This window comes from Thalia democratica, chromosome 9 (genome assembly GCF_965202585.1).
Source record: "Thalia democratica chromosome 9, ktThaDemo2.hap1.1, whole genome shotgun sequence".
NCBI classification, from domain to species: domain Eukaryota; kingdom Metazoa; phylum Chordata; class Thaliacea; order Salpida; family Salpidae; genus Thalia; species Thalia democratica.
In genome coordinates this window covers 27,556,878-27,679,755 of record NC_139173.1, presented here as the reverse complement: position 1 = coordinate 27,679,755, position 122,878 = coordinate 27,556,878, and the positions used below count along the sequence as shown (strand labels likewise).

Genomic DNA, 122,878 nt, shown 5'->3' with positions numbered 1-122,878 from the left:
TAGAATTAGTTAAATTTAGTGTCTATACTTTAGAGCCAATTTCAAAAGTATTTTATTTAATGTTTTTTTACTATTTAAGAAAAAATAAACTCTGTTCTGTTAACATTTTCTTAGTAATTACCTTAATTTGATGGTTATAATTTAATTTTGTTTAAATCTTGAAAAGTACATTAGACCGTAACATTTACTGCAGTTTTGTTTAACTCATTTTTTAGAAATTAATAAAAAGTTTCAACTAGGTATTAGGTAAACTAGGTATCCGTGGTATATATTGCGATATCTTCTTATAAATAGTAAAACACTCAGTTTTTTTCTAAATAAATAAATACACAAATTGATAATTTTAATCTAGTACTACTATTTACATACTTTTATTACTAATTTCAAAGATTAGTTAGCATCTATTTTTAAATTAATGTAGTGATTCTTACTTATGAAATTCGAGTTTAATCACTCAAACTTTTTTTTTAAAGTAAACTTAATGGTTTTTTGTATTGAAAACGTAGAGGTCCTTAATGTTAATGGGAAGTAGATTTGTTAATATACTTATCTTCTTTATACCAAGGATTTAATTATTAGTCCCGATATAAAACCTTGAGTTCTAGGACTTAAACCTATTTTATCAAAGTTATTATTAAACAGAATTTACTACTTAAAAAATTTTAAATGTTGCAAATCAACACTAACATGCTCACTTGTTTTAAAGAATAACTAACTCCCAAATAAAAGAAATTAAATTTATTGATTTGTGAATAAGATTTTTCAATAATAATATTGTACTTGAATAAAGCTTTCATTATAACTAAAAAAATCATTATTAATTGATGAGTAAAACATTTTTTTTATGAATATATTCACTAATCAATAAACTTGTGTCGCCATGATTTTATTAAACTTACAAAATATTTTAAAAACGTGAAACTAAAATCTATATTTGGTAATGCAGTACGGTTTGTAGAGTTCTATTTTCCAAAAATAGGGAATCAAATTAGTGATAAAAACATATTATGCCTTTTTAACTTGAAATTATAAATAAAATAGAAACATTTTAGCTCATATCTTTTAGTTCATTTTATAAGTTAATAAAAGTTGCGAAAGAATAATAAAAAAAATTATAAATATATTTTACTTTGTATCAAGTTTTGTTAAAATACTGGTTAAAAAATAATATTTTTACTAAGTAACTTTATTCTAAACTTTCTTTTTTACCATAATAACTACTTTTTAAGAACAATTTTTTAGTTTTTTGGAGTTTTACATAAAATTTATAAACTTTTTCGTTTAAGTTTAGCAAAAGTTGACAGCGTATAGCAATAAAAATTAATAAACTATTAATAGTTTAGCTATCCATTTTAAGCTTGAAAATGATTCTGTTTAATTTTGCATAATGCTACTTTTTTTCTATTATGTTATAAATAAAATATTATCCTACAAAACATAATAATAATAACATGTACATACTATGTAAAAATTATATTCATTATGCTTCGAACATAAAAAACAAAAGACTTAAATTTAATTTATTAGCTGTGCTTACTTATTTTTACTATTTTTATTTTTGTTTTATTATAAAAACCAAAAGTTTTGATGCATTAGGTAACTTAAACGGTAATTTTAGTCCGCAGTAGATAAATTTTCATTAATTTACAAATTATTTACATTTTAGAAACTTATGAATATACTTTTATGTGTTATTAGGCCCGTTTCCTGTTGAAATCGACTTGAGTTGATCTTCTTATAAGACTGATCATTTACAAATTACACAACACTAAAACAAAGACTAATACAGTGATTCAACAAATGAATAAAATAACAAATAAAAGAATTAGATATCAAAAAAAATTAAAATTCAAAAAGTATATTAAAGGGAAACAGTATTATTGTTGTATCTCATTTATTTGTCTGCTTCGGGTTCTTAAACTGTCGGTTTTATATCATTTTCAGTCTTTTATGGATAGAATGTTGCCTATTGTCGCGGAAAATAAAAATCTTTAAGCTCCTTAGCTCACACATGCTGATGTCCTTTAAGAGAACTGGATGAGTTTTGGATGAACGCAGTTACGTTTGCCAAGGACCAACTCACTTTAAACTCGCTCATTTCATGTCCTCGGAATACGGTAAAGTTAGAGAAGCGCTCGCTGGCTGAGGGATGTTTGCTTAGTGTTACCAACTCAGAACTTTCTCGCCAGTGATCCATTGTCGCCAGCTACCTCTAAGTACGACGGAGGCATTGTAGGTTGAAGGTGTAGCAGCGTACACTGTATACACAGACACTAAGCTTAAGAATGTACTTTTTTCTATCAAAACTCTCACAGCCAGAGGAGCGAGTGGAAAACTGTTTACATTGTCCAATAATGAGTGTAAGCCAAAGTATACAAATATTTTCATGTTTTAAATGTCCTTTCCTTTCATTTAATAGGTAGTAGAACTTCTTGATATCTGTTTTTTGCCTAGGGATTAGTTTTTAAGGTCAATGTTAAGGCCGAAATCTGAGCATGCTAACAAAAACTGAAAAAAATAGTGTCTAAAGACTTTTGGCATAGCAAACTACGAGTGTAGCATTATTTAAAAATACATATTGTGATTTTTTTATATTTTTTCTTTGCTCTCTTAACTAAAATAGTTAATTTTAGTATTAGTTAATCAGAAGAATTTCTTTTATTTTTCGTCCTTTAATCTAAAACCGAAATAAATTTAATATACAAACAAAATTGTACAAAAACTATATTTTATCAAAGTTTTGATTTAATAGTAAATTTCATTCTTTCCGACGGACAAAGCTAACAAAGGGACCATAGTTTTTGATATAAAGCTAAACTTGAGTTGAGTTGTTTATAAAAAAATTAAAAATAGGCACTTTTATTTTTAGTCCAAGGACCTGGTGTACAAAAAACCTTCCAGTTATCAAGTCATATACCATGGCAGAGTTGGTAGATTACTAAAAGTTGTCATGCCAATTGAAAACTGAAGTGTATAAACTGTTGTTTCATATTAACAATTTCTCGCTTGACTAAATTTAAAACTGCTTTTTTACCAAGCCTGCACCATGTATACAGTTTAATGTCTTGTCTAGGACTTTTCTAGTTGGTGATCCGAAAGAGCGGTTTAAAAGCATAAAAAAGAAACTTCTAAAATACTTTAACTTTTTATTAATGAATTAGAACCACCATCATTATATAGAATATATATCTTTGTGTTTATGTAAAAATATTTCATAATGAACTGGAAGTCACCCAATCTTTTATAATTGAACGAAAACGAGAAAAAAAACGTTAAATATTTGGTCCTAGGACTTGGTGTACGAAAAAAAACCTTTTGGTTATCGAGTCATACACCAGGATACAGTTTAAAGTCATGTCCAGGACAAGGCTTTTAAGACTTTTATAAGGTTAATAATATTTATATATAAAGGCAAAACTTTAATGTCTTGTCCGGGACATTGAAGGTATTTAAAGTTGCGCGATTCAAGAGCCAACAGGTTCTTCGTGTACAAAGTCCTAGGAAGTCCTAGGACCAAACAATTGGAGTTTTTTTTTATCGTTCAATAAACTAAAAAAAAACACTGTCCATTTACGATTACAACTAAATTCATTTTCTGTCTATTTATAGTAAAATAAATTTTGTAAAAAAAATCTTTCTTTAAGAATTCTTTTTAAACAACTAGACTTTAAATATTTTGTTAATTTTAGACGTATAAAAACAAGTAAAGTAAGTTTTGCTTTGACTAAAATCCATTTTAGTACTAAATTCCGGATGGTTACACAACAAACCAAAAATGTTTGAATGATTTAGTGAGCAAATAAAAATAAACCTCAATATTTAATGAATGGCCATCAATATATGAAAAGTAAATACGTTGCTTGTTGTTATTACTAGTATTATTTTTGTTAGTAAGGAGAAAGATAAAACTTAGTTTTAAATTAAAAAATCTTAATATTTAAAATTTTTGATTTGAAAAGTTTGTATTTCTTATACTTACTACTTTATATTGAACAAAAACAAACAAGTTCTACTTAACTACTTAGTTTTATTCACTATGTTTTATTGAAAAATAAATGAAAAAAAAATTATAGTAGACTACTTTTAGGTAGTGTACTCAAAGTAATTTTTTAATGTTTCTAACTAAAAATATTTGGAATATTAGAAAACGTTTATTGTTGCAAGGGGTAGAGTTTGAGACTGATGTTTTTTTACCATAAAAAAAGAATATATTTCATTATAAATAGTGAAAATTTCCTTGTATAAATTGTTAATTAAAGTTTCATTAAATTTTATTTATTATATCATATAATATAGTAATTAGAACTCTTTGTAATTCTCAAGGTTGATTGATTTTTTTGGAAAACTCAAGCTAGTTTTGGTATTTGTTAATTCTCAGGCTAGTTTAATTTGACTTTTGAATTTTTTTATTAAAAAATGTTTTTAATAAAGTCAAATTGTTACCATTTAGGTATTTAAGTTCGATTAAAATATTATTTATCGGTTGGTTATTTTTAAAAACTGTCTCAAATTTTGAATAAACTCAAGCTAGTTAGTTAGGTAAATCAGATTTTGTTTGCCTTAAACAGTAGTAATGCTGACATCACTAGTTTATACTTTTTCATTTTATTGTTATTGCTTCTAAAAAGTATCCAAGTCTTAAAACTTTTTATGTTTACAAATACCATTAGTTACATTTACTACACTATAAGCCTAGATATTATATATTTAGTATAAAAAATTTGTGAATCCTCAAGTAAAGTCTATGAAATAATTTAACTTAACATTTTTTATTAGTCTGTTTTAAATTTGCATAATGCTGAAGCTAGGAGTATATATATTTTTTTAATATGAAAATAAGTTAACAATATACTTCATTAAAAGTTTTAAAAGTATGTTTTTAATCATTATTTTAATTTTACTTATAGACTAAACACCAAGCAACAAAATGGAAGATTTTGAAAAAATAATATCAAACTGGAACTTGCTGCTGAAAAAATCAACAGATTTTGATTCATGGGGCCAACTGGTTGAAGCTGAGATGGAATATAAAATGTCAGTTTATCAACAATTTTAATATTTTTTAAAGTAAAAGTATGTACATAACTATTTGTAAAGTTTTATATTACGTTATTCATATTTAAATTTTTCATTTCATTTGTAATTTAGAAGTAAAATATGTTTTCACTGTTTATTAGTTTTGAATTAGCTGTAAATTAAAAGGTTATTAAAGTTAAACAAAAGTATTGAGATAGCAAGTTATATATAATTTCAAGGATTGTGGAAAAATAGAACATGTTAATAATAGGAATGTATGTATAGGCACACAGTTGTTTTTACTAGTGTATAAGCTCATTTATTTTCAAATAAAGTAATTATCAAAATTACTCTATGTAAGTTTAATTTTATAATTTGGATTAATAAGTAGAACATGTTATTTTTAAACGCTTTATATTTAATATCTGCAAGTTGTTTTTAAAAAAAATATCTTAAAAATATGAGTGTTACTTGCCTCTTTCTTAAGTTTAAAATAAATATTTTTTTGATCCAAATAAATTTTTGAATTCTTTACTGTGAGCCTAATAACTTTTGTTCTAATTGGAACTGTTTATTTAGTTTAAAAGGTTGTTGGTTTACATTGCAGTTTTTTTTTATAAGTAATAGTTTTATACAAAACTTTATTCTTCACCTCTAGATTAGTCCAATTCGGTCTCACAGGCCCCTGTAGCTTTAATAAAGGCTGGTCAGTGTTTCCAATTTGTATACTTTTGCACCTTTTATTTTAAAAAACAATTAAAGTATGCTTGTATTGGTCTTTTTTGTTGTGACACATGCAGTTTATATTTCATTGTATTTTTATTTTAATTATTTTAGTTTTCAAAAATACTCTTTATAACTAACTATAATGGTGGCCATTTGACCTAGAGACCATAAAAATACTGAAATTTCAAAAAAAAAACAACAGAAAAACAGGAAAAACGAACAATTTCAATATCTAAAGTTATGAAATTAGATTAGATAAGAAAAAAATGTATATAGAATTTGAAAAAATATACTATTCAGACTTTTATGTACTACAAAACACATTAAATATCATTATTAAGAACGTAATATTGATTATTACTAATTTATGTAATATCAGTATCTTATTACTAAATTTATACTATAAAAAATATTTTTTTACCATGAATTTAATACTCTACTAATATGGGACCTTGTACTTTTAAAATTCTGGAAGAAAATTAGGAGTCTGGAAAAAGTTTCTAGAACATAAGTAGCCACCCTGAACTTTATAACTACAAGAAATATTTTAACATACAATAAAAGTGTAATTTTAATTTGTTTGTTTGTACTTTATAGTAATTAGGTCAAGTAATTTTATCAATTATAATTTAAAAAATAAATAAGCAGTTTGTTGTTCTAAATCAGGGGTCGGCAGGTCAAAAAGGAACGTTTTTTTATGTGCTTTAAAAAACATATTTAAATACAATTTTTTTGAACAAAAAAAAAAATTAGGCGATAGAATATCCTTTAAATATAGCACTAAAATTTTATTTTTGTGTTTTCGAAAGTATTAGTATATTATACTAGTTGAATAAAAATTTCAATGTGGCCCGCGGGCTGCAGTTTGCCGACCCCTGTTCTAAATAGTAAACTAATAAGATATATAGTTAGTTTGTTTTAATTTTTTGAAAGGTATGTTAGTATGTATATTTTGAGAATAAAGAATTTCAAGCAAACCAATAAGAAAAAACTTTTAAGTTAAGTACAAGTAATACTTTTTGTTTCTTTGCGAAACTATTTGGATACTTTTCTGCAAAAAACATAACTTAGTTGTAACAAAATGTAACTTTGTTTCAGATTTTAAAAGTATAAAATGCTCGAGTAATTTCACAAAATTTTTTTAAATATAAAAACAACTAAATAGATAGTATACTATAAAAACAAATTTTAAGATATTACCAGGTTTTCTATTAAATGCAAAACTATAGTAGACTATTTTTTATTTCAGGCTCATCAAGAATATTAGAAACAACATCGATAAAGTGGATAAAAAGTTTCAAATTGTTAGTAAACATAAACAAACTTAAATTTAAATAAAAAATTAAGTTTATCATAGCAAAAAATATATTCACATTATTTTCATTTAATATCACTTGATAATGTTACAAAAAATAAATTGATTAGTTTAAAATAGTTAGAAGCCTAATTCCTGTGTTCAGTTGTTTTCTTCTTCAAAAAGTACAAACAAAATTATAATTTATTAAGAAACAAAGTATATACATAGACAAGTAAGTTTGTTCAACCAATTTAAACTCCACTTGAAAATTTTTAGACTGAATATAGTATATTTTTTATAAAAAGAAGTTTAAAATGTGAGTTTTGATACAATAAAGATACAATTAAGTTTGTGCTTAACAATGCTTTAAAAATATAGAATTCTATAAAAAATATTTTATTTCTATACCTAATTGAAAATATATAAAAGCATCATTTAAATACTTACTGTTTTGAATTAATTTTTTTATCAACAAGTTTGTCTAATGTCTTCAGTTTGTTAGTTAAAATCTGTTATCAAAATGGTTTATAATTTAAAAACTTAAAAACAATTTTTAGACATTTCATCAATTCAAAACTTTTCCATGAACTTACTTGAATGTAGTTATACATATCTAAAAGTAATAGTGATAAAAAAAAAATAGAAAAATTAGTTAACATGCTTTAAAGTCGTTGACTTTTACTTTTTAAAAATGTTATGTACAGTTGACTATCAACGTTTTAAACAATCAAACAGAAAATTCTTCAAAAGTCTGTGTTAATTTTGCAATACAGAATAAGTGTTTTGAAAGACGAAGATGACAGTATTGACCTGCCTTTGCAAGATGTTAAATTGCTTAAACCAGGTAAATTATTAAGTTGACTTTGTTATTTGAAACTTGTAAAACATTTAACTATATAAATGATACCACGCCTAACATTTATTTTAAAAGTTGTTTATTTAAAGTGTTTAATTAAGCTACTGTCACAAATATACTAGTTAAACAAATATAATTTACAAAATACATTTTGGAGTTTAATGTGTTAGTTACAATTGATAATTTTTTTTTGTTATATAGTTGAAATATTAAATAAATTTATATTATCTAGCTAGAGTATTAATTTTTTATTATCTTTTAAGTATTTTTACAACATAATAGCTTTGTAAAAATACTTAAAGATATTGAATATAGTTGACAGTTGTTAAGCCAGTGATTTTTGTTGTTCTTTTTCTTTTAACTAATTTACATACAGTAAACTGGTTCATGTAAGTTTTCCTGATAATCAATTATGTATAACTTTCAAAACACAAAAATCTTTTTACTTAAATAATTAATTTTTTCCTACCTTTAATTTTCGTAGTTCTGTTTTATTTTGTTTCGGTTTGCATGAATAAGTTAAAAAAAAAGTTTTTAACATTAAATTTTTAAAAGCATGCAATATTAAAAAGCATTTTTAGCAGCAAAGAATATTGCATTTAAAATAAAATCAGTACTAGTTACTTTAATAGTGTTTTTTAAATGTTTGCAATGAGCGCTTTTCAAAATTGGAGAAAAACTCCTTGTGTTTAAATACTTTATTAACAATAAAAAATTTGAAACAATAATAAGTATAAATATTTAGACACATATATAATATAAACGCTGATACATTGATATATAGTAAAATGAGCTATAGTTCAATTATGCTACAAAGATTTAGTTATTTAGTCTTCAAGGAATGTTGTATTAAACAACAAAAGTACATAATTTGTGAGTTTGTTCTCATGGCTATATCATGACATGCTTTGATCTTTAAATATCAAATTAAATGTTTGTTAAATAGCTTAATAAGGTGTACTAAAGTTAGCTTTGTAAATAGCTTTAAATAAACAAATAAATAATGTTTTTATAAGTTTTCAAAATAAAAACCAACTGTTAAAATACTAACTGAAATAAAGAAATTCTATTCACATCTAAAAACAAAAGCCAAGTTTTATCATTCAAGGCTTGTTCAAGCTTGTTTAAAATTTCTTTATAATTTTCTTTAAATTCTCATTAATCTTCGAATACACCCTAGAGCCGGTGTTGTTTGTTGGTTAAACATTTTGTTTATTACAAATTCATAAAAAGTTATAAACTATTTTCGTTCCCATTGTTTAAATGTTTGCTTTTAAAGTTTTCAAAATGACCTTTTCAAAGTTAAATTTTAAGAAATAAAATTGACTGTATTGACTTATTTATGCGCCTGTTTTACAAACATTTTTTGTTTAAGGTTTTTTTTAAACTTATCTAAGTAAGTTTTACTGATTTCAAAAATATTAGTAAACTGTTTAAACAATCATGCATAAAACGAGAAAGTTAATATGAGAAATATTTATTGTTATCAGATATATTTATTAAAAAAGTTTTGGGTGCACAATTTTAGTTTTTGAAATGCTTAATATGAAATTTTTTATTTTCAGTTTTAAAGAACTTCATCAAAATTCAACCTCACGATTTTCCTGCAAATTTAGAAAAAATTATAAATAGCTATGGAGATGAGTTAGTTAATAAATACTGTCTTTATTTTACTAGTAAATTATTTGCTGTTTTCAAAAAGACTTAGTATTCATTATTTTGATATTATATTTTGTTAAAAAAAATAAACAAAATGAAAGTTTTTTTTTATAAAACTATTTGATGTTAATTTTTATTTATATTTAATTAAACATCTAATTTCCAAAATATGATTTAAAATTAAATTTATACTTTAGAAGATTTTTTATTTTGGTATAGTTTTAATAAATTAAAAAAAAATTAAAATAAACTACTTGTATAAATTAGAAACAGCTCTGATTGCTTTTTTCTTAACTAACTTAACAACTTTTATTGTAAGTTCTTTACTACCTTATGAAAAGGTGTTCTTATCTAACTTTTTATGTAAGAAAATTTTGTGCAGTAATAATAATATGATAGTATTATAAAAATACCACTTTCCTTGAACAAATGAACAAAAATTGTTATCATATCAACTTATGTAACTTATAAAAAACGTTACGTAATATTTATTTTTATATGTTAAGCATTTACATAAAAACTACTGTGTTAACTATTTTTTAAACTAAAAGTATTTGTTAATAACTATCATGTCCTTTTTAGCTTAATGCTACTGTAGGAAAATATTCAAACTACATACTTTTATACTAAAACTTAATTATTTACAAGTTTTGTTATTACTCCAACAAATATTATTCAAGATTACAATTACTTGGTATATTTTATACTTTTTTTCTATTAATTTTATAGGTTTAAAGTGATTTTGTTTATATATTAACTTAAAGTATAAGTGTTTTTAGTTTAGGTACAATTAATAGTAATAGTTGCTTTTTTTTGCTTCACGTGATAAAACTCAGTAAAAAAAACTATAAGATGTTAAATATTAACATTGTTTTTTTTTGTCATTGTATAACCGTTTAGTTTATTAATTAAAAACTGGTTGTCTTCTAATATTTACAGGTTGTCAAAACACAAACAAATTTGTCACGGTAAATTTTATATATTGTTCACAGAAATATATTTACACACAAACAAATTTGTCATGGTAAATTGTAAATATTGTTCACAGGCTGCCTACCTTACTAGGTAATGTTGACAATGCTCTTCGGGAAAGAGATAATAATTTCAAAAAATCCTCTCAAAAATGTTTGTTTTTTTTTATTTAATTACAATAAATACAGATAAAGTTATCAAAATTTTTGTTTTTTTGAATTGTATAGTTTCAAAAAATCTTCTCAGAAATGTTAGTTTAAAATTTATGTTGTGATAGTTTCAGAAAATATTCTCAAAAATATTTGTTTAAGTTTTACATTTTAGAATTGAAAATAAATTCTTAAAAATATTTGTTTAGATTTTGATATTATGATAAACACAGGAAATGTTCTCTTAAATGTTAGTTTTTTAATACTGTGAATTTACAAAAATTATCCTATTTACTTTGTTCTGAATAAACTGTTTACTTTTTTCTTTGTTTTTTTAATAAACTTGAATTATTTCATATTATTTATCCTTTTTTAATTTTTCATAACAGATTCAACATTACTTCCAAAACTGACACCGGAGGCAGGCAAGAGGTACGTTTCAATGAAAATAATAAAAATTGGTTTGAAAGATGCCAGACAAATGATAGACCCTTTCATACAAGTCACTTGTAAAGGTTTGGAAGTTTAGTGTTAAATTAACTAAAACCATATAAACAGATATTTGGAAATTTTATAAATTTCATACAAGTGACTTGTAAAGGTTTGGAAACTTGCTATTATATTTTTGTATTTAATTTGATAGTTTACATTTTATGAATATTTATATAAACTTGACCGGTATACTATCAAAATCCACCCGATTTTTTTTTACATTTTCTATATTTAATAATTTATTTTATATACTTTTTGATTCTTTTTTTAAATATTTTTTTTTACTATCACTGTTACCCCTAACACTTAACCTCGATCGGTAAGCGGTTCTCGAATTTGACTGGGTGGATTTTGATTGGTGTATATTGAACGCGGGTGGATTTTGAACGTGTCCCACTTGACCAAATCAAGTCCTTAAAATATATATTTCTACTCGAAAAAGTCTTAGTATTATTGAGGTTTTCTTCTTTTAAGTAAAACATGTTAAACTTTTAAATTTAAAATTGTTCATATTTTTTATAAAAAATAGCACATTTTTGATATTTTTGTTTTGTAAATACTCAATTATTGTTATCAACAAAAGTATTTGTAAGTTCTAAACTTTTTTTAATATAAAGGTCCACTTGATTTTTATAAGAATTTAAGTTTACTTTTGAAACTGCTTTTTTGTAAAACTTGGTAATAAAAATCTGCAAAAGCATAACTTTATTAAAAAGTAGTAAGTGAAATGAAGATTAATTTTAGTTTTGTTACAAAAACTTTAAAAAGTATAAGCTAGTATACGCGTTGGCTGTATTTAGGCTTCAATATTTTTGTTAGAAGTTTACAAGCTGGTTATATTTATACTACTAGCTTGTCGTAGTTTAATTACAAACTTGTTAAAACTTTGAGTTTTAAATGGTTAGTAACATTTTTGTTTAATCAATTAAATAATAGTTCTTTACTTTCAATCTTTAAAAAATTTATTACTTAGTTTATAAGAAATATTTACTGTATAACTATTTATTACTTACTTTATGAACTAAATTTAATTTTTAAAGTTTTTAAACATTAAAACTACTGTATTTTTATTTATTTTCTTAAAGTTTTTAATACAAAATATTTTTTTATAGAAGTTTAATAAAAAAAGGATTAAATTTAATCATACTTAAGTGTTTATACTGAATAAAGTATTTACGTCATTTATTTTTAAATTTAACAAGTTTTTAAGGCACTTATGTGTTATGTACTTGTACTTTATATTTGTTTTTATACTTTATTGAATTTTTTGTTTAAATTACTTTTTTAGTTAAACTAAAACGTGTTTATTTAGTAATTTCCATAAGGAAAATACAAAACTCTGAGTTTTAAATATAAATTTAAAACATCTTTTGTTTTTATTTCTAATTTATAGTAATTAAAATAAAAAACATTATTTATATACTCTACAGACTTTTTCTTATCGAAAATTTTCACATAGTTAATTTCACTACATAAGTTAAATAAAATAAAAGCTATATATCATAAACTGTTTATACTGGATTCTAATTACGGTAACTACTAAACAGTTGCTTGTGGATGTGAAAGTTTATAGTTTTTTTAAACTTTAAAGAAGTATTATAACTGATCAACATTTTTAGACAAACTTAAAGTTTGAATTGTTAGAATAAACTTTTTGGAACAAAAATAATTTGCTAACGCTGCTTTGACAATATTTAAAAAAATAAAGTTAAAGTTATGTAATTTTTATCTTACCGAAGAATTCAAAACATCTGTAATGTTGTTTATCTTACCACACGTAGACGGTCAAATATTTTTAAATTATCAATTCACAAACGTTATCGGAATTCACATTTCACATTTAAAGCTGAGTTTAACAGATGCTTTTGATTTTGTAAGTTGCAAATTAATCGACATTATGACGTCACAGACGATCTCGGAGTGGACATCTGCACGTCGCAATCGACACCGACACCTAGTGTCAAGAACGACAACTATTTGGTCTTCAACGTGAACGTCGAACTTCAAGTGCCGGTTGAGCACATGCCTGAAGGTTTAATGTTTTTTATTTAATTATTTAGTTTATTAAGATTTATTATTTTATTTTCCAACTGAAAGTTTTTACTTGTGCTATTAAATTAACATAAATTATATTTGTTTTAAACTTGATCTTCGTTGTTAGGGTGACCGTTGAACATACGCCTTAAAGTTTTTCATAATAATATTTAGTTAAACTTTAAAACGTTTTGAGATCCATAACACTTACTTGAAGTTCTTTTAATTTAGTTGAATTTCAAACATTCATTTTTATTTTGTATTATTAAAATAATCTTATTACTTTATATTAAAGATCAGAAGTTTTTCATATCATTTGCCCATGTCAACTAAATTTGCAGCGTATATATTGTAATAATTTCAATATATTTTGGAGTGTTGTATTTGTTTTCATAGTTTCTCATTTTTATTCATTATTTTCACAGGATCTTCAGTATTTTTAGTTAAATAATTTTTATTAATATATTTTATCATCATAGGATAAACGTTATATTTTAAGCTTTTCAATGATTTCACATTTTTTTTTAACATATGTAATTTTTATGCTCTACACTTTTTATACTCTAAAATCTTTTTTGTGTTATTCTCACAGGATCAGCAGTGTTTTCTGATATTTTTTCTCACAATATTATTCAACAGTATTTTATTCTAAAAGGATCTTCAGTTTTTTGAATTTGTTTCTCTTCACATATTATTTTTATTTATTATTTTATTCCAACAGGATCTGCGGTATTTTTCCAGTTGTTCCACTACAAGGCGAAAAGAAGAGCGACCAAAGTTAAATGTTTCGCTTTCATGGAAGTCGACGAGCTAAAAAGCGGACAATGCGTTATTGAAATGTTCGTTTTTTTTTGATGAAAGTTATATTTCTTATTTTTTTAGTTGCTAAATTTAGCTTTTTTCTGTATGTTTTTTCAATGTGCAATGCGTTATCGAGGTGTTAGATTATTTCCTGTAGGAATCTTTAAAATCAAGGTTTGTTTAATGAACCTCGAGGTCATTATGAAGCATTTGAAATTTTAAAAAGTTACAATTAAACAACTCAAACGTACGACTAAAACTCAACACATGCTTTTAAAATGTGTAAGTAGAAAAACTTTATATTAAAAAAACAATATTTTATTCAGCTACAAGAAAAATAGCAGCAGCCTGAAAAGAAAAAAGTTGGAGCTTTTGACAACCCGTCCTCTTTACCTCCACCTTGACTTGAATGTGACGCAAGTTTCTTGAAAAGCCATATTAGTTACCTATTAATAGTTACCATAGCAACATGTTGTATCTACCAGACAGAAAAACTTATTTTTGATTTTATGCCTTTGGTTTTTATAATATATGCGATTTCTTCCGTTTATTGTTTAAATATTTTTATAAGTTAAATAAAAATTTTCAAATTTTTATCCACACGAGTAACTGTTTAAACATTTTTTTGTCATATTAACAACATATTTATAATTTTATACAATGTATCTAAAATCAATCTAGTTTTCATAAAAAATTAGTAAATATTACAAATTAATAAAAACTGTGTTGAAATCACTACAAACTTAATCTTAAATTTTTTTACCCAAGTATTCCATCCCTATTATTAATAAACATTTTGAAAGTCATACGTTTTAAATATTTCACTGCTTTTTTTAAGTATAGCACATATATCACATTGCCTTTTTATCTGTTCTTCATATATTTCTGAATGATCCATTGAGTTATAAAAAATGCAATATTTAAAAGTTTCTCTTTTTATTAAGTTTCAATTTTTTTATTTAGAGGACTTTTTATATTCTCTGTAACTAGTAATTAAATTTTATTTAAACATTTATTTGAACAATTTTTTAATTATTTTGTCCAATTGGTGTACCGCAGTATTGAATTCTTATTATTGAAGCTTTAGTTTTATTTTTGCTTGAACATTATACTTGAAAATACACATTATGATTAATTTAGTCATGATATACCTATATTTTCTTTATGAGATAAAATTTATTTAAACTATTTTATTTATCTTGAGTGTTCTTGACCTTCTTAGTTAAAAAAAAAAGTTAGTGTTTAGATCAGTGTTTGTAAAAAATTGCTTCAACGAAAAAATCTGAATTTATACAAAATTTAAGCCAACCTTTTAAAAATATTGTGCTTAAATAAAATAATTTTACTGCAGTAGTTCAAAAACAATCTGAAACTATTAGAGTTTGTAGGTTATTACAAAATAATTCTATTCTAATACAGATAAGTTAATTTTATTTAAACAACATATGCTTTCATAAGTTATTGTATTTACAAAATGTTGTCTTTTTCCAGTAAAGTTTTTCGAAAAATTCGATATTTTAATTTAGTACAGGGGTCCGCAGTCTTTTGTTACTAGTAGACAAGATTCACTATAAAAATTTCTTTGCAGGTTTTATTTAAAATAAGTCATTGACTAGCGCCAAACTTGAAAAATCTTTAAATAAACATTACTCTTGGTCAACACACTAAATAAAATTATACTTTTTACACGGAGATAAACTTTTGTTGCTTTGTACAAGCTTTTATACTGAAATATATTTGAAATATAAGAAGTTTTTTTTATGTTCACTTGCTGTAACAAAGGTTTGTATTTAATTAAAACATAAAAATTTAAACTAATTGCGAAAGTTAAATATTAAATGATTTTTTTTAAATCCAACCTAAAACGATTGTTTAACAAAATAATTTTCACAAAAACTGTATGAAGTTGTGAAATATAGATTTTGTACAAACAGAAAAATTAAAGTATAGAAACTAATAAAAATTTCGATTGTTATAAAACCTACTTCATACGTAAAACAAAAGTTAATTTTCTTTTTTTTCAACATTAAAGTAACTGTAAAACGAAACATTGAAACTAATAAAAAACTTTGTAAGTAGAAAAAAATTAATTTAAAATATTTAAATAAAATACTTATATTTTACAACTGATATATAATTCAATATTACTGTTTTAGACTTAAACTAATAAAATAATGTGTAATATTTAAAAGTTTATTTTAAAACTTTGATTAAGTCAAATGGAGCATCAGTACAAAATTAAATTATGTTATTTATATAAGAATTATTTTTAACGTAAACCTTGTTTTCTAATAAATGAAATAAAAAATTCCTTTCAAGTGTTTATATAAGTTACAAGCATAAAACCAGCTGAACAGTTATTCAAGTGACTTTTGTGAATTAAAATGGATATTTTGAGTTTATGGGTATTCAAAATATGAGTTTAAGCGTTTGCTAGCAGAGATCTTGTTAAAACAAGTTCACTGGAATATATAATAAAAACAAATTTAAACAGTACTTTTTCTTTATTACACTAAGAAAAGTTTCTGTGTCTCGACAATTTAAAACACTTTAATGAAGCTATGAAAGTTCAAGAAATACTATTAATACTAATAAATTGTTATTAAAATACCAATAAGTATTTTCATTTAATTTTGTTTTTAAATTATTAATAAGTTAGCTTGTAACTATATTTCGGCTACTGAGTGGTTATTAATAGTTTCCAATATACTGCTTAAACGATCATAAACATTAGCTCTACGATGTTCTTATTTTAATTCATCATATACACGTCTTCACAAAATAACTTCTGTACTATTAAGCTAATTGATGTTTGATATTTTAGCACTGAATGCAAGCAAAAATGATGCTTTAAGATTTAAATTGTTTGTTTATACTTTTATTAAATATTAATTTCTGTAACATTTTTAAATAGTGTATTTAGACGCAAATGTCTCAGTACTTTTTTAAAAGTATTAAATAGCATAGTTTGGTATATTTCAATTTGACAGTTTATTCTAAAGCTGCAGATCGTTTTTAAATGTTACAGACAGACTATACATTAGCTAGCATATATAAAATATTCAAAACTATTTTGTTATAATAATATAGGAATTCCGGTTGTTTATATTTACTTATTGATTCCAAAGTGATGCGACTTAAAATATAAACAAAATCTGAGTGTGTTAATTAATTTCCACATTTTGAAGAGACAATCGCTACACAACTACTCAAGCATGAAATTTTATTGATTTTTTAATAAACAAACAAACGTTTAGTCAGTAAACAGAAATACTTGTCTGAAACTTTAGTTGGTACTTGGTAGTTGTGCAGTCTAGTGATACTTAAAAAAAAAGGAAACTGTATTTTTATTTATTAGAAGACTATTAGAATAGTTTTGCTTATTTTATTTTTGTTATTTAAATAATTGTCACAACATAAAGTAAGAGGTTAGTAAGAGCAAATAAACAAATACTAGTTTTTACTAAAAGCTACTTAACCTTGTATACTTTAAATAAAGCTTTAACTTATACTACTTGTTTTAACATGTAGTTTAGTGCTTTGTTAAAAGTTCCTTTTTTTACACTAAACGTATTTGTTTACTGTAGTAATTTCCATTTTGTTTAAATTTTGTGCATGTTAGATTAAATAAAATTTTTATTTAGAAATTGCTATATTTTAATCTTCTTTTTAGGCAATTAACTTTTTAATTGTAGAAACAATTGTATAAAGTTTAAAAGTTTGTAAAATCAACTACATATTAGTTATAAAATTAGTTTCATACGTTGTATAAATTTTCGCTATGTAAAATACTTGGTTACATGACAATTCAAATTCGGACAACTTAAATTCCGACAATTCAAATTCTTAAAAAAATTTAAATAACCATTTAAAAATTAATATAAATTAAAAAAAAAACACATATGTAGATCTTATTAGTATCTACAAGCCACTTTTTATTTTTTGCAAGATTTTAAAATACTTAAAAATTAATAAAAATAAGTATGTTTTTTACTTTTTTAAAGCCATATTAATGTTCTGCTAAAAGAAAAAATCGCTTGTAGATATTATTAGGACCAACATAAAAATATTTTTTATATTTGACAAGTATACATTACTTTTATAGTTGTGGCCCTTTTATTTTTTTTTAAGAATTTGAATTGTCCGAATTTGAATAATCGTGCACCCAAAATATTGTATAATGAATGGGTGTACACACACTTCAAAAAAATAATTTACAATGAAGCAAAACTAATTGCAATCGGATGCGAAAATTCATTAAAAATCTTGAAAAGCTGTACGTGTCCTAGACAAGACGTTAAAATGTATCCGTGGTGTGCGACTCAATAACTGAAAGGTTCTTCGTACATCAGGTCTTTAAGGCAAGTATTTGAGCTTTTTTTTTTGTCGTTAAATAAACTTCGAAAACTTTATAAACATTGAATGTTTTTGTCGGACAGGTTCTTTTGAAAAAAGTAAGAACATTACGAACACTGAATATGTTTCAAACTTGAATTTCATAAGTATGCAAATTGACAAGCTATGTCTTCAATTCAGATCAGTTTTGTCAACAATTAAAACTATTATAAAATGAAATGTAAATTTTCTTCACAGAATTAAACAATAGTAAATTGAATTTTAACAATGTATAATGTCAATAGAGGTAAAAGAAATTTTATGTTTGATATTAAAATAAACAACCACACTTGAACAAAATGTATATTAAGTGTTGATTTAATATAAAATAAACCATTAATCAAATGAAAAATTAACTTGATAAGTTTTTGCTGAGTTTTTGTAAAGTAAGCTATTTAACTTTAAATTTGAAAACAGTTAACAATTAATATAAGGCAATTAAGTTGGACTTTTGTGTTAATTTACCACGAGGCTGAAGTTTGATAGAAATTCATATTTACTAAATTCATACACTTTCTAATTTTTTTAAATTATAGACATCCTTTGTTGTATACGCTATTGAAGTCGCCCTAATTATTATAAACCAATGAAACCTTGAAAAATTTGTCTATTATGCGTAGAACTACAGATCCTGAAAGTCTCAACGATTAACTTTGAAAACTAAAGTAGTTACAGCGTATCGAAATTATGTATTAAAAAAATCAAAAAAAATAACCAAGTTTTCGAAAAGTTCAACTACACCGATTATTGTAGACGCTATTGAAGTCGCCCTAATTATTATAAACCAATGAAACCTTGAAAAATTTGTCTATTATGCGTAGAACTACAGATCCTGAAAGTCTCAACGATTAACTTTGAAAACTAAAGTAGTTATAGCGTATCGAAATTATGTATTAAAAAAATCAAAAAAATAACCAAGTTTTCGAAAAGTTCAACTACACCGATTGTTGTAGACGCTATTGAAGTCGCCCTAATTATTATAAACCAATGAAACCTTGAAAAATTTGTCTATTATGCGTAGAACTACAGATCCTGAAAGTCTCAACGATTAACTTTGAAAACTAAAGTAGTTATAGCGTATCGAAATTATGTATTAAAAAAATCAAAAAAATAACCAAGTTTTCGAAAAGTTCAACTACACCGATTATTGTAGACGCTATTGAAGTCGCCCTAATTATTATAAACCAATGAAACCTTGAAAAATTTGTCTATTATGCGTAGAACTACAGATCCTGAAAGTCTCAACGATTAACTTTGAAAACTAAAGTAGTTATAGCGTATCGAAATTATGTATTAAAAAAATCAAAAAAAATAACCAAGTTTTCGAAAAGTTCAACTACACCGATTGTTGTAGACGCTATTGAAGTCGCCCTAATTATTATAAACCAATGAAACCTTGAAAAATTTGTCTATTATGCGTAGAACTACAGATCCTGAAAGTCTCAACGATTAACTTTGAAAACTAAAGTAGTTATAGCGTATCGAAATTATGTATTAAAAAAATCAAAAAAATTAACCAAGTTTTCGAAAAGTTCAACTACACCGATTGTTGTAGACGCTATTGAAGTCGCCCTAATTATCATAAACCAATGAAACCTTGAAAAATTTGTCTATTATGCGTAGAACTACAGATCCTGAAAGTCTCAACGATTAACTTTGAAAACTAAAGTAGTTATAGCGTATCGAAATTATGTATTAAAAAAATCAAAAAAATAACCAATTTTTCGAAAAGTTCAACTACACCGATTATTGTAGACGCTATTGAAGTCGCCCTAATTATTATAAACCAATGAAACCTTAAAAAATTTGTCTATTATGAGTAGAACTACAGATCCTGAAAGTCTCAACGATTAACTTTGAAAACTAAAGTAGTTATAGCGTATCGAAATTATGTATTAAAAAAATCAAAAAAAATAACCAAGTTTTCGAAAAGTTCAACTACACCGATTATTGTAGACGCTATTGAAGTCGCCCTAATTATTATAAACCAATGAAACCTTGAAAAATTTGTCTATTATGCGTAGAACTACAGATCCTGAAAGTCTCAACGATTAACTTTGAAAACTAAAGTAGTTACAGCGTATCGAAATTATGTATTAAAAAAATCAAAAAAAATAACCAAGTTTTCGAAAAGTTCAACTACACCGATTATTGTAGACGCTATTGAAGTCGCCCTAATTATTATAAACCAATGAAACCTTGAAAAATTTGTCTATTATGCGTAGAACTACAGATCCTGAAAGTCTCAACGATTAACTTTGAAAACTAAAGTAGTTATAGCGTATCGAAATTATGTATTAAAAAAATCAAAAAAATAACCAAGTTTTCGAAAAGTTCAACTACACCGATTGTTGTAGACGCTATTGAAGTCGCCCTAATTATTATAAACCAATGAAACCTTGAAAAATTTGTCTATTATGCGTAGAACTACAGATCCTGAAAGTCTCAACGATTAACTTTGAAAACTAAAGTAGTTATAGCGTATCGAAATTATGTATTAAAAAAATCAAAAAAATAACCAAGTTTTCGAAAAGTTCAACTACACCGATTATTGTAGACGCTATTGAAGTCGCCCTAATTATTATAAACCAATGAAACCTTGAAAAATTTGTCTATTATGCGTAGAACTACAGATCCTGAAAGTCTCAACGATTAACTTTGAAAACTAAAGTAGTTATAGCGTATCGAAATTATGTATTAAAAAAATCAAAAAAAATAACCAAGTTTTCGAAAAGTTCAACTACACCGATTGTTGTAGACGCTATTGAAGTCGCCCTAATTATTATAAACCAATGAAACCTTGAAAAATTTGTCTATTATGCGTAGAACTACAGATCCTGAAAGTCTCAACGATTAACTTTGAAAACTAAAGTAGTTATAGCGTATCGAAATTATGTATTAAAAAAATCAAAAAAATTAACCAAGTTTTCGAAAAGTTCAACTACACCGATTGTTGTAGACGCTATTGAAGTCGCCCTAATTATCATAAACCAATGAAACCTTGAAAAATTTGTCTATTATGCGTAGAACTACAGATCCTGAAAGTCTCAACGATTAACTTTGAAAACTAAAGTAGTTATAGCGTATCGAAATTATGTATTAAAAAAATCAAAAAAATAACCAATTTTTCGAAAAGTTCAACTACACCGATTATTGTAGACGCTATTGAAGTCGCCCTAATTATTATAAACCAATGAAACCTTAAAAAATTTGTCTATTATGAGTAGAACTACAGATCCTGAAAGTCTCAACGATTAACTTTGAAAACTAAAGTAGTTATAGCGTATCGAAATTATGTATTAAAAAAATCAAAAAAAATAACCAAGTTTTCGAAAAGTTCAACTACACCGATTATTGTAGACGCTATTGAAGTCGCCCTAATTATTATAAACCAATGAAACCTTGAAAAATTTGTCTATTATGCGTAGAACTACAGATCCTAAAAGTCTCAACGATTAACTTTGAAAACTAAAGTAGTTATAGCGTATCGAAATTATGTATTAAAAAAATCAAAAAAATAACCAAGTTTTCGAAAAGTTCAACTACACCGATTATTGTAGACGCTATTGAAGTCGCCCTAATTATTATAAACCAATGAAACCTTGAAAAATTTGTCTATTATGCGTAGAACTACAGATCCTGAAAGTCTCAACGATTAACTTTGAAAACTAAAGTAGTTATAGCGTATCGAAATTATGTATTAAAAAAATCAAAAAAATAACCAAGTTTTCGAAAAGTTCAACTACACCGATTATTGTAGACGCTATTGAAGTCGCCCTAATTATTATAAACCAATGAAACCTTGAAAAAATTGTCTATTATGCGTAGAACTACAGATTCTGAAAGATTCAATTTAAACAGTTTTTAAAACTACTTAGTTCAAAATAAAATCATAAATTATTTATATCATTAAACATATAGCTTTGCAACTAAAGATTAGTTTACTAATTGGGTTCAATTAATAACTAACAATAATTTTCGAAATATGTTACTAAAAAACATTTATATAAATATAATTTTGAAAATAAATAGCTTATGTTTGTAAAAGTTTTCAAAGATATTTTTTAAATTTTAGTCAATACCATTGGACACAAGTAGCATAAAACTGTACAAGTTTCGTACTCATGTTGTCAAGTATACAGTCTAGTTTAAATAACATTTTTTTGTTCTAACTACTGTTTTATAATTTAATCACCAGTTGACCTTTACTTTAAAAACCAAACTTTTTTTGTTCAGTTTTATTTTTTCCAGTTGAGAACGACTATAACAGGGGTCGGCAAACGGCGGCCAGCGAGCTTTATTGTTTTCTGAATGGTATATGACCCACGAAAGAAAAACCTGCGGCCCGCAATCATGTAAATGTGGCTCGCCCATCAAATCAATTAAAGTTTTTTTTTTTTTCGACAAAAATGCTTTAATTTGATTAATTTATTTTTATGTCCCTGGGTATGTTTCAAAAAAAAAATTTACTAGACTTAAAACTGTAAAAGACGTTTTGACTTTCTCGCAGTTTTTTTCCTCTTTTTGTAAATAACTTCTTTTTTACAATAGCAACAGCTGAACCAAAACAAGAACTTACAGTAGTACTTGAGCTCTATAAACTAATTTTCTAATACTAAAAATCTAACTAAATATAAATGTTTTGCAATATAACTAAAAGAAATGCATAGTAATTAACTAAAATATCATGTCTTTAAAATTTAGATATCTTTTAAATGTGTAGTTTATAACTAAGTATTATTACAGATGCTTATCACAATCACAATACATTAAATTTTAGTGTGCACAGAAACATTTGAAACATCATATCAACAACAATAAGGTAAAATTTTTTGTTTATTTTCAAATTCTTGATCTAAAAATTTGGCTATTTAATCTAAATATACTTTCTGTGCACATTGAATTTATTCCTATGCATACAAATGTGAACAAATGAACATTGTCAGATTGGTTTTAGATTTGTATTAATTAAGACAGTTTTTTACCTAAATCTTAATATTATACTGAAATTAAACCCAAAAAGTTCTACTTTTGAAAACCTAGAAAAATTTATCCAAAACCTTTGGCAACCTGTGTTTATTTTGTAGATTTTTATTTTCAAACGCAAAAAGCATGGTCTATATAGGACTATTATTATTTCCACATATGTAAGTAGTTACTTTACAAAGACCAAAATTAATTCTTTGTTTATAATTTCTTTTGAAAACAAAACTATATGTATTTGATATTTCAGTCAGTGTTAAATCTTAGGCTATAAAAGTGATGAAAATCTAAATAGGCCTTATATGTGTTAAATTTGATCAAATGTGTTAAGTTTTAGCTTTTGGAGTTTGCTTTAATATATTTAGATTAAAACACATTTATAATGATAATTATAATTGTATAATTATAATTAATTTAATAATTTCAGTGTGTTTATTAACAGTTTATAATACAAAAGAACATTTATATCTTCGACTCCTATAAAAGCGCAGCTGCAGAGAAGCTTGAAGGAGAAACTTTTTTAAAAAACATTATGTAAGTATATCTTTGAAGCATTTAATTTTGATTTTAACTTATGAGCAATTATTCAATTTCAATAAACAGACTACAGAGTTCTAGATTAAGAATGTCAACCAAAAAATTTAAGAAGTTTAACGTAATAGGCGTTAATCATAATCCACAACTTGACGGTGTAAACTGTGGGGTACATGTTATTGAGGTTAAAATAAATATTTTAATTGAGTTTTTAATTTGCTTAGCCGAAGTTATGCATACTTAAAAATAAAAACATTTTTGTAAATAAGAGTTTAAACATGTAGGCTGGAGAACAAATCATTCACAGTTACCCGACTTTACCAGATGAAATTAAATTAACAACAGAAAGTGATAGTATTGTTCAAAAGCGTACAAACATAGGTGTGCGACTTCTCCGTGAAGGATGTAAGTTATAAAATTGAATACACACATCATATTGATTTAAGATAAGCTAAGTTGCTAAAAATTTATTTAATTTCAGTTATTGACGTCAATTCCTGTAATATTTGTAAACGCCGTTATGCCAGTTTACGTCAACTTAGTAATTATCCTGGCCGAGTGCAATGGGTAAGTAAAGATATCTTTGTTTAAAACAAACAATAAAATTTTCTACATCTGTATGAATCTAAATTACAAAATAACAATTTGTTAATTATTTAAAGATTCAATGTGACAATTGCAGCCGTTGGTTCCACGAATGTTGCCTACAACGTTCAAGAAAAGATTTTATTACTTTAAAAAACAATAATTTTTATTGTGATTTATGCAATTACTCCGTTCCAAGCAATTCTCTAAGCTTTTAACAGTTGAAGAAACTTAAATTTATATAAACTTAAGAATTCTTTTCTTTATATTCGTTTAATATGTATGTTTCTTTGTAAATTGTAGCAAACTTACATGTTTTTAAAAAATTAATTTAACAAAAAATGTTCTTAAGTAACTTATTTTTCAAAATTATTGTTGACTATTTATTGTATGTAACTAATAAACTAATATTTAGTTGCAAAGTTATTTATATAACATTATAAGTATTTTATGGTTTTATTGGTTTAATATAATTAGGGCGACTTCAATAGCGTCTACAATAATCGGTGTAGTTGAACTTTTCGAAAACTTGGTTATTTTTTTGATTTTTTTAATACATAATTTCGATACGCTATAACTACTTTAGTTTTCAAAGTTAATCGTTGAGACTTTCAGGATCTGTAGTTCTACGCATAATAGACAAATTTTTTAAGGTTTCATTGGTTTATGATAATTAGGGCGACTTCAATAGCGTCTACAATAATCGACGTAGTTGAACTTTTCGAAAAATTGGTTATTTTTTTGATTTTTTTAGTACATAATTTCGATACGCTATAACTACTTTAGTTTTCAAAGTTAATCGTTGAGACTTTCAGGATCTGTAGTTCTACGCATAATAGACAAATTTTTCAAGGTTTCATTGGTTTATAATAATTAGGGCGACTTCAATAGCGTCTACAACAATCGGTGTAGTTGAACTTTTTGAAAACTTGGTTATTTTTTTGATTTTTTTAGTACATAATTTCGATACGCTATAACTACTTTAGTTTTCAAAGTTAATCGTTGAGACTTTCAGGATCTGTAGTTCTACGCATAATAGACAAATTTTTCAAGGTTTCATTGGTTTATAATAATTAGGGCGACTTCAATAGCGTCTACAATAATCGGTGTAGTTGAACTTTTCGAAAAATTGGTTATTTTTTTGATTTTTTTAATACATAATTTCGATACGCTATAATATACTTTAGTTTTCAAAGTTAATCGTTGAGACTTTCAGGATCAGTAGTTCTACGCATAATAAACAAACTTTTCATGGTTTCATTGGTTTATAATAATTAGGGCGACTTCAATAGCGTCTACAATAATCGGTGTAGTTGAACTTTTCGAAAACTTGGTTATTTTTTTTGATTTTTTTAATACATAATTTCGATACGCTATAACTACTTTAGTTTTCAAAGTTAATCGTTGAGACTTTCAGGATCTGTAGTTCTACGCATAATAGACAAATTTTTCAAGGTTTCATTGGTTTATAATAATTAGGGCGACTTCAATAGCGTCTACAATAATCGGTGTAGTTGAACTTTTCGAAAAATTGGTTATTTTTTTGATTTTTTTAGTACATAATTTCGATACGCTATAACTACTTTAGTTTTCAAAGTTAATCGTTGAGACTTTCAGGATCTGTAGTTCTACGCATAATAGACAAATTTTTTAAGGTTTCATTGGTTTATAATAATTAGGGCGACTTCAATAGCGTCTACAACAATCGGTGTAGTTAAACTTTTCGAAAACTTGGTTATTTTTTTTGATTTTTTTAATACATAATTTCGATACGCTATAACTACTTTAGTTTTCAAAGTTAATAGTTGAGACTTTCAGGATCTGTAGTTCTACGCATAATAGACAAATTTTTCAAGGTTTCATTGGTTTATAATAATTAGGGCGACTTCAATAGCGTCTACAATAATCGGTGTAGTTGAACTTTTCGAAAACTTGGTTAATTTTTTTGATTTTTTTAATACATAATTTCGATACGCTATAACTACTTTAGTTTTCAAAGTTAATCGTTGAGACTTTCAGGATCTGTAGTTCTACGCATAATAGACAAATTTTTCAAGGTTTCATTGGTTTATAATAATTAGGGCGACTTCAATAGCGTCTACAATAATCGGTGTAGTTGAACTTTTCAAAAACTTGGTTATTTTTTTGATTTTTTTAATACATAATTTCGATACGCTATAACTACTTTAGTTTTCAAGGTTAATCGTTGAGACTTTCAGGATCTGTAGTTCTACGCATAATAGACAAATTTTTCAAGGTTTCATTGGTTTATAATAATTAGGGCGACTTCAATAGCGTCTACAATAATCGGTGTAGTTGAACTTTTCGAAAACTTGGTTATTTTTTTGATTTTTTTAATACATAATTTCGATACGCTATAACTACTTTAGTTTTCAAAGTTAATCGTTGAGACTTTCAGGATCTGTAGTTCTACGCATAATAGACAAATTTTTCAAGGTTTCATTGGTTTATAATAATTAGGGCGACTTCAATAGCGTCTACAATAATCGGTGTAGTTGAACTTTTCGAAAACTTGGTTATTTTTTTTGATTTTTTTAATACATAATTTCGATACGCTGTAACTACTTTAGTTTTCAAAGTTAATCGTTGAGACTTTCAGGATCTGTAGTTCTACGCATAATAGACAAATTTTTCAAGGTTTCATTGGTTTATAATAATTAGGGCGACTTCAATAGCGTCTACAACAATCGGTGTAGTTGAACTTTTCAAAAACTTGGTTATTTTTTTTGATTTTTTTAATACATAATTTCGATACGCTATAACTACTTTAGTTTTCAAGGTTAATCGTTGAGACTTTCAGGATCTGTAGTTCTACGCATAATAGACAAATTTTTCAAGGTTTCATTGGTTTATAATAATTAGGGCGACTTCAATAGCGTCTACAACAATCGGTGTAGTTGAACTTTTTGAAAACTTGGTTATTTTTTTGATTTTTTTAGTACATAATTTCGATACGCTATAACTACTTTAGTTTTCAAAGTTAATCGTTGAGACTTTCAGGATCTGTAGTTCTACGCATAATAGACAAATTTTTCAAGGTTTCATTGGTTTATAATAATTAGGGCGACTTCAATAGCGTCTACAATAATCGGTGTAGTTGAACTTTTCGAAAAATTGGTTATTTTTTTGATTTTTTTAATACATAATTTCGATACGCTATAATATACTTTAGTTTTCAAAGTTAATCGTTGAGACTTTCAGGATCAGTAGTTCTACGCATAATAAACAAACTTTTCATGGTTTCATTGGTTTATAATAATTAGGGCGACTTCAATAGCGTCTACAATAATCGGTGTAGTTGAACTTTTCGAAAACTTGGTTATTTTTTTTGATTTTTTTAATACATAATTTCGATACGCTATAACTACTTTAGTTTTCAAAGTTAATCGTTGAGACTTTCAGGATCTGTAGTTCTACGCATAATAGACAAATTTTTCAAGGTTTCATTGGTTTATAATAATTAGGGCGACTTCAATAGCGTCTACAATAATCGGTGTAGTTGAACTTTTCGAAAAATTGGTTATTTTTTTGATTTTTTTAGTACATAATTTCGATACGCTATAACTACTTTAGTTTTCAAAGTTAATCGTTGAGACTTTCAGGATCTGTAGTTCTACGCATAATAGACAAATTTTTTAAGGTTTCATTGGTTTATAATAATTAGGGCGACTTCAATAGCGTCTACAACAATCGGTGTAGTTGAACTTTTCGAAAACTTGGTTATTTTTTTTGATTTTTTTAATACATAATTTCGATACGCTATAACTACTTTAGTTTTCAAAGTTAATAGTTGAGACTTTCAGGATCTGTAGTTCTACGCATAATAGACAAATTTTTCAAGGTTTCATTGGTTTATAATAATTAGGGCGACTTCAATAGCGTCTACAATAATCGGTGTAGTTGAACTTTTCGAAAACTTGGTTAATTTTTTTGATTTTTTTAATACATAATTTCGATACGCTATAACTACTTTAGTTTTCAAAGTTAATCGTTGAGACTTTCAGGATCTGTAGTTCTACGCATAATAGACAAATTTTTCAAGGTTTCATTGGTTTATAATAATTAGGGCGACTTCAATAGCGTCTACAATAATCGGTGTAGTTGAACTTTTCAAAAACTTGGTTATTTTTTTGATTTTTTTAATACATAATTTCGATACGCTATAACTACTTTAGTTTTCAAGGTTAATCGTTGAGACTTTCAGGATCTGTAGTTCTACGCATAATAGACAAATTTTTCAAGGTTTCATTGGTTTATAATAATTAGGGCGACTTCAATAGCGTCTACAATAATCGGTGTAGTTGAACTTTTCGAAAACTTGGTTATTTTTTTGATTTTTTTAATACATAATTTCGATACGCTATAACTACTTTAGTTTTCAAAGTTAATCGTTGAGACTTTCAGGATCTGTAGTTCTACGCATAATAGACAAATTTTTCAAGGTTTCATTGGTTTATAATAATTAGGGCGACTTCAATAGCGTCTACAATAATCGGTGTAGTTGAACTTTTCGAAAACTTGGTTATTTTTTTTGATTTTTTTAATACATAATTTCGATACGCTGTAACTACTTTAGTTTTCAAAGTTAATCGTTGAGACTTTCAGGATCTGTAGTTCTACGCATAATAGACAAATTTTTCAAGGTTTCATTGGTTTATAATAATTAGGGCGACTTCAATAGCGTCTACAACAATCGGTGTAGTTGAACTTTTCAAAAACTTGGTTATTTTTTTTGATTTTTTTAATACATAATTTCGATACGCTATAACTACTTTAGTTTTCAAGGTTAATCGTTGAGACTTTCAGGATCTGTAGTTCTACGCATAATAGACAAATTTTTCAAGGTTTCATTGGTTTATAATAATTAGGGCGACTTCAATAGCGTCTACAATAATCGGTGTAGTTGAACTTTTCGAAAACTTGGTTATTTTTTTGATTTTTTTAATACATAATTTCGATACGCTATAACTACTTTAGTTTTCAAAGTTAATCGTTGAGACTTTCAGGATCTGTAGTTCTACGCATAATAGACAAATTTTTCAAGGTTTCATTGGTTTATAATAATTAGGGAGACTTCAATAGCGTATACAACAAAGGATGTCTATAATTTAAAAAAATTAGAAAGTGTATGAATTTAGTAAATATGAATTTCTATCAAACTTCAGCCTCGTTAATTTACCTGCCTAAATATAAATTTTATCATTTAAATTGTTTAAAAAAGAAGTAAAGTTAAGATTAGTATAGTTGTACTAATCAATTAATGAAATTTTTAACATTGGTTTAAAAATTTTTTAACTCAATGAGTTGAACTTCTTTTTTTTATTATTATAACAACTTTTTCAACTTGTATTTTTTTAGTTTTTGGCTCATACATCTTTTTTGAACTTTATCATAAACTTAGGCTAAATTTTGCTTACTCATGTTTGTTTTTTTTAACCTTAAGAATGGCAAACCTGTGGTTGCTTACGTTTTTTAAGCTTTAATATTTTATAAATATTTACAAAGTAAAAAAAAACATTTTTTAAGGGCATAGAGGGAAGGGGAAACACCTTTTTTTTTTGAAATTTGATCTTATTTAATATAGTTTTTTACTAAGCTACAAAATGCTTTTTATAAATTAAAAAATACTAAAATAATGTTTGAGATATAGCTGGTCAAAGTCGAAGGCAACAATAGGTTCCTTATGGGAGGCGCAAACTAAAACGGCTAAAATAGACTATTTCACTAAAAATCTATCTCCTCCTACGTTTTTTGAGATATCTACCTCAAACTTTCAGGAAGTATTCCTTGATTTATAAGAAAATTCTGTCAAAAAAAATTTATATAAAAAATAAACAAAATAAATTTTTTTTTGTTTTTTTGTTAAATTTTTTTAATTTTCTTAATTTTTCAAATTTTGTTCAGACAGAATTTTCTAAATATTGCAAGGAACATTTCCTGAAAATTTGAGATAGTTATCTCAAAAAACGTAGGAGGAGATAGATTTTTAGTGATTTTTAGTTATTTGCTGTTTTAGTTTGCGCCTCCCATAAGGAACCTATTATTGCCTCCGACTTTGACCGGCTATATCTTAAAAATTGTTTTGAATTTTCAAAATCTGTAAAAAGCATCTTGTAGCTTTGTAAAAACTATATAAAATAAGATCAAATTTCAAAAAAAGGTGTTTCCCCTCCCCCCTATGCCCTTAAATTATATACTTTTTTATTTCTTCATTTTCTTTATTATTTCTTTATTTTCTTTGTTATTTCAAAATTGTTTAGTGAGATTTTTTGTCCTTTTCAAAATTATCCAGTTTAATTTGTTTGAATTCACTGTGTTCTTAGCCAAATATCAAGGTGAAAATTTTGTTCAGTCTGATTTTGTCCAGCAAAAAAACGATGTTTAACACACAAGAACATATGTTAGTGCAGTAAAGAAAGAATACTGTTAAATTTGTTGTTTTTTTATAGAAAAATTTTATTTTTGAAAAAAAAAAATCTGCATTAATTAGTTTAGATATTACTAATGGACTTTCTATGAAAGTATGAAGTAGATTCTTTAAAAATGAAGGAGAAGATAGATTTTTAGTTAGATAGTCTTGGCCAAAAAATTGGATACATTGTGTTTGTTACTTGATGGCCAAAAATCCTGGAGTTTTAGAAAATCAGAAAAAACCATAGAAATTTGAAGAAACTCAATAAAAAACCTCGAATTTTAAACAATTTTTTCAAGTTAGGCAGAAAAATTTGACTTGACATGAAAAATATATAATAATGACAAACATTTTTGTCATCATCAACATTTTTTTATTAAAAAACATATTTAAAGTAGCTTTACACTATATTTTCAATCTTTTTATACTATTTAACATAATTTTTTCTACCTTAGCTTCATTTGAAATTAAAAAATAGAAGTTTTGAGATTTTTTTAAATTTCAGGGAAAATATTTCTAGATCTAGAATGAAGTTTAGTTGGTCCAGTTTCAATATTTTGTTCAAAAAATAATAATTTGATTTATTTTTAAGTGCTTGTTTAGAAATATTTTAGCCTTGTGGCTTATTCTTCAATACTGTTAGAATTGATTAGTAATTTGCGCAAGAAGCAAAATAATTTAATCAATGATTAGAAAAAAAACTCAGGGGAGTTAAAAGTTACTCAGGGAAGTTTCTGGTCACTCAGGGAATTTTTTTTAACTCAAAGAATGGCAACCTAGTGTACTTCAAAAACCTTGAAGAAATTTCTTAAAAAGTTCATGTGCCACCCTGTTAATAGCTCAAATAAAACTCTACAAAATAAGATCAACTTTAGAAAACAAGGTAGGCCTCCCTATGCCCATATAACTTCTATAAGGGATATGGAAGTGAATTAAATAACTTATAACTGATTTTTTTACAGATATGAAGTGTATGTAATTTTCTGAATTGATACATCGTTTAATAAAAAAAAAACTTCTTGTTATTTTTATGTAATAAGTAAGATATTGTATTTATGCAAATATAGTAGTTTATATTTGTAACATCTATAACTGTTTACAATATAACTGATGTACTATTTTATATTATAGAGTTTTTTAAATTGATAAAATGAAGTTTGAAGTTGTAACTGAAGAAATGTGTAAATCCTGGCTCAAGTCAGGAAAGAAAGAGATGTAAGTGTTTTAATTTTGTATTTGTTTTTACTATGAATGGTAAATTTGTGTAAATGATAATTATATTTTGAAAAAAAAAATGTTTAAGAAAATTATATACCTTTCCATTATTATTTATTATCACTGTAGTTTTACTTATTAAATTTTAGTGCAAATAACAAAATGCAGTTTTATATAATGAAAAAGTTTTAAACCTTTTTTAGTAAAAATTTATGTAGATTAAAAATGCAAAGTTTTTCCAGTATTGACACTAAAAACTCTCTAGTAGTTTAATTTTACAATTTGTTTATTGCAGGGAATTGATATTGGAAGACTTGGCTAAAAAAGATTCACAACAATGCTATGAGCTTACCCATCAAGGTACTATCAATATTTTTACTAAAAATTATATACTTTGTTTCCTGCTTAAAATAAATTAAGATGATTGCTTATATACTAGTGTTTTTTTAAATTTAAGATCTATACATAAGATTAGAGCTGATCAAACTGTGGTTTAAACACAGACTTCAATCTAACTATGTATAAGCTCATAATTAATTACTTTTAGGTCTTGCAAAATTTTAGCTTATGATTATCTATCAAAAATATATTTTAAACTTTTTTGTCTATTTATAATAATAAAACACAGGTTTAAACGTTTAAACTAGTAATACTATGTATAAAAATCAAATAATTTTTTAACACAGATTTCAATCTAACTATGTATGAGCTCACTTATCAAGTTCTACATGACAATTGCAAAATTGATGATTTTGTTTCACTTATCAGAGACTACAAGGTATGTTGAATTAGAAGTATACTTTCAACTTGAGTCATTTATTATCTTCTGTTTCCTTATAAAGTCTAAAAAATATAGCTGTTTGGTTGTATTTTTAGAAATATTTAAACTTCTTTAATTTAGTGAACAAGTTATTTAGTTCTATTTAGGACACATAAATCCAGTTGTTGATTAAAACAGCTTTTGTTCTTAAAAATATGTATAACAAAAAAGACAAAGCTTTAAGCTTTTATAAGCAAGCTCATAAAATTAAATTAAGTTATCATACATGATAGTATCATTTAGGATTTTTAAGACTCATTGTTGTATCTGGTCACTTAAGCAGTTACATTTGTGGATAATTATTTCATTTAAAATGATTTAAAAAACAAATGCAATTTATTGTGCAGTGTCTTTGTAGAGTTACCTCATGACCTTAAAAATAGTAATAGATTAAATACTAATGTTAAGGAATACTAACAGGACAAATGCACTTCACTGTGCAGCGACCTCATTGACATCTGGTCCCTGGTGGATTGTGAAACCCACCAAAGCAATGGGATGGATGACCGAAAATCACTGAGAAACAATTTCCTCAAGCTTGTGTCCGCTGCAATGGTTACTTATATTTTTGTTTTTTACAAGTAGAATATGATTAGTTAAACATAATGCTTTAATAACTGTTTGTGTTAGTTAAAAAAATGTATTTTCATAAAGCAATATTGAATTTATTTTTTTTTGCTTTTCTAAGCCATTTATAACATAAATTATTTGGTTATAAAGTTTGATACCCTATATTACGAGTAAATTTTGTACGCTTTATGATGTGCTTACTGTTTATGTAGGAAATAAGTTGTTTTATTGTTAAATGCAACATTCTCTACTTTTAAAAACTTGACTAATTAATTGAAGTTTTAACTTATTTTTGATATAAACAAGAAAAAACCCTGTTTAAAATTTCTTAATTTTTTTTCTCAACTTTTAAACAGTTGTCTAAAGTAGCTTTCACAGTATCAACTTTATTGTGATCACTAAAAGTTTCTATTAAAAAAAATTAAACATACTTTTTTTTTAGATTTAGATATTTAACTTTTCTAAACATTTTATTCTTAAACAAGTGTTTATAATAACCTTCCCAGTATCAACTTAATTGTAATCACTAATAGTTGTTAGTAATAATATTTTACTAAATATAATACTTTTTTACAGGAAAACTTAGACCAAGTTATGCTGAAAGCCCGGTTCGATTTGGACACTCTCGCGCAACTGAAAGTAATTGCAGATGCCAAAGCCTTCCAGCAGCGTTACATCAAAACTAAAACCAGGCTCTTGTAAGTCTTCTGTCAATTTTTAAGTTAAAAATACACTATCATGTAACAAAAAATCTTGTAAAAAAAGTGGATTACTATTTTGATTTTTTTTTAGTTTTAATTTTTTAAGTATTTCCTGCAATCAGTAACTACCATAGCTGCAAAAAATATTGTGAATGGCCAACTTGCCTTAAATATTATAAAAACAAATATGAAATTTCTTAATAATACTTCAATTAATTTTTAGTTACTTAACTAAAGTTAAACTATGCTTACTGCTTTAATGAGTAATTACGATATAAAACAAAAGCGTTTGTCTTAAGTGTTTTAAACCTTTCCTTACTCAAGTTTTACTTGCATTTGAAGTAAATTGAAGCTACAAGCTGTTATATTCAACTGTTCATGTATACTTCTCTTTTAAATAAGAGTTTAAATTTTTTTAATACATTTAATAACTACTAGCTTTTAATGAATTTTTTATCTATTTTTAGCTACAAGCAACTGAAGTTCAACTTGCTTCGCGAAGAGATGGAAGGCTACAGCAAATTGTTGGTAGAACTTGGAGACGTTAACAACAAGTATAAACTTGACAGCGAAAACACATTGGAAATAGTCAAGAGTCTCATAGGTAAGTTAACTGAATTGTTGTTATTTTTTTTAACACAAAGTATAAACTGGACAGCGTAAAGACATTAGAAATTGTCAAGAGTCTCATCGGTAATTAAATCTTCTGTAAACTTGCGAAAAAAAAACTCTAACTATCAAGTTTGTTTAACGTCTGACAGTATATCCATATTTCAAATTATCCACTGTGGTTTAGTTTTTACAAATGTTTTAGACTGTAGTATTTTTTAATACTATATCTCAGAATTAGTTGCACTCACTTAAGGTCGTTGATCAAAGTTTTGTAATTTTTTTACCTTTAAAACTTAAAAGTTAAATTTAAAACTGGTTAATTCTAACAATAATTAAAATAACGTTGGCGTTTTACAATTGATTGATTACGATTTCAGCTAATATTATTATATTAGATAGTATTATTTAACAAAGTTAATTATAATATTTTTCTATCCAGGCTGCTTCAACATAGATCCGAACAGGGCGCTGGACATCTTGCTCGAAGCCATGGAGTGCCACCCCGACAAGAGCGAGCAGATATTCGTGCCCGTCATACGGGAGTACCTCAAACTGGCCGAAAAAACAACGCTTTGCAACCTGCTCGGCTTCAAGTTCACTCACTACCAGGTTTGTTGTTTGCTATTTTATGGCTTTTAATGTTTAAAGTTATGTTTAATAGATATTTAAACACTAAGATCTTGCAATAGATGTTTAATATATATTTTAATTGATTTTTTATTATAAAAATGTTGAGTATAATTTTTTTTCTACTTACTTATAACTCTGAATTCATTATGATCAGCCTGTTTCATAAATTAAAAGTTCACCCAACATTATTCTATAACGTCCTTCATACCAAAATTTTTCCAGCAAAAAGAAAACTCAACGCCGTCTTCGTTGTACACGCTGGCAGCCCTGCTCGTACATTATAAACTTGTGTCTGTGGATGACTTATTTGTTCATGTAAGTTTAAAATAAATTGATAAACTTTTGTTTGTAGATAATTCATTTGTTTATGCTAGTTAAAAAATTAAATTAAGAAATGATAACAAACACTTTTTTGTCTATAAGTATTTTGTTTTGGCAAAATTACGCTAAATTCACAAATTAATTTTTGAAATATGTACAATACAGTGCACTACCGCTTAAGTACGCAAATTGAACCTGACAAAAAAGTGCGTACTTAGCACGGGTAGTGCGTACTTTTTGGCGACATAGTATAATTCGAAATTTAGTTGTTTGTTTTCTTTCTTACAACTAGCCACCAAATAATTAAGCCAAACAAACAAGTCTTTTTATTTTAAATAACATTTAATACATAATTCTACTTTGTAAAATTTTTTAATAAACTTTAAAATGATATATATTTTTCTATAAAAAGTTTCTACATAATTAATACATATATTTAATATAGAAAGTCAATGTCAGTCAATGATTTAAAAAGAAATATTAAGCTACATTTTGTTTTGTTAGAGGAAAAGTACCAAACTACATTGTGTTTACCAAACATTTTGAAAACATCAATGTATGTACATTTAAATTAATTTATGACTTAACTATTTTGTATTTGTAGGTTTTTTTAACTTTGTCATCTATGTTTATTCATTTTATAGCATTACAGCTCAAATATCATTATTCTTTTTACTTTTCTGCAACCACTACATAAGTATTTAGTTTATTAACATTTAATAACAGGACTGTCCCAATCTCAGGTTACTTTAGACTACTCAGGATTACTCACCCTAGTTTAAAAGTTGTGAAAGTCTCAGGCTAACTCAGCAGGTTGGCCATTCTACCTGGAAACATTAAACAATCTGGAAAAACTTGATGATTGAAAATTTAGGCAAGAAAACTGGAACTTCTTATAAGTTCTAGTATAACATCCTTTACTTTGTCTTTCTGGATAAGTGCGTACTTTAGGCGTGATGCGTACCAAAAATAGTGCGTACTTAAGCGGTAGTATACTGTACATTCATAAAATAAAAAACGTTTTTTCTCTAGTTGAAAAATTTTATTGTTTTGTTTGTTTCTTAATTTAAACAAGATAAATCAACACAAAATTAAAAATAATGAATGATTGTGTAATATATTTTTAGCTGACACCAGAGGACAAACAGCTGAAGGACAAATGGAACAATTTCGTCAAACAAGTTGATCTTGAAGCCGTAAGAACGACTGTGATGGTGCTGAATAAGGACGATAAGAAAGATGACAAGCCAGCTAAGCTTGACGTCATGGTTAGTTTATATTTTATTTAAATTAATTATTTAAATACCCGTTACGGTTCTCAATAAAGACAATAAAAAACACGACAAGCCCGCGAAATTGTATGTTATGGTAAATTTGTATTTAGAACAATTGTATCTAATAACCTCGTTAATATTTCTTTAAAAACTTTCTATATTTTTTAATTACTGTGGCGAAGTAACTTTTACCGGACTTTTTTTTTGTTTGTTTATTAGCTTTTGGAATTATTACAGGACGGCGTCAACCAAAAGTTCCTTTTGTGCGAGGCCTCGCTGAAAATAGGAGACTGGAAGACGGCGTGTGACGTCATAAACAAGTACGAAAGCAACCACGTGATGTCCCATCGACCAATCACGAAGGCCGCTTGCGATCTGGTGGACTACTACGTCGGAAAGCTGTACAAAAAGTTTGTTTTCGATTTTCGTTTCACAAAGTTTTCAAGGCTGTAGTTTATGTACTGTAGTTTATGTACTTGTGTAAAAGTTTGTTTTATGAATTTTGATTTGGCATCTTGAAGTTTTAAAAAGTTGTTAATGTCATAAAAGAGCTTAAATAATTTCATAGAATTAGTTTGACAAGGTTAGTGTATTTTGACACTTATCTGTTGATTGCTATTAGTTTTACATATTGATTTTTTTTTGTTTGTTACATATATGTACTGATAACTATATTTTAACCTTGTAATTATAAAAGTCACACAATACAATAAACAGGAAAGTCAGTTTTGTTGTGGTTTCAACAATTTAAGAAAAAATATTTTCCTTAACATGTTTATACAAGTTTAAGTGTTAATACATATACTTGAGAAAATACCCAAACAACTAACAGGAAAGTCAACATGAAGCACATGAAAAATTCTGCAAACACAGCAAGTGATTGCAGCAGCATGGTTGCGGCATTGCAGCAGCCCGTAACTTTCAGGGGACTAATGAAAGACACCCCAACTTTCGAGGTGCTTTCCCACCTTGGACCCAGGTTGTCGTGCCAACCGGCGCTGTTGGTGAAAATTATCAGGCTCGCCAAAGTTTTTGTTTCACAGGTAGAATAAAAATAATTTTTGTTTTTATATTTGTTAAACCTAAGTAACAATTTTATTTATTTTTATACCTGTTGGGTTTTAATAAATTACAGTCACTTAAAACTAGGCCTTAAAAAATTTTATTAAATAAAATTATAACTTTTTTTTCAAGTAATATATTTTTGTTTTTCAGTTTGATGAAAAATTAAAACATCTTTAATAAAGTTTTATATTTGTTAAATTAAAAAAAAAGAATCACTGACAACTGTTTTTAAATACTTTTTTTTCAGTATTACTCGCCTAAAAAGGATCATCACCAAGACAAAGTAAGTATCTCCTGTAGTTATTTACATAATATTCTTAGAACTCTATGTACTTGATATTTGTAGATAATATTGAATAAATTTTTGTCAACTTTGAAAAATTTTTAGTCATGAATACTGATATAATAATAAAGCTATAAATAGTTTGCAACAAAAAAGGTGACTAAACCTTTTTAAATTTTTCACATCAACCAGTTTCAAAAGTAAAATGTTATAATTAGTATATATATTTTTAAATTATAATTTATTTACATTAAGCAAAATTATACATAACAAACTTTATAAAAGGTTTCACGCATATTTACAACTGTATTTTATGTTTCGTAACTACGTATATTTATATTAAAACTACTTAGTAGGTACAAAAATTAAAACGATGGTTTAAAAAATCTACGAGTTTATTGCATACTTTAGCTCAAATCAATTTCGGACAACAGTCCTTCTTCAGTAAACTTTCAACTGTTTAAAGTTTGGAGTTTAAAGTCCACTGAAGAAGGACTGTTGTCCGAAATCGATTTGAGCTAAAGTGGGCAATAAACTAGTATATTTTTTAAACTATCGTTTTATTTTTTGTAACTATCGATGCAGGAAAAAAAAATCACAAGTAAAAACAATTGGCCTGGACCGATTTGAGAATTATATATAAATTTTGTCTACTTTGTAGGTAGTCATGGGCAAATGGATCCAATGCATCATCGAAGCAATATTGCCGTCAATGAGCCTGTTGCATTGCAACGCGAATGTTTCGTTTGAACTGTGGGGTTTACTGAAACACATGCCTTATCAGATCAGGTTCGAATAATGTAGTTTATTTTGTTGATAACATTTTAGTACGGTTTTGTGATATTCGTTAATTTATATATTTTTAAACTAAATTTTAGCTTTTTTTATACATATTTTATAGTTATAAGTCATACAAGTTCTATTGTAATACTTACAACCTATCAGAGTACAAAAAAGTTATTTAAATTTTAAATAACTACCATTCTTATGGTTAATTTAACAAATTAAACTAAAAACTAAATACTTTAATTATCCAAACAGATACCGATTATACGGCGAATGGAAAAACGAATCATACGAAAGACATCCGGAATTACAGGTGGCCAGGGCTAAAATTATCGACAAAACCAAGTACATTATGAGGTTAATTTTTGTTTGTATTCATCTTTTTCTAATCTATAAAAGTGTAAGTATAAATTATATTTATTGTCTGTTTTAATCTTTGTTTATTTACACATGTGTGTTATTTAACAAATTTTATGTTATTGTAGTACAATTTTACGATTATTTAAATAATTAAAGAAAAAATTGTAATAAAAACTAGCATATTTGTAGTAATAACAAATAGTGTTTAAGCTTGCAGATAATCTGAACAACTATACCAACCAACCACAAAAACATTAAAAAAACAATGTTTTTCAAATATCAACACCGGTTATATAACATTTAAACGACTATCGGGAAACTCACAAAGTAGAATGAAAAGCTCAACCACTTTTCGTCAAATACTGGTGTTTTTATGAAAAATATATAAAACGCAAATATATTTTATACACATTTAATTGACAGGAGACTGACAAAAGAAAACGTGAAGCAAACCGGTCGGCAGATGGGAAAGTTGAGTCACAGCAGCCCATGCGTTCTATTTGACAGTGTTTGTTTATTGTTTTAATATTTAAAATAGTCTTAATAAATTGTAATAAATTTATACAATTATATAAAATAATAGCATGCGTTCTGTTTGACGGTTATATTAATATAATAAGTAGCATTTTTTGGTTTGAATTGTAGTTACTAAAATGTATTGCAACAACCTATACTTTTTGATGATTAAAAACTAAACTTTTATTTTTTGATAAAAACACAGCTTTTTTGCTAAAATTATAGTAATAAATTTATATCTATAAAGAAAAATTTGAATTTTTTTTCCATACAAGTTCAGCTTAAATTTTCGATTTTAAAACTAGTTTTGTTAGAAAGAAAGGTTTTATCAGCTATTAAGTTTCGTGATCTTTTCAATACAAAAGCATTTGAAATTTTAACAGATATTGTCACAAATCCAGCGATACGACAATTTAATCGGACCAGTTGTGGACTCGCTGAGATATGTCACCGACCTTTCTTACGATTGTCTCGCATGTAAGTATATTTGTCACCAAATTATTTTAACCTTGTAAAACTGTACGATAAATTAAGATTGTAATAAAACTTTTTGTATAATATATATTAAATCAATTATCAACAAATTTTTTGATCTTAATTAATTATTTGTGTTTAAAACTTTTAAAATTATTATTATATTGTTGACTTGGTTAAAATTTTTCTATATGAAGTTTACTTTATAGATGCCAAAATTTAAACTTTCTTCTAAAACTTATAAAAAGCTGTTGAAAATATATGATTAAATTATTAGTTTTTTTATTGAAAATTGTTTTGACAGACTGCATAATAGAAGCTTTGGCGAATCCTGACAAAGAAAGAATGAAATGCGATGATACCAACATTTCCAACTGGTTACAAAGTAAGTTTAATTTTAAGCTCTAAAACTCTAAGTTTCTTAAAGTAAATTAACTTGTCAACTGAAAATAACAAAAAAAGCATTTGAAATTAATTAACTTATAAAATGGCTTTTAGACTACACGATTTGTTGTTATTTACCTCGATCGTAAGAATAGTTTTGTTTAAATTACTATTTTACTACTAATTAACAGGTTTAGCTAATTTTTGCGGAAATATATTGAAGAAATACAGCATCGAATTGTCCGGTTTGCTGCAATACGTGGCCAACCAATTGAAAGCTGGGAAAAGGTGAGATATTAATTGGTTTGGTAGTTTTAGAAAGGAATATAGTAAGTTTTAAAGTTTGGTTTTTAATAATAAATAAAATAGTTTGGTTTAAGTTTTTATAATAATAAATTGAGTTTTATACTCGAAAATAGGAGTATCATAAAAAATAAATTTAGCAATCACCAGATATATAACTAACATAATTTATTTTGATAGTTATAAGTAGGATTATAGTAAAAAGTAAAGTTTGGTTTTTCAATAGAAGTTAAATTGTATAGTAAAAGTTATTTAACATATCTCAACAGTTTGATCTTACTAATTTTTTTTCTTAAATACAAATAAAAATTTTCTCAACTTACTATTTCTAACGTTTTTGGACCAATATAAGTTTTTTAAAGAAAAACCAGAGAGCAATAATTCATAACTGTTAATATAATTTGAGCATAAGTCATTTAATTTTATTTTTAAAAATCTAACAAAACGCGTTTACCAATTTAAATTTGCTACATTATTTGAACCATTAAAGTTAAGCGCCATCATAAGTTTTTTGTTCAATCAAGAGAGCAATAGTTCGTAGCTGATGGTTTAATTTTTATGGTATATCTTGTTATTTAGTTTCTTTCTCTCAACAGTTTGGACTTGCTGAAACTCTGTTAAACTCAATATATAATGACTAACGTTTTTAGAGCATATAAAGATTTTATGCCAGGTTTACTCATATATTCGCTACTATATACTACATACTATTCTCTTTACTCATATATATATTCTCTCAACAGTTTGGACTTGCTGATACTGAAGGAGGTTGTGCAGAAGATGTCGGGAATCGAAATTTCAGACGAAGTCACAAACGATCAGCTGGAAGCTTTGCAGGGTGGCGAATTACTGAAAGCTGAGGTTATTATTTTATGTAGATACGTTACATGTATACTTCAAATAAGCTTTTTATTTTAATATCGATAAAGTAGTGAATTACTGAAGGCTGAGTTTATAAGTTCACATAGAAATACTATAATTGAACTCTACCAAAAAAAGTTCTCTTTAATTTATATTTGCTTTTGAATTATGGTTTTTATTTTTATCTTGTAGCTAAGGATTTTGATTTTTATCAAAGTTACAAAAGCTTGAAGCTGATGTTTTTATTAATATTTTACCATTCAGCTATCTGAGCAGTAGTTTAAAATAAGTTACTTGTACAATTTCTAACTGTATTTAATGCACCAGAAAATTTCTTGAAACGAATTTTAAGTATTTATTTTCGCTATAAAACTTCAAGAAAATCAGCAAAAAATACGCAGATCTCTGTAAATATTCGTAGTTTTGTTTTTCAAAAACTTTTATTTATTATCAAGTTTTACCAAATACAAATAAACAGGCCGCCTACTTCGGTCAAGTAAGAAACACAAAGAAGTCGGCATCTATATTGAAAGAAAGTTTAATCAACGAAGGGTTAGCATGATGTTTATTTTTTTATAAAATAGTTGTTATGTGATATTTTTAAATCGTCATTTGCTTGAAATGTCAATTGAATTTGAGCACATATATAGAACTTTAAATTAGGAGCTAATTACATTTTACACGTTTGCAGAGTTTAGTAGTTCAACTTTATTTTTTAACTTTCGTCTTATTAATAGTTACTAAGTGTGATGATTTTTAGGTTTTAGTCATTATCTCTATAGAATTAGAGCTTTAAATAATATGACAAAATTGAAAATAGATAAAGCAATGACATTTCAACTTTCAGGTTAGCATACCCTATACGTTTTTTGTAATGACACTTCAATTTTCAGGGTAGCATACCCTTTATATTATTACTAATGACGTTTCAACTTTCAGGTTAGCATACCCTATACGTTTTTGTAATGACACTTTAATTTTCAGGGTAGCATACCCTTTATATTATTACTAATGACGTTTCAACTTTCAGGTTAGCATACCCTATACGTTTTTTGTAATGACACTTCAATTTTCAGGGTAGCATACCCTTTATATTATTACTAATGACGTTTCAACTTTCAGGTTAGCAGTGCCGTTATGTTATTACTAATGACATTTCAACTTTCAGGTTGGCAGTGCCGTTATGCGTGCTGATGGCGCAGCAGAGGAGCGGAGTGGTTTTCATGAAGAGCAGCGAAAATATGCATTTGAAGCTGGTGGGAAAACTGACCGATCAGGTAAATACATTAAATAAAATATTAAAACTAAAAAGAAATGTTTTTTTTTTGTTTTTTAGGTTAGATTATTAATAAAAAAAATGTTTACTCGCACTAAAACAATCGTTTGTTTTATGTAAGTAAAAATTTTCAATATGAAACATGTTATGCAAATTTCAAATTAGTAAAAACATCTTTGTTAATAACTAAACAGATAATTGATATCAAAATAAACAGTCAAGGTAGAAAGATAAATTATTTAAATAAAATATAAAGCATAAAATGTTTTTACAGTAATAGAACTTGTCCAAAAAAACACTTTAAAGCAAATTAAAATTTTTAAATATCCAAATTTTATTCTGACGTCACGAAGCACTATTGGTTTTAACCTCATGTTATGACGTCACACGCAGTGCCACGACACGATGATGCAGTTCGGCAACTTCCTGTCCAATCAGCTGCCGGGAGAGGAGTACGTGAAGAGGTTTCCGCCAATCAACAGCCTCCACCAGGAGTACCACACCCCGCCGGATGCCGCCTTCTTCCTTAGCAGGACCATGTTCCAGCACCAGATACAAGTGAGATGTTTTATTTGATTTATATTAAAATTTTGATTAATATATTAGATTTACTCATCTTAAGTAGGACTATGTTCCAGCACAAGTGAGATAACTTGTTTAGTTGGAATATAATGATTTATCAATTATTTCAAACTGTTTTTGTTAATTATTTCTGTTTAGTATGTTTTATATTTTTGTATTTTAAAGGACTATGTTCCAGCACCAGATACAAGTGAAATATTTTCTTAAATTGTTAGGCAGTTAATATGTTTCGAATTATCTAAGATAAAACTTTTAATTAATTAAGGGCATAGGGGGGGGGGTAAACACCCTTTTTTGGTTTTTGATCTTATTTTATATAGTTGTTACTAAGCTACAAGATGCTTTTTACAGATTTAAAAAATTCAAAATAATTTTTGAGATATAGCCGGTCAAAGTCGGAGTCAACAATAGGTTCCTTATGGGAGGCGCAAACTAAAACGGCAAAAATAGACTATTTTACTAAAAATCTATCTTCTCCTACGTTTTTTGAGATAACTCCTCAAACTTTCAGGAAATGTTCCTTGATATATTTAGAAAATTCTGTCGGAAGGGATTTTGAAAAAAATAAAAAATAAAAATTAAATAAAAACAGTTTTTTTTTTCTTTTTTTGTTATAAAATTTTTATTTTTAAATTTTTTTAAATCCTGTTCCGACAGAATTTTCTAAATACTGCAAGGAACATTTTCTGAAAATTTGAGGTAGTTATCTCAAAAAACGTAGGAGGAGATAGATTTTTAGTGATTTCTAGTTATTTGCCATTTTAGTTTGCGCCTCCCATAAGGATCCTATTGTTGCCTCCGACTTTGACCGGCTATATCTCAAAAATTATTTTGAATTTTTTAAATCTGTAAAAAGCATCTTGTAGCTTAGTAAAAACTATATAAAATAAGATCAAAAACCAAAAAAGGGTGTTTACCCCCCCCCTATGCCCTTAAGTCATGTTCCAGCATCAGATCATTGTGGGTGATTTATGAAAAAAAAAATAATATTGTTTGTGTTTGTCAATGTTTCAATCAGTGTGAAATTAAAACTTTGTTAATAGTTTTATTGTTTTTATTTTTCTTAGTACGACCATGTTTTAACGCTAAACCAGTATTAGTGATTGGTGTTTAATTTTATTAGTTTTATAACCAAATATATTGTCATAATCATTTACAAGTATGGTCACTCTTGAACCTAAAATTAGTGTGAGTTGAGATGTTCTGAAGTAAACTATAAATTGTTTAAACATTTCAATCCTTAATGAATGGCGCTTTAACGATTAACTTATTATTTGATAAAAATTTTTTATAAGATATTATTAAAAACAGCAAAAATACGACGAACTGAGAAAGCAAGACAGGAGCAGCAAAAACAAACAATCCGACAAAACCAGCAGGTAATATTATTTATCAATTTATTTTTAAATACCATTGATGTTAAACTTTTGTTATATAAGTAATTTTTGTTGTTGTAAAGTTAACAGAAAATAATAATAATATGTTAAAAAAAATGTTTATGGTTTTTTGTAATAAAGTTTTTTGAGGATCTATTGTTTACAATCTTTTTTAGTAGAAACATCAATCTAAGTTGAATTTTAAAAAAAGTTCATACAAAACTATCAAAAACTCACTCCTCCCAATCGCAGTTGTTTTCTCCCAAACAGATACATTCGGGCGTGTGATCTCGTGATGAAACCGGTCAACGAAGCCGTGCTGTCAATGCACAGCGCCAACGTGTGGAAGGACCTTTCCCCCTCATTCTACACGACTTTTTGGTGCCTTTCGAGTTACGATCTGCAGACTCCCAAGCAGGCGTACCAGAAGCAGGTGAAGAAGTTGGAAGAAAACATAAAAAATCTGGATAACGAGGGGGTGAGTTAATAGTTTTTGTTTAAAAAGGATTAATTCGTTTTTAAAAATATGTTAGATGAAACTTGTAGTAAACTTGATTATTAAAAAAACATTAAAGCGCCAATTATTAGTTTACCCTGAGCAAAAAAAGCATTTATTGAGTTTTAAAGCTTAAATTTTTAAACAGTTATAGATATTCGTAATGTATTCATAAAATCATAATTGTTTAAGCAGACGTCAGTATTTGTTACGCCATCACAATATGTTTATAGTGTATGCCAATTTAAATTATATCATTTTTTTTACACAGCACTCGGAAAGCAGGAAGCGCAGGGAGCGAGAGAAGATCGAATCGCTGATTTCGAAATTGAAGGAAGAACAGAAGAAGCAGGACGAGCACTGCGGCAAGGTGAAGAGCAGAATGAAGGCTGATAAGGACAACTACTTCCTCGCAAGTTAGTTTTTGTAACCGTTTGGTGGCGCTATCAAGTTGTAAACACTTTAAATAAGGTTGAGAGTAGGATGAAGGCTGATAAGGACAATTAGTTCCTCGCTAGTTAGTTTTTATAACCGTTTGGTGGCGCTATTAAGTTGTAAGTTCTTTAAATAAGGTTAAGAGCAGGAATAAGGTGATAAGGACAGCTACTTCCTTGCTAGTTAGTTTTTGTAACCGTTTGGTGGCGCTATCAAGTTGTAAACACTTTAAATAAAGTTGAGAGCAGAATGAAGGCTGCTAAGGACAATTAGTTCCTCGCTAGTTAGTTTTTATAACCGTTTGGTGGCGCTATTAAGTTGTAAACACTTTAAATAATGTTGAGAGCAGAATGAAGGCTTCTAAGGACAATTAGTTCCTCGCTAGTTAGTTTTTATAACCACTAGGTGGATATATTAAGTTGTAAACATTAAAACAAATCACAGTAGAATGAAGGCTGATAAGGATAACTATTTCGTTTCTAGTAAGAATTTTTGAAAATGTTATATAGTTAATATCAATAATAAAAGTGGTATCAAGTTTAAATAATGACAACTTGTTTTTCGTTAATCAATTTAACCGCATGTTGGCGCTAATTAGTTGTAAGTATTCTGTTCTAGCTATTATTATGTTACTAAAAAATGTAGTCAATGTTTATTCTAAAAGAAAGTAATTCTACACAAATTTTGTATAATACAAAATTATCACAAAGTTAATGATGTGCACCTTTTTTTCATGAAAATAAACGTACAGAGAACGAAACCACCATCAAGCTGCTTTATTTGTGCGTAAAACACATATTATATGTAAATAGTATAACCGTATGGTGGCAGTATTAAGTTGTAAGTGTCAATACAGTATTGTTTTGTATCTAAGAGAGTAAAAATGCAGAAACGACAAAGAACATACAATCACCAAGCTGTTGCAACTCTGCATATACATATAATGATAAATATGATGTAACATAATACATTTTATATATAAAAGATACAACTCCACGGTAGCAGTAGCAATTTGCAAATAAAATTAATAAACTTTGTTGTACCTAAGTGAGTAAAAATGCAGAAACGACGAAGAACGACACAATCGCCAAACTCTTGCAATTGTGCATGATAAATATGGTATATAAATAATAGTTTGTAAACAAAGTTAATTTATTTTTGTTGTACCTAAGTGAGTAATAACGCAGAAACGACGAAGAACGACACCATCACTAAACTCTTGCAATTGTGCATGATAAATATGGTATATAAATAATAGTTTGTAAACAAAGTTAATTTATTTTTGTTGTACCTAAGTGAGTAATAACGCAGAAACGACGAAGAACGACACCATCACCAAACTCTTGCAACTCTGCATATTCCCCAGGTGCGTGTTTAGCGCGCAGGATGCCGTCTACTGCGCCAACATGATTCAGCAGCTCCATCTGATGAAAACGAACAACTTCTCAACACTGCTGTGCTTCGACAGGGTTCGTTTTGTACGACTTATAAAATTTCTTGTTCTTTTTTGCAGTTATAACCCAATTGATATTTGGAATTTTAGACAACCGAGTGCGAATTGGAAACCAACAAAATAATGTAGCCGACTTTAAAACGACCTAAATCAAAGTATTGACTGGACCATTTAAATAAACGACAAAAAAAATAAAAACTCGATTTTACTAACAAATAAATTCACTGACATTTCGACCATATGGTGACCAGTCTTACTTAAAACAAGGCTTAATATAATAACATTATTAATATGTTTATTAGTTATACTGGTTTATTATTACAGCTGTTCACTGACATATCGACAATGGTGACCAGTTTGACTGAAAACGAGGCGTCCAGATACGGAAGGTTCCTCAATCAGATGCTGACCATGGTCAAGAACTGGCATGGCAGCAAGTCGTGCTACGAAAAGGTTGATTTTTATTTCAATATTACTTAAAATTGTTTACTTTGACTTTAAGTGCTACCTTGGTTAAAAATTGGTAGCAAGTCGTGTTACGAAAAAGTTGATTTGTTGTTTTGATATTATTTAAAGTTGTTTTCTTTTAGTTTGCTTTCAAAAGCTGACCGTAGCACGGAAGAAATTCGTGCTATGAGAAGGTTGGTATAATTGTTTTTTTTTTAATATTAGTTTTAATAAGAACTATGGTTCTACTGAATTTACTTAAATTTTCACTGAACTTAACTGAAGAATATATTATGTCCACACTAGATTATTTGAATTTTTTTTCTTGCATAAACTATCACTGTTTTGTTAATATTATCTAGCTAGTTTCTGCGCCTTTTAGTTACCATATATAGTTTGATAGTTCAGTGCTATGTCTTTTTTATTTAATGTTAAAACTTGCCTTATGATTCCTCTATCTTCTTTTGACTGTTTTACTAGTTGAACCCACGTAAACTTTTGTTTAGCTATGGGTTTTAATTGTGGCAAGGTAAAATAGCTTGCTCGCGAAGCAGTTATTATCTAATATGAGTTGCAGGTTTTGGGTATATGATGTTGTTTATGTGAGAAAACCGCCTTTTAAAACGGTAATTGTGATCTTTGTTGTGAGGCTACTGCAACCTCATCTTTGCTGTAAACTTACAATTATTTACATTGTGTTGATATTAAAATGGTTACAATTCGATATCACAACTTTTTTCACGCTTTTGTTTCATTTCAATTAATTTTTCACCAGTTTTACCTTGCTACACAAAAACACATCTTGCGCTCATGGAAATTGTATGGCATTTTAGACATATAAGTTTGTGTACAAGATTTTAGTATTGTGTTTGTTATAAATGTCGAAAGCTAGTATTGACTCCATTCCATTTGGGTGTGTTTTAGTTCTTTGTATTTAATTAAATTCGTTAAAATTTCTTCTGTTTTTTCCTCACATAAAATAGGGTCAAATCGACGAAATTTCTTGTCAAAGTTTTCTTCTGGTGTTTTTTGACCGGGATCTCTTTCAAGTTAACAGTAAAAATATTGTGTTAATTAAAATTCTCAAAATCGTCCCTGGGTATGTCAATTATCTTCTGTGATTTTTGTCTTTATCTTGATGCTATACTTAAAAACGATTATACTTCAAAAAAATCAACAAGTTTTGTTTTATACTCATTATATTGTTTGAAATACTTTCAAATTCTTCTTCAGCGAACAAGTCGAATCTGAAACTTTTATTGTAATTGTTGTTTGAAACTTTCATATATGCTTTTAAGTCAAAACGTACTCTGTAGATTTGTCACTAGTAGAAACCTTGCATTCAGCTCTCTCACTTTCAGTTTTGATATAAATTTTGTCACGGGTCAGCAGAGAACTTTTTCTACCTTTGGCATGCGGCAAATAGTTGGTGTTTCATTGAAGTTTTAACCTTCGTTGTACGAGTCAAAGACCTGAACACTGGAGGATTTTTTTTCGATTATGTCTATATATGATGTTGGGTGTCTAGTTAGTTTTTCCCGCGGACTTTGCAGGATATTCAAAACTTTCAGACGAGCAGAAAACAATAGAGTCAAGAGAACTTTTGTTAAAATACTTTAATGTTGTTTAGTTGAATGTTTACTTTTTCATTTAACTGAGACACTGTAATGCGTTTTTTGTTTTACAAGCCTATAAATTCAAAAAATCTATGTTTTCAAACGACTCACACACTAAATTGTAGAGCTTAGTATCTACAATCACTTTTTGTATATCATACAAGTTAGATTTTATTTTTCCATTATTTTATGACTGACATAATTTTTTTTAATCATATATGATTTATACATATATTTCCATTCTTTCACAATTTCGTAGCACTGTTTGAATCTTAATTTCACTTTTTAATTTCTGCTAGATAAGCTGGCTTTACCAATTCTTTATGAACTAGGTTTTTTTTTTGCTATGAGCTTTATTAAATGTGCCTTACATTAACTCATTGTTGACTCTGTCAATTTTGGAAAGGTAAGCTTTCATCAATTTCTACGGTGAATATTTTCAACGCAGGCGCTTTAGATTTCAACCAGAGTCGTACAAAACTGATGCTTGAACGTTTATTTATGAAACTTCTGTTTCACAGCTTCGTCTTGATTGACTTGCTGAAAATAGTTGGTTTGTTTAACAAGTGGATGATCTTACATTTGCAGACAAAGAATTCTAAGCTGTTTGTTTTGTGGAAAACATAAATTTTTCATTTGTGTAAAGTGGTTTACACAAAGAACTAATCACTTTAAGTAAAAACTTTCTTTTGAAAAGGTATTAAACATTGTATTTTTTAACACAATATTAAAGATTATGGTTTTTTTCATATATCATCTCTAGTCACAATTAGCAGTTTAAAAAAACATAAAAACACTTTTAACTTAAACTATTTTCTAACAACAAGATTTAATAGTTATCCCTACAAGTCCGACACATCTTTTTAGGAAGTTTCTTATAAGTATTTTAAATAAAGATGTGCAAATTGAATTTTTTACTTTCAACCAGATTTCGGTGACAAAAAAATTGCGACCTTTTCTAGTAGAATTAATTAAAGAAGTTAATTAATAGTATTTTAAAGATAATACATTCAACAGAACTTTTTTAGTAGAACTATTCCTAGCACTCTTTGTAGGGATACTTTTGTAAGTAATAAATTTATTAAAGTTTGACTCAGTTAGTAGAACTATTCTTAGGACTCATTTTAGTAAGATTTCTCTTAGGACACTTTTTAGGAGTTTTTTTTTTAAGAATTGAAACTTTTTATGTGCGTTAGTTGATTTTTGCAACATTCTGCACAACGATTTTTATAATACACTCTCACAATACTTTTTTCAATTTGAATTTCGTCAAGGCCATAGTTTTTTTTACCTTTTTGTTTTAGAGTATGGCCTACCTTGAACAGGGTTACCACTAACCGGATAGTGGTACTTGTCGTTTGGATCGACACGAACAGTTTATCCGATTTTCTGAAAGTAGAAGGTCGGTCACTGGGAAACTGTCTGCCTGCAGAAAGTTCGCCAAAAGGAAACTGTTCTATTTTTCTATGAGTAATACTTTCAAAAAAGTTCTTTTTAGTAGAGCTATTATTAGGACTCTTTTTAGGAGTACTTTTTTTTAAAGAGTTTACTCTTTTTAGTTGCGCTAGTTGTTTTTGCTTCACTCTGTGCTACAATTTTTTAAATATACTCACATAGTACATACTTTTTTCAACTTGAATTTTTGTCAAGACCACAGTTTTTCCAGTCTTGGCTAATATCTAATGGCTTTTTCTTTCACATGTACAACATAGTCAAGTACTTTTTTAAAAACTGAAACTTATTACTTTTGTTTAAGTGTTAATTTTACACTGTAAAGCAATCAGATGAAATTTTAACCATTTCCATGTTTGATAAGTTTAAACGTCAAAACTTACATCTAAATTTTTACTAAACTTTATATTTCAACAACAGTTTGATCTCATGAAGCCGCTTCAACAGCAAAACATGTTCGTAAAAACCAGCTGTTTCTACACGGCTTGTATCGTTTTGTAGATCTGAAGTTACATCTGGGAAGTCTGTTACAAACAAATTAGCTTCAATGGTAACATTAAACTCAATGTTTTAAAATACTTTCTTAGTTGTTGGACTCTCCATACTTGGTCCCAATAGAGTGTCTACCACTGCCAGACCATCGTCACGGTATATGCCAAAGTTACCATCACTAAAGGTCTTTTCCTTCTTCAATATATCTGAGATGTATAGGCCAACCAGTTCGCAAATTACTGCGCCATGGAAGCTTCCCATCGGTACATCGAAGCTATTCTTGTTATGTTTTGTATGTAGATGTTATGTTTTCTAAAATTAATTTTTTGTGTTTATCCGGACTGACTTTGTATAAGCTGTGAGATTTATCTGCAAAAACAAAAAAAAAATGGTGGACCTTATTTCCTTTAAGTCTTTGTTAAGTTTTTGGGTAAAAGAGTTTTGATATTTGCGGAGTTATTAATTATTTATTTATTAAACTCGTAAAGGTCATTTTCAAATTTATTTAAGAGTTTATCCTCCGGAGCTCGTTTTTTTGTTGGAAATAAACCGTCATAATCTGAAACATTAGCTTCTGTGTTTAAATATTTTAAATGGAATGCTTTCCATCTCATTTTTGTTATTAGTTTTTCTACTCTTTCGTACATTTCAATTTCAAACTCTTTATCACTGCTATTTATTGGTATACTCTTTAATAAATAATTGAAGTCTAAGTCGTTTTTAACTTTAGAGACTCAGCTTAATTTAAAATGCGAAAAGAAAAATATATACATATACTAATAGTTTTAAAAAAAGGTTCTGGTCGACAGTGCTCGACAAATTGAATTGGAGATAAATATTTATTTGATTATATAAAAAACAGCAGGTTTATACGTTCGTGCATGTGATATATAACCTCATGTACTCATCTGTAAAGCTAAAGTTAGTTAACAATGTTCAACAGAAATCTACAATTTGAAAGTTTTATAATTTTTATGACGTAGTAATAATGAAGGTTTTTGTCTATATATATATTATTATATAAAAACAATGGTTTAGACAGCTGTTTTGTTCATAAAATAAAAAACTTCATGTGCTCCTCAGTAAGCTAAAGTTTAATACTGCATAGCCCGCACAATTTTTAACAGTTCCGTCTGGAATTGGCTTCTTCTTCTTCTGAATTCCACGTTTTACACCATTCTGATCAGATCTTCTTCAAAAGCCTGCAGATGTTCTATCGGCTTTGGTGTACGTGTGGTTTTGAATCCGTGGTCGTCACGTTCTTCTGCTGGCACATCTTCTTCGAAAAACTTCGCCTTACTAGATGTTGCGTTTTTTGTATGAGGGCTTCCTTGTGTTCTGCTTCACTTGCATTCGTATTGTTTTTCGTCGAACGCTTGATTTCAAACTCCTTAAAGTTTGACATCTTGTTTGATCAAATGAAAATTTATTTAAGTTTACTGTTTAACTTAAAGTTTCAAGTTTTCCTACGAACAGTCTTGGGTATTTAATGTTTTTTGCACATGACCTTTGCTTTCATTCTATTTTTCTACTATTCCGATTGTTCAACCAAGCATTGCATTTTTCACTACATAATTGTTCTCGTTTGCATTTTAACTTGTCTTTTTCTGCGGCTTGATGTTTGCATGTGAGCGTTGCTGTCTTCTATTTATTTTTTCATTAAAAGCTTTTGTTTTGTAGAAGAAAAAGATAAATTCTTGATTAATAAAAGCAAAAGTTTTACTGTCAATCCTGGAAAGAAAACATAATATTATAATGCTTAGAGTATGGCGTTCCAAGTCTTTTAACTCCAAATATAGTTCGATAATTCGGTATTGTGCCTTTTTAATTTGTTAGTAAAGCTTGCTTTATGGTTGCTATATCTGTTTTTAAATGTTGTACTAGTGGAACCCACGTAAAATTTGGTTATATCTTTTGTGTTTATATTTGCTCGGTAGATTAATTTTTTGATAGGCAATTATTGTTTAACGGGCATTTTTCTTTCCTGCAGTTGCAGGTTTTTTCTTGTTGTTTGAAGTTTAGGTTGTTTAATATTTTGTTATTGTGTTTAAGAATTTTTGTTTTAAAATTTTCCATACAGCTATAAGAAATAATGAGTGTATTCCTGTTAGAAATTTTGTGATATGGGTCATCATATATATACATAAATTGATAAAAAAAAATTTTACTGATATGTATGTTAATAAATGTTTCACTGTTCTATTTGACAGAACAGCTCTATAATAATCTAATAAAATAACGACTTGAAACGTTCAAGTCAAACGAAGGATTTTTACCATGTGTACAAGAAGCTATTTCATTCTTAACTTGTTCCGTTTGTTCGACCAAATGTTACATTTTTCGTTAAACGATGGTTCTTGACTTTATTTCTTGGCGTTCCAAGTTTTCTTTCTCCGAACATTTGATATATTTTGCATATGATCTTTGCTTTCTTCTACTAATGTGTTATTCCGATTGTTCAACCGAGCATTGCATTTTTTATTACAGAACGGTTCTCGACTCGTTTGCATTTCAATTTGTCTTTTTCTGCGGCTTGATGTTTGCATACGAGCGTTGCTGTCTTCTATTTATTTTTTCAGAAAAAACTTTTGTTTTGTAGAATCAGAGATACATCCGTGATTAACAAAAAATGATTTTATAGTCAAATCTAAAAAGAAAACATAAAATTATAACGACTTTTTTTTCACCAACACTGGTACCTACATCAGTTTACGGTGCGTTTTTACATTTTTATTTCCTGCGACGTCAGTTGCTGGATTTTTATTTGATTTCTCTTTCACTTTTACAATTTTCATCAGCTGCTATAAATATATTTTTTCCAATATCGTCGAGAGCTCACTTTTAAAAAGTTGTTTTTTGATGACTTTCGAATGCCGCATAGTCAATCCGTGTAGCTCTGTCGCACGTATAAATTCAACTTTGTCTACTATGTTGGGGTGCAGCGAATAGTTGGTATTTCGTTGATGTTTCAATCATCGTTGTAGGAGTCATAACTTTGGAAGATTTTTTTTGATGCGGTCATCTATATTGTTTGGTTTTTCCTGCGGACTTTTCGTTTTAAAATATTGCGCACAGTGCGTGGCTTGAAAAACGTTTGGATCTCAATTTCTCTTTTCGAATTTCAACTAGATAAAACGGCACTGCGAATTCTTCATGAGCTGGGAAAATTTTGTTTTGCAGCTTTATTGAATGTGCCTTCCATAAACTTTTTGTTGGCTCCGTCAGTTTTGAAAGGTAAGCTTTCATCAATTTTTACTGCTTTACGTATTTGTTCAGTAGATACTTTTAACCCAGGCGTTTTAGATTTTTCATCTTTGTCAATAAATAGGTAACTCTCTTTTTAATATTCTTATTCATTTCAAGAATTGATAATATTCTGAAACTTCTGATGACCAGAAAGCAAGCGAAGCAAGTCAACTTTAACCTGTGCCTTTCATCAAAAAATTTACACAGCTGGTTATTCCAACAACTCCACATTTAACTTACATCTTTATTTTACAATAAAACCTTTTAATACTCTCTTGTTTATTTGATTGGTTCTCCAAAAGCATTTACATATAGAGAGATGGTCGAACTTTAGACACGATGCACATCCATACACCTATTTTAGTTATTTCATTTAATTTTTAATTATTTAGTTTCCGAATTTAACCACATTTTAAAACTTTTATTCAGTTTGAAAAATGTACCTTTTTTGCAGCGTTTCAACGCTTCAAAAAATACATTTTCAACTTGTTACAATTTATTTTTGTACAATGTGTGTTTGTAGTAGTATTTTTTTCATTATTGGAAAATATAGTTTAAACGCAGATGGTTTCTGCAAGTCTCGATGAATTCAGTTAATTTTTTTCATGCTCCTAAGCCTTTAGAGAGCAGCTGCTCACGAAATTACTTTTTCACATTTTACACTCTTTCGTTCCTGTTCAAATTTTAAGATTATTTGTTTCATACCATCTTGATTTTTTTGTAGAGAACGTTTTGGGTGCGGAGAACCTTAACTCTTTTGCTTTTAAGAAAAGAGGTAAATTTTTTAACACAGCAAAAGTTGAAACACACTTCTTGTTTGTAGAAAATGAATCAGATAGTAAATCGCCAGCTGTTAGTTGAAATGTTTCACAATTTGTGAAGCGACTATTTCAATAGTTCTTGACCAAATGGTAGCATATCACTAGCTTTATCTTAAACAAAACATTTACTTTTCAGGTGAAAACTTTTTAAATAAATATTTTTGTATTTATGCTATTTAAAATATTCAACTTCCTTTTTGGCCTCTCAAGAAGCCTGTTTTTTCTGCTGCAAAAAGTGACTCCTCTTAACATTTCTTTTTTTATTACAACCCTTTTTAAGTGCTATGCAAAGCACTAGCTGTTTATTTGAAACAGGTCAATTGATATTTTAAGCTTACGATCCATTCAGTGAAGTGAAAAATATCTAAAGTCATGTCTCAGTTATTAACATATTATTGTCATCCGTTTGTTTCTGTTGATTTTAATCGGTTTTAAAATCACTGTTGCCATGATTGATTTTGTTTCCAACAGTTTTGCGGGTATTTCCCTGTTTTAAAGAGCGCTGTTGTAATTAAATCAATTTACAACAGAACTGCGGGGACTCCCCGGGCTTCATCACGCTGCTCAGGGCTTCTTCCAACGAGCAGAACCGGCAGCAGGCGAACAACCTGGACTTCGAAAACTTCAGGCACGTGTGCCACAAGTGGCAGTACAAAATCACCAAGGCTTTAGTTGTTAGTTTTTTTTTTAAACAACGTAAAATCAAATAAAATGAAAATTGTTGTCAATTTTGAATAATATTAGTATATTTTAAAAGTAGCACAGTTAAAAATTAGTTTGATGTAAATAAATCAGAGGTCGTTAAAACAGCTTTAGTCTTCATTATTAATTGTAAAATGAAGAAGATATTAATTCTAACTAATTGTTTGAATACTAAATTTAACTCTTAAGTGTTATATGAAAATAATAAACTAACAATATAAAACAGTGCTTGCTGGAGTCTGGTGAATTCGTTCAAATCAGGAACGCCCTGGTCGTTCTCACAAAGGTAAAATTGTTGTTGGATAAAGATTTTTAATTATATGAAGCAACTAAATATTTACTGTTTATTTGATATTGTACGTTTTGTTGTTTCAAAAAAATAATAATCAAAGTTATCTATCAACTTTTACGAGGAGAACAAGTATGCTTTTTTTTTCTAAATTTGCACAATTTTATGTTTTTAACTTTTTTAATTTTAGCTGCACCTAATCCGTATAGCTTCATAATGTTTACTACTTTTTCTAAAATACTCAGCAAGTATTATAAATTTTGTTAAATTTTTTTACTTGGTGTAAATTTTTTTTTTTTTTGTTAGTACCAAAATGGCAATCTCCTTCATTATATCTACAGTTCAATAAACAATTAGACTTTAAAGCTAACACCTTGTTTTTTCGCACAATCCAACTGAGATTTTTTACAATAACATTTCCCCAAACAGATACTGCCGTGCTTTCCCGCGGTAACGGGTCTCGGACAGGCGTTGGAGAAAAGAGTTGAAAAGATTGGTCAGGAGGAAAAAGACAAAAGGCCCGACATATTCGCGCTTGCAATGGGGTATGAGTTGAAATATTCAACTTTTTTTGTTATATTTTGATCATAACAGCTTGTTTAAATAATCAGACATCTGTAGTTTCGATTTTTTATTAAAAATACTGATATTTTATAACAATAGTTCTTACTAATAAAGCAGTTAAAAGAGTTTGAAATAGATAAAACTTAACTGTTAGGTCTAAATCTTCTAGCTTATGCAATCAAAAAAATTTTAATAATTTATTGAAAATACTTCAATCGTTTTATATTTTTACAAACTGCTTTTACATATTCTTAACCTTTTTTTATTATTTCGCCCAGCTACTTGGGTCAATTGAGATCAAAGAAATCTCAGATGATTCCCGAGACTCAGTACCACAACAAAAACAAAAAGAACCCTCTCACCACCTCGAAGCAACAAGAAGTTTCAAAGAAGGACAAAGACGACAAGAAGACCTCTTCAAAGAGCGGTTTGTTTAGAAATGCTTATTCACTTTTTGCAGATTTGATGTTTTTTATGTGACTTTTGTTTTTTTTTCCTTGGGTTTTTGTAAATTGTAAAAAGTATACAATTTAAAAATTTAAGTAAAGTCAGTATTATTGTACTTTAAATTTACTTAGTGGACGTATCTAAAATCTGTGATATAAAACAAAAATAAATAAAATCATACATCAAAAGGTAAAGGTTTTTATTCTGTTTCCATAATAGTAGGTTGATATAACTAACTATGACGTAACACAGAGAACAAGAGAAGCTACTCGAAGACCAAAGACGAGAAAGCTAGCAACAAGAGAAAATCCGAACCAGATTCAAAGTTTATGAGATTTTATTTTTAATATTTTATTTCAATTTATTACAAATTGAAACTAACAAGTTTTTGAAATTGTTTGTATTTGAAACCACATTTGTTTTTCGATCCCTTCATAGGCTAGGCATAATTTATTTTATTTTTTTACACAGTCAGTTTTTATTTGAATTTTAAAATAAGTAAGAATTTTTTCAGGTCTGACAAAAAGAAGGATCGTTCGGAATCCAAGGACAGAAACTCATCAAAAACCAAAGACTCAGTCTCGAAAAGTAATTAATTTTAATTTTGTATATATGTTAAACTTGGATCGTTGAATAATATTTATTAAAATTTGATTCGTTAACTTATGATTAATAATTTAAATTAAGTTACTTTTTCCAGCAATATTAATGATATAACAGTTGCAAAACTGGAGTTAAAAGTAAAAAATAGTACTTAAACCAATGAATAGTAAATAGAAACTAATTGAAAATAAAAAAGAAGCACACTCATTGTCACACATCTCTGTTGATGAGAATTAGAATATTTAAAAAAACTAAACAATGTTTATAAAGATTAGCTCATGCAGTAAAACAGTTTCTGTTATCTTTTTTTTGAACCAGTAAAAATTTCCATTATCAAACACTCATTTTTGTCCCATTGTTGACTTTAAAATAATGAACTTTGCGTATAATTTTACTTGTAAGACGTTTATTGATTTATTTACAAAATATTGTATTAGTTATTAAAATAGTTTTTGTCAAAAGTCTCTGAAATAATCACTGTTTAAAAACATTTACTTATTGAAATCCCATTTTGTATTAAATAAATTATGAATCTAAACAAGCATTGGTTTATTATATTCAATTAATGTTTCACAGATCGCAGCAGCAACGGAGGAGATTCGAAGAAGAGCAAAATGCCACCTCCGAATGGAAGCGGAGAGCCTAGTTAGTTATTGCTAATTAATAGTGGACAAAATAAAAATAGTGTACTTGAAACAATAAAATGCCACCTCCAAATATGATAATTAATGATTTTTTAATACTTATATGAATAGTTAATGTATGAATAATGAAATGCCACCTCCAAATGGAAGTGGAGAAACTAGTTAGTTATTAGTATTAGTAATTAATATATATATATAATTATTACCTTGAGGAAGTTAAAATTCGTAATTTATTTGTTTATAAAATATAACTGGCATTTTTTTAAATTTTTACAATTTTAGTTTTATAATTTTTTTATATTTAAAATTAGCAATCAATCTTATTTAGACTGTATGGAGAAAAAAAAGATTTATGTTAAGAATTTTAAACAAAATCATTTAGTCTCAACAAATTTGATAGCAGATAATATATTTTTTTAATTTAATATATTATTTCTATTTAATGTAAGTAGTTTGTTTTTATAATTAACGTAAATACTTTATTTAAAAGAATAATGAAACAAAAGGTTATTAATGAATTTACTTTTTTAAATTGATATATAAAACATATGAAAAGTAGAATTAGCCTAAGAATCTAACTTTATTGTAGCTTACATTATGCAGTTATAGTTTAGTTACTTTAATTTGATTTATTACAAAGTTTTTAATTCTAGAATCAAGAACTATTTTTAGTAAAATGCATTTAAAAAACAGCTAGCATTAAATGTTACTTCAAGTTTAGTGCATAAAGTTTATCATAATACCACAGTTGAATTCGATCAGCCTACTTACCAAAATTGTTTTAGCCCTCTAATGTAGTAAGAAAAAAATATACAGAATGATTTTCAATCCGAGCTTTCTTCTAAGCAGAGTACAATTTGATCCAACGCTGATTATTTCCATAACCACAATCTTTCTTGCTATTGTAGATAACTAAATCATAACTGAAAATTATTAATCACTTCTTTTTATACTTAACTCTTAAATTTCAGTGGTTTAGCTTGTTTTTCTAAGTAGTGACGTAAGAAGAAAAAAAAAACATAAATTTTCTTGCAATAACTCTTTTATATTAAGAGAAACACATGACATATCATCATTCTTACTTCGCAACTTTTCAAAACTCGTAGCTGATGCAAACTCAGCTCATAATGAATTTATTCTTTGAAAGCTTTTTGTTAATACTTTAAATGCAATCAATTTTAACAAGCTTGACCAGCAGTGTGCGCTTTAACTCTTTCAGTGACGTAAGAAGAAAAGAAAAACTTTTTTATTTTAACAAGTTTGTAAATAAAGCGAGACTAAATTACAAAATATCCTATCAAGTCTCTAAAGCAAATAGTTTGTGATCGTTAATACAGCTAATGTTCAATGATTACCAAATAACTTTAGAGATGCATAAGAAACGTTGGATTAAAGTCTATAAGAGTGTTAATGTTATAAACATGATTTATTTTAATAAATTTGCTTAAAATACGTCTAAAAATTAAAAAAAGGTAATCTAGTTTTTACAGTTGTGTTTTAAACTGTTTGCTTTTACAATAAATTTTAAAAATTAGCATATTAAAAAACTTTATTTCGGTCAATTTAATACAATGATAATAGTAGTGCAAATTAATTATTTTATTCACTACCTGGATTCGGTGGCAAAAAAAAACGATCTTGTCAAGTATGGTAAAATAGTAAACTGTAACATATAATAAAATAGTGATAAATATAATAAACTGCAGTTAACTATTTCATTATACTTGAGAAGAAAGTTTTTTTTAGCCACTGAAACCAGGTAGTGAATAAAATACTTAATTTGCAGTAGTGTTATTATTTAAGAAAGCTCTTTACATTCCAGTATATTAAGCAACATTTTCTAGTGATAATAAATAATTATATAACAATTCAGTACCAAACACAAGTCACAATTTAGTTTAAACAAATAAAATTTGTTTAAAATTACATGCTTTTTGAAAATACATACATATTATAGTAGTATTAATTGATTAAGAAGGGATGAAAAAAATAGTTGTAGGCGTTAGCTGCATTATTTCTAAAAGTTTTAATATATGAGTACACTCGTATGAACAAAAGACATTTGATAGATAACTCGATTTTAAAATGAAAAAAAAAACCTAGTAAATTTCGTTAAGAGTATTAAGGTTGTTGAAACATGTAGATATTTAAAGGATGTAAATAAAAGTTAGGGAACTATTTTTATTTATCTAATAACAATAAAAAATACTGTGAATTAAAGTAACTTGGCTTTGTAGGAGTTTTATAAAGTTCCTATTAGTCATCAAAAACCTATTAAACCAGTTTTTATAAATACTTAATTATTAGCAGAGACGCAAGCAGGAATATTTAATCTTTACTTTAATGCTACTACTTCTTTAAAAGTTCAACTGCTAGAATTTTTTTATGCATTTTAATGAATAACAAAATAATTTTTACAAATACTATTTCTCAACAGCCGACATCAAGAGACGCAAGGTGGAGTCAAACGGCGCCAGAGAGTCTTCAAAGTCCAAGGTAAGCAACGGGACTGTGACGTCATAAAAGTATGACAGCGTCACACTCACAGCTCGAACCTGTTTTCCGCCACACAAGTTTTTCACAATTTTGTACAAATTTCAAAAAGTATATCATCGAGCAAATTTATTCAATCATTCGCAACATTTTATCTCGTTAAACCACTTCACGATGATGCTACTGAGGATTTTTTTCGTCATAGAAGATTTCAGAAGACGTCATTCAATTTTCAACAAGGAGAAAATTTTAACTTTGTTAGACGATGCCACACAACTAGAATATTAAATTTAGATGATTTCATTCAGTTTTCCTCAAAGAATTTTCATGAGATTATCAAAATTAGTCCATCCTATTAATATTAAGAGTGCTTCCGAAATTTTTACCGCTCGTTTTTCTACTGTTTTTTTTATAGATAATTCCTGTAAATAGTAAATTTCGCGTTAGTTTTTTACTCAAGCTGTTTAAGCCCAAGTTTGTTTCGCTTATTATGACGTCATAAGAGCGGGGGTATGGAGAAATATTTTGTCGGAAGTAACTGAAATTTGTTCTCAGGAGTCGAAAGAGCATCGGTCCAAGTCGCAAGGAGGAGAAAGAAAGGTTAATTATTTTTAATATTAATTAGAAAGCTATTGTCAATTAAAAATACCCGCTATATTAGTTGTAGGCAAATTTACACTTTCCATATCAATCTTTGTTTGGAGCTTTTTCTACATATGATTAAGAATACTAGATTAAAATCACATCAAAATATTGAATTTGAAAAATATGTTTAAAAAACTGTATATGTTGAATTTAATTATAATTTAAATAACAGAGAACGTCGGACGGGAGAAAGGCGCCATCTAGGGAGAAATCGGAAGACAAATTGAAGAAGGAGTCGAAAAAGAGGCAACATTCGTTGGGTGAGAATAAATTATTTTGTTTAAAAAACACTTAAAAGTTCACAGGATTGCTACAAACTCAGGATTACTCAGCTAGTTTGAGATTGTTGAAAAATACAGGCTAATTTGGATTTTTTTTTCTAGATATAAGGGTATTTTTTAAGATAAAACCTTTTTTCTTTGATATAGTGAACTTTTTTGTTTCTTTTGTTTATACTTGAGTATTTTTTGGTATAAAAACTTGATTAACGGTATTTTTTACTTTTCTATTTAAATATATTGTATCTTTTAATCTTATTCCGAACCACGTCAAAGTCAGGCTAGCTTAATTTATCTCAAGCCAGTTTTTAATCACTCAGGCTGACTTTTTTACTTAAAAGAGTGGCAACCCTGTTTATATAAGTTTTTCTTTTTCGTTTTTAAATAAATTTAAATAAATCATAAAATTCTTCGTTTACATCAAAACTATTGAATTAAGTCCACGGTAAACATCATAGGGTTTCGCTTTTTGTAAGCAGAGAAATATTTTAAGTACAATGCTAAGTTAATTTTTAATAAAAAGATAATATATTTAAAATAACTAAAACAATAGTTTTCAGGAGTTAAAATAACATTATGCTTCATATTTGCTGTAGTTCGGTTTTACAATTGTTTCATTACTTTTATTCATAAATTTTGCAACTTATATTACTATGATAAACTGTTGATGTTTTTACTTGGTAAATTTAAAAATATGATACTTAAATTTGATTGGTGTACGTAAGAAAAAGTTGGTACCATAAGTTAAAACCGGTTTTTGTATTTTTTGTCATTCAGTATCATACGAACGCAGTCCAAAGGATAAAGACTACAGAAGACCCAACGAACAAGATGATAGATATTCGCATGGTTAATATTTTAAATGGATGATTTTTAAGAACCAGTAGAAACTTGTAAGGATTTTTATCAATTACCAAAATGAAGTTCCTATATGAATTACTTATTGAAATAAAACGCTGCTAAAGTGCTGTTTGTTTTTTGTGAGTGAGAGCATTACAGCTAAATTTAAATCTTATGTTTTCATACATGACTGGTTTTTCAATAATAAATTTTTATGTTAAATTTTGGAATTTGTACTATGTGTTCAGCTTCAAATGATTGGCGGCCATCTGAGGATTTCGAAAGAAGACCGAGGCGAGATGAAAGACATTCATACGGTGAAATTTTCTGAATGAACTAATCATTAATAAGACCTTTACTGCTGATTAGTTTGTGACAACCGTAGAATTGTACTCTGTATTCGAATGGTGAAAGCTTTCGAATAAATTCGAACTTAAAAACACGATTGGCTTTTGACAACTAGGAACAAACACACTTGACTAAATTTGTTTAAAAAAAATTGTACCCTTGAATAATATTTATTTTTGAACAGTGTTTAGTTTTCACACCAGTAGTACTGTATAAATAAAATGTGCAAATTAAATACTTTATTTACTACCAGGTTTCGGTGGCAAAAAGATACGATTTTTTCAAGTATAATAAAATGCTAGTTTAATACCAGTAGCATTAAACAGGGTTGCCACTCGGTCAGGAAATCAGGAAAAGTTAAAAAAATTAACAAAAGTCAGGAAAAATTGGGGGATTTTGAAAAAAAGTCAGGAAATTTGATAAAATTAAAAAAAAAATCAGTTTAAATTTACAAAACTCCTTGTTTTCCAAAGCCTTCAAATGGTAAAAATTAATAAAAAGTCCTTCAAAGTCAGAAAAAAATTCTAAAATTTTCCTAGAAATTTAAAAAAATATTTAATTTTATTTACAATGCCTTCATCTGGTATAAATTAGTAAAATATCCTTTATAAAACTGCAAAAATTTTCTAACAACATATTGAACAGCTTTATATAGTTTCAAGTGTTATATTATGTATTTTAGAATAAGTTTAATTTAAGTTAATTTAAGAGTTTGATTTAGAAAAGTCAGGAAAATTTTGGTAAAAAGTCAGGAAAAAGTCAGAAAATTTTTCTCAGCTTGATCAGTGGCAACCATGATTAAATATCTCTGCTGTTTATTTGTACAAGTGTTGTGACTAATTTCAGATCTTAGCTATCATATCTATGTTTTTACTAATAAAGAAATTATAGTTTACTTTTACAAATTTAAAAAAAAATTCAGACCGTCACCAGCAGCATAGCAAGTCGAGATCTGGGAGCAACAGTAGAAAGGTAAAAATTATTTAAATAAATTATAGTTTAAAAAAATAAAGTAAATATCAGGTTTGCAACTTACTCAGGCTTATTCGTCAGAAAATGACAACCGTGTGTAATTTATATATTTTTGAAATGTCATAAGTAATTCTCAACTGTGTTTCATTGTCTTTGAAAGTTTAATTTGTCAACTACATTCTCATAACTTTTAGATGTGTGTTTTGTTACTATAGTTGAATAAGTTTTAAAATTTTAGAACATATTGAATTTTGTAAACTTAGTCGTTTTACTGAGCTTACTTAATAACACAGTTTTACTGATTTAACATTATGACCAAAATAAGAATATGTTATCAACCTTGTTTTAATGAGAAAAATAACTTTAAAAAATGCGCACTAAAACACATTGTATTAAAAATATTTTTCTAGCCTGTGTTAAGTATATCAGTAATTAAAAATAAACTTTTGATTGTTGATAAAAATTTTATTCAAAGTCTGAATTATGCAAAACAACTTTAAAAGTAATGCTATTTATTTAATTTTGCTCATTTCAGAGTAGTTCAGAAATATAAGCATCTATAACTAGTTTTTTTTTTTAATTGGCTTCAATAATTTTTTCACCATGCTTTAAGAAAACATATTTTAAATGGATGGGTGTTGTTTGTTTTTTATAAAACAATCGCAAAATATTGTTACGCTTTTTATATATTTTGTGATTAAAACAATTTTTTTATAACTAAAATATATTTTTACTAATTTACTTTTTATTTGAATCATTTAGGGTGAATACCACTCCAGAGATAAATCGTCGAAGTCCTCTGTTAACCACCACCGTTACTAAGCAACATTAACATCGTTGCTAAGCAATTGTTGCTGCGGGTTAACGACTTACTAAGCAACCATCGACAAGTTGCTATGGTGACGTTTTCTCAGGTACAGATGACCTACAGATGAAAATGAGACATTTTGCGTTTCAACCTTCAATTATTTCCTCATTTTATGATAAGTTAAAATAGAAAATTTAATTCAAAATAGTATATTTAGAGTATATACATATGTATTTTTAATATTTATATAATAACGTTCTTTGTCGCACTATACTTGTTTTAAATAAAAATGTAATATATATCTTCAAACAAATAAATAATATATAGTTTTTCAACTAGACATAATGCCTGAAAAATAGTTCAAACACACTAACCATGATTATTTATTTCTATTATAATGATTTATAAATATTTATGAATGGTAATTAAAGTCTACAATACAAACGTTATTTATAGTAAAAACTTGTTAAACAACTAATTTTAATTATCATTTTGACAACAAGTCTTAGATCACTTCATCTATTTCCTAAGATTTCGAAACCGCTTCACATAACAAGAAGTTTAAAGATTTATTCCAAGCTGAACTACTGAAGTATATTACAATTAGAGTAACTTCTTAACAGGCCCAACTTATAACAAATAGCTTGTACTGAATAAAACAGCGTGCTTTAACTTTTTGTTGTTAAAAAATTAAGCAGCATTTCTACTTACAATCATATTTCGAGTTCTATTGATCGAGTATTAGTCCAACACAAATTTCAAAAGTAATAGAAATTAATATTCAGTTACAAAAATACTAACAGGGTAGTGTTAATCTTAAGTAGTTATCATAATTTCTTCGAGCTTATTTTAATTAAAATAGTTAAAAAAATGGTTAGTTCAGGACTTTGTAATGCCACAGTTTAGGTATCTTACAGCTTATGATGGTTTCAGTTCAAGTGTAGTATCTTTCATAACCCTTGAAATGGTAGTTTTGTAATTGTTCATTAAAGACCTTAATTCTTGATCAATTTTGTACTAAATTTGTTTTAATTTATTATTCTAAGAGAGTTTTGTCAGAGATTTTCGTACAAGAATTTATAAACTTAACAAAAAAATAAAGATTGTAGCAAGATTTCTGTCTGAAAAATTTTAGTTAATAATTACTCGATATATTTTTTTGGGTAGCTGTCTAAATTGCGCGAGCGTACAAAATTGTACGAAAACACCAAATTGCACGAAGACTAATTTGCACGAGAGCGCAAAATTGCTCGAAGGTTCACTTTTGCACAAGGGTATATTTTTGCACGAGCATACACTTTTGCATAAAGGGTCATTTTTGCACGAGTGACAATTTAGCACGGAGGGTCAGTTTTGCACGGATTTTGTTTCCTTCCCAGGGACGGGTCAAAATTGCGCGTAGACATTTTTGCACAAAAAATTTATATATTATTTGAAAATAAATATTAAGTAAAAATAACTAAATAAAAAAATAGTATATATAATATTTTTAAGTAGGAAAAACAATTTCAAGTCAGAAATATAAAACAACTAATAATAAATTTTAGAAAAATTAAAAAATAAATAAGATTTTTCAAATTAAATAATAAATACATTAAATAAATCTCCAAAACAAAAGTTAGTAAAATTAGTAAAAAAAGTCAATTTAAAATAAATAATAATAAATTGAAAAATCAAAATGAACAAATTAAATAATAAACAAAAATCAATAAAAAAAAAGTTGTATAAATAAAAGCTATATTATAAAATTAGATTCTAACGGTTAATAAAATACAATTGCCAAAAAGAGTTTTATTTATATTAATAACTTATTTTTAAATAAAAATAGAAGTTAACTAATTGTAGCTGTTGTATTATTTTGTTTGTTTCATTTTAGTCAAAAGCTTGTATCTCCTTTTTCTTATAAAAACGTAAGAAAAAAATTTCTTCTGACAGTGCTTTTTCGCAAGTCTTGGTTAGATAAAGAAAAACAGAACAGGAGAAACTTAAGAGCTAATTAGAGTAAAACGCGTGCAAATAGTAATGCAACTAAATAAAGTTTAGACAAATAGAAAATAATGATATATAAATTATGTTTAAAACTTTTATATAAAACGCAAAATACAATTTTAAACATAATTTATGGAAGTACAGTACACAGCCGTAACAGAACTTTCTGTACAATAAAAATTTCATCAGACGGATTTTCTCCTTTCTAAAGTTATTTTATTGTCTCACTATTTCGCATGCTCGTTTTTTTCTGTGCAAAAGTATCTTCGTGCAATTTTGTCCCCTCATGCAATTTTGTAAGCTCGTGCAATTTTAACACCTACCCATGTAAACATTATTTTTAATCTTGTTTTATTTCATATTGAAGTTTAGTATAGTTTTAATTTAAATATACATCAATACATATTTATTCTTTAATAAGGGATATTTTTATTAAATTAAGATTCTAGTTTTATTTTTATTAAAAACTTTTCAAATTTATATTAGTTTTTAAACACAATAATTTAGTTTCAATTAAAAAATTTTAAATAAATAAAATTAATATAAACCTAACTAAATTAAAATTAATTACACTAATATATGCTTATTATTTTTTTATAAAATAAAAAGGTTTTAATATATTTTTTATTTAGTTATTTTAAGTTAGTATTCTTTTGTGCAAAATTGACTCTCCGTGCAAAACTGTCTGTCTTGCAAAATTGTAACTCGTGCAAAATAGTCTTCGTGCAATTTTGTGCCCGCGTGCAATCTAGTCTTCGTGCAAAAGTATTTTCGTGCATTTTTGTACACTCGTGCAATTTTGTACTCGTGCAATTTAGTAGCCTCGTGCAATTTTGTCTTTGCGCAATTTTCCCATTTTTTTAAGTTAGAATTCAAGTTAGCTTAGTGTTAATTAATAACTGTGTTTTTAAATAATTGCAAATGCTGGCCAAGTTATTTGTGGAACATACGGATAAAAAAATGTGAAGAGTTGCTTAAAACTTTACTTGGTAATCAACAGGCCTGTTTGAATCGCTTTTATATTTAGTAGTTTTAAAAAAAGAATTATAACCAAAATATTTACTTCTAATATTAAAACCAAAGAAAACATCGGCGCAAGTCTAATAATCCTGGAGTAACGTGTGCCGTGAGACAGGCTTAAGTTAAAATAATCCATAGACTGAGATCCGAGATTCGCTTTTGTTGAAACTCGTCAGTCAGCCGCAACTAAAAAACTGGCAGTCACCAATCTACAAACGGTTTATGATGTTTTACCATGAAGTAATAGTTTGCTGGTATGATCAGACAGACTGGAAATTGACATGACATTTTTTAAATAACACCTTACACAATGAAATTGTAAAACAAACAATTGCATAATTTAAATACCAAAACGTAAAAATTATTTTTTGAATCAATACGAAGACTATTGATCTACCAAAACTTTGAAAAAAAGTTCTAAAGACCGCATAAATCGTTGTGTAATTTTTCTGTAATACTTAGTGTAGATTTTAAAACTCTTAAATACGCCTAAGACCTTTTTTTTCAGGAAACGAGTCTAAATTGCATAAAGCTAAATTTGCACCAGGGAACAAAATTCCACGAAGAAAATTTTGCACAAGAGTAAAATTAAACAGAAAAAAAAAAACTAAAAGATAATTTGATAAAAAAAATAAGTAATTGACCAAGGGTTAGGAGTAACAGTGATAGTAAAAATAAAATAGCTAAATGTAAAAAATTATATTAACAAAAAGATTTTTTTTAATAATAAGAATAATCCGTGCAAAAGTGTCTTCGCGCAAAAAAGACCCTTCGGGAAAAAGTTTCTTCGTGCAATTTTGTGCACTCGTGCAACTTTGTCCCTTCGTGAAATTTAGCATGCTCGTGCAAATTTGACGGCTACCCTTTTTTTCAAGCACCCAGTGAAGACCACTGCTCTAGAATATTACAAGTAATATAATCGGAAGGAGTTGACACTAGTAAATTCAGTGATCTACCGGATCCATAACATCTAGAAATTATTTTTAAATTAGCATCCTCGATCTGATAGATCACTAGCAAAAACTTTTTTACTAAGTTAATCTGCCACATGACAAAAAACTAACACTTTAAAAAATGTTGAGTGTAGTTTTTTTTCATGAAAAGTGCGAAAGATTACTGAAGTTATTAGTAATTGGTTAGTTTTACTTGAATGAGACTTTAATTATATTGTCTCTATAGCTTATTCCAAGTATAAAAAGATTTATTAATATTTTAAACAGAACAGTTAATTTTCAATAATTACAAGTATATCAAATAAACTACTTTTGGATACTCTTAAATTTAAATTATCAAATTTATTTGGCCTAGTTTATATACTTTATCTTGACTTTTACTTTATTGAAAGTAAAATGCTTCTTTTTAAGAAGAAGTAAGCAAATAGTAAAAATTAAGAATTTTTAATAAACCTTAAAATATTTCGCTTTATTTCCTAATAAACTTTAGTATACCTTTGCAAAATAGTTAAGTAATAAAAACTTTTCAAGTTAAAATAAACTTTATTTTGCAAGTAAATAAAACAAACAAAAATAATAAATGCTGTTTGTTTCTTTCTTCTACTGAAACACATTTTTAAATAAAAACTGCTTGAACGAATAAATAAAAATGTTACCAACACAATGCTAAAAAGGCACAACAATTTTTTTTCTACTTTTTGCAAAACCCGATGTCACAAAAATATCCGCTAGGGCAGCAATTGACTCCGTTGGAGCAGCAAACAGCGTCCGGTAGGGGGCAGCACCCGTATCCGCCTGTGCTAAGTTTGCAGCAAGTGTTGAGACTGGGACATTCAGAGACCCCATCCGGGCACACAACTGCAGTTGAAGAAGCAATAAACGTTATCGAAACAAAAACTGCTAATAAATATTTCATAGTGTTTGTCTGTAAAAAGTTTCGAGTTATGAATGCGTAAAAAAATATATGTTAATGTCTAAACTGCTCCTAAATTTGAGTTACATATTTACTTGGTGAATATCAAAACAAAAAATTTTAAGTAACAGAACGATATTTTTTTTATAGCAACTGCTTAAATATCTGTAAACTATAGTTATAATTGTATAAAAATGTTTTTAGTTTATAGTTTTTGTATGGATTAAGTAGTTTTAAAATTCGATACAGGCCAAACTTTTGGGTTTAATAGCAGCAACTAGAGTTTTCAACCTAGGTTTAAGTATTCTTTTTGAATAAGAAATTAGTTATAACTTTCGATCTCTAGAACATTGTTTTGTAACGGAGTTCTTTGAAAAACAAAATATTTGTTTTTATATATCCAAGCTACAACAAAGCTTTAAACTAAACTTCTTTCTAAAACACTAAGCAGCAAAAGTTGTTTTCTAATAAAACTAATCTTGTTTTACTAGATATTATATAGAAAAAAAATTAAACGTGTAACGTGTAGATTTTTTCGAATTGAAGAAAAAATAAGATACTTGCGTGGGATTTAGCATGTAGGAAACAATGAAATGAATTTAGCGTGTAGCCTTACAATGTGCCTTGGTTGCCTTCTAAAAAGTATACATTAATATGCGTTTGAAATTTTTACTTGTTTAAATTTTGAGTATATTTTTGAATTGAAAACTGGATACAAGTTATTTTTAATATGATTTTTAAGTTACTAAAATACTATTAAGTAACAAAAGAATGATATACTTTATTTAAATATTTTTAAGCACATAGTTTCATTTTGCCTTGATATGTATGCACAACATAATATTTTTTTAAACTTTTAAGAACTAAATTTGTGACATAAACTTACTCAAGAAAAAAGAACAAAAAACCCAAAAAATATAAACATTGAAAACATCAAGACTTTAAAAGCTAAAAACTTTAGAAATAAGTATTAGTTAGCTTTACAAAGTCTTCATACTTTTGACACAACCTTTTATAATTTAAAGCTTGCAACATAAATTTTTGCTTTAAATGAAAAATAATTTAAAATTAAACAAAGAATTAGTCCGAGTGTAGCTCTTTATAAATTATTTAGTTAAAACCAAAACAAATTTCCATAAAATGTTATCCCATCTTAGGCCTTTTGCTAACTTTAAATTTTTAATCACAATTGATAACTCTTTTATACATTAATATAAAGGATAAGTTAATCCTATGCGTTAGTTTGTATTGAAGAAGAAGTTTAGCAATTTTGCTTAAAATTGTTAGCAAAGAAACTTAAATAAAAGTCAAAACCATATGTGACAAATAACCATTTTTTCTAGCTTAAAACTACAATTTAACAAACTTAAGCTAGCCAAGCAATTATTTCTAAAGCAAAACAATTTTCTAAGTTTTCAGAAATTAAACCAAAAAGTACAACTATGAAACCCTAAAATAGTTTTTACTAAATATGTGAAAAACCAAGTCTATCAAGTAAACTTTTTCTTTTTTTTTTTTGCTTTTTCTGACTTGTTTTAAACTTTGTAAGAAAGATTTACATTTACTATTGTTTATATATTGTTTATTGAACGATAAAAAAAGCGCTCAAAAAGTTTGGTTTAAGGACATTTGTGTATAAACACGGAAAATTAATAAACAGTTTGTCAGTTTTAAAAGCTTCGTCAAATCATCTTGCTAATCTTTTTTTTTTTTTGTGAAACTTAGTTATTATCATAACTGAAAAAAACTTTTTGAGTAAAAAAATACAAAAGTACGGCGGCTATCAAAAAATTTATGCTTCGAAACAGCTACAGACCCATGACGAAAGATTTTACACTTTTGTACGAATTTCAAACATCAACAGTACTACCTAATGGGAAAGTTCAAATTATTGAAAAGTATACTAAAAGAACTGAAATAGATTGTGACCTCTGGATAAAGATTTAATCCAAGTTTGTCCTGGACAAGACGTTAAAAGGTATCCGCGTACGTTTTGTTCATAATTATACGCTTAGATCATGATAATAAAAGATAAAATTAAAAACCTTTAAAGTTTATTTGGTTTTAAGACTTATTCGGTTGCTTGTTAGGAACTCTAAATTTGACGCAACATCACGTCATAACTAGTAAGTTAACGAGAAGTAAGTTTTAACTGATAAAGTATGAATATTTATTTTTCATTTGATGAACATTATAATTTATAATTTTACACCGAAAATATTAAATTTTTAGTTTATAATGTTTCAATGTGTATAAACTGCTAACATCCTGGTAGACTCTTGATATCTAACCTTACACTTTGTAAAATATAGTGTCTTTAATTCCTTATCTTTTGTTTTATAATATTTTGTTCTATGCGATTTTAGCAAGTAGGGGGCAATAACTAGTAAAGGGAGGGGGCAACTTTAAAATTTTGGGCAGTCATAAATTTTTTCTTTTTAGTTTGCTATTTTACTAATTGTAGCTTGCTATTGAATATTTGACCCTGAGGTAAAACTTAAACAAAAAAAGTCCATTTTGTTTCATGAATACATTATTTCTTTTTATTCTTAGGACTTCTATTTTCAAGTAAATTACATGTTTTTATTCATATCTTTTCTCAATTAACAACTACATAGATCATATATGAATTAAATCGCTCTCACCATTTCATAGCATGACATATATGCTATTTGAGATAATAAATTATTTGTAAATGTCTATGTTATTTGTTATAAACTATTACTCATAATATTTCTAATTATTTTTTCAAAGTCACTTAGTTAGCCTAAATGAAACTATATTAAGGTCAATTTTTTAAGAGAATAAAAAAGTTGTAGTAATTAATTATGATAAATTTTGTAAGTTATGTTTTGAAACGAATGTTTTGTTTTTGAGCTTGCATTACTAAATTAAAAAAAGTAACTTTTGATTATCTTGTACTCACATGGTAATCAAATATTTTAAGTATAGAAAGTGTGGGTAGCTGTCAAATTTTATTTTATTTTACTTCGTTAATAATATACTCGTTTTAACTTTTCAAAAACTTATTTTTAAGTAAATTTTAAACTATGAAAGTTCAAAATTAAGTAAGAAAAAAACTATAAATTAAACCTAACTAAAAAAAAAGTTATCAGATTAAAACTAAGCAAGTGAATCAGATAATTGAATGCAAATCTTGTTTTATTGAAGTTTTATACTTATTGTGCAAAACTGTCTATTTTGCACAACTTAGGAAACAAAACTTTAGTGTATTTATAATATATAATACTAAATACAACAAGGTTCCTTCAAAAAAACTTTAATAAAAAAAAATAACTTTTGATGCAACTTTAAATTTATCTCATTTGTTTCAAAACTAAATTGTATGCAAAAACTTTGTTGTTTTAAATTGTCACGTATAAAAATTTTAAACTTAAACGTTTTGTGTACATAACGTCAAAGCATAGCCACTGTGTGTCAGCTTACTACTTTACTACCAAATTTTCTAACTTAGTGAACAAAATAATGTTTTTTATTAATTTGAAAACCTTTACAAATACTATTTACTATTGTATAAAAGTTAATATACTTTATAAATACTTTTTTGTACATTATGTTAACAGCATGATGGTGCATAAAAAGCAAATTGATTGAAGGATTCGTAAAAAGCTACAACAACAATTTCAATTTCCCTTTTTCAATTATATTTTTTTAAAACTGTAACATTTGTTACTACACAGCTTACGATCGATTGACAGTATTAATAAAATAGCTTAATTTATATTTATGTGTGTTTTAACAGTATGACAAGGCAGTTAACTTGTGTAACTTTTACCTTTATTTTAAATGTTGCGTAAATTTTTGTATTTTGGTTTTTGAAAAATGTTTTCAGATTGTCCAATTTTTCATTGGCGTGGAAAACTTAGTAACAAAGTGTATTATTTAAGAGGTTCTTGCTTGAACGTCAAAATGTTTATAATTGAAGTGAGCACAGTTTATAAAAATTTCAAAAACTGCTGAAAAAAATAATAAACTTATTATTATAAATTATCTAAACGAACTTAATAGTAAGCAAAAAAGCATAAGTTTTGTCAAATCTTTTATGTTAAGAATGCTAAACAGATAAAACATTAAACCCATTATAAGATTTTTCCAAATAAATTATTTTAAACACAGCCCAAAAGTGCGTGCCTAATAAGTACCAGTCTAAATTATATTTCAAACACAACATGTTTAGCTCAAAAAAGCGTACTCAAGAGGAAAATTACTGTTTAAAATTATGGGGGGCAATTTTTTTCAAATTTCCAAAAAGGGAGTGATTAAGTAAATTAGTTTGGGAAACCCTGGTTTAGATCAACTATAAGGATCGGCTGCAGTTGTAAGGTTTGGAATTTTTTTCTTTTGTGTAAATAAGGTAAAGTTATAATGCAGCAGTCTGTTAATATCATATGAACTGTGTAAATACTGAACAAATATTCAAAAGTTTAATTTATTTTTTATGTGAAATGTAGTTAGTAGACCACAAACAAAATCCAATATTCTTTGTAATTAGCCAAGTTAAGCATGTTAAGTATACTTTATGGAATTGATATTGTTTCAAGGGTTTGATAGACTTTTGAACTGATAAAATATTTTATGTTATCAAACAGCGCTACATGACAAAAAAAAATTAGATTGGCTTTACACAAATTCATATGCAAAACCATCTACTAATACAATGTTTATACAGATAGAAAGTGTAATAAGTTTTGTAGGAATAAATAAACTACAAACATAAAATACAAATTAAAAACGTAAGTACAACTTTAAATTAACGAATCGTTTTAAACACTCTTTTTAACAGTAACGGTTACTTTAATTAAAATGTAAATTTTTTTTATTTAAGAAAGATAGAGACACTTTGAAATATGCTTAAAATATATGCAAGCATTTAAATACTTATACAATTTTTGTTTTAATTTTTATAAACACTAAACTTTATGCCTCTACGGAAATTCTTTAAATAAATTGAAATAATAAATATTTGCTAAAAATGTCAACAATACACTAAAACACAACATATAATAAATGCTATATATAAGTTGTTTAAAAACTATTTACTACATTTTTAAGTAGTTTAATTACAAAAAAAAAATTATTTGAAACAAGTTACTTTATTCATAGTTCTTAACTTATTTTACTTAGTACATCAGTATATCACTTTACGAAATTAAACTTTTTTTTTGTAATAATTTTAATAGATTAAAATCTAAAACAAAACGTGTGCATAGTGAGAGTCAAGTATTGCAGATAAAAATCTAAAACGTCGAAAACAAATTTTTACCAAAAACAAAAACTTTTGTACATCCTTTAGTATTTGGTGGTTGTTTAAACTTTACACTAACCACAAAATCGTCTACAAGTGAAAGTCCCGTATTCGCATTTTATAGAAAATATATTTAAGCTGTAAATACAACTTAATACTTAAAGTATGATAAATCGTTTTATTTTATTTTTTATTTAATCGCGGCTGCATCAACGGTAATTCCAACCACAGAAACATTTTATTGGCGAAACTGAAGCATTTAATTGCACAAATGACTTGACAAGTTTTTATAAATGTAATATTTCGTAAAATAGCTTCTTTTCGTTGTAATGATGAGGTTTTTTTATAACCTCCAGGCAAGTTTTACACTGCAACAAATGTTAAAGGCAGTTTTTTGAACAATTCTTTTCATTTGCTTTTATATTTCAAAGAGTCATGAAGCTAGTTTTTGTACTTGTGGTAGCTATAACAGCTCTAAGCGAAGGTTTGTTGTTTTAGTAAACATTAAGTTAAAAATTCTTTAATTGGTAGATAATATACTTTGAAATCATTTCTTTGAAATAACGATGAAAACTTATCGACAAGGCATTATACTAACAATTTTTATTTTTTTATTTCTAGGATGTCACAATTCTCACAGACCCGGACAACACGGTCAAAGACCAGGACCAGTTAATGGAGCATTCGTTCAAAAACCAAAGCCAGGCAATGAACTAGAAAGTCAAAGACCAGGACCAGAAAACGAAGGGCCTCATTCAATCGAGATTATCAAACAGACTCTCATATCTCACGGAATTCGGGAGCACATCATCATCTGTTTGGTCGAGAAGGCGAGTTTAATAAATTACTTTTAATTTGTTCAACTAATTGTTAAACTTACATATTGAGTTAAAATATGAAACGTTATAAAAAAAAACAGTTTGTTTTGAAAAAGACTTCTTTTGTAGAGAACTAATGTCCTTTCTAGAGGAAAAAAACATATTTGTGCGACAATCAATAAACTTAAACAGTAAAAGCCGTTAGTGATGACGTAACGATTAATTCTAGATTGTTAAACAAATCATTACGTCATTAATATACCCTTTAAGGCAGGACATTTAGTTTTAAGATATTTAAACCTAAAAATTTTTTAAAGATAAAAAATCAATAATTAACAGCTCGGAAGGCAAAAATCTAACATAGACTTACATAAATACTTGATGAGGCGTAAGAGATTCTTGTTTAGAGAATCAAGTGAACAAAGTCATTGTCAAGGAGAGTGGTTGAACGTGTGTAATTATGTGGAGGTATGTTTATAAAATAGTAATATTTTTTATCAATGTTATGTTTATGGTAAAAATATTTTTTTTGCAAGTTATCAATTTTAGTGCGCATAAAACATTGTTTCATGATTTTGAAACGACTTGTTTTAAACTAATTGTTTGAGCTTTTTAGATAAGTAGCTAAAAAATAGTTTTAGGCATACGGGAAAAAGTAGTGAACTTGTTTATTTTTAGACTAACTCAATAAAATAGTTTAAAAAATTTAAGTATCACATTCATTTAGTCAGTTTTTTAATTAAAGTTTTCCAAAAGAACATAAAAAATGTACAATTATAAATTGTTAATATTTATTATAAACTACTTTGATGTAAAACACTGACAATAATTACACTAAAATCTGTAAATTTTAACTAAAGCCTTAATATATTTTTATAACAAAATAATAAAAAACCGTTTCTTGGTTTCGTAGATATAACTTCTGCTTTTTACAATAAAGAAAACTAAAAATACTTATAATCATCATTAAAATTAAATTTGATTTGTTAAGGTAAATAATTTAGCTTAAAATTTTAACTTGTTACATAAAATAATTAAATTTTTTCTTTTATGCAGATTTGTCGATCGGAATTTGATCGGAACCAAGAACATGCAGAATTGAAAAATGCAGAATTGAAACATCAAGAATTGAAACATCGAGAATTAAAACATCAAGAATTAAAAGATGCAGAATTAAAACATGCAGAATTGAAAAATGCAGAATTGAAACATCAAGAATTGAAAATGCAGAATTGAAACATCAAGAATTAAAAGATGCAAAATTGAAACATCAAGAATTGAAGCATGTAGAATTGAAACATATAGAATTGAAAAATGCAGAGTTGAAACATCAAGAATTGAAATATGCTGATCACGGAGCGATTATTGAGAAATTTCGGAACAAATATCTAGATTTAACTAGATCTGAAAATATGTTGGAACCATACTAAACAGTATTCAAAATTTAGTTTTGAAATGTTTGCTGTTGTTAAAAGCAATTAACTATATCTAGTTGTATTTGATTATTTTACGCAGTCAAACGGGTTGACTTAGATATGAAAAATAAATGTTTTACTGATTATATACTCATTATTTATTGTCCTGGACATGACGTTAAAGTGTTTTGGTGTACAACAGGGGCGTGTCTAGACTTTTTTCAAAGGGGGTTCACAATTTTTTTTAATTCTTAATTTGCCACTTAAGTACGCATTTCTTAGGAATGCACTGCCATTTAAGTACGCAATATTTAGCCGAAAAACTCTGTGTTTAAAATGTTTAAATTAAATAAATATTAAATAAATTAAATAAAAACGTTTTTAGTGATATTCTAAGAATTTTTTTTCAGGAGGTTCACAGGAAACCAATCAAAACACGCCCCTGGTGTACGACTTGATAACCGAAAGGTTTTTTCGTACACCAGGTCCTTGAACAAAACTTTTTGAGCGTTCAATTTTGTCGTTCAATAAACAACAATAATAATAAATTAACTTGTAATTAAAAAAGTATCTTTATGAGTTTTTTTTCTGTTTTGCTATAAAGGCTAGCAATTATAATATACTGGTTTTAACTTTTCAACTTATTTTTAAGTAAATTTTAAACTATGAAAGTTTAAAATTAAGTAAGAAAAAACTATAAATTAAACCAAACTAAAAAAAAGTTATCAGATTAAAACTAAGCGAGTGAATCAGATAATTGAATGCAAATCTTGTTTTATTGAAGTGTTATACTTATTGTACAAAACTGTCTATTTTGCACAACTTAGGAAACAAAACTTTAGTGTATTTATAATATATAATACTAAATATAACAAGGTTCCTTCAAAAAAACTTTAATAACAAAAAATAACTTTTGATGCAACTTTAAATTTATCTGATTTGTTTCAAAACAAAATTGTATGCAAAAACTTTGTTGTTTTAAATTGTTATAAAAAACGTTTAAAATTTAAACGTTTTGTATACATAGCGTCAAAGCATAGCCACTGTGTGTCATTTACTCCTTTACTACCAAGCTTTCTAATGTAGTGAACAAAATAGTGTTTTTTATTGATTTGAAAAACTTTACAAATACTATTTACTATTGTATAAAAGTTAATATACTTTACAAATACTTTTTTGTACATTATATTGACAGCATGATGGTGCATAAAAAGCAAATTGATAGAAGGATTCGAAAAAAGCTACAACAACAATTTCAATTTCCCTTTTTCAATTATATTTTTTTAACACTGTAACATTTGTTACTACACAGCTTACGATCGATTGACAGTATTAATAAAATAGCTTAATTTATATTTATGTGTGTTTTAACAGTATGACAAGGCAGTTAACGTGTGTAACTTTTACCTTTATTTTAAATGTTGCGTAAATTTTTGTATTTTGGTTTTTGAAAAATGTTTTCAGATTGTCCAATTTTTCATTGGCGTGGAAAACTTAGTAACAAAGTGTATTATCTAAGAGGTTCTTGCTTGAACGTCAAAATGTTTATAAATGAAGTGAGCACAGTTTATAAAAATTTCAAAAACTGCTGAAAAAAATAATAAACTTATTATTATAAATTATCTAAACGAACTTAATAGTAAGCAAAAGAGCATAAGATTTGTCAAATTTTTTATGTGAAACATGCTTAACAGATAAAACATAAAACCCATTATAAAATTTTTACAAATAAACAACTAAGTTTGAAAATAAGTATGTTAAGTTTACTTTACGGAGTTGTTATTGTTTCAATGATCTAATACTTTATTTTATTATTGGATTGATAAAGGATTTTTTAGTAAATATGACCTGGTGACAAAAAAAATTGTCCGCAACTAACCTTAAGGGATCGTTAGTTTCAAAACAATTCATATTTGGACAGAATTGGTTACAGAATACATAAGACTTTTTATTAATTGAGTATTTTAAAACACTTTACCAGGCTTATAATAAAATAACTGCAAATTATTTTCTCAAGTCCTGTAAATTATTTTAAACACAGCCCAAAAGTGCGTACCTAATAAGTACCAGTCTAAATTATATTTCAAACACAACATGTTTAGCTCAAAAAAGCGTACTCAAGAGGAAAATTACTGTGTAAAATTATGGGGGGCAATTTTTTTCAAATTTCCAAAAAGGGAGTGATTAAGTAAATTTGTTTGGGAAACCCTGGTTTAGATTAACTATAAGGATCGGCTGCAGTTGTAAGGTTTGGAAATTTTTTCTTTTGTGTAAATAAGGTAAAGTTATAATGCAGCAGTCTGTTAATATCATATGAACTGTGTAAATACTAAACAAATATTCAAAAGTTTAATTTATTTTTTATGTGAAATGTAGTTAGTAGACCACAAACAAAATCAAATATAAACTCTTTGTAATTAGCCAAGTTAAGCATGTTTAGTATACTTTATGGAATTGATATTGTTTCAAGGGTTTGATAGACTTTTGAACTGATAAAATATTTTATGTTATCAAACAGCGCTACTAGTAAAGTTGAAACTAGTAAAGTAAATTCAGTGATCTACCGGATCTATAACATCTAGAAATTATTTTTAAATTAGCATCCTCGATCTGATAGATCACTAGCGAAAACTTTTTATTAAGTTAATCTGCCACATGACAAAATACTAACACTTTAAAAAATGTTGAGTGTAGTTTTTTTCATGTAAAGGGCGAAAGATTACTGCTTTTATTAGTAATTGGTTCTTTTTACTTGAATGAGACTTTAATTATATTGTCTCTATAGTTTATTCGTAGATTAAAAAGATTTATTTTTTTAACAGAATAATTAATTTTAAATAGATACAATTATATCAAATAAACTAATTTTAGATACTTTTAAATTATCAAACTTATTTGGCCCAGTTTATATACTTTATCTTAACTTTTTTGTCTTTTTTGAAAGTAAAATGCTTCTTTTTAAGAAGAAGTAAGTAAATATTAAAAGTTAAAAACTTTTAATCAACTTAAAAATATTTCGTCTTTATTTCCTAGAAAGCTTTAGTATACCTTTACAAAATAATTAAATAATAAAAAACTTTTCAAGTTGAAATAAACTTTATTTTGCAAGTAAATAAAACAAACGGAAATAATAAATGCTGTTTGTTTCTTTCGTCTACTAAAATACCTTTTTAAATAAAAACTGCTTGAATGAATAAATAAAATGTTATCAACACAATGCTAAAGAGGCACAACAATTTTTTTTTCTACTTTTTGCAAAACCCGATGTCACAAAAATATCCGCTAGGGCAGCAATTGACTCCGTTGGAGCAGCAAACAGCGTCCGGTAGGGGGCAGCACCCGTATCCGCCTGTGCTAAGCTTGCAGCAAGTATTGAGACTGGGACATTCAGAGACCCCATCCGGGCACACTGCTGCAGTTGAAGAGGCAATAAACGTCATCGAATGAAAAACTGCTAATAAAAATTTCATAGTGTTTGTCTGTAAAAGTTTCGAGTTATGAATGCGTATAAAATGTATCTGTTAATGTTTTAAACTGCTCCTAAACTTGAGTTATATATTTACTTAGTGGTTATCAAAACAAAAAATTAAAGTAATAGAACGATATTTTTTGATAGAAACTGCTTCAAATATCTATGAACTATAGCTATAGTTGTAAAAAATGTTTTTAATTTATAGTTTTTATATGGATTAAGTAGTTTTAAATATCGATACAGGTTAAACTTTTGGGTTTAAGTGCAGCAACTAGTGTTTTCAACCTAGGTTTAAGTATTCTATTTGAATAAGAAATTAGTTATAACTTTAGATCTCTAGAAAAATTTTTTGTAACGGACTTCATTGAAAAACAAAATATTTGTTTTTATAGATCCAAGCTACAACAAAGCTTTAAACTAAACTTCTTTCTAAAACACTAAGCAGCAAAAGTTGTTCTCTAATAAAACTAATCTTGTTTGACTAGATATTATATAGAAAAAAATTTAAACGTGTAACGTGTAGTTTTTTTCGATTTGAAGAAAAAATAAGATACTTGCGTGGGATTTAGCGTTTTTGAAACAGTGGATTGAATTTAGCTTGTAGGCTTACAATGTGCATTGGTTGCCTTCTAAAAAGTATATATTAATATGCGTTTGAAATTTTTACTTGTTTTAATTTTAAGTAAGTTTTTGAATTAAAAACTGGATACAAGTTAATTTTAATATAATTTTTATGTTACTAAAATATTATTAAGTAACAAAAGAATGATATACTTCATTTAAATATTTTTAAGCACATAGTTTCATTTTGCCTCGATATGTATGCACAACATATTATTTTTTTAAACTTTTAAGAACTAAATTTGTGACATAAACTTACTCAAGAAAAAAGAACACTAAACCGAAAAAATATAAACATTGAAAACATCAACACTTTAAAACCTAAAAACTTTAGAAATAAGTATAAATTAGCTTTACAAAGTCTTCATACTTTTGACACAACCTTTTATAATTTAAAGCTTGCAACATAAATTTTTGCTTTAGATGAAAACTAATTTAAAATTAAACATAGAGGTAGTCCGAGTGTAGCTCTTTATAAATTATTTAGTTAAAACCAAAACAAATTTTTATAAAACTTTACCCCATCTTAGGCCTTTTGCTAACTTTAAACTTTTAATCACAATTGTTAACTCTTTTAAACATTAATATAAAGGATAAGTTAATCCTATGCGTTAGTTTGTATTGAAGAAGAAGTTTATCAATTTTGCTTAAAATTGTTAGCAAAGAAACTTAAATAAAAGTCAAAACCACATGTGACAAATAACCATTTTTTCTAGCTTAAAACTACAATTTAACAAATTTAAGCTAGCCAAACAATTATTTCTTAAGCATAACTATTTTCTAAGGTTTCAAAAATCAAACCAAAAAGTACAACTATGAAACCCTAAAATAGTTTTTAGTAAATATGTGAAAAACCAAGTGCACCAAGTAAACTTTTTCTTTTTTTTGCTTTTTCTGACTTGTTGCAAAATTTTGTTAGAAATATTTAGATTTACTATTGTTTATATATTGTTAAAAATTTAAAATTACTGTATAAAATTACGAGGAGCAAATTTTTTCAAATTTACAAAAAGGGGGCGATTAAGTAAATTAGTTTGGGAAACCCTGGTTTAGATTAACTATAAGGATCGGCTGCAGTTGTAAGGTTTGGAAATTTTTTCTTTTGTGTAAATGAGGTAAAGTTATAATGCAGCAGTCTGTTAATAGCATATGAACTGTGTAAATACTGAACAAATATTCAAAAGTTTAATTTATTTTTTATTTGAAATATAGTCAGTAGACCACAAACAAAATCCAATATAAACTCTTTGTAATTGGCCAAATTAAGCATGTTAAGTATACTTTATGGAATTGATATTGTTTCAAGGGTTTTTTATGTTATCAAACAGCGCTACATGACAAAAAAAATTAGATTGGCTTTACACAAATTCATATGCAAAACCATATACATACTAATACAATGTTTATACAGATAGAAAGTGTAATAAGTTTTGTAGGAATAAATAAACTATAAACATAAGATACAAATTAAAAACGTAAGTACAACTTTAAATTAACGAATCGTTTTAAACACTCTTTTTAACAGTAACAGTTACTTTAATTAAAATGTAAATTATTTTTATTTGGGAAAGATAGAGACACTTTGAAATATGCTTAAAGTTTATGTTAGCATTTAAATATTTAAACAACTTTTGTTTTAATGTTTATAAACACTAAACTTTATGCCTCTACGGAAATTCTATAAATAAATTGAAATAATAAATACTTGCTAAAAATGTCAACAATACACTAAAACACAACATATAATAAATGCTATATATAAGTTGTTTAAAAACTATTTACTACTTTTTTAAGTAGTTTAATTACAAAAAAAAAATTTATTTGAAACAAGTTACTTTATTCATAATTCTTAACTTATTTTACTTAGTACATCAGTATATCACTTTACAAAAAAAAACTTTTTTTTTGTAATTATTTTAATAGATTAAAATCTAAAACAAAACGTGTGCATAGTGAAAGTCAAGTATTGCAGATAAAAATCTAAAACGTCGAAAACAAATTTTTACCAAAATCAAAAACTTTTCTACATCCTTCTTTAAAGTACTTGGTGGTTGTTTAAACTTTACACTAACCACAAAATCGTCTACAAGTGAAAGTCCCGTATTCGCATTTTTTAGAAAATATATTTAAGCTGTAAATACAACTTAATACTTGAAGTATGATAAATCGTTTTATTTTATTTTTTATTTAATCGCGGCTGCATCAACCACGGAAGCATTTTATTGGCGAAACTGAAGCATTTAATTGTGCACATGACTTGACAAGTTTTTATAAATGTAATATTTCGTAAAATAGCTTCTTTCTGTTGTAATTTTTTTTATAACCTCCAGGCAAGTTACATATTGAGTTAAAATATGAAACGTTATATAAAAAAAAAACAGTTTGTTTTAAAAAAGACTTCTTTTGTAGAGAACTAATGTCCTTTCTAGAAGAAAAAAACATATTTGTGCGACAATCAATAGACTTAAACAACAAAAGCCGTTAGTGATGACGTAACGATTAATTCTACATTGTTAAACAAATCATTACGTCTTTAATATACCCTTTAAGGCAGGACATTTAGTTTTAAGATATTTAAACCTAAACATTTTTTAAAGATAAAAAATCAATAATTAACAGCTCGGAAGGCAAAAATCTAACATAGACTTACAAAAATACTTGATGAGGCGTAAGAGATTCTTGTTCAGAGAATCAAGTGAACAAAGTGATTGTCAAGGAGAGTGGTTGAACGTGTGCAACTATGTTGAGGTATGTTTGTAAAATATTGATATTTTTTATCAATGTTATGTTTATGGTAAAAATATTTTTTTCGCAAGTTATCAATTTTAGTGCGCATAAAACATTGTTTCATGATTTTGAAACGACTTGTTTTAAGCTAATTGTTGGAGCTTTTTAGATAAGTAGCTAAAAAATAGTATTAGGCATACGGGAATAAGTAGTGAACTTGTTTATTTTTAGACTAACTCAATAAAATAATTAAAAAAATAGGTATCACATTCATTAAGTCAGTTTTTTTATTAAAGTTTTCCAAAAAAACATAAAAAATGTACAATAATTAATTGTTAATATTTATTATAAACTACTTTGATGTAAAACACTGACAATAATTACACTAAAATCTGTAAATTTTAACTAAAGCCTTAATATATTTTTATAACAAAATAATAAAAAACCGTTTCTTGGTTTCGTAGATATAACTTCTGCTTTTTACAATAAAGAAAACTAAAAATACTTATAATCATCATTAAAATTAAATTTGATTTGTTAAGGTAAATAATTTAGCTTAAAATTTTAACTTGTTACATAAAATAATTGAATTTTTTTTATTATGCAGATTTGTCGATCGGAATTTGATCGGAACCAAGAACATGCAGAATTGAAAAATGCAGAATTGAAACATCAAGAATTGAAACATTATATAGAATTGACAAATGCAGAGTTGAAACATCAAGTATTAAATAATGCTGATCACGGAGAGATTTTTGAGAGAATTCGGAACAAATATCTAGATTTAACTAGATCTGAATATATGTTGGAATCATACTAAACAGTATTCAAAATTTAGTTTTGAAATGTTTGCTGTTGTTAAAAGCAATAAACTATATCTAGTTGTATTTGATTATTTTACGCAGTCAAACGGGTTGACTTAGATATGAAAAATAAATGTTTTACTGTTTATATACTCATTATTTATTATCATGGACATGACGTTAAAGTGTTTTGGTGTACAACAGGGGCGTGTCTAGACTTTTTTCAAAATGGGTTCACAATTTTTTTTAATTCTTAATTTTCCACTTAAGTACGCATTTCTTAGGTATGCACTGCCAGTTAAGTACGCAATATTTAGCCAAAAAACTCTGTGTTTAAAATGTTTTTTTTTCTGCTAAGAAAAAAAACATATAAGTAATAATAGAAAAATATTATTTTTTTCATTTTTTATACAGTATTAAATTTAGATAAATTAAAAAAAAAACAGAAAAAAGTTGTGAACTTACAAGTTGTATATCAAAATTCAAATCTGTTACTTACAACAAAATTAACTTTAAAAAAATTTAATTACAAATATAACTAACTTATTCTATAAAAAATTAACTTTTTTATCAGGAAACAATATTATTAAATAGTTAAAACTAGAATAAACTTTCATATAGAGAATTTCCAATTTGAATTAAATGTTACTATAGATGAGTTCTTACAAATATTCTAAACTCTGTACATTTATATATTTATTTTTAATAAAAATATTTTTTTCAAGTAGTTAAGCTATAAAAAATTAAATTTCACTAAAAAAGTGTTTAGATTCATACAATTAAAGTAAAATATCTTTATAAAAATCTATTCTAGTTTTAATTGTTTTATAATATTGTTTCCTGATTAAATAGTTAATTTTTAATTTATCGAAAGTAAAATGCTTCTTTTTAAGAAGAAGTAAGCAAATAGTAAAAGTTAAAAATTCTTAATCAACTTAATTTCCTAGAAAGCTTTAGTAATAATTTCCTTTACAAAATAATTAATTAATAAAAACTTCAAGTTAAAATAAATTTTATTTTGGAAGTAAATAAAACAAACTAAAATAATAAATGCTGTTTGTTTCTATCGTTTACTTAAATACCTTTTTAAATAAAAACTGCTTGAACGAATAAATAAAAATGTTATCAACACAATGCTAAAAAGGCACAACAATTTTTTTCTACTTATTGCAAAACCCGATGTCACAAAAATATCCGCTAGGGCAGCAATTGACTCCGTTGGAGCAGCAAACAGCGTCCGGTAGGGGGCAGCACCCGTATCCGCCTGTGCTAAGCTTGCAGCAAGTATTGAGACTGGGACATTCAGAGACCCCATCCGGGCACAGAGCTGCAGTTGAAGAAGCAATATACGTCATCGAATGAAAAACTGCTAATAAAAATTTCATAGTGTTTGTCTGTAAAAAGTTTCGAGTTATGAATGCGTAAAAAAATTATCTGTTGATGTTAAAAACTGCTCCTAAAATCGAGTTATATATTTACTTAGTGAATATCAAAACAAAATAATATTCACTATTAAAATGAATATCAAAACTTTTTAAGCGTTCAATATTGTCGTTCAATAAACAATAATAATAATGAATTAACTTGTAATTAAAAAGGTATCTTTTATGTATATTATTAATATATTATTATATAAAATATTAACTAAAGTCTACTATACAAACGTTATTTATGTTATTTATAGTAAAAACTTGTTAAACAACTAAGTTTAATTATCATTTTGACAACAAGTCTTAGATCGCTTGATCTATTTCGTAAGATTTCGAAACAGCTTCACATAACAAGAAGTTTAAAGATTTAATCCAAATTGAAGTATATTACAGTTAGAGTAACTTCTTAACAGCCCCAACTTATAACAAAAAAGCTTGTACGGAATAAAACAGTCTGCTTTAATTGTTTGTTGTTTAATAATTAAGCAGCATTTCTACTTACAATCATATTTCGAGTTCTATTGATCGAGTATTAGTCCAACACAAATTTCAAAAGCAATAGAAATTAATATTCAGTTACAAAAAATACTAATAGGGTAGTGTTAATCTTAAGTAGTTATCATAATTTCTTCTAGCTTATTTTAATTAAAATAGTTGGAAAAAATGGTAAGTTCAGGACTTTGTTTCAGTTCAAGTGTAATATCTTTAATAACCCTTGAAATGGCAGTTTTGTAATTGTTCATTAAAGACCTTAATTCTTGATCAATTTTGTACTGAATTTGTTTTAATTTATTTTTTTAAAAGAGTTTTGTCAGAGATTTTCGTACAAGCATTTATAAACTTAACAAAAAGATAAAAATTGAAGATTGTAGCAAGATTTCTGTCTGAAAAATTAATATTTAGTTTCTTAATTACTCGATATGTTATTTAGTTAGAATTCAAGTTAGCTTAGTGTTAATTAGACCTTTAAAATAACTGTGTTTTTGAATAATTGCAAATGCTTGCCAAGTTATTTGTGGACCATACGGACAAAAAAATGTGAAGAGTTGCTTAAAACTTTACTTGGTAATCAACAGGTCTGTTTGAATCGCTTTTATATTTAGTATTAACACAAATTATATTAACAAAAAGATTTTTTTTTGATAATAAAAAAAATCCGTGCAAAAGTGTTTTCGCGCAAAAAAGACCCTTCGGGAAAAAGTATCTTCGTGCAATTTTGTGCACTCGTGCAACTTTGTCCCTTCGTGAAATTTAGCATGCTCGTGCAAATTTGACGGCTACCCTTTTTTTTAAGCACCCAGTGAAGACCACTGCTCTAGAATATTACAAGTAATATAACTTGAAAATAACTATTTTGAAAATATCACTTGTTTAAATTAAAAATATTTTTTTGAGTTAAAAACTGGATAAAGTATATTAATTTTCATTTTCAAGTTACTTGCTAATATACCGTTAAGTAAAACAAAAAATGTTATACTAGAAACTAGATGATATTTTTAAGCACATATTTTGACTTTGCCCTCATATATATGTACAACACTATTTTAGAAACTGTGGCACAAAAACTTACATAAGAAAAAATGATACTAAACACACGAAAAAATAGAAAATATATCGAGTTACCATGAAAACATTAAGATTTTAAGAGCTAAAAACTTTAGAGATATGTACTAGTCAGCTTTACAGAGTTTTCATACTTATGACACAACCACCTTTTATAAATTTTAACTTTCAATATAAAATTTTGCTATAAATGAAAAGTAAAACAACTTTAATTTTAATTTAAAATGGAATAAAGAACTAATCTGAAAGTAGAAATTTATAAATTATTTAGTTAAGAACAAAACAATTTTTTATAAAACTTCACCTTTGTTAACTTTTACTTTTTAATCAGAACTGTTAACTTTTTAAGATTTTAATACAAAGGACAAGTTAATCACATGTCCCAGTTTAAATTGAAAATACTAAAAAAAAAAAAAGAATATTTGCTCAAAACTGTTAACAAAGAAACTTGGTTAAAACTGAAAACCATATGATACAAATAAGCATTTTTTCTAGTTTCAAACTAAAACTTGGCAAACTTTAGCTGGCCAAACAATTATTTCTAAACTTAATTCTTTGGTTTCAATAATCAAACTAAAAAGTACATATATGAAACCTAAAATAATTGTCAGAGAGTATGTGCTTTAATTTTTTAGATAATCTGAATGGTCAATACAAATATAAACTTTTATACCAAGTGAATTCTTAACTTTTTTTGCACCTTTTGGCTTTTTTCAAATTTTTTTTAAAAAGGCTTAGAAGTTAAAAAAACTAATCAGTAAGTAAAAAATAAAAGTAATAGATATTTTTTCAGTTTCAAAGTTTCGTTAAGCCATGTTGCTAGTTTAATATTTTTTTGTGAAACTTAATTATTAGAACAAACTAAAATAAAATTTTTGTAAAAAACTACAAAATAACGACATGGGAAAAATTTTAGTTTTGAAACAGCTACAGACCCATGAATAAAGTTTTTTTACTTTTGAACATACTTCAACATCTACAGTACTACTTAATAGGAAAGTTCAAACGATAGAAAGAAATACTTTAACACTGACTCAGTTGCCGATCTCTGAATAAAGATTTTTGATAAAGTGTGTACGCTTAATTCATAATAATAAAAGCACAAATAAAAAAAAACTGTAAAGTTGTTTCGGTTTTAAGACGGGTGTCGCTTGCTTGAAACTCTAAATTTGACGCAATATGACGACATAATAGTAAGTTAATAACAACTTTTAACTGATATAGTAGAAACGGTTATATTTGAATTGATGAAATTTATGATCTAATACTTTACACTAAATTATTGAAGTTCTAATTTAAAATGTTTTAATTTACATAATATACTTACAAACTGATAGACTATCGATCTCTAAACTTATACATTGTAAAGTATAGTATCTTTAACTTCTTACCTTTAGTTTTGATTCTATTTTATAACGTTTAATATCTAGTTAAATTTTTGGTTGACGTCAATTTAAATCTTTTATAAATTAGAAGAAAAATTATTTATCAGCTATGGTTTAATGCTAAGAAAAAAGTGTTGAAGTGAATTATTTTAAAGTTAATTTTCTCACACAGCACTTTAATCAACTTTATTTCCTGAACAGTTTCAAAATAACTTGCTAAAATTTTAAAGGAGCTTTATAAAAAATGATAACTAATGCTAAGCGTTGTTTTACCTTTATAATTTAAGCATTCAAAAATTAACATAAAATAATTAACAAACTACAAGTGGAGAACAGGGTTGCCAAAACTCATTTTCATAATCGCCCCTTTGGCAAATAAAAACAAGTTGTAAAAGAAACAATTGTAAAACTTAAATACCATGAAAACATAAAAATTATTTTTTTAAATCAATACGAAGACTATTGATCTACCAAAACTTATTTAAAATTAGCATCCAGATGCTATATAAAATAATTAATTTTTCGGTACTTTCTAGATTCAATTTTTTGGTATTTATTTAAAATTCCGTTCAAAGACTACTTTTGATTTCCATCATACACTTCGTAATATCAAATGTAAGTTTTAAACTTTCGCATAAATCTTTGAGTAATTTTCCCGTTATACTTAGTGTAGATTTTAAAACTCTCAAATACGCCCAACACCTTTTTTCAGGAAACGAGTCTAAATTGCACGAGGGCACAAAATTACACGAAGACAATTTTGCACGAGAGTAAAATTAAACAAGAAAAATACAAAGATAATTTAATAAAAAAAAAGTTACTGACCGAGGGTTAGGGGTAACAGTGATGAATAAAAAGATTTTTTTTTATTAATAAAAAAATCCGTGCAAAAGTATCTTTGTGCAACTTTGTCCCCTCGTGAAATTTTGCATGCTCGTACAAATTTGACGGCTACCCTTTTTTTCAAGCACCCAGTGAAGACCACTGCTCTAAAATATTACAAGTAATATAATCGGAAGGAGTTGACACTAGTGAATTCAGTGATCTACCGGATCCATAACGTGTAGAAATTATTTTAAATTAGCATCCTCGATCTGATAGATCACTAGCAAAAACTTTTTTACTAAGTTAATCTGCCACATGACAAAAAACTAACACTTTAAAAAATGTTGAGTGTAGTTTTTTTTCATGAAAAGTGCGAAAGATTACTGCAGTTATTAGTAATTGGTTAGTTTTACTTGAATGAGACTTTAATTATATTGTCTCTATAGCTTATTCCAAGTATAAAAAGATTTATTAATTTTTTAAGCAGAACAGTTAGTTTTCAATAATTACAAGTATATCAAATAAACTAATTTTGGATACTCTAAAATTTAAACTATCAAATTTATTTGGCCCAGTTATATACTTTATCTTAACTTTTACTTTATTAAAAGTAAAATGCTTCTTTTTAAGAAGAAGTAAGCAAATAGTAAAAGTTAAAAGTTCTTAATCAACTTAAAAATATTTCGTCTTTATTTCCTAGAAAGCTTTAGTAATAATTTCCCTTACTAAATAATTAGTTAATAAAAACTTTTCAAGTTAAAATAAATTTTATTTTGCAAGTAAATAAAACAAACGAAAATAATAATTGCTGTTTGTTTCTTTCGTTTACTTAAATACCTTTTTAAATAAAAACTGCTTGAATGAATAAATAAAAATATTATCAACACAATGCTAAAAAGGCACAACAATTTTTTTTCTACTTATTGCAAAACCCGATGTCACAAAAATATCCACTAGGGCAGCAATTGACTCCGTTAGAGCAGCAAACAGCGTCCGGTAGGGGGCAGCACCCGTATTCGCCTGTGCTAAGCTTGCAGCAAGTATTGAGACTGGGGCATTCAGAGACCCCATTCGGGCACAGAGCTGCAGTTGAAGAGGCAATAAACGTCATCGAAAGAAAAACTGCTAATAAAAATTTCATAGTGTTTGTCTGTAAAAAGTTTGCGTAATGAATGCGTAAAAAAAACTATTTGTTAATGTTTAAAACAGCTCCTAAATTCGAGTTATATATTTACTTAGTGAATATTAAAACAAAAAAGTTAAAGTAATAGAACGATATTTTTTTTATTAGAAACTGCTTCAAACATCTGTAAACTATAGCTATAATTGTATAAAAATGCTTTTAATTTACAGTTTTTATATGGATTAAGTAGTTTTAAAATTCGATACAGGCCAAACTTTTGGGTTTAAGTGCAGCAACTAGAGTTTTCAACCGAGGTTTAAGTATTCTATTTGAATAAAAAAATTAATTATAACTTTAGATCTCTAGAAAAATTTTTTGTAACGGAGTTCATTGAAAAACAAAATATTTGTTTTTATATATCCAAGCTACAACAAAGCTTTAAACTAAACTTCTTTCTAAAACACTAAGCAGCAAAAGTTGTTTTATAATAAAACTAATCTTGCTTTCTTGTTTTGTTATATAGAAAAAGTTTAAACGTGTAACGTGTAAGTTTTTTCGAATTGAAGAAAAAATAAGATACTTGCGTGGGATTTTAAACAATGAAATGAATTTAGCGTGTAGGCTTACATTGTGCATTAGTTGCCTTCTAAAAAGTTTACAATGATATGTGTTTGAAAATATCACTTGTTTAAATTTAAAATATTTTTTGAGTTAGAAACTGGATAAAGTATATTTAAATTTCATTTTCAACTTGCTAATATACCGTTAAGTAATACAAAAAATGTTATACTAGAAACTAGATTATATTATTAAGCACATATTTTTACTTTGCCCCCATATATATGTACAACACTATTTTAGAAACTGTGGCACAAAAACTTACATAAGAAAAAATATTACTAAACCCAAGAAAAAATAGAAGATATATCGAGTTACAATGAAAACATTAAGGTTTTAAGAGCTAAAAACTTTAGAAATATGTACTAGTTAGCTTTACAGAGTTTTCATACTCATGACACAACCACCTTTTATAATTTTTAACTTTCAATATAAAAATTTTCTATTAATGAAAACTAAAACAACTTTTAATTTCAATTTAAAATGGAATAAATAACTGGTCTGAGTGTAGCAAATTATATATTATTTAGTTTAAAACAAACCAAATTTTTGTAAAAAGTTACCCTCATCTTTGGCTTTTTGTTAACTTTTACTTTTTAATCAGAACTATTAACTTTTTAAGATTTTAATACAAAGGATAAGTTAATCACATGTCCCAGTTTAAATTTAAAAAACTTCCAAAAAAAAAGAAAATTTGCTTAAAACTGTTAACAAAGAAACTTGGTTAAAACTGAAAACCGTGTGATACAAATAAGCATTTTTTTCTAGTTTCAAACTAAAATTTGGCAAACTTAAGCTGGCCAAACAACTATTTCTAAACTTAATACTTTGGTTTCAATAATCAAACTTAAAAGTACATATATGAAACCTAAAATAATTGTCAGTAAATCTGTGTATCAGATAGTATGTGCTGTAATTTTTAAATAATCTGAATGATCAATACAAATATAAACTTTTCTTTTTTTGATAAACTAGTACAAATGTAACGTTATTAATAATACAAACTTTGATATACACAGAACAGCCTTAAATTAAAAATAAACTGTATTTACAGTATAGTTTCACCCGGCTTGATATTAAAAAATTAATTCATATTAAAACTAAAATGGGAGTAAATGTGACTCTCTTGAGGTAGCCAATTATTTTTTTTCTTTTTTTTTTAAGTTTTATTAGAAATTAAAATTTTAACTATTTTTTAAATCAAAACAAGCATTATTCATATTGTAACACTAAGTGTAACTTTAAATTGTATTATACTGCTTTTTATGACAGTTTTATGTCAATGGCCGCTTGATCCCCGAATTCAGCCCACTGTATGTTATGTATAAAAATTTAAAATTTAAACGTTTTGTATACATAACGTCAAAGTATAGCCACTGTGTGTCAGCTTACTCCTTTACTACCAAACTTTCTGACGTAGTGAACAAAATAGTGTTTTTTATTGATTTGAAATACTTTACAAATACTATTTACTATTGTATAAAAGTTAATATACTTTACAAATACTTTTTTGTACATTATGTTAACAGCATGATGGTGCATAAAAAGCAAATTGATAGAAGGATTCGAAAAAAAGCTACATCATCAATTTTAATTTCCTTTTTTTAATTATATTTTTTTAACACTGTAACATTTGTTACTACACAGTTTACGATCGATTGACAGTACTACTAAAGTAGCTTAATGTATATTTATGTGTGTTTTAACAGTATGACAAGGCACTTAATTGTGTAACTTTTACCTTTATTTTAGATGTTGTGTAAATTTTTGTATTTTGGTTTTTGAAAAATGTTTTCAGATTGTCCAATTTTTCATTGGCGTGGAAAACTTAGTAACAAAGTTTTTTATTTAAGAGGTTCTAGCTTGAACGTCAAAATGTTTATAAAAATTTCAAAAATAAAAAACTGCTGAAAAAAAAAATAAACTTATCATTATAAATTGTATAAACGAAGTTAAAAATAAGAAAAAAAGCATAAGTTTTGTCAAATTTTTTATGTTAAACATGCTTAAGGAATAAAACATAAAACCCATTATAAGACCTTTACAATTAGACAACTAAGTTTGAAAATAAGTATGTTAAGTTTACTTTACGGAGTTGTTATTGTTTCAATGATCTAATACTTTTTCTTAACTGATATAGTGTTTAGAACTCTTATACATTATTATATATTGCTACATGACAAAAGTTTTATGATTGACGTTACACAAATTTATATGAAAAACAAATATTTGTACGGTTTTTATACATGTAGAAAGAGTATTATGTTTTGCAGGAATAAAGAATTGTAAATATAAGATACGGAAAAAAGCTTATTACAACTTTAAATGAACGTTTCTTTTCAAACACTCTTTTTAACGGTAAAGGTTATTTTAAGTAAATCGTTTGGAAAATAAGTTTAAAAAAGTGTTCTTTGCTTGGAAAATATAAAGACACATTTTAGATTTGTGCTTAAAATTTATACAAACGTCTAAATACTCATAAAATGTTGGTTCTATCAAACGATAAAAAATCAATAAATACTACACTCTTTTGAGATTTATTTTTGAAAAGTTTAATTATTATACACTTGCTAGAAATTTTAGCTATGCACTTTTTTATATAAATCATTTGAAACTTTTTTATTACTTTTCAAAGCAGTTTGATTACTAAAAAATATTCCATATTTGAAACAGGTTACTTTATTCATAATCATAAACTAATTCTAGATTAATCAGTTTATCATATACCAAAACTTTTAAATGTTTTTGTAATTTTTTTATTAAATTATAATCTAAAACAAAAAGTGTGCATAGTGAAAGTCAACTATTAAGTCAGCATTACGAATAAAACCAGAATAAAAAACGAGGGTTACTTTGGCTCAAATAGCTTTTTTTGCAACTTTTAAAAATGTCCAAGCTTTAGATCTAGTTATTTTCTCTATTTTTTAAGCTAACCCAGAACTTTTTTTATTCTAAAGAACGTTCTTTTTCTTTGCATTTCTAATATTACGTAAATATTATACAGCCTATGTATTTGCAAAAGTTATTTTATATATACTTTTAGTCAGTAAAATCTTCAATTTTGTCTACTAAGTAATTAAATTTAGTATTTAATTTTTTGATTTAGTAGCTTTGACTGTTTCATGTTTGTTGAAAACTTGAGTAGCTAAGTTAAAAGTTTATTGGTGTTAATTCTTGGAAAGTCTTTGATGTACTTATTCTTTGATGTACTTATGTGATAAAATCTAATAATAAATCTCTACATCAGGGTTTCCAAACTGGCTATCATAGGGCGATAACTAGTAATGGAGTTAAAGTAAATGGGTATTTAACCTACTTAAGAGGCAATTATTTATAAATTTCCGCCAAGTGGACAATTAAGTTTGTTCACAAGCTTCGTTTAACATAGACAATAACAAAATACATTTAAAATGTAAATACTTTAAATTGAAAACAGTTTTTTATTAAATAGACAAGAGCATCGAAATTAGTAATTAGTAATTAGTAACAAAGTGTATTATTTAAGAGGTTCTTGCTTGAACGTCAAAATGTTTATAATTGAAGTGAGCACAGTTTATAGAAATTTCAAAAACTGCTGAAAAAATAATAAAATTATCATTATAAATTATCTAAACGAACTTAATAGTAAGCAAAAAAGCATAAGTTTTGTCAAATTTTTTATGTTAAGAATGCTTAACAGATAAAACATAAAACCCATTATAAGATTTTTACAAATAGACAACTAAGTTTGAAAATAAGTATGTTAAGTTTACTTTACGGAGTTGTTATTGTTTCAATGATCTAATACTTTTTTTTTAACTGATATAGTGTTTAGAACTCTTATACATTATTAAATATTGCTACATGACAAAAGTTTTATGATTGACGTTACACAAATTTATATGAAAAACAAATATTTGTACGGTTTTTATACATGTAGAAAGAGTATTATGTTTTGTAGGAACAAATGAATTGTAAATATAAGATACGGAAAAAATCTTATTACAACTTTAAATGAACGTTTCTTTTCAAACACTCTTTTTAACGGTAAAGGTTATTTTAAGTAAATCGTTTGGAAAATAAGTTTAAAAAAGTGTTCTTTGCTTGGAAAATATAAAGACACATTTTAGATTTGTGCTTAAAATTTATACAAACGTCTAAATACTCATAAAATGTTGGTTTTATCAAACGATAAAAAATCAATAAATACTACACTCTTTTGAGATTTATTTTTGAAAAGTTTAATTATTATACACTTGCTAGAAATTTTAGCTATGCACTTTTTTATATAAATCATTTGAAACTTTTTTATTACTTTTCAAAGCAGTTTGATTACTAAAAAATATTCCATATTTGAAACAGGTTACTTTATTCATAATCATAAACTAATTCTAGATTAATCAGTTTATCATATAACAAAACTTTTAAATGTTTTTGTAATTTTTTATTAGATTATAATCTAAAACAAAAAGTGTGCATAGTGAAAGTCAACTATTAAGTCAGCATTGCGAATAAAACCAGATAAAAATGAAATGGGTCTATAATTTTCTGATTTTAATCCTGATTTAAAAGTTAGTATTACTTTTGCAAGTTTTAGGCTACTTAGATAAAACCCCTTCATAAAATGCTTGGTTAATTAATTTGCCTAGTATTGGAGGTTTTTTTTATTACTTAAGGATCTTTACAAATACACTATCCTCATCACTGGCTTTGTTTGGATCTAAACTCTTAATAATATAAATACTTTAGTTTCTGTAGCATCAAACCAAAAAAAACTATTACTAATATTTCTCAGATTGTCAGTAAAACCTGGGGGGTTACCTTTTATTGTTGATGTTTGCTTTCCAATGTTAGAAAATAAATGTTATGTTTGTTTACTATATCTATTGGTTTTGTATAAGATTTTCGATCCACATTTAGTCTATAAAGAAAGTTGCTGTCTTTCTTCAGTATATTAGTAATGTTATTTATTACTTTCCAAATTTTAGATGTATTTTTGTAAAAATTTTCTAGAAAGTTTTCATAGTATGCTTTTTTAGAATATGTTATTATTTTTTTAAAGTTTATTTCTATATCTTTTTGTATTCTTGTAGTTTAACTAGGTTTTAAAGGTTGTAATATAGTCTATTTTTATGAACTTCAGTACTTCTTTTGTTATCCAGGGTTTAGATTCAATTTTTGCTTTGGAGATTTTTTAGTTGGAACATTTTAGTCAGTAAAATCTTTAATTTTGTATACTAGGTAATTAAATTTAGTATTTAATTTTTTGATATAATAGTTTTGACTGTTTCATGTTTGTTGAAAACTTGAGTAGCTAAGTTAAAAGTTTATTGGTGTTAATTCTTGGAAAGTATTTGATGTACTTATTCTTCAGGCCATTTAATTAAATTGCAACTTTTCATTTTAATATAAAGTGGTCTGATATATCAGATGATAATATTTAAGCTGAAAATACAACTTAATACTTGAAGTATGATAAATCGTTTTATTTTATTTTTTATTTTATCGCGGCTGCATCAACGGTAATTCCAACCACAGAAACATGTTATTAGCGAAACTGGAGCATTTAGTTGTACACATGACTTGACAAGTTTTTATAAATGTAATATTTCATAAAATAGCTTCTTTTCGTTGTAATGATGAGGTTTTTTTTAACCTCCAGGCAAGTTTTACAGTGCAATGAATGTTAAAGGCAGTGTTTTGAACAATTTTTTTCATTTTCATTCATATTTCAAGGAGAAATGAAGCTAGTTTTTGTACTCGTGGTAGCTATAACTGCTCTAAGCGAAGGTTTGTTGTTTTACTAAACATTAAGTTAAAAATTCTTTAATTGGTTAATAATATACTTTGAAATCATTTCTTTGAAATAACAATAAAAACTTATCGACGAGGCATTATACTAACAATTTTTATTTTCTAATTTCTAGGATGTCACAACTCTCACAGACCCGGACAACACGGTCAAAGACCAGGACCAGACTCAGTTATCTTGAATGTATTTGTATTTATATATAATGGAAAACTACAAAACTTTTTTAGACTGCAAAAAATAGATAATAAAGCAGAATTAAATTAAAACTAGCTTTAACTTAACTGCTGTAAACAAACCATACTATAAAAACTTATGTAATACAGACTAGTTTTACAATATAAAACAAAAGTTTTATGATAACCTAGAACTTTTTTTCAAAGTTTTATTATGTACAACATTGCTTACAATTTTCTAATAAAATTAAATACACACCAAAAGCAATCCTATCAAAAATATTTCTTAAAAACTTTAAACGGATTTAATTACAATTGTAGACTTTAAAAAGTAAAACAAAACATTCAAAATTTAAAATATTGAAAACTGTTTGTTACTTAAAGTTTTTAGTGCATAAATAAGTTATCAATAAAAGCAAGTTAAAATACTAAAAATTCTAAAATTTATTTTAAAACTTATAAACAACCGATAAAGTTATTGTACTGTTTCAGTTAAATGTTTGCTTTATTAGAAAGTACTAAAATAGAAAAAATATTTACGGTTAATATATACTGGAATTGCTGCTTAATATGCTGTAAAATAATTAAAATAACATATTTTACTTCTCTAATAATCAGCTCTGAATTAAACTACAACTTGGTATCCAATTCAAAGTACACGATTCCTGACTTAATTATTTAATTTTGTTCTCATGTATGTAATATTTTTTTTTTTTTAAATATAACTTCACAGATTTTTGATTCCACACAGCTGCACTTGAAAATTATACTTTTTAGGTTATGTGCTAAACATTTCTCTTGTTTTTAAAATCTATATGAAGTTCACTATGTTTGTGTTATATTAAATAAGCTTGTTGCGCTATTAAGTTTTTGTTAAAATTCAAAAACTAAACAAAACGTAGTTACATTGTTATACAAAAAACGAGTACACTCATAAAAATCTTGATCAACTGAAAAATTGTAAAGTATTTGGTTATACTCAGTTTCAATAATTGTTTAGTTTTACGACATAAAAGTAATAATTTTGAACCAACATAGCAAGTTCAAGTGTTAGTTGTTTAAAAGTGTAACACAAAACAGTTTAAAGTTTGATTATCTATTTCAAACTAAGCTGTTTCAAATTATCAGTTTGAAGAAACTATTCAAAACAACAAGTTGTAGCAAATTTTAAGTAACTTTTTAAAATCAGCAAAATTTACCAGACTTATCGAATAAAATATTATGGTATAAATAGCCTTAACTATCTTGCTTATAGTTCCAGACAACCAAAATTTAAAATACAGCCTACTTTAACTGGTTTACTTCTCAAGTAGTTTAACCAAACTTATATCGCTACTTTGTTTATTCAATATCATAGGAGCTTGGCTATAAGAAAATTTATTTTTTAGTGTGATAAGAACTTTAAACTTTAAAAATAATCATATCAGAAAGTTAAACAAAGAAACTTGTTTTTCTCAAACAATTTTTAACTCTTTAGAGTTTTTTTTTGAAAATTAGATGTTGTTAGTGTTTGATTAATAAAACATTACAAAATAATATGCTATAAGTTTTATGTTTACTCAAAGTGCTTTAAAAAGACTTTTTTTTTGTTAAAATCTTACATAACTGAACAAATTTTATTATATAAAATTTTTTTAATAGTAAAAATCAGTAAATCTTAAATAGTTTAGTTATCAAAAAAGTAGAGACATATCACAATAGATGTAAATACAAACAGTATTTTGAACTTATTATTGAATTGAAAATAGGGGAATATAGGTAATATAAAGATATAGATAGTATAAAAATCGGTATTTGATACTTTCTTTTGATGAACTTAATTCTTAATGAAATCTAGATAAATAAACAAGTTTTATTGTATAAAAGTTTATTAATAGTAGAAATAACTAGGTTGAAAAAAAACTACAAAAATTCACCACAATATATTTTGATTGTAAAAAAGTAGTTGGGATTGAAAAATTAATCTCATCATTAAACAATTAAAAATACACTATCACAGTAAACTTGAAAAAGACACAGTTGAATTTTTGTTAAATAGGTAAAAAACAGTGTTAATAACAATTGTTGTTATGTAGGTAGTATAACCAAAGTAAGTATACAATAGGTAGTATATGTTTAGTGACTAAATAGGTAGTTTAGAGTCGGTTAAAAATAATTACAAAAGTTTAAATTCTAAGAGCAAGTTTCAGAAACTCGTTGTAAGGTATTTTACCAGTCAGACTTTTATCGAAAAAGTTCAAAATATTGAAAAGGTCTTCCTGAGACAGCAAAATTGAACACTTCATCAGTACCTAGATTAAATAGTACTTGAAAAATAAAAGGAACATACTAATTAAATGAACTTTAAAAAAGTTATTCAGTATTTAGTCTAAAAAAATCAAATGCACAAAGCTTTAAACAATAAAACACTTTAATTATTAAAACTAAACTGCTCCATGATTAATAGAATCATCAATTTTAGAAGCATAAATTCTATGTCAAAAATTAATTTTTTACTCGTGCAACAAACCTGTCTGAAAACAGTGGGGGTGACGAAGCCGGTGTTTATCACGTCATACTTCCTGAAATTTCTCCTTATCTCCCTCCAGCGGTTAAAAACTGCAGAGTGAAGCTTCGTCAGAGCTTTGTTGATTTGATCGTCCGTTTTTCCGAGCGTCACCTGAAGTTTTTACAGAATTCTTCAGTGGAACAAATCTCTTATTACTTTTTGTTAAAAATGATCAGAAAAGCAATTCAACCAAAAATTTTTACCTTCTACACTTATTAAAACGTAGTCTAACCTGTGATTTTGACTTGAACTTGTATTCTTGATTACTAAAGGATCCCGATCCTGGTAGAGTTTTTTCTAAACTATTTTCTTTTGCTTCCTTGAATATATCACCAATAAATTAATAATATTCATACAATTTTTACAGCTTACGAAGATAATATGAAGCATTATAACGTGCGAAATAAAACTTACTTCATTCACAATTTTTTCATCATTTCCAGGTGCGTCCTCATTCGAACAAACATCGTTTGTGATTTTATTCTCATCCTGAATAAGATAATGAAAAAATTTAAAAAAGGATAAAGAAAATACTTTTAGTACATTAAAAAACTATTTTGAATATTTAAAACACCTCATCAGTAGTTGACTTTTTAGCCTGCAGTAATTTGTACTTGTTCAAGAACTTCAAAGTGTCCAAACAGTTTCCAAATACTATTGACTCTTGTTCCGACCAAAGCGAGTCAAGCTAAAATTTGTTGATAAAAATTAATAACTAAAACTATCTCATATAGTTATATTGTTAACCATTGAAGATAAACTATGTAGCATAACAAAAGCAGCACCCGTATATGTGTTTTTAAAAAACTAACCTGATTTTCAGTTACACTTTCAAAATATTTTTCCAGGTAATTTTGAAACTGTTCCTTATCAAGAGATTCAACTGCCACCAATTCATCGGCTATTTGAAGAGCTTTCGGTGAATTTTTCATAAAAACTTCAAAATTTTTGACAACATCGGATTCGTCTTCTATTGGTGGTAAAACTTCAGGTTTATCTAAATCAGTTTAATAAAAATTAAACATCTGCATAATTTATTATGAAAACTGATACCAAAAAAATTATACTTAAAATGGTTCTCGTTTGCGCAAATTTATCTCTTCAAACGTCATTTTTCAAAAATATTTGGAAACTTTACATGAACCAACCAATTTCAAAATCGGCAGGGTTGACTTCTTCGACCAGCGACGACAGACGAGTCTTGCTCCTGGCGGACTGGGAGCTCTTCAACATCCTCTCCGAGGGAGCCTTCGAAGATGTCGCAGAGTGAGCCGTCTTCGGCCTCTCGTCTTTCAACCCTGTCACGTGAGGAGCGCAAATGGCGAAATCGTTGAGGAAGCGGTTCCAGTTGACCGATTTGACCAATGAGCTTGCAGCAGGGTTTATGAGTTCGCATTTTGAGGTTATGTGTTGGAACTGCTTGTCGGTGAGTTTCAGGCAGAAATTGTCCAAAACTCTCCTGAAATCAGTTAGGTTGATCAGCATGTCGGCTGATCCGCGGGTGACTGCTGAAAACGCCTGTTCGTAAAAAATCAAATTTTAACAAAAATTTATTTTTTCAGATTTTATACAATGTTAGGTTTTGTTTTTTTAAAGCGTTCACTACAAAGTGAAAGTGAACATTTTGATGTTTTGAAAAATTTTATTTTTTATAGTTTTGTGTTTCAGTAAAGAGTAATTGCAATTTGAAGCAAATAATTGTTTTATAAAGCTGTTTAAACAATATTATTGCCTAAAAGTACACAGTATACTTTTAGCGAGGTTTTATAAGTTAGTATTAATTGTTAGCTGTTGGTATGAAATGTAATTATTAAAAAAAAATTAATTCATTACTTACGTTATGCAAGTTGTAATACTGAGCAGTAACAATCGGCTTGAGTTTGTCCACAAACTTTTCGCCGTTCAACTTCGAGTAGAACTTTCCCAGCAAAACCGGATCCAAGTAGCGGATTTCAGATCTGATTTTCTGGTGTTTCGACTCTCGACCGTCATCTACCGACCTTATGAAGTCGAAGTAAGATATTTTGGAGTTTTTGTCGATTGGAATGTCCATACTGGATAGCAGCTCCCTCAACTGTAAATTATTTAAATATTTAAATCATTCATATTTTTGACATTAGTGTGCATAACTTTAAGGAATATTAGACGATAGAGCTCTATTTAACTTTTACTTCAACTTTAAAAGATTTATGTGAGTTGAAATTTTTTACTAGAGGAAAAAAAACCTTAAATACAAATTGGATGAGTAACAAACCTGATGCTTGGATAGAAAGTAGTTGAGTTGCTTCAGCATCCGCTGAAAGTCGCTTATTGTTATGTACCCGTCCTTATCGCCATCTAGCGACTTGAACGCCTGGTCGAAGTTGGAGTAATTTTCTCTGAATCTGTCTCTGTTTAGGTGGTATTAGATAAGTGTAAAAATCTAAATGAAGCTCTGAACAAAAATTAGTTTGTTTAAGCGTGCAAACGTATTTAACAATTTACTAAAATCTATATAATTATGTACCACATGATAAAATCATATTTAAGTAGAAATAATATTTTTCTAAAAACCTTACATTGCAAATTGTACAAAAAAAAACAACTGTAGAACGAAAAATTATATACCAACTTTATTAACATACAACTATTTTATAAGTTTAAAAGACTTCAAACTAAATAAAATAAAAACTTTAGTTGTTGCTTGATTTCATGAATTTTCATGTTGTTGTTTGCAAAACTGATCTGTTTATTTTTGATGTCATCATTTTTTTCTTTCTGCTCCTCAGAAAACTGCTTCAACTTGTTTGCGTTTTCAACGTGAATTTGTTCGCTCGTGCCTTGGTCTCCTAATAATTAATTGGGTTCAATAATTATGTCCAAAATATTTTTATAGCTTTCTGTAACTTTGCAAGTTTTACAAAATTTTACATAAAACTGATTGACTTTTAAGTTATGCAAAATACAAATTATTAAAAAAAATAATATTTAACTTTTAATCTGAAAAGTTTTAACTTTTAAAAGGTGTTCTTTGTGTGCTCTAATAAACTTGGAGAGTTATAATTTATTATAAAGCGCATCCAATAGATCAGGTATAAGATCATTTTACAAAAGTAAATGAAATGTTTATCCGATCATAAGCTGATATAATTAAATTCTAAAAAAAAACCTTCAGTGTCACCCGGTGAGAAATTAACCCCTAATTTGTTTTGAAATTCTTCGAAAGAAATAACTTTTCTGTTTTCAACGTCAAATAGCTTCCACAACTTGTTCAATTCATCAGCATTCATTGGTAAGTTAAACCTGAAAAACGTATAAAATATGTAGTAATAAAGCTAAATTTGAAAAAAAAAAACAGGAAATAACCAAAAATTTGTCTTTTAGCAATTATTATAAAAATAATTGAAAAACTTGTTTCAAAAAGCTTTTACAGGCATGAAACAAACATTGTTACTTACTTGAAGCACATACTAATATTGAAACTCCATTTAACAACAACAACAATCAATTATTATTAAATAGTACTTGAAACACTTAAAAGATACTTACTGTATTATCTATTCTATAATAATTCTTTTTAATGTTTTATGAGCTAAAAGTCAGGTGAGTAGTGGTGCATGTAAAATTTTCATATTTGTGTAAAAAAGATTTAAATTTTTGAAATGTTTTTATTTTTCGAAAAAACAGCAAAAATAACTCAGATCAATAGATTTTAATATTAAATATGTTCAGTAGACTATATTCAAATAAACTTAAAAATTTTAAGCCAACTAATTAATAAACATGCTTATAGAATTTGATGTTGAAAAACTTTCAACCAACTTGAAGCACATGCTCTGAAGATCTTTCTTTGTGACGTAACCGTTGCCGTCATCGTCGAAATTTTTGAACGCTTGAGCGATGGTGGGCCACGTTTGCTGGCACTTCACTTGCAAGTACCTCAACACTTTGTCGCATTTCATCAGTGTTGGTGGCACCTCCCTGGTTGTTAAAAAAAACTATTTTAGATTCTATGGTTTTTGTTAGTTTTTTATAATTGTTTTAAAATGTAGAAAAAATATAGCAGTGTATTTGGTATCAGGTTCTATCTTCCAATATTGAATTTTTTAATTAGTTTTTTTGTAAAAAAAAGTAGCAAAAGTTGTTATTGTTTTATCAAGCTCTTTTTATGTTACTTTCTTAAAGTCCTACTTTTTTTGCAAACTAAAAGTTGTTCTAATAAACTTCGTGTGAATGGGTTACAAAAACTTCGAAACTGTTCTATCTCTAATATAAGGTCAAGATATAAAAATTTAGACTGATAAAAACCAAACTGACTTGACTTTCTTGTGAGATCTTGACGACACAGCCGAGCCAAGCTCACGTCCGATGAACTTGGATTCAAGTTGATGGTACGTTATGAAGCTCTTTGATTGAAAATTCAGCATCTCCAAAAACTCCTTGTATGAGGTGTCTGTAAAATTAATTGTTATTGGTAGCTCGTTTTAAATTTTTTAAATAGGATATTTTTCACTTGACAGATGATCGTTTTTAACTGAATGATCCAAATAAAAAAATTGGTTAATTTTGGAAATTTTTCAAATTTTAAAATTAATTAAATGGGAGTGTTATTAGATATTTTTTGGCTTTACATGAAAAATTTAAATGTTTTCAAAAATAGAATTCACTTTTAATACTTTTTATACAAATCTAATAAAAAAATAAAACTATAATTAGTAGACCAACCAGTCATTTTGAACAGCATTCTATGCAAAAGTCTTTTAAAAGCCAGCATAGATATTCTTCCGTTATTGTAAAGATCTCCCTTTGAAAACGCTTGTCTCATTGCCTGAATTAAAATATATTTTTTAAACTTTTATAAAATCAAGAATTACTTTTTCAAGTTTTTAGTCTACTAAAGCTTGGTGCATAAAAAATAAGTCAAAAACTTTTTTGATTTTAGTTGCAAATTATAAAGTTTAGATTATACATAAAATATTGTTGGAAAGTAACATGTGTGTTGGACTTAATTCTATCACCAAGAAATTTATAGCAATCCAATGCACTCATATAATTCACTTCATTGTCGTGAAAAGTTTCATTTCTCAGTTGTTTCATGTCCTGTTAGAGTTTTTATATATAATTTAGTATTACTTTAAAATAACAACAACTATTTTTAAAAATGTGAATTAATCTGAGTTCTAAACAGTGAGTTTTATTTAAAGCATGCTGATAATTTCATATATTAAAATAAAAAAACATCCACCAACTCATTTTGTGAATAAGCTTACCTAGGTTAGGTAATAATGTGGCAAAACACTCACTAAAAATCAAATTTAAAGAAAACCAAAGTGAACTTGATACTAATAAAATATTTTTACACAAAACAATTTTTTAAAGGAAGAACAAAAAGTTATTTTCAATCAACTATATAATAAGTAGATGTGATTATTAAACCTATATGAAATATGGTGCCCTATCTAACATAAGAAAGCTTAACAGTTTAATATATTTAATTATAAGGCACAAATTTAACAATGTTTTACCTATGAAAAAAACAGTGTAAAAATATATAGACTAAACAGTCAAAAAATACTTAGCTAACACAGATTAGTCTTGATGTTTTACAAAAAAATTAATTCGACAAAATTTTTTCAAAGAAGCTTTATAATTTAAAAACAATTTAAAAAAATAACATCAAGTTCTTAATATAACTTCTAAAACTAGTTCTGGTAAGACTTTTACTTAGTTAAGCCTAGCATTATTTAACTTTACCAAAAACAAACAGTATGCAAAATAACAAAATACAAACACACCTATTGTTTGCAGAAAGCTTAAAAATCTAGTAATTATTTAATAACTAAAATTAGCATTTATTTAAATGACAGCTGAAGGTGTGTATGACATGTTTGTCACTTAAAAAAATCAGCCTGATTGTTTTCTTTTTTAATTAACTTATATTTATGGTAGTTTTGATTAACATTAGTTATCTAAAATGATAGTTACACCTTCTGAAGTTAACCAACTAATAAGAATAGACGAAAAAAAAATAAAGATTATTATTATTTTATTCAGTTTGGTTTATCTTATTAGATTTAATGTAAAAATTGTTAAGTTACTATTTATTGCAGACAATATTATATATTAAAGTACTTAGCTTTTATAGTCTTCATAAGCAGTTAAAGAATCATAAATTTATGCATCATTAATATTTGTTATTATATAAAATACCATTTAAAAATCAAGAAATCTTTAAACAATTAAGTATCACTATACATAAAGTTTAACTTTATTTTACGTTTTAGAAAATATCCAGAATTTAGAATATTAAACAGTTCTATTTTCCTGAAACTTTTATTTATTGACATTATTTTCATCAAATTATAAAATTATAACCCAGAAAACTTAAAAGATATATGTTTCTTGCCGTATTACAACTAAAAGCAAAAAGTTCTTGAATTGTAGAAGACTAACAAATTGATGTATGACACAATTTCAAGACATAATTCAAAAGTAGGTTTTAGTGAGAATTTTGTTACAAAATAAAAAATTTAAACTAACATTGTTCAACCCATCAACCCTGTTGTCCTGCAAGCTTTTCATAAACTCCATGTAAGACATTCCGTATTTTTCATTAAACTTGATTGTTTTAATTAAAGTTTTAAGTTGATTTCCATCAATTAGTAGTCCAACTTCGTTTAAAATCTGTATAATAAAATACAAATTATGATTAAAATTAGTCTATATGTTATTTTTTAATAAGCAGTTTAAACTAAATATTATTTTAAGTCAACTTGAATAAAAGATAGTTTCATCGCATAAAAATCTCTAAACATTTTTATTTATGTTTAAAAGATATAATCAAAAAACTGATACCAAAATATTCGATAAAAAATAATATTGAGCTCACAAACATGAAGACAAAACACATACCCAACTTAAATGATGAGATTTAAATTAACCTTAAGAAAGCCGGACTTGTACAACACGTTGTTCTTTGAAAACCTCACAAACAGCTTTCTCAAGTTGTTCTGGCCGAGCTTGGTCTTGAAAACGTGCAGTATGGTTTCGGGCGAGTAGAAATTAGAAGCCAGGTTCTCGTCCTGGTCCTCAATTTCCTTCATTCTAAAATTCAGAACAATATTAAATACAGGATTTTTCTATGTGTAAAGTAAATAAGTATATTATCAAATTCATTAAAGTAATTTTAAAATGTTTAAAAAAAGCATCAATTCATCTCCTAAAAGTCAGTCATTAACATTTTCAACTACCATGCTAACACGCTAGTTTTATTATTACTGTCGAAAAAGTCATTTTAATATATAAATCAATTAAAACTTTTTATGAAGCATCCAAAAGTAAAAAAATAACAATAAAGATTGAAATTTGAAAAGCTTTGTTGTGCTTGATGTGGACAATGACATACATGAAATCCTTTAAAGTAGTTTGGAATCTAGTTTAAATTATTTTTTTTCAGAACTACATCCTACATCATTAACAAACTCACATTGAACACTTTAAATTGCCATACTAAGACGCGTATGATACAGCAGTCTAGTTTTATTACTATGGTTGAAAAAAAGAACTTTAATAACTAGCTTAAAAGATTCAGTATGCAACATTCTAAAGTATGTCAATTAAGATTGTAATGCAAATTTAAAAACTTCAAATTCACAACCTTGCGTTTAGTTCGTCGATTCTTTTAACTTCTCTTTTTTCGCTGTCAAACTGAATTTGGGTGCTTGGACCCGAAAAATCTCCCGGATTCGCCTCAACTCCCACCACGTTGAGGAAATCGTGAAATAAAATTCTACCGTCAGGTGTCGCCCCACACATGATCCAAATTCTTTATTACAAAATTTTTCATAAAACTTAATAGTAGTTTTTTTGTTAATATGTTATACGTTTGTTACTTTATTTACTTATGGCCGTATGTAAAGATACCAACACTAAAGTTTCAATTTACACAGTTTTGGTCTTTCGTAAAACAACCATAAATGTAGTCAGAAAGTAGTATAAGAAAAACTTGACTTTACATAGGAGATATAAGTTAAAATATATCAGAAATTCAGTACATGTAACAGAGCTATAAAGTGTAAAAAACTAAAATGATTTAGGTAGGTTATTCGATGATTGTTAATAGGTAAGTTGAGTTTTAAAAAAAGTCTATACAAAATAAGGTCTCAACAAAAGTTACAATAAATATGCCATGTACTAACCAAATAATAAAACTAAAACTGACCAATTAAACTAAAAGTTTAAAAAATAATCTTAAATGCTAGTTATAACAATATCACACAACTTAAATTAAATCAATGTAATTACTAAAAATTTCAAACAACAAATAGCAAACTTTTCAAACTGAACATCGGACAATGGCATTGCAAATTTGTCAACAAGTTTTCTGAGTCTGCTTTTACCAATGGTACCATTTCCGTGCTTATCGTTGGAAGTAAAATCATCAATTACCTTTTTATTGAAACAATAATTTATCCAGCTTAACAGGTTACAGCAGTAGTTGACTAAGTTTTTTTTAACAGACAAAATAAAAGTACTTTTTGTACACTGATGATCATTGCGAAAAGTACTTTTGTTTTTTTTGTTTTGAAAAACATATTTTAATAAATTTTTTATGCAAGTTTTTTAATGAATTTTAACTACAACAAAACTTAAAGTTGTTAATTGTTTTTAATACCTGCTTGTACTTCCTGAGAAAATTGTCTTGTATGATTTCAACGCATATTTTGATGGAGGGCAGATCCATGTTCTTGGTTTTGTTGAACCTGTGGTTTGATACCAACCATTTGTGACTGTTGATGTTTTCCTGCGTTTCAAAAACTGACAAGAACCTGAGTATATTTTGATAAAACTTAATTTTAAGTTTTTTATTTGACAAGTTTTAAATTAATACATACTTATAAAAAATTTTATTTTGAAAGAGTTTTGTTGGGGCTTTAACTAAGTAACAACTGAAAAAAATAGCAATGCGTTTAAAAAAATATATAAAAAGGTTTTTTATATAAGTAAAAATACCAAAACATACTTGGAAACTATTTGTGAACAAAACTAAACATAAACGGAAAATATAGGTTAAAATCTAAGTACTTTAGATTGATATAAAACAACAGGATGTAATAATAAGATATACTCTAATTATTCGAAAAATGCATTTATCTGTTGCTCCCAAAAAAAATTAAAACACCTCTTTAACTGTCTATCGATAAAACTTTTAATGACTTAAAAATTAAGTGCACATCACTAGTACAAAAATTAAAATATAAAGTCAATCTAATTATACTTTGAACAGTACAAATTTATTAAAGTACAGCCAAAACTACAAGTTTATTATAGTAAACGAAGTTTATTTATATGCAGCATTTGGCGCAGGTAGTTTCTATGACTTCCCACCACTTGATTAACAGCATATAAAACAATAAATTACTTGTGATAATAAATTCTACCGTTTTCATTGCAACCTAGCATATCAAACACTTCGTTTATATTTTCTCTTAATACAGGTACTTTTTCCAACTCTTTCTTCAAATCGCTCTTTGTAATATACCCGTTTTTTGCCTGTCAAAATTACTTTTTTTATTCAAAAGATTTAAACCTAAGCACTCTATAAAACTATTGTATATTTATAGCATATTTTGTAAAAGCAGAATAAAACATTTAAACGTATTCACCTTGTCAACTCTCACAAAAGCTTCTTTCAAAGTGGAGTAGTGAGTTATGAAATGCTGCTTGAGCTTGGCGTACAAGTCACGTGGTGAAACAGGCTCATGTGATTGGCGGATCGGATTGACCTGTAAAATAAAAATCTTGACTAATATTCTCATGTAGCTCCAAGAAGTTCAAAATACACTTTATGCATTACAATTATAGTTAGAATGGTCAAACAAAAGCAAGATATTAAAAAACAATGTTAGAAAAAACTGCAATTTTTTTTTTATCTAAATAGATATTTCAGAGGTACAGTATACATGTTAAGGTTATAGACGTTGCTTTTGTATGTTAGTCTTATTTTGTAGTTTTTTTTGAAGTTTTCAAACACTTTTTACACCATGAGAAAAAAAAGCATCTTTTGAGATATGAGAGATCAAAGTTGTTAAGTCCAATAGGTTCGTTACATAAGGTACAATTAAAAAATTAAAAATTTATTCTAAATATACTTTATCATTGATTTTTAACCAGTCTTCTTCATACTTCAAAAATTTTATTTTTACTAACTGTTCTTAAAGTTACATGCGGAGATTTTTATAATTTTGAAAAAGTTTTTTTAGGAAAAAGAGGACATTTTTATAGAGTTTTGTTATTCCAAATGTTCAATACGTAAATATTTTCATACATTTAAAAAAATAGCCTCTCAAAACTTGGTTCTATCTCAAAAAACAACAATATACAGACTTTTAGTGAATTTTTAAATTTTACACAAATTGACATTTATAAAATTTTGGTGCAGCATTTTTACTATAAGTTTTTTTAAAACTAAGTAGGTTTGAAAAATTAACTAAAAGTTTAATTTACTACAAAAAGTCATCTATAGTTTATACTAGGGGTGGGCAACGTACGTAATGAAAATGACAGACCTACTAATGTTTACAAAACTTTAGTGGCATCTGGTCCGCTAAAGGCAAAACTGCGGCCCGCGAGCATGTAAATTTGACCCGCTAAACCTGTACTAGATATTCTGGGATTTAAAATTAAGAAAAAAATAAAAACAAAACATCTTAGGTACAATATATGGGAGATTTGAAACTTACACCAAAATAGTAAAAAAAAGTTCACATATAATTTGTATTTTTATGAATCTAATTGGACAATTGAGTAATTTTCGTATACTAAATGAAATTGAACTACTCCGGCCCGCCAATGATTAAATTTTTCCACACATCTAGCCCGCCAGACTAAATACTTTGCCTACCTCTAGTTATGCTTTAAGGTTTCATATATAAGCCAATGTCAACTTTTTTTGGTGACATTTTATTGTCACAATAAACTAAGTAATATTTAGCTATGATTCAATAAACCAGAAGTATTAACATAAATTTAAAAACTTAGATAAATAAATAAAAACTGTAAACAAAGGTATATGAGCTAATAACTAATTTCCTATAAATACAGTAGGGTTGACCAACTTTTAAACTGAATATTATGCAAAAAACAAAACAAAAAGTATTTTTAACACATAATTATTACCTTGTGGTTGTTTCCGATGGGAAGTGTTTGTCCATTGTTCGAACCCTGGGGATCTTGAAACTTTCCAATGAATAGTTTCCATGGTATCTTACCAGTGGCTCGTATTCCAAATCTACAAATATTATGACATACACATTGATGTTGTTTCTAAACACTTTTCTATATTTGACAAACTTTTTGTTTAACTGTGTCAATGATATTGTTTATAGTCTAAAAAATAAGTACTAAAACAACTACTTGGCTATTTTATACAAAGCTGTTAAAAATATTAACTTTATAAAAGTTTTTTAGATATATAAAAATAAACTTAGCACACTATAAAAACTAACTAATATGAATTAACTAAACTAATACAACTGGATCCAACTTTAATTACAGAAAAAACTATTTTGCTATTTGTATTAGAAATTTACTTATTAAATACAACTTCCTAAAATTCGTTGGTATTTTAATCACAACAAAAGTATTCATTTGGCAGTTGAAAAAAATAATTAAGTTTAAGTTTTTTTTTAAGCAGATACAAAAAGGATTAATACAAACTGTGTTTTTATTTTTGTCTTAATTACCACCATTTTATGAAAACACAACTTTTAACTTTTAAAGTAACTGTTTAAAATCATACTTAATAAACCAGACTAGCTTGAACTATACAGGAATCTATAAATAACATAAATAACTACTTTAAACTTTACAATGGTTTTTTAAACTTTAAAACTAACTAATGTACTCAATACTAAACGATGTTGCATCTCTAAAAGTATGTTAACATTTATTGTATCACTAAATATAGTTTAAACAAAAATAAACATACTTATTCATTAGGAACTTAAATTGATCATCAGTAAGATTAAACACGAAACTATCCAATACAGATTTGAGGCTTTCAATTGAAATAAAACCATCATTATTATCATCTAATGTCTGCATTGCTCTTACTAAACTCAATAAATTTTCACGAATCTTTAAAATATAAATCAAACTAGCATCGAAGTATAATAATTTCATCTACAAAGTTACTTAATTTTTCTAATGGTTTAAATTAGTCATCTTTTTTCTTTCAAAAGTTCTAGTAGGAACACAAAAATAATTTTATTTGTTATTCTAATTTTAATAAAAAAGTTAAAGATTTAAAATCACAACATTGCTGCAAATTACTAAGCACAAAAAACGTAGTTTGAATGTAAATAAAGACAATTTCAATCTAAATTACAACCTTTACAAGTTATAATAGATATCAAAACTCTTACTCTGGCTACAAACAGCGATTCAAGTTGTATATTACCACTGTGTCTGTATGAATTATTAGAAGACAGAGGAGTTTTAGATGGCAAAGGAGTTTTGGAGTTTCCAGTCAAAACAGGAGTTGGTATCTTTTTTGATGTCAAACTTATTCTACTTGAGCTTCTTGATAAATTTGGCCTACTATTTCTACTGTACAGGTTTTCTAGATAACATAAAAAGTTATTTGTTTTTTGGTGAAAAAATTTAAATTGTAGTTGTTTCCCATTTACTTTAAAATGTTATTAATCATCTTATTTGTAAAAATAATTTTAAAAAAAGATTTTATTTATCTGCTATTTAAAACAAATACCATCAAAAATTATGGCAGCTTTATATAAATAGTGTTTTAGTGATTTTTTTAAAACCTTACCCCTTGAAAGTTCAACTCTGCTTTTTGCATTTTGTTGAATACCTAAAGACTGAAGAAATTGGTTGTAGTTTATCGAACCATTATGCTGTAAGTGACATCGAGAACATAACCTGTAAAATTAAATAATTTTTTATTATCAAAACTTCTGTCTTAGAAAGTTGTAATTTTATTTGAAAAAAATAAAGAGTCAAAAAAAACTGGTGCAAGCTTCATAGCTATAGATTTAAGTGTAATCATTGTTTTGGTAATAAACAGACTACAAGTAAAAGGTATAAGAATCAAAAAATATATAAATAGGCAAATTAATTTTCTTATTTGAAACATAAACTGTACTTTGTTTTAATTAGTCTAAAAATAGGATTTTATTACAGGCAAGTAGTAATTTATTGTAATTAGTGCAAACAATTTTTAGATATTAATAAACTCAAAAGCATTATGATTCTAAAACTACACTTTATACACTTTTAACTCACAGTTCAACATAAAAAATTATAACAGCAACCTTGCAAATTGCTGATCAGTTAGTTTGAAGCAGGTCTTTTCAATGATTCTTCTGAATTCGTGAATTTGCACGTTTCCATTCTTGTTGTAATCAAACAGCTTGACACTGCTCATAAAACTAGGTAGGTTTGTTTGTAGAAGCCTCTGTATTTCTTCTTCGACATTAACTTTGGAACCTTTAGTAAGTATAAAGTAAAATGACGTTAATAATTTAATCTATTTAATTTTGCATTTTTATTCTTTAATAAAATATTTAATTAACTGTCTTTTTTGATAAAATTTTAGTGATGTTTAAATTATTTTTCCGCTGTATTTAATCTTTTAGTTATCAGTTATACAGCTATTTTAAATTTTATTTTTATTTATTTCCTAACAAAGTTATGTTGAAAACACTAAGATAACACCTCATGCAAGCTTAAAAGTAAAGTTTTAAGTTTTAGATCAAATACAATTACTTTTAGTAAACTATAGTCAAATAACTTACCGTTTGCAATGTTACTTTTTTCAGATTGATTCTCAAGTACAACGTTGAAAAAGCTTTCATAAGATATCCTGCCATTTTTAGCCCTTCTCACCTTAAATAAAATTTAGTAAATCATAAAGTTTAATAGAAGATATTTAAAACTTTTTAAATTTTAAATGCTAGGTTACTTAACATAAAACAGTAGTTTTAAAAATATGCAATTTACAAATATTTAGATAATTTTATTTTGCTTCTTCATAAATACTGCAGGTAAAATATATCTAATTATCATATTTTGACTATTTTTAATAAGCGATTGTTGTTTTTGGTAAAAAAATATATAAAATGCTTATACTTTGAAAAAAAAAACTCAAGTATTTCAGATATAAACTTTATTAGACAAAGTTATAATAAAACTTTACTACACGTTCTCTAAAATGAAAAGTTTGCAACTTAAAAAAGTTAACTTTACTGAATCTAAAACACAACAAAAATATGTATAACATCTTAAAATAACAGTATTGAAAACATAACAGATGTTCTAACGTTTTTAGTGAGGTTGTTGAACTGGTCAGTTGTAAGAGGCATCACGTAGCTTTCAAGAGCTTTACGGAACTCCCCAATGGTAACATAACCACTTTTGTACCCGTCGTAGTTTTCAAACGAGTTTCTCAGCAAGCCAACGCTCTCTTTTATTTTCTATATCATTCATGTAGATTACATTACGACAAAACAACTTGAGATTATACTTATCACACATATCTCAACAATTTATAAAGAGATATGCTACACATTTAAGTCGTATAAGAAAGTCTATAAAATTAAAAAAAAATTATTTTATCTATTAGCAAACTTGATACATTTATTAGTTACTTTACATTTTATAAGCAATTTACAGAATCTGTATCATACGTTTAAATCAGATTTAAGTTAGTGAAATAATAACTTTCAAGATCAAACCTGCTTTAGAACAGAGCCAGCAGGGGGTGTTGGCGACGCAACAATGGGCCCTGATCTCAGCGATGACGTCACAGAGACTGGTCGTCCATGAGAAAAGCTCCTGACGGAAGATGAAGATCTCAACGAAATTCGTGAGCAACCTGTTCAGAACAGCACAACAAAATTCAAAACTAATTTACTTAATTTTTCTTAGTTTGTACAAGTTTTAAATAGTGCTAGGACTTCAGTGTATTTAAAATTGAATTGATTGCTAAACATTTTAAAAATATTCATACCTGAAAAGTTTGGTTTCTGCCTACTGAGGTGATCGCCTTTGATCGCTAAGATCTCAAAAATTACTTTCAACTTTTTTAAGAGGTTAAAATTTTTTAATAGCTAAAATTAAATTCTACAAAATAAGATCAACTTGTAAAAATCAGAGTGGACTCCCTATGCCCTTAATATAATTTAAAAGTTTTGTATATGACATAATTTAGTGGTAAAGTATCTTTTACAACTAAGAGTATTTTAAATAAAATCAATATTTACCAAAAAACCAATAATTACTGTGATAAAAGCATACAATAAAACTGTAAAATATTTTTAGAAGTAGTAAACGTAATCTTCTTCAAGTTTTCAGCAAAAAGCAACCAGATTTTAATAAAGAAATATAGAATTAGTTAAAAAGGTTAACAATTTCAAAAGGCTGTGAAATTTTTAAATACTTCATATTTGTGGGATTATATAAAGAAAGTTAATTATTCAAGATTGGTTATTTTAACTTATTTTAAATATTGTATACTGAATTTTTTTATTAATGAAATAAAAACATATTTTAGACAAGGTTAAAGGTTTCAAAATATTTTTACAACAAATAGCTAAAATGGTATTAACTCGTAAAATTTTTATTTACAATTTTATTAAGTAAACTAAATTAAAAAAATTTAACAGAAACATCAAAGACAATATATAATAATATTTTTTGATAGAAAAGTTTATATTTTAATTGTTTAAGAGTAAAGTAGTACAAAATGTAGTTAAAAAAATATTCTGTACTATACAATAATATACAATTAACATGAAAAAGTGTGCATAAACTAACATTAGAAACACTTAAATAATATAAAACTACAATGTAGCATTTATAAACAATCAATGAAACTAATAGCTATATTATATTCAATCATTATCTATATATACTAAACAATTTAACAAAAAAGATGTGTTTGAACTTTGATTTTTTTTGATTTCCTTTATCTCATACACTTAAGTTTAAAGGCATTATTAACTATAGATAGAGCATTTATAACCTTATTTTAGTTTGAATATATATTTTTACCATCCATATTACATTTGAAGTGAGTGAAGCAAATTAAAAACGTTTTTACATTTTTAAAATGTGAAGAAAGAAGATTTAAATATATTGGGAATCCTTTAAAACGCTAAAAAAATGTCTAAAATATATACTGTCCTACAAGTTTATCCGTATAATTTAGAATTTTCAATTAAACTTTAATTTATTTTATATTATTCCTAAATAAAAACAAAGAACAAAATAAATTATTTTAACCTGTCACATTTATAACTATATACCACTTTTATATTTAACAAAATATTGTAAAAAACTAAACTTTGACAAAGTCTATAAGTTCTTACCATGCTTGTAAATTTTAAAGTTTACCTATCAACCTTAAACTAAGTTATATAACCCGTAAAAATTGAGTTTTCAATTTTTTTTAAAAAGGAAAAAGTTTACTGTTATTCAGTACAAAATTACTTTAAACTAAACACAAAATTTGGTTAAAAAAAGATTAAAAAAAATATAAAAGTTTTACTTGAAAAAAATTCTTACTTCTTCTCAACGATGCTGATCTTTTTGCTGTCAGTGGTCTTTGTTGTTTGGCATCATTATTATCAGGTGACAAAGAAACTGGAGAACAACTGTTTTCAACTTGTATGGGTGTTGTGATGTGATGCAAAATGTTGTAATTTACCATACTCTGAAAACTTTTAGATCATTTTAAAATAACTTTGAACAGACTAAAGAACAGCTACTAAAAGATAAAATGCTCTAGTTTATATATTAAATACATATTAGAAGGTGAATCAAGTAAATCTAATCATATTTTATACACAAATGTCTAAAAACTTTCTATTTCATAATAACCATAAATATAGCAATATTAACCATTTTTCAGTTTACTTTAAAAAATTAACTTATGTTCCAAATATTAAATAAAAAAACATTTGATTTTCAACGCATAAGAATTTCAGCCTTTTTTTTAGTTCTTAGATTTTTTATATTCTTTTATTTTAAATACTTTTTAGAATTTTTATGTCTTATTTCATTAATCATTTCATCTATTTGATACAATATCACACATTTATATATTTAAACACTTTATTTTTCAGATTTAAATAAAAACTGAAAATCTCTTATAAATTTTTATAAAAGTGAAAACATTGAGTTGTTTTTTATAATCTGCAAAATAAAATAGAGTTTAACTGTAATGAATCAAAGTATAGTAATTTAGGGTGGCCACTGGTTTTTGGCAAATTTTCTCCAGGTTTTCAAAATTTCTTTCAGGTTTTTGGGTCTATTATTACTTTAAAATCAAGTTTAAGGTAAAAGACTGTGTAGAATAGTATTACAACATTGAAAGTATACTGTACAACTACTTTAACTTTGTTTTTTTAATAAAAAATTTTGATGATGAAAAAAAAGTTTTTATTTATATGTCAAAATTTTAAATCTAAATTTTAATAATTAACATGTAAAAACTGTTTAAAATTCCATGCTTTTTCAGTGACTTTTGTTCAAAATTTAAGATTTTTTTTAATTTCTTGAATGCCAGGTTTTTTTAGCTTAAATTGTCAAATTCCAGTTTTTCCAGGATTCTAGGTTTTGAGGCCACCCTGTATTTATAGACTTGTATTTTTAATTTTCAGTTGACAAATATAGGTGTCATTTTTAAGGTTGAGTTCTGAAATTAAAATTTTTTTAATAATTTACTTACAAAAAGGAAAAACAATCGGGTTTATAACTTTACATTCAAAACTATTGCAAAATTTTAACTATTTTCTATAGAGTTAGAGTTTTTTGTCTAATATTGTCCAGTGAAAAAAGATAACAATAATTTTTAAGGTTAGTGAAACTAAGAATCCTTTAAAGTTGTTTTCAACTTTTACTGCTTTCTTTGAAAATTACTGTGGCCCTCATAAAAATAACTGCTTTTTTAAATCTCTAATATTTATAATTTGTACATTTATCTTTGGTTTAGGTTATAAGACATCAAATTAATTAGTTATTAAGCAAAAGTCTTCAGCTAGTCAAAATTTTTAAAGTACAAAGTTTGTTTGCAATCTTTATTTTGAAATTTCGGAAATAGTACAAGTTTGTTTAATATAGTATTTAAAACAACTATCTCCCACCATACAGCTTTTTTCAATTAATTTATTTTGGTTACTGATTGCTGTTTTTACAAAAATTAAAAAAAAATTTCCTGCTTTTTAGTGTTCATGTTGCTATGTTTACAAAACCTTCACTAATCATTCAGGCGTGAAATTATTATCTTGTTATAATTACGACCGAAGTGCATATACATTTCCTACAGTAGTGCAATTAAATAAGTAATTTTAAACTTCATTTTACAGACAAGTAAACATTTTAAAACGCAAAGTTTATTTGTAATTCATTATTTGATAATAATCGTTTTTTTTTTTCTTAATTTGTTTGAATGTCTAAAAGATCTCTATAATATGTATTCAAATATCAGAGGTAGTAACTAGTAAACATTTCTTTATTCTCTGAAAGTGAACCTTTCAAAGTAATATTTTTTTTTACATTGTAGTAAGAATTATAATTTGTCAGGTAACACTTAAAATTTAGATGCGAAAAAAGTTAAAAACCGTCTTTGAAGAAATTTTTAAAGAAAAACAGCATTTTGGTAAAAGTTACTATTAACTTTTAAAAAATCGTTAAGCATTTATACATAGTGTTTTTAATTGATATTTTTTTCAAAGTTTCAAATGTTTAGCTGTTTACTAAAAGTTTGCCTAACTATAAAATTACAGTAAAAAATATATACGATTAAATTACCCTAACCCTTAGCCTTACCCTCGATCGGTAATAAATTATTTTCAAAGTATACTTTAGAAATTACAAAAGAAATCTGCAATACTATTTTGCTTAAAATTCTACAACTAGTTTCAATTAAAGATAAACATTTTCAAGTAGATATTATAATTACAAACAGAACATCTTTTATTTAGTACAAAAAAGTGAAAACATATAATATAGTAACGTAACATTCATCTTTAGTATTAAGATTTTCAAGTAAAAAATAATTACATTTTATAGCATTTGTATAGATTTTAGTTTGAAATGTAAATTTATTTTCAATTGTATTAGTAATAAATCATGGTCTATTTCTTTATTAAAGTTTGATTTAAGGACAATTTCTCTTTATTATACATTTAAAATTTTCACTGTATTAATTTAATCCAAAAATAATTTTAATAACTTTACTTAAGTAATAAACTTCAATGTTAAAATACTGGTAATTTGATTTTACATATAAACAACTTATATATACTACTTTTTTTATACAAACATTTGAAACCAAAAACGCTTTTAAATAATTTATTCAGATACATAGAAAGATGTATTGCAGCTAACCCTTGTTATATCTCATTCCTGAAAAAGAACATCAATTAATTTTGTAAATTTTTCTCAAAAGTTTATACAAATTGTTAGTACTACTTATTTTATACAAAACTTAAATACCAAATAACAGTTTGACTATTTGATATTTCGAATACTGTAATTTATACATCAGTTGAAGTCATGCAGCAGGTTACTTGAAAACATTTTTTTTTATTATACAAATTAGTTTGCATGGTATAAACTTTCATTAAAATACGACTTAATCAGAAAGGCAAAAAGTTTACTTTTAAATAAAGTGAGCTCAGCTAGTAGTGCAAGTCTTAAATGCAGATTAAAACCAAACAGTTTAGTCCATTTTTAAAAAGCACTCCAATGAATCTTGATTCAAATAGATTCAAATAGAAATAGCATAAAAATCGCTTATACTACTTACTGTGCTAATTAGAATTGTATATTTTACTTGCATTCTCGCCTTTAATTTAAACTACAATTAAAACAAACTATTTATAAAAGTTATTTTGAACGTTGTACAATAGTTGTGTGAACAAAACGCTAAGAATGTTATCCAGCTCCATGTTTATTGGACAAAAAGTACGCTTAGAATAGTTGCTCTATGAAGCTAGTTTACGAAAAAACCTTTTAGTTATCGAGTCGTAGACCACTTGGATACAGTTTAACTCCTTAAACTTAAATTTTTTTAATCAACCTCAGAAAGTTTTATACAGTCGTGTAGTAGATAGTTATGCAATTTTCTAAAGTTTTTTGTTAAATGCAACTACCGATACTCTAATAAATAAATACAAAATCTAACATTTGTAAGCTACCCCAAAAAAAAGCTGTTAGTGATAATTTAGCTATTTTGAATAAAGATTAGCTGTGTCCAAAGAAATTATTTTTCATACTACATCTTTCAAGCTTACTAAAGTACACTGTTGCCAAGGAACACGTTCAAAATCGACCCGCGTACAAAATCCACCCGATCAAAATCCACTCAGTCAAATTCCATAACTGCTTACCGATCGAGGGTAGGGGTTAGGGGTAACAGTAATAGTGAAAAATAGATAAAAAGAAAATATAAGAATTGTAAAACATACGAAAAAAAAATTAATAAATAAAGAAAATATAAACGAAAAATCGGGTGTATTTTGAACGCAGGTGGATTTTGATAGTATACCGTTGCCATATTGGCAATTAGCAAGCAGACATAAATTACTTAAGCATGACATTTCATTTAAAATAAACGAATACTCAGTATTCAGAATTCTTTATTTTTTGAACTCTGGAAACCTTATTGATATTAATTTTGTATCCTTTGGATGATTCCCTCTTAAATGTTTTAAAAGACCATAATAGTTCTTTTACTAAACATTAATCTTTTTTAAGAAAGATTGTTATAATAAAAAAAGAAGTAGATAATTTATAAATTAAATACAGTTTATAATTTCAAAAAAGATCAAGACAATTTAATGCCTACTAGTACTTGTGTTTTATTAAATTGTATTGTTTTAAAGATATATCCTAAATGATAATATCTACTTATATAAGTTTGCTAAAGATGAAAATTAAACATTAAATATGTTAACCAGATTTGTGTTTAAATATGTTTTTGTTATTATGTAAAAAATAAAGAATATAAATATCTATAAGCATGAACACACTAGGCTTTTATTACAAAATGTTTTTACTATTTATAAATGTATTTGATTTAACATAGTTTTGTTTTTTTAACCTATAAGTTCCAAAAAGTAGATTCAAATTACAAATTTAAGTAATTTTGGCTTTTTAAAAAGTTTAAATACTATAATTTTAGAAAAAAATAATCATATTCTTAATAATGGTAATTTTGAGCAATAAAGTTTGTGGCACCGTGATTTTTTCAAACTAATCTGTGATGTTAATACTTATACATGTTGATTTACACTATTTATTGCAAAGCTTTGGATTTAGTAAGTCGTATTTTGAAAAAATAGCTGTAAATAAAAGTTTTTTTTAAAGATCTTTTGCTTTGTGTTACTGATTAAAACAAACATCCTTTACATTCTGCCAGCAAAAAAGGAATAGGATTTAAGTTTTCTTCCAAAAATGTAAATAGAGAAAGTGTAATGAAATTACTGTTTTTACTTGTTGTTTCTTAGTTTTGAATGGAAGGTATGCGGAGTCAGTCAACCAGAATCTCCTGTCAAAATAACACATCAATTGCATGGAGTTGACTGTAAGTGTTATCATGAGTAACATAGATATATAAACCAGCTGCAGTGAGTGTTGGAAGATCTCCCAGCAGGCAGTTCTAGTGTCAATTTGTAGCTAAAGTATTTGAACTTTTCATTTGTTCATTGTTAAGTTATAAAAATATTATTTTAACAATGTTTATTTCTTAGAAGTTTTTTTTAATTTAAGTTCAAATAGTTGATTTTTATTTAGTTTATAGATTATGTTTTTTTTTCTCACTTAGTTTTTGTCTTGAGGTTTTAATTTAATTATAAGTAGTTTCTACAGTATTTACCTTTTTATATTATCAATTTGTTTTTGTATTAAAATATAACCTGCTGTGCATAGTTTATATTAAGTAGCCTTATTAATTATTAGTTAGGACTAAAAATAGTTATTGTTAATAGT

General features: G+C 26.6%; 4 protein-coding genes across 5 annotated transcripts; 3 read left to right on the top strand and 1 right to left on the bottom strand.

Annotated features, from left to right (window-relative positions):
* The first annotated feature begins 3,785 nt into the window (after nt 1-3,785).
* Nucleotides 3,786-14,840, top strand: LOC145844076 (axin interactor, dorsalization-associated protein-like). The gene is made up of 10 exons (XM_082951417.1): nt 3,786-3,847; nt 4,908-5,034; nt 6,992-7,046; nt 7,775-7,883; nt 9,461-9,539; nt 10,603-10,679; nt 11,065-11,190; nt 13,077-13,199; nt 13,923-14,040; nt 14,329-14,840. Exons 2-10 carry the CDS (start codon nt 4,928-4,930, stop codon nt 14,429-14,431), a joined length of 897 nt encoding a protein of 298 aa, XP_082807543.1. The 5' UTR covers nt 3,786-3,847; nt 4,908-4,927; the 3' UTR covers nt 14,432-14,840.
* Nucleotides 14,841-32,061: 17,221 nt separating this feature from the next.
* LOC145843875 (THO complex subunit 2-like) lies at nt 32,062-65,733 on the top strand. Of its 2 annotated transcripts, XM_082951133.1 has the most exons (39): nt 32,062-32,147; nt 32,443-32,507; nt 32,834-32,925; nt 33,388-33,522; nt 34,114-34,235; nt 34,706-34,842; nt 35,290-35,459; nt 35,703-35,795; nt 36,929-37,069; nt 37,313-37,485; nt 37,908-38,118; nt 38,388-38,423; nt 39,085-39,212; nt 39,465-39,566; nt 39,993-40,077; nt 40,469-40,562; nt 40,864-40,944; nt 41,135-41,231; nt 41,990-42,107; nt 42,586-42,659; nt 43,276-43,384; nt 43,777-43,941; nt 45,277-45,344; nt 45,612-45,819; nt 46,109-46,253; nt 47,584-47,741; nt 48,050-48,178; nt 56,330-56,473; nt 56,728-56,787; nt 57,220-57,335; nt 57,633-57,781; nt 58,054-58,126; nt 58,316-58,389; nt 58,981-59,049; nt 61,486-61,544; nt 62,097-62,141; nt 62,359-62,446; nt 64,575-64,624; nt 65,387-65,733. In XM_082951133.1, the coding sequence occupies exons 1-39, from the start codon at nt 32,083-32,085 to the stop codon at nt 65,444-65,446; spliced, it is 4,188 nt and encodes a 1,395-aa protein (XP_082807259.1). In that variant the 5' UTR covers nt 32,062-32,082; the 3' UTR covers nt 65,447-65,733. The 2 variants fall into 2 exon arrangements, with proteins under 2 accessions (XP_082807259.1, XP_082807260.1); XM_082951134.1 differs by lacking the exon at nt 64,575-64,624.
* Nucleotides 65,734-76,001: 10,268 nt separating this feature from the next.
* On the top strand, nt 76,002-78,553 carry LOC145844209 (uncharacterized). The gene is made up of 4 exons (XM_082951581.1): nt 76,002-76,057; nt 76,195-76,403; nt 76,731-76,859; nt 77,448-78,553. Exons 1-4 carry the CDS (start codon nt 76,009-76,011, stop codon nt 77,625-77,627), a joined length of 567 nt encoding a protein of 188 aa, XP_082807707.1. The 5' UTR covers nt 76,002-76,008; the 3' UTR covers nt 77,628-78,553.
* Nucleotides 78,554-100,233: 21,680 nt separating this feature from the next.
* LOC145845146 (EF-hand calcium-binding domain-containing protein 6-like) lies at nt 100,234-117,593 on the bottom strand. The gene is made up of 31 exons (XM_082952568.1): nt 117,449-117,593; nt 115,618-115,757; nt 115,204-115,356; nt 114,679-114,769; nt 114,196-114,370; nt 113,694-113,803; nt 113,290-113,486; nt 112,854-113,002; nt 112,043-112,154; nt 110,530-110,649; nt 110,286-110,416; nt 109,539-109,692; nt 109,197-109,312; nt 108,522-108,689; nt 107,806-107,968; nt 107,405-107,548; nt 105,857-105,964; nt 105,590-105,692; nt 105,182-105,317; nt 104,687-104,845; nt 104,034-104,167; nt 103,557-103,713; nt 103,140-103,275; nt 102,723-102,959; nt 102,034-102,403; nt 101,698-101,882; nt 101,460-101,573; nt 101,300-101,374; nt 101,118-101,204; nt 100,847-100,996; nt 100,234-100,628 (listed from the first exon to the last, which is right to left on the bottom strand). The coding sequence occupies exons 1-31, from the start codon at nt 117,591-117,593 to the stop codon at nt 100,503-100,505; spliced, it is 4,545 nt and encodes a 1,514-aa protein (XP_082808694.1). The 3' UTR covers nt 100,234-100,502.
* Nucleotides 117,594-122,878: the final 5,285 nt, after the last annotated feature.

Bases quoted from the DNA above. Each gene is read 5' to 3' on its own strand.
- LOC145844076 (XM_082951417.1), top strand. From the start codon at position 4,928: ATGGAAGATTTTGAAAAAATAATATCAAACTGGAACTTGCTGCTGAAA. The intron at 5,035-6,991 runs GTCAGTTTATCA...TTTTTATTTCAG, and splicing joins GCTGAGATGGAATATAAAAT to GCTCATCAAGAATATTAGAA. The intron at 13,200-13,922 runs GTTTAATGTTTT...TTATTCCAACAG, and splicing joins GGTTGAGCACATGCCTGAAG to GATCTGCGGTATTTTTCCAG.
- LOC145843875 (XM_082951133.1), top strand. From the start codon at position 32,083: ATGAAGTTTGAAGTTGTAACTGAAGAAATGTGTAAATCCTGGCTCAAG. The intron at 46,254-47,583 runs GTTAGTTTTTGT...GTAATAACGCAG, and splicing joins GGACAACTACTTCCTCGCAA to AAACGACGAAGAACGACACC. The intron at 56,474-56,727 runs GTTAGTTTTTTT...AATATAAAACAG, and splicing joins AAATCACCAAGGCTTTAGTT to TGCTTGCTGGAGTCTGGTGA.
- LOC145844209 (XM_082951581.1), top strand. From the start codon at position 76,009: ATGAAGCTAGTTTTTGTACTTGTGGTAGCTATAACAGCTCTAAGCGAA. The intron at 76,404-76,730 runs GCGAGTTTAATA...AATAATTAACAG, and splicing joins TCATCTGTTTGGTCGAGAAG to CTCGGAAGGCAAAAATCTAA. The intron at 76,860-77,447 runs GTATGTTTATAA...TCTTTTATGCAG, and splicing joins ACGTGTGTAATTATGTGGAG to ATTTGTCGATCGGAATTTGA.
- LOC145845146 (XM_082952568.1), bottom strand. From the start codon at position 117,593: ATGGTAAATTACAACATTTTGCATCACATCACAACACCCATACAAGTT. The intron at 102,960-103,139 runs GTTTGTTACTCA...AATAATTTACAG, and splicing joins ACTTTCTATCCAAGCATCAG to TTGAGGGAGCTGCTATCCAG. The intron at 101,883-102,033 runs GTTGGTTCATGT...AAACTGATTTAG, and splicing joins CCCTGCCGATTTTGAAATTG to ATAAACCTGAAGTTTTACCA.